The sequence below is a fragment of the Bos grunniens genome, chromosome 17 (assembly GCF_055505025.1).
Source record: "Bos grunniens cultivar Pamir isolate PY7600 chromosome 17, Bosgru_T2T1.0, whole genome shotgun sequence".
NCBI classification, from domain to species: Eukaryota; Metazoa; Chordata; class Mammalia; order Artiodactyla; family Bovidae; genus Bos; species Bos grunniens.
The window spans coordinates 54,560,872-54,682,767 of NC_141181.1; the positions used below are offsets into that span (position 1 = coordinate 54,560,872).

A 121,896-nucleotide genomic window follows, 5' to 3' on the forward strand; every position below is an offset into this window, starting at 1 on the left:
CATGGGCCCCTGAGCTTGCGGGACTGGAAGAGCTAGACCTAACTTTTCTTAGATTTCCACTGACTTCTCAAGTTTTTAATTCTTGGTTATGAGGCGCTCCATGTGCAGGTCTTGCTTTAGATCCCTTTTTCTGTGCACATGGCTTTAGTTGGGCAATTGCGCCTTTCTCCCATTATTGTTGGTAGGGAAGTGAGTAATCAAACTGTCAATTCTAAACTTCAGGGAGATAAGGTCAACAGCTTGTGTGGTATTGGGATGGCACCCCACAGAGGAAAAATGACTCTCGGTGGCTCACGTTGTTTTGGGGCTTGTTTGCGTTGCTGTGCAGTTGTAATGGAAAACGAATAAAAATAAAAATCCCAGGGCCCATTTTGGCCAGCGCTTGGGAATCTAATCCCACTGTCCTGGCAGAGTTCCAGCTCAGGTCACTGCATTCTGCTGGCAGAAGCCGTCTTGTGCAGTTTTCAGTGGATGTAACTTTCTGCTTTGCCTGTTTCTCAGCTCCCTGTGCAATGAATTAATCAGCCATCCCTTCCCCACCCTGGGGAGGATGTAGTTCTGCAGAATGATCTCCTCCCCTTACCTCAGTGGGCCTGATCTGGGACCAGGTAAGTAACCTGGTCTAGGGACCAGCCACAGAGATATTTGCACCAGTTGAGACCTCTGTGCCTATGTCTTTCTCTGTGTGCATCTCTGCAGTCATTGACTCAGACTCCTGGCAGGAAAAGTTTTTTCATCTAGTTTTTTTCAAAACTCTATGTGTACCAATACAATATTGTAAAGTAATTAGCCTCCAATTAAAATAAATAAATTTATATTAAAAAACCCTCTATTCATATATTCCCTCAGTTTGTTTCATAACACTTTGTTATGCAAATTTAAAACGTTCCTTTATCTGAAGTGCTTATAAATTTATCTCCCTTCCACACATTTATGGTTTTGTTGCTTCTTTTAATTGTCCCCACCCCACTCCACCCCCACTGCTTAACTCTCTTTCCCATACAAAATTGATTGCATTTCATGGTGTGAGGAATAGCTCCAATCTAACTCTTCTCTGTACACATAATCTTCTATTCCCACCACACTGTTTATTGAATGGTGATTTCTAATTGTATGACTTCTGCAAATGACTTAACCTCTCTGAGAATCAGCCATCAGTGTCTGGAAAACAGAGATGATAATGATACCTACCAGACAGGCTTGTCCTGAGGATGGAGTGAGACAACATCACATGCTTGGCAAATAAGGGTCTGATAAATGATGTCTTCCTTTTTGTCTCCTTTCCTTTCTTTTTATCTGTATCTGCCTATTTCTTTTTTCCAGAACCTTTGTACCTACCACCACTGAAATCAAGCCAGACTAGACTGACCCAAATGTTGTCTATCCCAGGTTTTGTATTAGGAAGGCTACTAAATAGAAAGGTTGGGGAAAGTGAGGGAGAGGGTGGTGAAAGTGCTTTTCTTAAAAAGACCCATCCTGACAACACATGCACTTTCTTTGCTTTCAAGTCACCAGGCTGCTTCTGCAGCCACCTCTTTCTCCGGTCAGAGAATTCTCTTAGAAGGCTGTTCTTCTGAGGCCTCAAAATGCCCACCTCTCCAAGCTGCCATGTCAGATCTTTGGGGTGGGGGTGGGGGATCTGATTTCTGAGACCAAAACTCTATATGTGGGTGGTTTTATTTGGGGGGTCGGATGGCGGTAGGAGTTGGCCATGGGTTTGCTGCATTCCAGGAAGAGGGAGGACTCTGCTCTCCTCTGATGAGTCATGGAAGAGAAATGTCTGATGTTTGCAAACAACTCGGGCCAAGCTTCTGCTTTCTTCTACTCCACCCAGCCCCCATCTAGCAGATTGGACCCACCTGAGAAGTTTCACATGTTAAGCTTGATGACTAGAGCAGATGACCTGATCCTACCACCCTTGGAGATGGCAAGCAGCTAAGAGAATGGGAGGCGGTTGTCTTTAGCTCTGGACTCCAGCAAGTGAGACACGACGGGACCTTACAATGGATGTATCGGTCTCCAAACCAGGACAAGATCTGGGTGGTGCCAGAGGACTAATGAACTGACAGGACTGTCCCCAGGGCACCCACATGAGAGCACTTGACAGGTGGACTGTCAACCCCACCTCACAGAGGGGTGGCAGATGGAGAGGAGCCCCGGGTGGGAGAAAGGAGCCAAGGGATTGTGGAAAAGAAGCCAAGGCCTAGGAAGTGAGGGGAAGTCTTACAAATGAGAGAAGCCGAGAGCGTCTCCTTTCAGGGGAAGACGAAGGCCGGGCAGGCTGCAGAGGGACTGGAGAGGTGGGGGTGTTCGGCAGAGGATCATTGCCTCGGCCTCAGCAGGCTGCTGGAGCCAGGTGGGGCCCTGATGCATCATCCCAGATGGAGTGGATCAGGCTCGTCAGACATGCTTCCCTCTGGATACTCGGTGTCCCGCTCCCTTCCCTTATCCCAAATCAGAAGAGAATCACAAGGTGACTTGGGAGGGCGGCCAGCCTCCTGGGAGCTTTTGTGAACTATCAGGTAACTCCAGAGGGATCACAGTAGGAGACCTAAACATGCCTCTGCCACCTCCACATCCCCCCTCCCTTTTTTCCTATTGTGAGACAACCAGGGAGCAAGCTGGTCAGCTTGGGAACAGAGATCCCTGTTCTAGAAATTTGTCCATTGCAACCTATCCGCTGCATTCACAGTCCTTGAATCCATGTCCGGACGGAAATTGTGCCACCACTACAGCTAAAGCAACACCCTGGTGCCCCGGCGGGGAAGGCAGAACCAGAGTAACTCATCATTTAAAATTAAAAATTGCATTTAATCACCGTTCATTTTTCTACCAGGCTCAGGAGGCCCTGTCATCTCTGCATTTTAAGTGTTTTGCTGTTTAAGTTCTGAGCATGCTGCAGGGCGGGGCGGGGTGGGGTGGGGTGGGGTGGGTGAGGGTTGAGGAAGGAGAGCAGTGGAGGAGAACTTTTGAAGTCTTTCCACAAAAATCAAAGAACAAACCGACTGGAGGGGAAAATAGCTGCTATATTTAAACTACATTATCCCATCAGGGAGCTATGGTTTTGAAAACCATTCCACAGTACTTTGGCACTGTGCTGTATGGGTTTCTTTTCCTTAATTTTTTTTAAATGGCAACTTTTTTTTTCCCCCTGAGCAGTAATAGCAAAGGAAGTGAAGGGTCTCGTTAATTGATGTGGTATATAGACATGTGCTGAGCGCTTGCCACAGGGCCCCCCCGCTGTGCTAGGCACTGGGGACACAAGGGACCCGCAGAGTCCTTAAGGCAAGTAAATATCGTGAGTTCCTTAAGGCGAGCAAATGTCTGAGTTCGTTCATCACTGCGCACGCGTGCTTAGTTGCTCAGGTGTATCCGACTCTGCAACTCCATGGCCTGTAGCCCGCCAGGCTCCTCTGCCATGGGATTCTACAGCCAAGAATACTGGAGTGGGCAGCCATTTCCTCCTCCAGGGGATCTTCCCAACCCAGGGATCTCCTGTATTCCAGGCGGATCCTTTACCATCTGAGTTCCCAGGCAAGCCCAATCACTGCATATATCCCTTTTTTTTCTTTTTGGCCATGCCATGGCTTATGGAATCTTAGTCCCCCAGCTGGAGATCGAACCTGTGCCCCTGCAGTAGAAGCATGGAATCCTAACCACTGGACCTCCAGGGAAGTCCCTGTGCACATACCCTAAATGCATATGATCCCTGCTCTCCTGGAGTTTATCAGCAGATGAATAAATGCTAGTGGTAAGTGCTGTCAGAGTACTGTTCATCTGTGTGTCCCCTTTGCTTTTCTTTCTGCCCTAGATGCTGTTCTTCTCAGCTCTGAATATGCAAATGAATGTAATATTAATAATTCATGGCTCACTTCTCAGAGAGAGGGTTGCCCCATCCACCACATTTGTCATTCTCAGATGACAAGTCCCAGTTAAATGTCAAAGTGAGATAACTGGGTTTAGGGATCTGGACATACAAACGGACATCAATATTTTGGTGAGGTTTAAGCTCAACATTCAGAAAACTAAGATCATGGCATCCGGTCCCATCACTTCATGGCAAATAGATGGAGAAACAGTGGAAACAGTGGCTGACTTTACTTTTCTGGGCTCCAAAATCACTGCAGATGGTGACTGAAGCCATGAAATTAAAAGACGCTTACTCCTTGGAAGGAAAGTTATGACCAACCTAGACAGCATATTAAAAAGCAGAGACATTACTTTGCCAACAAAGGTCTGTCTAGTCAAGGCTGTTTTTTCAAGTGGTCATGTATGGATGTGAGAGTTGGACTATAAAGAAAGCTGAGCACCAAAGAATTGATGCTTTTAAACTGTGGTGTTGGAGAAGACTCTTGAGAGTCCCTTGGATGGCAAGGAGATCCAACCAGTCCATCCTAAAGGAGATCAATCCTGGGTGTTCATTGGAAGGACTGATATTGAAGCTGAAACGCCAATACTTTGGCCACCTGATGCAAAGAGCTGACTCATTTGAAAAGACCCTGATGCTGGGAAAGATTGAGGGTAGGAGGAGAAGGAGATGACAGAGGATGAGATGGTTGGATGGCATCACCAACTCGATGGACATGGGTTTGGGTGGACTCTGGGAGTTGGTGATGGACAGGGAGGCCTGGCATGCTGCTGTTCATGAGGTCACAAAGAGTCAGACACAACTGAGCGACTGAACTGAACTGAAACCAGTGGACCTATGGCAAGATTCAGGTGAGGAAGAATGCTAAGTACTCAATCACAGGACACTGCACATCTCAGGTTGAGTGGGAGAGGGGGAAGTGCATGAAAAGAGGACTGAAAAGGATCAGCCAGAGATATAGGAAGTAAACCTAAGTTACTGTAGTAGAGTTGAGTGATCCCCGAGGGACACAGAAGAAGGCACAACTAATTTTCTAGGTGGTGAGGTTGGAAGTAATGGAGAGGATCCTTATCAGGGAAGCCCGCCCCAATGAGGTGGGATCTGAGCCTTCATCTTGGTGTTCACCAGGCATACCCAAGCAGCAGGAACAGCCTGAGCAAAGGTTCGGAGGAGCAGATAATGGTCCAGTGTGACCGGAGCTTAGAATTGGAGGGGAGGTTGTGGTGAACATAGGGCAGATGAAACTGAAAGGTTCCATGGAAGAATACAGGGTGTCTCCAAACAAGATTTCCAGTGCTTCATGCTCTTTACCTCCGATTCCTCCCAACCTGTTAGATCTTTGACTTTTCTCAGTGAAGTAGACATCTTTCGTTTTGCTAGCCCAACATCTGTTCCTCTCCTTCTGGTAAGAGCACCAAGACTTCCCTCTGGGCTATTGCTTTTCAAGGTATGGGTCCTGAACTTGCAGCGTCTACATCACCTGGGAACTTGTTAGAAATACAAATTTTTGGTCTCCATCCCAGACCTAATGACTGAGAATTCTGGAGCACACCACCCACACCACTGCCCCTGCCCCCCCACACCCCCCTGATACACACCAAAGCTTGAAAACCACAGCCTTGAGGACCCACTTCTCCCCCACTCTCTGTCCATGTAGTTCAGATGGAGCTGTCCACAGTCCCTGCTTCCAGGGGTGGACACATGACCCAGAGAAACTATTAGCCCTGTCCTTCCATTGAGATTGCTAAACTTGTGGACTATAAACTGAAGATGCTGGGGCTCATATCTGCTACCACCTGGAGAGAGCTCTCAAGACAGTAAAAAGCAAAGCAAAACAGCAGTCAAGAGATGGAGAGAGATTCTGTTAGTTTATTTGAGCACCTGGATCAAACTGTTCTGAATTGGATCTACTTCCCAATAAGTTCTTTTTTCATAAGCATAAGCTAATCAGTTGGAGTTTTTTTGACACTTAGCCATCAAAAGAATGCTTATTAATGGGAGAGGGCCAAATTCTGGAAAAGACAGTCTGTTAAGTTTGGCAAAGTCTCAGATGTTAAAGCTATAGTCTGTGGGCATGTACAAAAAGTGGTCACTAGGCACTGACATATGATCAGTAACAAGCCACGCCAAACTGGACACATTTCGCTGAAAAGATCACTAGACTGTGGACTGTTGCAGAAAATTTACGTAGATCTTAGCAACGCATTTGACAGAGTCCTCTCGTCAAGTCCTTATGGACCAGAAAGGTGGGCTAGATAATAATACAGTGGACTAACATCCCATAATTACCATGAGAGACTTTATGGTCAGGCCGCTCACGATGTCTGTTCTCTTGCTTTTTGCACGTCTCCTGTCCAGCGAGCACCAGCTTCACCTAAACCCTAGGCATAGGACTGACCTTCCTATGTAGTTGCCCGAGCCCCTAGCCTGTGCTGGCTTATCAAAGGGGTGGTGAAGAACATGTCCCTCTGCTGGTTTCCCTGGTAACTAATAAGCCAACCTGACATCAATCTCTCGTTCCCCTTGGGAGTGAAGACTGCCACCACGTCCTGCCTACCATCTGTGGCACACAGTGAGGGTGTCGCTCTAGGACCCTGCTTCAGATGTGTAAGCTCCCCCATCCATTAAACCACAGATGTCTCTGTTGCTGACTCTGGGCTCTTTCTTTGGTTGTAAATCTGGGCAACTGCAGTCCTTGTAAGCCCATGGTGGGCTGCTTAACAATTTACATAACATAGAATGTAAATGTAATAACACAGGCGATTTTGCCTGGCATTCCACTCCGTGAGCTTGTGTTCCAGAGTCACTAAGAGACAGCAGATGTAACGAAGTTGGATGGCTTTAATTCCCACTTACCTTTCAGTGTAAACACCTTAGTGTACCAGTTCTGATCTAGTATGTAAACATGTATTTTTCATATGTCATGATCCTCAAGTCAAGCTGACTACATCAGGTGTACAACCAAAAGAATGATCTGTATAATAACATGGTATGCAAAATGAGGCAAGAGAGTGTGTTATAAGATTTTCACTTTTCTGACTTTGGAACCTGTAGTCAAGTTGATTTGCACCAGTTGACAGAAGCCATGCTTATCAAAGTTGTGTGTAACTCAAGTTGGGGCATACAGCTAAAACATCCCTTGAAGATGAAGACTCCAAAGACCACACTGGACTGCAAAGATGGGCCAAAGTGAACAGGAAGACATTCCATTACAGTCGGAGTTCAGTACCTGGGTTTAAAATGATCAACAGTGTAAGTAGACGATGGGAAGATTAAATGACTGCAGTTTATATACACAGGACTCATTTTTGAATTGATTGTTCAAATCAAACAAATCAACAATGTGCACAAATCAACAATGTGCAGGAGAAAGCGTGGAAACAAAGGTGGACAGTGATAACTCCACTGGGAGATCCTGTCTTCAGTGCTGGGTGTCTCTACGACAGGATGACAAGGATGCTGAGGGGCTGCAGACTCCTGCTATACACATCACAGCTCAGAGGCTGAGCAGTTCTTTTTACCTGAGAGAAGAGACTCACAGAGCATGATAAATACATTGAAATACTGGAAGGGATCTCACACAGAGGAGAGACTAAACTTATTCAAAGTTACTCCAGAGGGTTAAACAAGAGCCAATGAAGTTGGCTAGTGGGAGGTGGATTCAGCCCAGAATGAAACTGCTTTAATGATTAGAGCTGTCCAAATATGGAACAGACTGCCTTTTACCATCTCCATTGTCTTATGGGAGGGTTGTAGAGCGTTGGGAAGTTGGCATGTCATTTTTTTCTATTGGGCCTTTTCTGTCTACCTAGATTTTTTTTTTTTTTTCCTTCTTCTTAATATTTATCTATTTGGCTGTGCTGGGCCTTAGTTGCAGCAGATCCCTGGGTCAGGAAGATCCCCTGGAGAAGGAAATGGCAACCCACTCCAGTATTCTTTCCTAGAGAATCCCATGGACAGAGGAGCCAGGGGCTACCATCTACAGGGTCCCAAAGAGTCGGACATGACTGAAAAGACTTACAATGCACACGTGAGATCTTTAGATGTGGCATGTGGCATCTAGTTCCTCGACCAGGAATCAAACCTGAGCCCCCTGCATTGGGAGCTTCAAGTCTTAGTCCCTGGACCACCAGGGAAGTCTCTACCTAGCTTTTTAAACCAGCCTGCCTACTACCAGCTTCCCAGGTGGCACAGTGGTAAAGAATCCACCTGCCAATGTAGGAGACACAGGAGATGCTGGTTCTATTGCTGGATTGGGAGGATCCCCTGGAGTAGGAAATGGCAACCCATTCCAGTATTGTTGCCTGGAAAATTCCATGGACAGAGGAATTTGACGGACTACAGTCCATGGGGTTGCAAGGAGTCAGACACAACTGTAGGCTATGTGTGTTGAGTACATTGAAGGCTAAGCTATGAAGCCCAGGAGTATATTATGTGTATTACATGCATTTTTGACTTACGACATTTTCAGCTTATGATGGGTTTATCAGGACATAATCCCATGGTAAGTTGAGGAATATCTGTATTCCAACCTCTGAGAAATAGAAGACTTGCAAAGAACAGAATGGCTTTAAGTGTATCAGTGTCTACTCTTCATGATCTGTGTGGCTGATTGGGAGCTGCAGTTGGCTGCTGCTGCCCAGCATCTTAAGAGAGTGTGATAGTGTGTATTGATGGCTTGGGAAAAGATCAAAATTCAAAATTCGGTTTTTGCTGAATATGTATTGCTTTCACATCATCATAAAGTCAAAAAATTATAATTCAAATCATCATGAGTCAGGAACTGTCTGTATTCCCTTAAACTGAAACAGTGTGCTTGGGCTTGGCCCTTTCTGTGTCACATACCAATTATGCCCTTGGTTCCTCAACCCATTGGTGTCTCTAAAATATGTTGTTTAGAGGTTGCCAAAATTTAGCAAAACATAGCCTTCCAAAGGCAGACAGATCCAGTTACTCTTATGTAGAAATCAACTTAAGCTCAATGGGTTTTATACACATACTTCTTGTTAATAAGGTTAAGCAAAATACGAATGGGTTTTAGAAATAGTTGACCCTTGAACAACACAGGTTTGAACTGTGTGGGTCCACATATATTCAGCTTTTTTTCCTATAGTGAATACTGGAATACTACATTATCTGTGGTTGGCTGAATCCTTGGATTTGGAACTACGGATGTGGAGGAACTGTGTATGGGGACCAAGTCAGATTTTCAACCTCATAAAGGGAGGGTGGACACTCCAAACCCTGTGTTGTTCAAGAGTCAACTGTACTATATATATATATGTGTATATATATATATATATTTTTTTTTTTTTTTTAACCAAGGGCTGTAGGTATATTCAATCAGTTGGGGGCAGGGAGAGGAAATAGAGAAACTGTGATTCAGAAAGATGTATGATTTGATCAAAGACCCTCAAAGGAATTAATAAAGGACGATATTAGCTGGTAGTAGGCATGCACGCTCAGTTGTGTCTGACTCCTTGCAACCCCATGGACTGTAGTCCGTCAAATTCCTCTGTCCATGGAATTTTCCAGTCTGATAACACTAGCAATGTGAACTTACACATATGCTTGTCTCTGAGAAACCTATAATGCTGCTTCGCTGTTTTCGTTTGCTTTAAACCTAAGCTTCACAGTCATTCACATGAGGCGACAGGGCTTCCCTGGTGGTTCAGATGGTAAAGAATCTGCCTGACATGCGGAAGACCCAGGTTCTATCCCTGGGTCAGGAAGATCCCCTGAAGAAGGGCATGACAACCCACCCCAATATTCTCGCCTGGAGAATTCCATGGACAGAGAATCCTGGTGGGCTACAGTCCATGGAGTCACAAAGAGTCAGACACAACTGAGTGACTAATACAACCTGTTTATTTCACTAATTGGAAATCAATAAACTTGAGTTCAGCAAAAACTTGCTGGGGCCCTTCCATAGCCCAGCCCTTTGCAAGTCACTGATCAGGGATGGTGGGAACTCTTTCATTCACCCAAACAGTAGGCATTCTATAAATGATATATACCAGGGGTCTTCTGCATCCTAATGATGGACAAGCTAGACAAGCTCCTGTTCTCATGGAGCTTACATCCTAGTAGGAGGAAACAGCCAGTAAACAGCTAAGCAGAAAACACATCAGTGGTAAGTGCTATGAAGAAAATAAAACAATAATGTGATAGCCAGTTTGACTGGGAAGGGTAGCCCTAGTCCTTTGTCAGTCAAGATATCTCTGAGGAGCTAACATGTAAGCTGAGATCCAAAAGATAACATGGAACAAGAAGCTTGAAGATCTGGGGAACAGCATTCAGCACAAAAGCCCTGCTCAGGAGTCTCTCAAGAAGCAGAAGTGCTGACAACTCCAAGCAGAGACCGAGCCGCAGATCCAAAGTCAAATGCTTGAGATAATTTCCAGACTGAGGTTAACAATCCTCTTGCCTTTCTACCCTCACTGGGGTGAGGCAGAATGTGTAAGAAGTGGAGCAGACCTGGTCTGAGAAGGAAAAGAACCCCCAGCCCTCCATTACCACACGCCCACCATGCAGTCACCTGTTCCTCCTGCAAGAGGCTCCATTCCTGTGACCTAACCAGTTTCTACCTTGTTTCTCTTAGTGTACTGCCATACACTAGAATTTTTGTTTGTTTGGTATAGGGTTTTGCTGGTCCTTTTCCAAGTATCAATCAAAACTGCATACCAGCCTCCACACCTTGGAAATAATTAAATGACCTGCCTGATTTTTTTCAATCCGGTAATGCACTGTGATTTGCATCTGTTAAAGGACTTTATCTTAGGGCTTCCCTTGTAGCTCAGTCAGTAAAGAATCTGCCTGCGGTGCAGGAGACCCAGGTTTGATCCCTGGGTTCGGAAGATCCCCTGGAGAAGGAAATGGCAACCCACTCCAGTATCCTTGCCTGGAAAATCTCATGGACAGAGGAGCCTGGTGGGCTGCAGTCCATTGGGTCGCAAAGAGTCAGCACGACTGAGTGACTAACACTTCCTTAGGTCCTGAGGCTGAGCCATCTGGGACAGCTGAGGTGATTTTTGTTCTGCTTTGGCTGCTGTGGACAGTACATCATAGCCAAACACAAAAGCAGACTATATGCTTCATCCTGCCACAGGGTCCCTTAAGAAAATTGCTCTGTGATGCAAATATGTTCACCTTTTGCTCCTGAACTCAATGAGAAGGTCTTTTTCTCTGTTAAACAGTCTATTTATTTGGCTGAACCGGGTCTTACTTGCAGCATTCTGGATCTTTAATTGCAGCGTGGGGGAATCTAGTTCCCTGACCAGGATTGGAACCTGGACTGCCTACATGGGGAGTATGGAGTCTTACTTAGCCACTGGACCATCAAGGAAGTCCCAATAGTCTAATTTTTTTATATTAGCAAAATTCTCTTTATCTTGATGCTACATAGTTTTTAAAAAAATTTTTTCATTTACTTTTTAAACTAGAATACAGTTGATTTACAATGCTCTGTTAGTTCCAGGTGTACAGTTAAGTAATTCAGTTTTATAGCTTTATTGTCATTCTTTTCTCATATAGGTTATTACAGATTATTGAGTTCCCTGTGCTATACAGTAGGTCTTTGTTGATGGAGGTTTTCTGTAGACCTCTACAGCAAATATCTGTGGTTTAAGAGCAGATTTTGGATTAAAGTCCCTTTTTTCTGCTACCAACGAAAGTGGGAGTCTAGAAAATAGCCTGATCTTAATGTGCAAGAAACGCACCTTCTAACACAACTCTCGCTTATTTAAGTTACAGTAGTGTAATCTGTGACTTCTACGTATAAAAAGCTGTGTGGGGTATTAAAGATAAAATAAAACCTCCTTCTTCCTCTCCCCAGAGTGGGATTCCCTCTGAGCACAGAAGGCGCTGGGGTAGGGCTGGTTATTTGCGTGCGGTGGAGCTCTCGGCAGGGGGTGTGGGATGCGGTGTTCCCGAAGCGACAGATGAGGGATTTTGGCCGCGTGGGATGTGAACTGCGGAATTCCTCTCCTCCGTTCCTGAGAGGGGCTCTGAAAGATATAAGATTAGGGACGCTGAGCGCGACCCTGGGGGCGGAGGGCGAGGGAGCGAACCAAGGACACCAACCCTAGCACGCTTCCGGAAGCTCTCCGAGGACCGAGTTCGTAGGTTCTTCGGCCTCGCCTTCCCCGTCACCCACCCCCAACCCGAGACAGACTCAGAAGAACAGGCAGTTCCCTAGGGGCAGCGAATGCAGCAAGCGCACCGTGAGCCCTCTACCCTCCTGGGTTCTACGTCTGCAGGTGGTTGAGCCGGGTAGAAATCGTGATCCTCATGAGCCAAAAAGAGGCCGTGGGATAGGGCTCCGCCGAAGAGACGACCGCAGGCTGCAGTGCGCGGGCGCGGCGCGTTCAGGCCTCGATCCGGGTTCCTGGGGGCGGTGCGCGGGAGGGGGCGGGGCTTGCGCGGCCGCGTGGGCGCCAGTCGCGCGGGAGGGAGGGTGCCGGAGGGAGGGGGCGGGGCCGCGCCTCCCGCGCCGCGCTGGGCCCTCTTGGCCAATGAGCGGCGTCCACATGCCGCGGCGGCGGCGAGAGGGGAGGCAGCCGCGGATAAATGCTATTAGAGCAGCCGCCGCGGAGCCGTCCCCGACGCCACCTCCTTCTCCTCCGCCGCAGTTTCCTCAGCTACTGTCGGGGGTGCAGAGCTGAGGGGACTAGGCGAGCGCTCTGCGCACCATCCCGCCGGCTCGCCTCCCTCGCTCCGTTCCGCTCTCAAGGGTCGGCAGAGCACCCCCTCCTCCGGCCCGGGCGGGGCTGAGAATCACCTCTGGAGAACGAGGAGGGGGCTTCGGGGCCGCGGCCTGCACTCCCGGCGGGCGGTTGAGAGTGAAGGAGGCCCTCCCTTCTGACGAGGGGAGGGAGGGTCAGGACCCCCCCTCCCCCCGCCCACCGTCCAGCTGTGCCCGGGGCGGGCACCGGCGAGGGCCGGACAGCGAGAGGGGCGGTTGTCTGGGGGAGGGGGCGCGGGGTGATTCAGCGCCCGACGAGGCGGAAGCGGCCGGAGGAGGAGAAGGAGGGGAAGAGACCAGTCCGCGCCTGGGCGCCCGGGGTGGCACGAGCCCGCGGCACGAGTGCGAGGCGGAGGCGAAGAGGCCGCGGGGACTGGAGGCGAGGCCGGCCGGGCCCCCGCAGCCATGGAGAACGCGCACACAAAGACGGTGGAGGAAGTGCTGGGCCACTTCGGCGTCAACGAGAGCACCGGCCTGAGCCTGGAGCAGGTCAAGAAGCTCAAGGAGAGATGGGGCTCCAACGGTAGGTGCTCGGCGCCGGGGCTGCAGGGACCCCGCGCGGCTCGGCGCGGGCCCGAGAGCCAGGAAAGATGGCTGACCGGGCTCCACCTCGTGGGTCTCGGCTCCGCGCCCGCCGAGGGTTGCAGGCGACGGGTTGAGCCCGCGCGCCGGCCCCGCGGGAGAGGGGTTGCAGGCGGGGGGCACCGAGGTCGGGTCTGCGCCTCATCTCGACACCCGCGTGGCTCCAGCCCTTGACCTTCTACCGCTCGCAGCTAGCTCGGCGGCTCTTCACCAGCAGCAGCTGGCCCCGGCAGAGGGAGGGATGAGCCTCCTGCATCTGGGTTGAGCCCTGCGAGACATTTTCTCGTCCCTAGCCGGTTTATGAGGCGTCGCTGTAGTTGAGAATGCCTCTGACCGTTCTGCTACCCAAAGTTACACATCTGGCAGAAGTGATGACAGGGCTGAAATGACTGCTTGTTTCAGAAACCCTGCTTAGGTATTGATAAGATTCCACGTTTCAGAGTAGATCAGTACAGCAAGTACTGCATATTTTCTTGGGGTAGCATTTTGGTATGGTTTCTATTAAATACTGTTGAATGTTCATATATCTAGGTGCATTTTTCAAAGCCAGTGATAATTTAGTAATTCTTTTTGGAAAGAGTGCTAATTTTTTTTTTCTTTTCCTTCTCTTGACACGTTGCTTGATGAATTTCTACAGAGTTACCGGCTGAAGAAGGTAAGTAAGCTTAACATTTTTTTCTGCCCCCCCCCCCCCCCCCCGTATGCTGATCTTAAGATGACATTTACAACGAATATGTTTCTTTCTAACAGGAAAAACCTTGCTGGAACTTGTGATTGAGCAGTTTGAAGACTTACTAGTTAGAATTTTATTGTTGGCAGCATGTATATCTTTTGTAAGTATAAAGAAATTTCTTCTATTTCCCCAAAGTTGAGACTATACCTTAGATGAAAAAGCAGGAAGCAGCTGTCTATTGAGTGAGAACATTTTATTTGGATATTTAAGCTGCATTTTCGTGTTTCTGGTTTTGGGTTTTTGTGTTTTTGTGTGTTTTTTTTTTTTTTTTAATACCCTAGGTATTTGAAAATTATAAATAGAACACGCCATTCCTATACAGAAAATAAATGAATGCCTGACATTTGCAGTCCATTTAGAAATTGTTGCCAAATGTGGCAGGCAGGGTCTTTATAAATTCTTGTGGTTTATCAGTTTTTAATACCAAAAAGTTGCTTATTGGAAGGCTTTTTCTGTTTTGGGTTCTTCCGTTGTGTAAGATCATACTAAGATGATGTTGGGCTCTTTGTAGTCTGTAAATAGAACTTACAAAAGGAATATTCCAGTTGCTCTCCCTTCCTGGTAATGGCAAGGTGACAGTTGTTTCTGACAGTGACAAGAATGATGACGGCAGTGATGGCACCACTGTTGACCAAATTTGGTCACTGACCTTTAGGGTAGTATATTTATCTAAATTGGACCCCCGTCTTGAGTGGCTCCTAGGTTGAGAGAACAATGTTTAGTACAATTGGTTCTAGATCTTAAAAGAAAAAAAAAACACATTGTTTTTTCATGTTCTGTGTGTGCTTACCCGCTTGAGTCCTGTATGGTTGCTAAGAAACTGGCGAAATGCAAACAGCAGAAGAAAGGTGATGGGCATTGAAAAGGATAATTCTAGATTCTTAGTTTTTTTTTTTTTTCCTGTTCAGCATTAACGTTTTATTGCATTTTTTTTCTCATGAGCAGTGGACCTCCAAGTTTTCCTAAAAATGGTCATGAATAGGACACAGATGTTCTTAATCCTAACAGATGCCTTTTGTTCTTTAAAGTGCAGTATTTTATTCTTATAAAAACCAGGATGAGAAATGCAATAACTGTTTTCAGGCTTTGCAAACTTGACGCAACTTCAAGGTTTCTTTTTTGTGTGTTTGCAAAAGACGCGTGCAAGCCTCAGGGATCTACCTCAGTCTTTATTGACAACCTTACCCCAGAGGGCTATTTTGAGAACTAAATACATGAAGCAGTGAGCATTTGTTTACTTTAGGTGAAGGAAAAAAGTTGGCAAGAGGTGAGCTTTTTTGAAATTTCTCAAATTCTGCCATGAGACTGCCATATATCACGCCATGTTAGCCAAGTGATGTGTACCCATTAATAATTCCTCACAAATGTCTTCTATGGTTTTCATTGAAGAAAATTAAGAGAGTATCATAGCAACTCATGCAGCATCCTGACTTAATCACTCTATATCTTATATGTGTCTGTTTTTTCTTGATTAGTTAAAAAATTCTGTTAGTGGCTGCTGCTTTACCAATTCAAAGATTAGTGCTGTTTGGCTAGTTTCTACATTGTCATGGGACAAAACAACTAATGTGTTTGAGCTAGTATAATGCTTATGTTTAAACTGGCTACATAATTTTAAAATAATCTCAAGTTTTGCAGTTTTGATACTGGGCTTCAGTGAGGTCATTAGGGACCTCTTAGAAGTTAATCAGGTGCTGTATACAAGCCAAAGATTAAATTTTTATTGAGATATTTTGTGTGTGTGATTTAAGGCAGTGTTGGAACATCAGTGGCATTATTTCCAGTAGACAGGCTATTGACTGTTTGAGTTACATAGAATTTCAAGTGGCCAGTTTTGAGTGACTTTATACTAATACTTTGCATTATGATGTAGTTTTTGCTTTACTTTGTTTTTTTGGCTGTGCCTCAAGTCCTGGGGGAACTTTAGTTCCCCAGTCCATCTCTGGTAGTGAAAGTGCCGAATCCTAACCTCCGGACCACCAGGAAATTCCCTCAAGTGGGTTTTTAAATACATGCTTTAATTTTGTTGTAAGGTAGGATGTTGACTTTTTATAGCTTCATAGGTCTATATTTCTCAGTTGAAGTTTGAGTTACCTTTTAGGTAACCACATGGAGTTATTGCTTAGGAGGTGAACTGTGTTATGTTTTTATTTTATGGGCTGCTAAACACAAAAAAGTCTGGGCTTCCCAGGTGGCTCAGTGGTAAAAAGTCCACCTGCCAATCAGGAGACCCAGGTTTGATCCCTGGATTGGGAAGATCCCCTGAGGAAGGAAATGGCAACCTGCTCTGGTATTCTTGCCTGGAAAATCCTATGGACAGAGGAGCCTGGTGGGCTACAGTCCATGCGGTTGCAGAGTCGGACATGACTTAGTGACTAAAGAAACAGGAAAGTTTAAACGTTTATTGTTTAGGAAGTACTGTAACTTTAATTTGCTTTGATTTGTTTGAAGACAGTGTGGATATAAACCTGTTGATTTTCTTCATGGGGATTGGGACTATTGCTGCATTGTACTTGACCTTTTCATTCCACATTTCTTTATCTGTGAAAAGAGCACTGAATCTTTTGTGATAATCAGTTGATTCCTATGAGCTTCCCTGGTGGCTCAGACGGTGAAGAATCTGATTTTGTTGATTCCTGTTCGTTTATCAGGCAAAACAGTAAAAAGTACATGTTCTTTTGGAGAAGCAAATAGGTTTATAATCAATACATGATGCATTATCAGGTTCTACTCAAGTTAAGAAATACTAGGCTTTAGTGACATATTTCAAATGTCAAATTAAGTAGTAAACTGTTAACCAAAGTTAATATTTTGCTGATGCAAAAAGTAGGGAACAGCATTAATGTTTTACACTTGTGACCTGTAGGGATAAAGTTTAATTAACTTGTCCCTTTGGGTTGAAAGAAGTGAGCTGTGTGTCTCTGTTGCATATGAAGTAACATTAGAAATTCCTTGACATTCAGTACCTTCTTTTCCTTTCACTTTTTCTTTCCATCCCCCTTGCTCACCAACTTTGCCCTTCATATAACACATCATGATTGCTTAATTGGACTGCCTGTTCTTTTCTCCCTTCACTGCTTTGTTAGGAATTGAGCATCTTAGGTACATAGCATGAACACTGGGGATACAGCTTGGAAGGAAATACGGTATCCTACGTGGAGCTGACATTCTAATGGAGACAGATTAAAAAATTAAAATATTTAATAATCTGTTGGATTGGAGAGAGTGCTGTGGAGAAAAAGTGGGTGAGGAGGGTGGTGGCAGAATAAGGGGCCATGTGGAAAGAGTGCAGTTTTCAAATTGGGAAGTCAGGAGAGGTGTCTAAGGTGATGGTACCTGAGGGAAGTGAGCGTGAGGACGATTTGTCTCATCTGTCTGACTCATGTCCTCTGTGGTAACCCAATTTGCATAATTTTTTCTATCTTTCACTCCTATTACCCCATCTCGGCTACTTAGATTGACCCTAAAATGCTAATTAAGCTTTCTTAGACTAAGACACTTCTCAAATTTTGGTTTATATTTTAATAATTTGTCTTTTCCTACTGAAACCTTTGAAGGGACTATTAATTCCTTTTAGAGCCTAGGTTAGTGCTTTTGTTAAAAGAAATACCTGGATGAGTTTGTGTTGGTAGCATTTTCAGAATACATGAAATTGATTTACTTTGCTTTTCTCAATAATATGTATTCAAGAAGTATTTGGTAATGTAGTGATTTTAAATTTTTCCTGTGGTTTAATTATTTTGAAGGATAAAATGGGCAGTTTACTGATTGATTCAAATAATTTATTTTGAGCCTGTGTTTAAAAGATGGTTTGAAAGGTGAATGTCTGGGGGTTTTGTTTTGTTTTTAAAAAGATTATATTCTCAAATCTGAAAATATTGAGTGTTTTCACATGAACTTTGGATTGGAAGATAATATATAGTCTAATCCATACCATTCTTTTTTTTAAAAATTATTTATTTTGAGTGTATCGTGTTGCTCTTCAGGGACTTGGGGGTGGGGCGCTTTCTCTGGTTGTGGTGATCCGGGGTTACTCTCTAGTTGCCGTGCAAGGGCTTCTCATTGCAGTTATTTCTCTTGTTGCGGCTCCCAGGCTCTAGAGCACAGACTTAGTTGCTCTGTGGCGTGTGGACTCATCCCGGATCAGGATTCAAACCTGCGTCTCCTGCGTCGGTAGGCTGATTCTTCACCACTGAGCCACCAGGGAAGCCCCCATACTATTTATAATGGCTGATTTTTCTCTCCCCAGATAGTTGTTGTAACACTTAGTGGTGATACTTTAAGTGTTTCTATTTTTTCTTTCTAAAATTTTTGATGTAAATTTTTCCTTCATCTAACAAGTATTTGAGTGCTCAAATGCATTGCAAATTTCTAAGGAGACAAGGAAGAATGCAGACCTGGTACATGCTTTAGGACCCTCAGTCCTAGGAATGTGCTTATCTCTCACTTTCTTTTTACAGTCTTGTTAAGAGCTCTGCATATTACTCTGACATGTAGATAATTGAGTCACACAGTACCATGATTTAGTTTATACCAGAACATGTCTTTTTACCTTGGATTAAATTTTGCTTAATTAAATCCTTCTCTCTGACATTTTGGGCTCTACCATCAGAAGTCACTGTTGAGATCAGTCTTATAGATAGCAAAGAGCAGGTACACAATCCTATCTAAAGTTAACCTCGCTAGGGACTTTCCCTGGCAGTCTAGCACTTTAGGGCTTCCCTCATGGCTCAGACAGTAAAGAATCTGCCTGCAATGCAGGAGATCCGGATTCAAACCCTGGGTAAGGAAAATTTCCTAGAGAAAGGAATGGCAACCCACTGCAGTATTCTTGCCTGGAGAATTCCATGGACAGAGGAGTCTAACAGGCTACAGTCCATGGGGTCGCAAAGAGTCGGACATGGCTAAGAGACTGAGCGCACACAACACAACCAGTGCTCTCACTGCTAGGGCCTGGTTCCACTCCTGGTCAGGGAACTAAATAAATAAAGTAACCTAGCAAGTGGTTACTTTGAGTGGGATTGACAAGTTTGAAAGTTTTGATCTTGTTGGGTCTGGATAATGTAAGCCCCAGAAGTACTTTTACTGTATTAATAGTGAAAAGCAGGGAAAGAAGAAACACTGTCTAAAATGATTCTACAGCAGTCTTTCCAATTCCTTTTGACACTGTTAATGAGTTAGTTACCTTCTTGCTCTGTGTTTAGTTTATATACTGCTAGGTAGGGACGTGTATGAGATTTGTTTATTTATGCATCTGTATGCAATAAATATATGGTTGAGCATCACCTATATACCAGAGACTCTTCTAGGACCCTGCGGATAGAACAGTAAACAAAAGGAAATACAAACAGATAATCCTTTATATTCAACCTGTTCTCAATAAAGAGTTTTTAGAAACATTTCCTCTCCCTGCCTCTGTATATTTTGTGTAATTTCTAGTAAACCATAATTATGAACTGACTGTATTATAATGCTAAAAAGACATAATAATGTGTCATCCAGTTTCCCTCTTCTTTTCACTACCCCCTTCCCAAACTCAGGAAGTCTTTCATTTCTCAGCAGCATCTTCCCATTTACATGAGAGATTTTCTTTTCAATTAAACAAAACCATGAAGGACTACACAGTGTGGTTTGAACATGATTGACTGTATTGATTCTTAGGAGTAAATGAAATATGGTTCATCTTTATTTTATAGCACTTAATTGTGAGTTATAGTGAGTTATAGCACTTAATTCTTTGGGTTTTTAAAATATTTTTTGAAGTGTTTAGCAAATTGGTGGTTGTCAACGTTAAATAGTCCAGCACTATCCACATTGAGAGATTTGCCCACTAGTTTCTTATCAGTCAGTAATCATACATTTGACAGAACCTTCAAATAACCAAATGCCTGTGTTACACATAAACATTTAAAGTCACATAGTGGAAGAAAAGGCTACTGCATAATACAGATGACGGTTGTTGCATTACTGATGAATACCACTTGTGCAAAGGAACCACACATTTCTTGAAAAGTAGAAGCTGCTTGCTTGCCTGAGTCTTTTTTCCTTTGCTCCAGTGGATGTGGAATATTGCTTTAAGTTTTTTCCTCAGGCCTAGCTGCCAAGAGGGAAATTCATACTCACTTTAACAAGGTGTGAAGCTTATCTTACAGTTGCTAATGCCTCACTGACCTTTTGGAAAGGTCCTTGCTACTCTTCAAGTTGAGCCATTTTTCTCCCCCAAGAGCTAATTAAGTTTCTTATTTCTGATATGCTCTCCTTGGCAAATGTTTGAAAGGCTAGTATCAAAGCAGCTGTGATCTTGCATCTATCAAAATTTATAACTTCCTAGAGAAGTTTTCATTCTGGCATTAGGCCTGGCCTTAACACCAGGAATGCCCTGTCGAAAGCTTGCAGCAACAATTTCTATTCATTCTGGTGTTTTTGCCTGCCCTGATTAATCTTTCAGGACCTTGTCCTTGTGTCTCATGGATTTTTTTCCTGCTCAAACTGCTTCTTTTGTTGGTGCCATGGTGGTGAGACTACCTGTCTAACAAATTGATATTTGTTGTTAATTCATTGTTGCCCTCTTTTAAACTTGCAAAATTCATGTTGGATCTTGCCTTAATCATCTTTCTGCTTGTTTGCTGTTCCTGTCAAAGCTCATCTTATGGTGTTCACTAGGTACAGACTTAGTCACTGGCTTCATTATTGCCATAAATCATATCTGACAATATTCAATGTATCAAAAACAGTGCTTTCTTTGTTTACTGAATAGATCTTTTAAAGAAAAGATTTCATTGTGGAATATGCAAACATTTTAAGTAGTGTTAAAAGGCAAAGGCAAATCTTACTTCCCAGATTGAATCATGAGATGTGTTTAACATCCTTTTGGATTGGCAGTTTTCCACAAAAATTTGTTGTTAAAAATTTAACCATTTAGATGCCTCTTTTACTTTTTATTTATCATTGTGTTGGATTCTCTTATTACAGATGCTCAATTATGAAGTACAATGTGGCTCTCTTTTAACTTTTAAATCTGAGAGTTATGGTTGGGTGAGCTAGAGGTTAATTCTTTGCTCATTTTTCTTGGGACAGTGTTCTGTGGCCAGTTGTAATGTTTTTGGGCTTAGATAGTCTCTGAAATGCTGTGTTATACTAGATGTCATATGGAGGTTAACCTTTAGAATACATTCCTGATCTCAGAACAACCTTGCAGTGATGATCTTCAGTAACACCACTGAAAATATGTGGGACATTAGCAGTTTATATACACTAATATTAAAGTCAGTGGTTAAATTACTTTTACTATGCATTTGTGCCACATAGGTATTATCTCATATGAGTATTAACCAAATTAACAAAGTCTGATGATTGCCTTTTAAATTTAGGAATTTATTTTATTTCTTCTGAAAAATATACATAGGAAATGGATGGGGTTTAGTTCTCCAAAGTATTTTTTTTGAATTTTAAACCAATTACTACATGAAAAATAAATTAGTTCTTAAATTATTAAGAAGTTTATAGTTTTGAGTGTTAAGAGTTAGTGAGAACAAGATATGAGCTTGTCATTTATGTCATTACATTTTGCTACCTTTTGTTTCTAAGGATGATAAGAAAAGATTTTATGTATCATAATAATTCCTTTAGTGCCAGCCACTTTTGTGGTACGAACACATTACAGTTCTAATAAATGTCATTTCTCTTTTAGGTTTTGGCTTGGTTTGAAGAAGGTGAAGAAACAATTACAGCTTTTGTAGAACCCTTTGTAATTTTACTTATATTAATAGCCAATGCAATTGTGGGTGTATGGCAGGTAAGCAATAATTCCTGCAGTGCTAAATTTTGGTAATTTACGTAAGATATTTAAACTGTTAGTCTTTCTATTATCTGTTTTTTCTGGTGTGTTGACTAAAAATAGCTGTGGAACTGCTTGTGTTTTTTATTTATTAATTTATTTAATGGCAAACTTTTAGACCTCCTGCATATATAATCTATTAAAATTGCTCATGCTCTGTGGTAGCATGGAATCAAGAACAGTGTTTAAAGGAGCTACTTAAGGAAAACCAGGAAATTTGAGAACCAGTATGTTTATATTTTCTAGTTGCTTCCTATGAAAGACTTCATAAAACCAGTGTCATATTTATTATCCTTGGATTTGTGTGTGTGTGGATTTAGCTGTAAAAGTTATTTGAATCCTAAAAATTTCACGTTCAGAGCATATTCCTGGTTGTTTTCCCTTAATTGTCCTGTGCCCAGGCCTTATTCCCAGAATGGAAGATAATTTTCTTACAGAAACATCATGGGATCACACTTTTGCCGCATGTCTGCATGATTCGTCTCCTGCAAATAGCTAGTTTAAGAATTTTAACTTTTCTAGGACTGTGGGTCTGTTTGATTTTTGTTTTTTATATAGTTTAACAGACTCAGACTAATATTTCACAGTCATCTTTTGAATATTAATCTTTTAGATTTCTGACGGATATAGTCACCTCTTTGAGGACTGAAATAGAGTGCATCTGTCATTCTTAAAAGTGCAAATATCTACACATACTTAGTCCTGTTGAAATTGTAAACTTATTAGTAAATATGAAGGCCTTTGGGTAATGAGCTCATTTATCATTTAGAAAGATGCCTCCTTAGAAGAAATGTGCCATATTCCTCTTGATTTTTAAAAAAATTGCTTGTAGTTAAGTAGATATGATACTTCTGTGCATTATTTAGGCAAAAGAAACAATACACAGTATTAGACTGTCCTTAAGTTAATAGTGCATGTTTTTAAATGTACACCATTTACATAGTAGGTGTGAAAGTTGATCAATGGTGTCCGACTCTTTGAGACCCTATACAGTCATGGAATTCACCAGATCATAATATTGGAGTGGGTAGCCGTTCCCTTCTCCAGGAGATCTTCCCAACCCAGGGGTCAAACCCAGGTCTCTCACATTGCAGGCAATTCTTTACTAGCTGAGCCACCAGGGAAGCCTAAGAATACTGTAGCGCATAGTCTATCCCTTCTCCAGCGGATCTTCCTGACCCAGGAATCGAACCAGGGTCTCCTGCCTTGTGGGTGGATTCTTTACCAGCTGAGCTACAAGAGTGATTTTATAAGACAGGTACTATTTGACAGATGTGACATTGAAGTTCAGAGGGATTGACTTATCAAAGGCCATATAGGTAGTACATACGTAGAGTATCTGAGATTTATATCCAGGGCCAGACTGGATAGAAGTAAAATAAAATAGCATTTTTTACAGGACTTTTATGTATGTTTTAAATTAAAAGAGTAACATTGTTACATCTTAATCCTATTTACGTAATATACAGAAGAGTATGTGCCAGTACTATAGTGTTCTTGCTTTCTGAAAGTAAGGGGAGTTATAGTGTAAGGTAGTATTTGGGAGGGGTCGGGCGTGTATTTCTGATTAGTGTCATCAAGGACAGCTGACAAGCAATTGGGGGAACCATAGAGAAGTCGAGTTTCTGGGTGGAGGCTGGGGAGAATATTCCAGAGAGGGAATGGCATGAGCAGAGAAGTACAGAGTGTGTTTGAGGAACGACATTTAGACCTGTTTGAGTGGAGTAGGTAGGAGTTAAAACTTTTAGAACAAAGGAGACCTCAGACGGTCTTCTAAGTTTTTGTTTGTAGTAAGTTAAGGTATATTTGTCTTTCCCCAAGCTGACTTGTTTTTTGATGTAATCTGAATCCATGGTCATTTGCTTCCCTTTTCCACCCTCTGTACTATGTAAATATTCCTTTTGGTAGTTTGGGTTGGTGGGCGGCAGGGGAGGCTCTTTAAGTGATTTTAATTGGCATCTTCATCCTTGGGGTCTGAGATAGTTTATCTTTTAAGTTTATGCTTCTAATTTAAATGTACCTTTGCTGATTTTTAATAGAAGCAAAATATAGTGCTCCTGGACATCTTAACCTTGATCAGTCCAGTTAAACTTTACCTGACATGACCTTGAGGAAGGAGAAAAAAGTAAAACTGCCATAATTCATACATTCAGGGGGGGAAATCCTGAGGAAAAAGTGATTTCAAATTTGACTAATTGAATAGCAGCAATGCTCAGAATTTATTTTTTCTGCAGTATCAGTAATGTTTGAACTTAGCCTTAAATAGATATGATAGGGATTTAAATTATTTTTGTCATGAACTTCCCAAATTTAAGGTTTCCTATACTTTTTCAGGGATGCATATGTAAAAAGTGAGGCACGCATGCCAATAGCTTTGTTTTCTGTCATCTGAATTCTCTTTTAAGCAGGTTTGGGGACTTAATTTTTACCACAAGGTGAAAAATGAGATTACATGGTATTGAGTATAAATTTTATCTAAGTAAAAGTTAAATTGAAAATGTTTAGTTTAGAGGGCAAAGATGTGAAAGAAGTGAAAGAAATTTTTTCCTTTGTCCATTGAATTGAGTAACCTCATTTGGGCACTTGCTTTGTAGACTTTCTCCTTCTAATTGCTTATTTTCTAAGAGAATAAAAGGCAAATTTGGCATATAAACTTCCACCTCCCCTTAAAGGCACTTTCCCTTAGCATTTTTTCAGCATGACTCATTTTAATTGTACATCTTTCATCTTGAAATTAGGGAAGAAAAATTGTGTGTGACTAAGTCTTGACATGTTCATATATAATATTATGGTGAATATGGTTTGTGACTGGCAGTGCTTCCAGCCATTTATTGGTCTCTGCCACTGGAGAGAGATTTAGAATTTGTGAGGAGACGTAAAACTTGGTTTTCTTAATTCATCACTCAAAGCATTTACTATGTGCCAAAGCACAACCTAAGCGTTTTACAGATAGCTTGTAAATTCTCAAACCCGTTGAGAGTGGGTGGGTACTGTTAGTGTCCTGGTTTTGTAGGCAGTAAACTTTGTCTGTCATGTCACTTATCCACAGGCAACATAGCTTTTGAGTGGAAAAGCCTGGGCTGAGCCTGGGCAGTCCAGACCCAGACCATCAGCTTTCATGGGAGACAAGATTGATTTAATGGTGTGAGTGTGTGAGGTTAAAGGTGAGGGCCATGTTGCATGGTGTGCTTAGGGACAGCAGGTTCTAATAATTGCTTTTCTCCATTGATTTTATCCTTATTCTTAGGGTGCTTAGTTTTTTCATTTTTAATATAAAATCAAAAGGGCCTAGTGTTTATTATCTTAAGATGTGAATCATTTACTATTAATGTTATTAATGTGTGTCTCTTGTGGGTTTTTTTTTTTTAATTTATATTTTAGGTTAGAATGCTACAATTTGATTCCTAGGGCTAGAAACATTTAGCAGTGGCAGGCTGTGTTTACTAATTTCTTTTGTTTTCTTTTTTACAGGAAAGAAATGCTGAAAATGCAATCGAAGCCCTTAAGGAATATGAGCCTGAAATGGGCAAAGTGTATCGACAAGATAGGAAGAGTGTACAGCGGATTAAAGCTAAAGACATAGTTCCTGGTGATATTGTAGAAATTGCTGGTGAGTTGAGTTGGTCATTTTTTAAGGTTGTATATTTGAATGCAGTCCTTTCCTCAGGGTTCATACTTAGAGGTTTTAGAAATTAGGCTCACGTGTATCAATTAGATTAACAGATTTTTAGTGCTATCCAAACAAATTACGGTTTTTTTGTAAAATTTCAAAGTGTTTTAGGACCTCCCTTCATGTTGAGAAGATTTTCCTGTTTTTAAAAAAACAAAGGTGAATTACTGTGCTTATTTATTTTCAGTACATTTTAGAAATCTAGTGCTAGTGAGATGAACTTAATCTTGATTTGACAGTTGTGGTGAGCAGTTTGTTAGAATACTAGTTAATGAGCACATGGTTTTTCCTCTTTTGGTTCTTGGCACAAATAATAAGTCAGACTTGCAACTATCAAACCAAATTGATGGTTAAGGGTAATTTCATGACTTTAAAAGCTCTACTTAAAAATATTTTGACATAACACTGAGCCAGGGATGTTAGCCAGAGATCCGAGTTTGGGCTTTTAAAGAGTGAATCCTCTGCCATGCCAGAGCTCTTCACAGATCTCAGAGGTCCTCCTTGCTGTAGGTCAGTGCCAAGTTTTCAGACAGCCCAGAATGCCCCTGGAGCCAGTCAGAACAGCTAATCTTTTTGCAGGCGAATCATTACATTGGGTTCTTCAAATCATTGTGGTTTTTCACACCCTTCTGAGCTCAGCATACTTGTTTTCTTTTTGTGAATGGTCTTACAGTAACACTTTCACATTGACTTGTGGGGAAAGTGTGCTTGTCTCTATTGTCTTACCCACTCTAGTGAGAATTCAGAGTGCTGCATTTCTTGGCTTGTGCTCTGCCGTTTTGACCTTTGAAAGTAAATTTCCAGGACTTCCAGTGGTTAGGACTCCATACTCTCAATACAAGGGATGGGGAACTAAGATCCTGCATGTTGCTTGCTGTGGCTAACAACAAAAACCCGCTACCTTGTCATAGGTCTTCCAGAAAAAGAATAGTGTTGTCTGTCTACCCACACGTTGATCACTTAGGACAGCAAAGTTTGTGTAAATGACCTAAGATTTGCTAGGTTATTAATGTTAACAGAAGTACAACTCTGAATGAAATGTTTTGGCCAGTGGATTTTTTAAAACTTAGTTTTGACATAATTTCAGACTTAAAAGTTGCAAGACTAGTCTGAGTTCCCATTTAGCTTTTACCCAGTTTCTGAAAATGTTTGTTATCACGATAACTTGCATTATCACCTTTCAGTCTATATACATTCACACACTTTTGCTGAATTGAGAGTAAATTGAGAAATGATGCCTCTTTGCTCCTAAATACTTAGTATTTATTTTATAAATCTGTAGACCTTAGTCAGATTTAACCATTTGTCACCATGGATTTTACAGCAAAAACACGAGTTAGAGGGGGGTTCTGGTGCTGATGTAGGAATTAGGGCACAGTGGGAAGGCTGGAGATAGGCAGGAGCTAATGAGAGCAAGTGCTGTCGAGGGCTGTAGCATTACGAATAATGAGGAAAGGATTTTGAGTTTATGAGTAGCAGTTTTTAAGCAGGGATGCACATCAGAATTATCTGGGGACACTAACAGTTTTTACCAGGTCTCAATCCAAAATATTAATTAGGAATCTCTCTTGGGCATGGAATTACAGTCATACATAGTTTGAAAAGTGAGCCTCAGATTTAGGTGCTAAGCAACAGGTTTTGATAACTGGATAGGTTTGGGGGTGGGTGGGAGTAGGGTGTGCAATCAAAGATACTGACAGGATATCAGGTTTAGGTGACTGGGATGTGATGGTGCCTCGTAACTGAGGAAGGAAACGCTGGAGGAAGATAGTTGTCTTTCCACAATTATGTCATGTGGTAGGTGTACTTACAGAGAAGGCAATGGCACCCCACTCCAGTACTCTTGCCTGGAAAATCCCATGGATGGAGGAGCCTGGTGGGCTGCAGTCCACGGGGTCGCTAAGAGTCGGACACGACTGAGCAACTTCACTTTCACTTTTCACTTGCATGCATTGGAGAAGGAAATGGCAACCCACTCCAGTGTTCTTGCCTGGAGCATCCCAGGGACCGGGGAGCCTGGTGGGCTGCTATCTATGGGGTCGCGCAGAGTCGGACACGACTGAAGTGACTTAGCAGGTGTACTTAAAGATCCCCTAAGTATTGCACAAGATTCTGTTTGACTTTGTATATTTTCCAGTTCTCCAGAAGCTTAGTCTGGGAATACACTTTCAGCCTCTCAAACTAAGATATTATAAGAGTTTTTATCCTGGATAGACTATTTCAGTGTGTTCAGTATATTTGAAAACTTAGAGAAATTACCCCCAAAGCATTTATCCTTGGTTTGCATCAGTAGATGGCAGTGGTTTACAGCATCAGATACACCATGATCCTCAAGGCATCATCTTCCCTTTTGAAGAAATAAACTAAGACCAGCTTCTCTTCAATGGAAGTGGTTTTTTTTTTTTTTAATTATTTTTTTATTGAAGGATAATTGCTTTACAGAATTTTGTTGTTTTCTGTTAAACCTCAACATGAATCGGCCATGGCTATACATATGTCCCCTCCCTTTTGAACCTCCCTCCCATCTCCCTCCCCATCCCACCCCTCTAGGTTGATACAGAGCCCCTGTTTGAGTTTCCTGAGCCATACAGCAAATTCCCATTGGCTGTCTATTTTACATATGGTAATGTCAGTCTCCTTGTTACTCTTTCTGTACATCTAACCCTCTCCTCCCCTCCCCACGTCCTCCTCCCCTCCCCACGTCCTTATAGACTTTACATCTATTCTGTCTGTTTCGATTTCTTTTTCTCTGAATTTGGGGTCTCACCGATCTTTCCCATCTAAGTCACTCTAACCACAGAGTTAACTGAGAGAAACTTGGAAATCGTTTTAATTCTTTCCTCTCTTATTCTGTTTCTAAGACCAGTTGATTCTGTCTCCAAAACACGCCCACATTTACTGTTTTTTCCTCAGTCACACCGTCACCTCACACTGACATCATCAGTTCAGTCGCTCAGTTGTGTCCGACTCTTTGCAGCCCCATGAACTGCAGCACGCCAGGCCTCCCTGTCCATCACCAACACCCAGAGTCCACCCAAACCCATGTCCATCGAGTCGGTGATGCCATCCAACCACCTCATCCTCTGTCGTCCCCTTCTCCTCCCACCTTCAGTCTTTCCCAGCATCAGGGTCTTTTCAAATGAGTCAGCTCTTTGCATCAGGTGGCCAAAGTGTTGGAGTTTCAGCTTCAACATCAGACCTTCCAATGAACACCCAGGACTGATCGCCTTTAGGGTGGACTGGTTGGATCTCCTTGCTATCCAAAGGACTCTTAAGAGTCTTCTCCAACACCACAGTTCAAAAGCATTTTGAAAAGCAAATTCTTCGGCGCTCAGCTTTCTTTATAGTCCAGCTCTTACATCCATACATGACCACTGGAAAAACCATAACCTTGACTAGACTGGCATCATATCATCATCGTGTCATGTCCTAACTAGGCTCTGGCTTCCTTTATTGTCTTCTTGCAGTTTGTTCTCTACGCAGAAGCTAGACTTCCCTAAAGGTTATATTAATTCACTTGCTACAACCTTTCAGTGGCTTCTCTCGCATCAGAAATACAATTTTTCTTTTCTTTAACCCTGAACGACCTTGCATTGTATAGCTCCTACTTCTGTGATTTCGTCTAATGCCACTCACTGTGCTCTAGTCATACAGGACTTGTTAGTTTTCACAACCACCAAGCTTACCTGGCCTTTTTTGGATAGTTAAGCAAATTTTATATAATTTATTGGTTTTCCCAATGCACATGTCTCACAGTGGCAAAACTTCGGTTATAACCTGTGTCTACCTGACTTTCACCACTGTGAAATTCCATTCCCTATAATGCAGCATTTTATATGTTGCATTTGATAGTTTAGGAAGGACAGATGACTTACCCACAGTTTGTGTGTGTGACATAGGAGTAATCCTTTCTTGTTTATATTGTGGTAAAATGAACATATTATAAAGTTTACCATTTTAACCATTTGTAAGTATACAGTTCTGTGGCATTAGGTATATTCACCTTGTGCTCCTGTCACTACTATTCATCTCCAGAACTTTTCCATCATCCCAAACTGAAAACTAACAGTGATTTCTCTTTACCTCCCTTCTCTAGGTCCTGGCAACCACTGCCGTTCTTTTAATATTTAAAAAAAAAAAAATTTTTTTTTAAGATGAGTTTGAATCCTTCATCTTAGGTGAATATACTTATTACTAATAGAATTGCTCTAAGCAGCACACATACTTAAACCCAGTTCTGATTTCACCTATTTCTAATTCCTATGTGACGAGTCTTAACAGGTCTTGAGAGTTAGCACTTTTTTCCTCCACTACTTCCCCCACTGTATACTAATTGCTAAAAACATACACAGTGCTGGGATGTTGGGCTCTTGTATACTACCCTTTCTTGAATTTTGACCATTCCAAAGGATGCTGAACAGAGGTGATCACAAGTTTTAGACAGATACTGAACATTTTATTAAACACTATTGTCATACTACTAGGCAACATGCACTTCAAGGGCAGAACTGTCACACCAATCATTGTAATCTTGCTGAGCATGTAAAAAGCTCTCCATAATAAATAAAACCTGAAGTCTGAAGTATGGAGTAGGTTTAGCAATGTAAATATGCTTTTTGTGCAGAACAGATAATTTGACGTCTCTGTGCATGAGTTCAGTAATAGCTGAGCTTAAAGTGTGTGCCAGACACAGTGATACATTTCCTAGTGTTTGCTTTTTAATTGTCAGCCACCCTATGGGTGTATGTACTGTTAGTCACATTTTGAAACTCACAGTTGAAACTGAGTCTTTGTGGTTTATTGCTTCTGTCTTCAGCTACGGTTAACTTACTAGAGAATATACAGTATATTTAGTAAATGTATACGTATTTCACACATTAATTTGTTGGTGGTCCAATTCACAATTTTTTAAAAACAGCTTTATTGAGATACAATTCACATGCCAAAACATTTCACTCCTTTAAAGTGTAATTAAGTGGGTTTTGAATTAAGTGTAATTAAGTGTACAGTCTTTATCACTATCTAATTTCAGAACATCTTCCCCCCCAAAAGAAATCCTATACTCATTAGCAGTCACTTCCTCTGCCCGCCTTTCCCCAGTCCCTGGCAACCACAGTTTACTTTGCTTTTAGGGATTTGCTTATTCTGGGTATTGCATATAAATGGAATCATACAACAAATGCTCTTTTGAGACTGACTTCTTTCACTTAGTATTGTTGCCAGGCGTCCTTTATGTTGCGGCATAAATGTATACTTGGCTTGTGTGTATAATACTGTATTCGTCATGGCTCAGTAGTACGCCATTGTTCAGGTGTGCCACATGTTGTATATTCATTCATCAGTTCACAGATATTTGGGCTGTTTTCCCCTTTCCGGCAATTATGAATAATGCTAGGGTGAATATTTGAGTACAGTTTTTGTGTGAACATATGCTTTCTCTCTCTCAGATATGTACTTGGACAGGAAATTGTTGGGGATAAGAGGGACTTGTTTAACATTTTGAGGAATTTCCCAACCATTGTCCAAAGTGATTGCATCATATTACATTCCACCAGCAATGAATGTAGGTTCCAGTTTCTCTGCATCCTCATCAACACTTGCCTTTTAAAATTTTAGCCATGAAGTGTTATCTCACTGTGGTTTTAATTTGTACTTCCCTAATTTTGTAATGATATTGAGCATCTTTTCATGTCTTTATGTTCTAATACAGTAGTATGTCATATTTAAGAAATGTCTAAATCCATTGCCTATTTTAATTGGGTTGTCTTTATAATGTTGAGTTGTAAGAGTTCTTTATATGTGCTGGTCTATCAGATAAATTGCAAAATTTTCCCATTCTGTAGGTTTCTTTTTTACTTGATGGTGTTATTTGTAGCATAAAAGTTTTTAATTTGGTAAGAGTCCCATTTGTCTTTTTTTATTTCATTGCTTATGCTTTTGGTGTCATACCAAAGAAGCTGTTCTGTGATCTGATGTCACCAAAATTTTGTATGTGGTGTGAAGTAGGGGTCCAGTTTCATTTTTTGCATTTGGATACCCAGTTGTGTCAGCACCATTTATTGAACGGAGAAGACAATGGCACCCCGCTCCAGTACTCTTGCCTGGAAAATCCCATGGATGGAGGAGCCTGGAAGGCTGCAGTCCAGGGGGTCGCTGAGGGTCGGACATGACTGAGCAACTTCACTTTCATTTTTTACTTTCATGCATTGGAGAAGGAAATGGCAACCCACTCCAGTGTTCTTGCCTGGAGAATCCCAGGGACGGGGGAGCTTGGTGGGCTGCTGTCTATGGGGTCACACAGAGTCGGACACGACTGAAGCGACTTAGCAGTAGCAGCATTTATTGAAAAGACTTTGTTGAATTGTCCTGGCACCCTTGTCAAAAATTAACTGACTTCATTTCCTACTACAAAGTGACTATCATTCAATTGATATGTGTGTCTAGCCTCCTGCCAGTACCGCACCATCTTGATTACTGTAGCTTTGTAGTAAGTTATGAAATCATTAAAATTTGAGTCTCCTGGCTTTGTTGTTTTTCTAGATTTTATTTTGTTTATTCAGCTTCCCTTGCATTTCCATATGAATTTTAAGTTTAACTTGTTAATTTGTGCCCCGAAAGCCTGCCTAGATCTGATAAGAATTATGTTGACTCTGTAGCTCAATTTGGGAAATATAGTCATCACAGCAATATTAAGTCTCCTGATGCTTGACCAAGAGTGTATCTTTGTTTATTTAGATCTCATTTCTTTTAACACTCTGTTTCCAGTGTACAAGTCTTATACTATTTTTGTTATGTTTATTCCTAAGTATTTTTTGTTTTCTTGGGAGCTATTTGTAATTGGAATTGATTTTTTAATTTCAATTTCAGATTGTTCTTTTCTAGTGTATAGAAATACAATTGATTTTTGTGTACTGATTTACAACCAGTACATTGCCTTGCAATCTTGGTGGACTCTTACTGTAATAGTTTTCCATGGGTTCCTTAAGATTTTTCTCTCTGTAAGACCATGTCATCTGAAAACAGAAATAATTTTTCTAGCCTGGGTGCCTTTTCTTTTTCTTGTCTAATTGCCCTGGCTGGATTCTTCAGTAGAATGTTAAAACGAAGAGGCCAGAGTAAACATCCTTGTCTTGTTCCTGATCCTAGGGGAATAGTATTCAGTCTTTAACCATGAAGTATGGTGTTAGCTTTGAGTTCCATAGATGCCCTTTACCATGTCGGGGAAGCCTGAATCACAGTTTTAATTTTTAGGTTGTCAATATACTCTTGTTTGGTCTGTTCTGGTGACTTTTCATGGTTTTTAAATATTTAGATCCAAATTAGAAATGGTAGTTAGATTACTAGAACCAGTGGGTCACTGAACCGGGAAAGATGTAACCTAAGGCATTTAAATTGATTTAGATGGAACATTTTGGAAAAATATTTTGTGACTGCTTGACCTGGGCCAGATAAATAGCTATTTATTTTATTCAAACTTACTAAGACTATAAAAGTTCAGGCATTTTAACTTCTACTTTTAGGATTAGTAATCTAGTTGACCCTGCGATTTGACATTTAGCCCAATAATTCAGTTCTTTGAAACTGTAGAAATGAATTTCAATTCTAAACATAGATCTAAATTATTTCTTGTCAAAGTCTTACTCTGTACATGGCCTGAAGGGATAAATGGCGTAAATTGTGCTCTTAGACATGGTAACTTTTATACTGTTATTTAAATTATGAAATTGACTGTGAAGGTTCTTTCTGATGAATTGAAAAACTAGAGAATGTTGCTAATTGTTTTGAAGATCAAAGCGAGTATTTGCAGAAATTAAGAGACCTTTTTGTAGTCATTGTTTGGATGTAAGAATCATCTGACTTGAGATGATAAACTTTTTGCTAACTTCTGGAAGATACATGGTAGAATGGTTCTGCTGTACTTACTAAAGTCTAGTCTGGGTGGCTTTTTTTTGAGGGGGAGATGGAGAGAGCTAAGGAAATTGTATTTTTGATGTTGCTATGCCAGCTAATAACGTTTCCAAGAAGACACTGTGTAAGCATGCACAGCAAATCCTTGTGTGTACTTGTGAGTATCTAGACTACAGGGACCAAATAGAATAGATCTGGCAGGTAAACATGTGGTTACCCGTGTGTTCATCTTCTGAAACTACAGTAACTTTGTATTATTATAATGTCAGGAAAATATTTCTCTGGAAAAATGGAAACCAAAAGTAGTAAAATATGGGTATAATTTATAAGAAATGAACATCAGTGTTTGCGTTTTCTGTATTATTTGCTAATATCAAGGTGAATCAAACTTTCAAAGTCATGAAAGTCTTTAACTTCAGAATTTGGGGGGCGTTCAGCATTTGCATGGGAGGGGTATAATTGACTTCTTAAGGCAACTGTTTTCGAAATTGTTTGAAACAAACTTCTTGTATCTTGGTAACCCAGAGTTGATGAATAGCACAAGGACATAAATATCCTCAGATGACTTCTGTCCTGTAGTATACTCTGGAGTAAATCATATTTTAAGATTATGTAAGTGTTAGAAATGACACAGTCTCAACGTAAAACTGTATTTGCTTTACTTAGCTTCTGGAGAAATTGATTTTATATTTCCTAAATTGAAGGATAAATATTCAGCAGTCGTGCCAGCAATTTTAGGACTTATTAAAAAAGAATAATTCTTAAACTTGGTAACTATTTAAGGAAGAGAAGTTTCACTTTGATAGTCACCTTGCAGTAATGAGATTTAGTAACACATATGAAGTGGCATTTCCAAGCAGTTGAGGAAAAAGAAAGACAAAGTTGTAAAATAGACAGATGACTGATTCATGTAAGAACCTGTATTATTATCCTAATTCCACACGACACTGGACAGAGTAAGTTAACCTAACCTCTACAGAATCTAGTGATTGAAGCAGACTCTTAGGAGCTTTCTGGCTCGAGATGTAAGATTCAGATAACATAGCCTTGTCGTTTCTTTACCTAGGGCTGTGAGCTTTTTTTCTTTTGCTTTTGGAAAAAAAAAAATTGGAGCAGCCTGAATGAATAGTCAGCAAACACTTAATTCATACCTGTTGAGCTCCCTAACACAAATATCAGAAAGTTAATTCTGTGCTGTAGAGCAGAAGGCTTGGCAGACTTTTTTAACAGAGCTACCTTAGAAATATTTTGGGTTTTGTGGCCCCAAACAGTCTCTGTAGGGGAAAAAAATAGTTTTTTTAACAAGAGTTTAAAAAATGTAAAAATCATCCTTGGCTTAAGGGCTGTTTTTAAAAGAAAAACAGGCCTTTAAGTTTGTCCAGCTGCTTAGAGCTGCTTCTCTTAACTTCATGTGCAAGAAAGATTTTGTTAAAGTGTAGATTTTGAGTACTTAGGTCTGGAATGGGCCTCATTCTTCTCCATTTCTACGAAGTTCCCTGGTGAACTATACACTTTGAGAAGCAAAACTCTACAGCAGTAGTTCTTAAGCATGTCTAGAACACAGTTCCTTTAATTAATTAATTAATTAATGAAATCTAGACTCTTTCCAAATACACACGTGCAGAAATCTTGTATGCAATTTCAGAGGATTCTTTTGTCCTTCTCCCCAGAATTCCACCCCAAGATTCTAGCTATTGGTTTTAAAAAATGAAGTTATAAGCGTATACCTAGTTTTATTGTGCTGCACAGATATTGCATTTTTTTAACAAATATTTCAACTTTTCATTATTATAATTGTTATGATCAGTGATCTTTGGTTACTATTGCAAAAAGACTGACCCACTGAGGACTCAAGTGATTAGCTTTTTTTTTTTTTTTAGCAATAAAATCTCATAAAATTAATGTATGTACATTGTTTTTTACATAATGCTATTGCATACTAATAGACTATAGTACAGTATAAACATATCTTTGTATCACTCAGTTTATTGCTGTATTCGCTTTTGCTCTCTTTTTTAATATCTATTTATTTGGCTGCGTCAGGTCTAAGTTGTGGCACACAGGATCTTCTGTTGCGGCCCACGGGCTTCACTTTAATTGTGGCACGTGGCTCTGTAGTTCTGGTGCGGGCTTAGCTGCCCCATGGCATGTGGGATCTTAGTTCCCTGACCAAGAATCTAACCTACATCCCTTGGTTTGGAAGGTGGGTTCTCAGTCAGGGTAGTTTCTGCTTTTGTTTTTGTGGTGGTGTTGAACCCAAAATATCTCTCAAGGTATGGCTGTATAGCATATGATCCAGCATTTCCACTTCTAGGGTATATATTCAAAGGAAATGAAATCAGTCTCCCTAAGAGGTCTGCACCCCTGCATTCATTCATTACAGCACTGTTTACCTAAGTATCCATCAGTGGATAAATGAACAAAGAAAATGTGTCTACACACACACACACACACGAGTATTATTGAGACATAAAAATGAAGGAAGTCCTTCTGTTTGCAGCAACATGGATCACCTTAAGTGAAAGAAGTCAGAGAAAGGCAAATGCCATGTAATCTCACTTACATGTAAATCTTTAAAAAAGGAAACTCACTCTCACACACATGCAAAGCAAACTTAGAAACTCATGTTGGTGGTTTCTGGCATGGGGGTGCAGGAATTAGGTGAAGGTGGTCAGAAGGTATGAAGTCCAATTGTGAGACAAATGTGTTCAGGGAGTATAATGTACAGCATGGTGACTGTAGGTAACAGAGTTATAGTCTATACTGGAAAGTTGCTGAGAGTATATCTCAAGTTTTCATCATAAGGAAACAGTTGTAACTCTGTGAGGTTGATGGATATTAACTGATTGTAGTAATTTCATATAGTATATATATAAATGTTTTGTACCCTAAACACTGTGTTACAGGTTGGTTTTTATCTCAACAAAATGGGAAAAGTCATTACAGTTAAATTGTAAAATATTGTCTGATTAAGCAGTCTGCATGGTGTTGTTGGAATATTGTTAAACAGTTTTCACCTGTTCCTAAAATGATAAACATCGCTCAGAGATGTAGAAGCAAAACTACGTGACCAAATAAGGATTGTTGTCTTTTGTCTTTTCCCCATACGGAGTTGTTTCACAGTGAGAAGGATGAGAGAACAGAACTAGTTAGAGATGCAGATCTGAGTCATCTGTAACCAAAAAACAGTAGAAATCATTATTTTAGTTTTTCCTGTAAGGAATATCTCTGTTTTATAGAGCTGTAAGTTCTTAATCTTAACTCGCATATAAGCAGATCAACAGTCTAAAACAGAAATCAGCGTGGATGCTCTTAGAAGCAGAGGGTTTTGAAACCTAGAGCAATAATTTATGCATTGCTGTGAGAACAGCTAAGACACTAAGAACCATGAGTTCTGAGGAACTCAGAAAGGTATTCCCAGTCATCAGATCATGAAGGACCAGTTGGTCTTGAAGCCTGACCTGAATTTCACAGAGCTGGCATTTCCTCATTTCCTGTAATCACCTCCTCCCCTCTCCCTGTGACTCAGTGGTAGTTAAAGTACAGTAAGTGCCAGTCTTTCCAACCCTTATTATTGTGATTAAGATTTGGGGAAAATTAGAAGAAACCACATAGTGTAGGGAACACATTTCCTAAGTGTGACACAAAACTACCAACATCACCAGATTTGACTGTGTAAAAATATAAAATAACTTAACTTTGAAGATGATAAAATCATTTTAAGAGATAAAAGTGCTTCATGTTAGCAGCTGCTGCTAAGTCACTTCAGTCGTGTCTGACTCTGTGTGACCCTATGGACAGCAGCCCACCAGGCTCCTCTGCCCACAAGATTCTCTAGGCAAGAATACTGGAGTGGGTTGCCGTTTCCTTCTCCTGCTTGGTGTTAGCAGTAGTCAGAATACAAGATTGAGAGTATGGGGAAATGGCAAGAAAATTAATTTGGTGGAAGTATACATTTGTAGGAAAACTCTGTTTTCTGTGAATCTTTTCTCCAGAAGTAATTGAAGTACACAAAAGGAAAATTGGAAACATGTAGATGGCTGTGAAAATAGTGACTGACTAATCACAGGATGGCTGTGAAATACCTGTGACCTTAAGCAAGTTACATGCCTCATTTTCCTTATCTGTAAACAGGGAATGAAGATAATCATAGAATTCATAAAACTCTTATAGCAGTGCTTAGTATAGAATAAGCATTCTCCAAAGTTGCGCTTTAGAGATGATTGCTTTAGGTATTACTATGTAGCCATTAAAAAAGAATGAAACAGGTAAGTACATACCAATGTTAAAGGTTTGTAATTTTTATTTTAATGAAATTTTAGTAAGTGTTATCTATAGAGAAAGGTGTTTGGTAAATAGTGTTAACAGATAAATAGATGTTTGGACAAGGGAAGTGAGGGATGGGTTTTCGTCTTGTAAAGAGCATGCTTTACTGTTGTAATAAAGAGAAATGCATGTTGGTATCCCAGATCCTGTGTACTCTAACCTTGCGTAACCTTGCTGTGGGCTGCCTCCACAGCATCTAAGGAACCAGTTAGCTTCCACCTCTAGCAGCTAAAAACTTCCCTGCCTAGGAACAGCTGTGCTACTTTTTCATTGGCAATTATGTATTATGCCAGTTTTATTATAAAATGTTCCTTATAACGGGGAGAAGGCAATGGCAACCCACTCCAGTACTCTTGCCTGGAAAATCCCATGGATGGAGGAGTCCGGTGGGCTGCAGTCCATGGGGTCGCTAGGAGTCGGACATGACTGAAGTGACTTAGCAGCAGTCCCTTATAAGGAGCTAAAACACACTTGTCTGTTCTGTACCTTAGTTTTTCTCTGTGGAGGCACATAGAAGTCTGATTCCTCATCCTGTGATGGCTTGTTTTACCATCTTGATGGCTTTCTTTGGTGCCCATGCGTCTTTTTCATGTTTCTCTTTCCCTACTATATCTCTAGTCCTCTGCTAGCATACATGTCTTGTTTTCAGTCTGTATCTTAAACAGTAATCACTGTTAAACTTCATTCAGCTCAACCAGGGCTAAGATCTCTTTGATCCTGACTTTTCATTGTTTCTAACTTTGTGACAGTCTTCAACTTGATAATTATCATAAGTTTCTGGTGCCCCTCCCTTTCTTTTCTAAAGAAAATGATGTGTGTACAGGTAACTTCAGTCCATAGCAGGTATTTTATTTAGTGTGCACCATGTTCCAGCACAGTACCAGGCCTGGCAAATCAGTGATGACTGAGTGACTGCCTTTTGGAGCTGGTGGGTCCAGTGGGGAGGACACATCAAACATGTAATGTGATGAGTATCAGGAAATGGGCATATTCTGTGGGCACATTGTGATGGATACCAACCTGATCTTGAAGGTTCGAGGAAAGCCTGGCTGTTTGTGAAGACTTGGAACTTTTGAGAAACTGAAGATCATTGTGTTTGAAGCAAGTCTAGTAGGAAGAAGCTGTTGAAAGGTTTTAAAGAGAATGATACGTCTGCATTTTTAAAAGATGTGTTTCATCATGGATAATATATCCAACAAATTGGACTGGGAACAAATATAGTATAAGCTATGGTAGTTTGTAATGTTCTTCCGTGCTCACCCTGAGGCCTGGAAATAGTGTTAAGTAGGCAGGTAGAGCTTCTCAAGTGAAGAATTTCATTCATTCTTTTTCCTAACTACAAAATTTATGACTCAAATTAGGAGTGAAAGTGTTGGAGTCACAGTTAAATGTTTAACTAATTTAGGTTAATTCTATTATGGCTGGCTTCTCCTCAGAGCCATTTGAACTCAGAAACAATAGTGGTATTTAAGAGGTAATTTTCTGATCTTATATATAGTTTTCTTTAAAAAATAAAAAAAAAAAAGATTTGCTCCAGTATTCTTGCCTGGAAAAGTCGAAGGACAGAGGAGCCTGGCAGGCTGCAGTCCATGGGGTTACATGACTGAGCATGTGTGCATGAGGGTGGAGGGTGACGGGTTGGTAGCAATAAACTGGTAGAACTTTAAAAAAAAAAAAAAAGATTTGAATAAACTGGTAGAATTTGCCACAATACGTTAGATTTCTTTCCTTACATATAATCAATTCAAAAAAGGCCTTTTCTGAGTTGTGCTGATTTTAACTGTCAGTGTTTTTGACATAATAATATAACCAATGTTAAATCATCCTGGCCTTATAAATAGTCTTTCCCAAATTTTAAGATTAAGAAAGCTTGTGTTCATTCGGTTCTAAAATGTGGCCAAGTAGTATTTTCCTTTAAATGGCTTTTACTTGTGTTCTTGGTAACTCATCATAAAGTGTGCATTGAAGAATTTGTTCAGAGTGGAAATCTGTGTTGTGATAGCGGGTTTTAAAGAGCTACAGACTTAAGGAGCCAAGAGCTGAATTTTAAGTGTCAGATGTTAAACAGAAAGTAGTTTATAACAGAGTTTACTCTTCTATTACACTGCCTGAACTCAAGAGACAAAAAAATTTTCAGAGGAAAAAATTGCAGAGCATCCCGTTGGCAAGAGTAAGAATTTTCCACTACCACTTGCCCTGAGGGCACTGACATGCCCCATCAGGGAAATATCACTGGATGTGATCATCGGAACAGGCTGCCTACTCCTCTTGCACAAAACCCTCTGTCTGGAATTCACAGAAGCCTGCAGACAAAAGAAAATTATGTCTTAGTTGAAATCTAAGTGAATCTTTGTTTTCATGGATCTTTTGCTTCTTTAGACAACCAGCTTCCTCGTAGATTTAATCCTGAATTGACTCCTCCAAACCAAAAGCAGAGTCACACAGTAAATTAAAGGAAGTCTTTCATTAATTGAAGTTCTTTAGGCAAGACTCCTATTGCTACCTTTAGTTTCCTGTCTAGAATGAGGACGAGTTGGTCTGGTCAAGATGATGCAAGGGAGTGTCTTTCTCGCTAAGAGAATACTAGAACTTGGCAGGTTTTTAAGGCCAGTTTGGATTTATGCTCTTAGTACCTTTTCCACACAGGAGAAGAGCATGGCAGCCCACCCCAGTGTTTTTGCCTGGAGAATCCCCATGGACAGGGGAGTCTGGCGGGCTGTAGTCCATGGGGTCACAAGGAGTCAGACACGACTGAGCGACTAAGCACATGCGCACCTTTTCCACAGAGAGATCATTTTGTAATGGAAATAAACGTGAAACTTTTAAGGTAGTACATTTCCCAAGTGTTAGGGACTTAGGGTCTTCTTGGCCTAGAGCTTCGCATACAAGGCACATGAGAAACAGCACACAGGAAAGACTGTTCTAAACAGGCTCTTCACAGGATCTGGGATACCAGTTACTAAGCCTTTTTTCCCCTTGTATTAATTTTTTAGTGTGCTTGGAGAATTTCTTTAAAATAAAGGATTCCTGGATCCCAAATGCACTGAACCAGGCTCTTAAAGAGCAAGCCCCAAGATTCTGTAGTTTATAAAAGGTCCCCAGGTCATCTTTTAGTTCCTAAATACATAATTGCCTTCCAGTTAGAATGGCTGTTACAGGATGGAAGAAAAGTTAATAAGAGCATAAGATCAATTTTTAAACAACTTCCTGTGTGGTCCAGTGGCTAAGACGCTATGCTACCAACACAGGGGACCCAGGTTCGATCCCTGGTCAGGGAATTGGATCCCCAGGTCATCTTTGAGTTCCTACATATGTAGTTGCCTCCCATTTAGAATGGTTGTTACAAGAGGGAACAAAAGTTTAAAAAGGCATGACATCAGTGTTTAAGGACTTCCCAGTCACTTGTTTCCACTAGCATTTTACATCTGACTCGTTCTTGAATATTTAACCAATAATTAAACGTATATCAGTATAATTTCTGTACAACAGAGATAGCCTTCATATATTTAAAACAGACTTTTAGGAGAATCCCAGGGACGGGGGAGCCTGGTGGGCTGCCATCTATGGGGTCACACAGAGTCGGACACGACTGAAGTGATTTAGCAGTAGTAGCAGCAGCAGGAGTAAAAATAAGCTGGTTTCTCTGTAATGCAAGTTTAAACTTTAACATAATTTTAAATGCTGCATGTATAGTATCAATCCCGCCTTAAACTAGTAACTTACATGTTGACTGTGTTACTGAGGAAAAAAATTAATCTTAGTATTTCTTGCCTCAAAAACACATTTTTCATTCATTTTTAATCCTCTGAGCTGCCACTGAAACACAGCAAAATAAACGGCAAGATACAACTTCTGGGTCCTCAGTTCGAATATTAGATTTGCTGACCTTAATAAAATTGTGGCCAGGTATATGAGAGTACAAGCTAGAGCTAATATATGAAGTTGTTTAAAAGAGATTCAGCTCCAGTATAAAATGACACCTTGTGCTATTTTATTTTATTTTTTCCTTTTTGGCTGCACCATGTGGCTTGCGGGATCTTAGTTTCCCAGACTTTGAACCCACGCCCCTTGCAGTGGAAGCACGGAGTCCTCACCCCTGGACCACAGAGAATTCCTGGCATTCTGCTTTTAGACTGGTGGTTTCCATTCAGTTGTTACAGTGCAGGTGGGCCTATAGATGGTGGTGACTGCTATGCCATGTTAGAAGTTTTCTGCTCCTGTAGGGTCATGGCATAAATTGCTTCAGACGTTAAAGGAACATTGTTAGGTAATTTTTCCATTTAGGGTCACGCACTCAACATTGAACTTGGATCCTTTTCATGTTCAAGGTTATGTAGGGTCAAATTATGACAGCCAGAACTAACACAGTAAAAGTTTTTTAGGTTGTTTGAGGTTTTTGTCCGTTTATTTTTTGCTGCAGTAGCAGCTGGCAAGAATCTTAGTTCCATCACCAGGGATCGAATGCCCTCGGCAGTGAAAATGCGCAGTCCTAAGCACTGGACCACCAGAGAATTCCCTAAGCTATTTTAAGGTTTTATCTTGATGGGGTATTTTAGGTTGTGAAGGCCACTAAATTTTAAGATTCAGTTACTTACTGTTGTTGTATGAGCAGAATTGTATTATGAATAAAATGAAAGTTTCTAGTGTCTTCCATCTGAGTATTGCGGTTGCTGCATAAGCATTTCCAGCAGGAATTTCCCCTTAACTTTGTGTCCCTGCAGTTGAGTGCGAGGGTGATCTTTGCCTCCTGGGGGTAGATCTTGGCAGTCTTGTTCTGTGCCGCCGTGTGACCGCGTTTCTTATATAGGTTGTAGGGTTTGTGTCATGAACTATACTCTGCCTGAGTTTAAACGCTGTGAGTTACAGAAATATTAGAACTAAATAGAAGGTTTAACAAATGAAATCAATCTACTACTTAGAAGTGGATTCTGTCTAAGAAGTAGACTGAATCCATTGAATCTACCTCTTAAGACAGTTTATGTATAACCAGTGACAGAGTTAACAGTTCTGTATGGTAGCGTAAGTCTGGAAAATTAAGATTTAACTTAATACATGCATTTGTAGGGGAAATGGTGCTTATTTGTTCTGTTAGCCGTCCTTGCTTAAGACTCCTAAAAACACCTTAGTACCTTTCAGAGAGTCAGGGAAAGCTGTTTTGTACTTATGTTTACTGTTCAGTTGCTTTGATACTAAAACATACTCATCTAACAATATTTGAACGCCTACAGTATTCTGGGCATTGTTCTCAGGGTGCAGGTGAAATACAGGCTTTACCTGTTCCTTGGTCTGTGTTGTGGCATTTATTTCAAATACTGTCAAGGAAAGGGGCTAAGACATGGTCCATTTAAGAGCTATTAAAGGAGCTCTGGCCCAGAAAAGAAGACTCACTTGAATTAAAGATCTCCCAGAGGTTACACAAGAGGTTTTTCATTTATCTGATAATGCAAATTTCGGAAGGTACCAAAGGGTACATACATATAAGGTGAAAAGTCTCCTTCCACTCATGGCCTGCTGTCTGGTGTTCTGAGTCTGTTATCCCCGCCAGAGGCATTTTCTCATGCGGAGCTCCGTGTGCACAGTGCTGTGCACTTGTGTTTTCTGCACTTAATGTGCAGTATGAATAGACTTGTCTCTTCTTTCTGTTGCTGATTAAAAAAAAAAAAAAAACTTAACTATGTACTACAAGCATATCTGTAGAATAAATTCTTTATAGTGGAATTTATGGGGTAAAAAGATTGTGTTTGTCCATTTTTGTTTGGTTTTTTGTCATCCCATGCGGCTTACAGGGATCGCAGGTCCCCAACCAGGAATTGAACCTATGCGCTTGGCTGTGAAAGCAAAAGCAGAGCTCAGAGTCCTGTCCACTGGACCACCAGGGAACCCCTGTGCTTTGCACTTTTGATATGTATTACCAGTTTGCCCTCCAGAGATTTTGTAAGTTTTTTTCTTTGTACTCAGCGGTGTATGTAGGATCGTCACTAAGTCTGGATGCCTAGTTGAGTTAAAAATATTAAACGAATACTAATATTATATGGTATGTTTATTGACGTTACATTCAGTTTGTCCTTATTAGCAGTGCACTAAGCACCGAATTTTCATTAATACCTGCTCATGGACTTGCTCAGCTAGTAAAGAATCTGCCTGTAATGCAGGAGACCCTGGTTCAATTCCTGAGTCGGGAAGATCCGCTGGAAAAAGGATCTTGGGTTTCCCTGGTGGCTCAACTGGTAAAGGATCTGTCTGCAGTGCAGGAGACCTGGGTTGGGAAGATACCCTGGAGAAAGGAACGCCTACCCACTCCAGTATTCTGGCGTGGAGAATTCCATGGACTGTTTATTTAGTTCATGGGGTCGCAAAGAGTTGGACACAACTGAGTGACTTTGGCTTTGACTTTTCATGCACTTGCCTCTAAGTGATTTGTAGCTTTGGTTTGTTTTAGGGGTTTTGGAATTTTTTTTTTTTTTTTTTTTTGCTTATTAAAACTAAATTTTCCACATCTTATAGTCACTCTGTATAAAGAAGCCCTGTTTCTGTACATTCTTTCAAACTTAGTGCATTTTTTCCTCAACTCCTTTGTCAATTTGATAGTTTAAAAAGTGGTCTCTCTGTGTTGTTTTATCTTGCCTTTTTCTTATGAGTGAGATTAATTGAGCATCTTTTTATAGAGGTATTTGTTTCCTGTTTGTGACAATTTAGCTTTCCCAGTGGAAAAAATCAGTTTACAATTCGGTCCCCCTCGCCATGCCGTGTGTGTGTGAGTATGACTAAATAATGTGTACTTAGAGCTGTTTGCCCAAGCATCATTATTCTCTTGCTTGTGTACTTCATATCTGGTATTTATCCAGGAAGAGTTTTTATGACCCTGAGGACAAGTTGCTTATATTGCTTATTGTAGCAGATTTGAGGGTGGGGGGTGAGTCCCCTGCAGCCTGTGGGATCCTAGTTCCCCAGGATTGAACCCATGCCGCCTGCACTGGAAGCAGAGTCCGAACCCCTGAACCACCAAGGCAGTCCCTGTAGCACATTAAATTTGTGCTGTATACAGACTCTTTATTTTCTTTAAATGGTGTGTTTGATTTGGAGACAGCTTCTTTATGTAACATGATTTCAAAAGTTCCTTATTTAAGCTGCTTTTTTTCTTCCCAATTAGTTGGTGACAAAGTTCCTGCTGATATAAGATTAACTTCCATCAAATCTACTACTCTAAGAGTTGACCAGTCAATTCTCACAGGTAAATATCATGTATTGGCAGGCTGCTTGGTTCCTGAGGCCCCTCAGATTCTATGCTGATGACTGAACTGACTCTTGCCCACTGTCCATTGATGGCGTTCCACCCTAATCTTTCCAAGATGTTTGTTTTGTAAAGCTTTATCAGTCTTTTTGCCAATAGATGCCAAGCTATGATTTTAAAACAGTTGGCTTTCATCTCATAAGACCTTCTTATATTTAAATTTTATTAGAAATTAGTTTTGAATTTAAAAGTTTTTTTAAAGGTTGAAAATTCCTTCAGTAGCCTGAGATAAAGTTGAAGCAGTGTTGTTGTCTCTCTGTTTTGTGGAAAGTGAATTAATTACCTAGTGTTTTTTTTCCAGGCAGGAAAAATAGACTCCAGGGAATACTGATCTCACACCTGACATACTTTGCAATAGTAAAATGTACAATTAACAAAAGTCACCCTCCAAAATGGTGAACGTCTACTGCCTAAAATTTGAACACTAATTAGATTTGGGATTGTTCGGAACATTTTCCCGTTTTTGTTTGATAAAGGCACAGTCTAGGGTGGAGGGTTCATATTAACTGGAAGTAAGGTGGTCAGAAGATTAACTTAAACAATGCTAACCTGAATTAAATAGTGAGTAAGTACAAAATTCAAAGATTTATCTGATGATTAGTTTTGAAAAGTAACTAAATGTCTTCGAAGTAGGACATGAGTAACCTGGACTCTGTATTTTTTATTGTTTCTTTATGAATAGCTTATCTACTAAAACTGCTGTTATCAGCAACAACCTGGAAGCTGATTAAGCCATAAAATGGTAGGGAATTGATCAGATTGTATATAAAATTCTCAAATTGTGCGTACAAAAATAATATCCATTTTAAATAAAAATCATACTCTAGTTTTAGGCTAGATTGAAGAACCAGAGTCTTCTGTTAAATACTGAGAGAGAAATTTGCTTCCTGAAATTTGAGTTAACAGCTAGGGCCATGTTTCACCCTCTTTATATACCATTAACCCTTGAACAGTGTGTGTTTGAACTGCATGTGTTCACTTATCTGCAGATTTTTTTCATTAATAAACCAGTTGGTTGAATCCTCAGATGCAGAACTGCACATCCAGAGGAATCATATGTATACAGAGGGCCAGGCCTAAGTTCTGTGCAGATTTATGAATGCAGAGGGGTTGGCCCCCCAACTGCTGCTGCGTTGTTCAAGGGCCAGCTGCATTTCATAGGTGATTGTTAGGTTGAAACCAGGTTCAACGAGACATTGTGAAAGTTCTAAGAAGTGGTCTCTTACTCCATGTGGTCTTTTTTTAGTGCTGCTGATGGCTGTTTTTCATTTTGGTTTATTAAAGTAGAATGGTTGATAAGTACCTGCAAATGTTATCTAGAACAGTGTTTTCATTTCTCATCTTTGGCATTATTGAACAAAAACAGGCTTTACAGTGGATGAGCCTCAGTATTCATATCTGTATCTACAGTTCATTCATTTTGTTAAAAGTAAATACACTTTCAGTTTTTTAACTATTATATACACACAATATGTGTGTATATATAAGTATACAATAAATCTACATCTGCTATATTAGAGTATAAAATGATACTTGAAAATGAACTAAATTTGAATAGTTAAGAAAATAAAGGTAATTGACTCGAATTTTACTTCAAAATTAAATTCCTTTATTTTGATTTTTTTTTCTTGGATAAATTAGTTTCTTTTTTTTTTTTTATTTATTTTGATTGGAGGCTAATTACTTTACAATACTGTATTAGTTTCTGTTACTGCATTTTACTAGTTTATACCGTTTTGAATGAACTGGGGCTTTTTTCCCTTTTCCTGAGAGTGGTATTGGCACGAGTGAACGAGGGTACGAGGGTTCTAAGTGTGAGCCTTCTGTATCACCCCTGCTTAGGTGAATCTGTCTCTGTCATCAAGCACACTGACCCTGTCCCTGACCCGCGGGCTGTCAATCAAGATAAGAAGAACATGCTCTTTTCTGTGAGTACTTTGGATAAGATTTAACCTTTAAAGGGGTGTTTCCTTTAAAATGACGTGGATGATAACTGTGTATAGCTCACAATTAAAAGGTGTGTGTTTAGAAAGAAAGCAAATGTGGCAAACCATTAATAATTGGTGAGTCTGGGTGAAAAGTAAAATAGATGTTTATTGCACTGTTCCAATTTTTGTGTTAAAATTTTTTTGAAATATAAAGCTGGGAAATTCATAGTTTTTGTTTAGAATTTAAAGTGGTATTTCAAGTAGTAGGCTTTTGTGTGTTAACATGGGAATCTAACCACCCATAGTAAATTTTTAAAAAGTATTGCAGAGCTACAATGAAAATAATGAACTAGGAATTACAATAGAGCGGGGAGGGAAACCTTGCACTTTGAATACCGGTGCTTGAGTGGAGGTCCTCGAGGGCAGCTCCTGGTCCTGGTCGTCCTTCTTATTACGGGGATGAAAGGAGAGGTGGGGTTGTTGGAGCCAGAGGTAGAGAATGCTTAGGGTTGAGAGCCGTATAATGTTTGAAAAGTCAGAAACACAGAGGGGTTAAGCTCTGCTCCGGTCCAGAGCTCTCTGCAAGCCAGACTCAGTGAGTAGAGATTTCAGGTGGGCCAGTGTAAAGGACTCTGGGGCAAGTGGGTACCATTTTCATTTACGGAGAATCACAGAGAGATATACTACACCACCTGCCTTGAGGTATTGCTCATCATCAAAATGTGAAGGCTGGTTACCTGAGTAGTAGCCACTCGAAGGCCCAGTAGAATGTGGTGCGTAGAGAGGCCCAGTAGAGAGTCTGGGTGCCCTCATCAAAATCCACACAAGTCTGAGTTTACTAGTCAGGATTTAAGTAGGATATAGTGTTAATCTCTTAACCAGTTCTCTCCTTCTGTCCTAGGGTACAAACATTGCTGCTGGCAAAGCGATGGGAGTGGTGGTGGCAACTGGAGTTAACACTGAAATTGGCAAGATCCGAGATGAGATGGTAGCAACAGAACAGGAGAGAACACCCCTCCAGCAGAAACTAGATGAGTTTGGGGAACAGCTGTCCAAAGTCATCTCCCTTATATGCATTGCGGTCTGGATCATAAACATTGGGCACTTCAATGACCCAGTTCATGGGGGCTCCTGGATCAGAGGTGCTATATACTACTTTAAGATTGCAGTAGCCCTGGCTGTAGCAGCCATTCCTGAAGGTCTGCCTGCTGTCATCACCACTTGCCTGGCGCTTGGAACTCGCAGAATGGCAAAGAAAAATGCCATTGTTCGAAGTCTCCCTTCCGTGGAAACCCTTGGTTGTACTTCTGTTATCTGCTCAGACAAGACGGGCACACTGACAACGAACCAGATGTCAGTCTGCAGGGTAAGTGGAAGTAGTTTAAAAATCTTTTCTGAGTTATGGTTGTTGATTCATCATAAGAATATGCCCTCATATCATTAAGAGCTTTATTGTTTTGTTAAATTTTATTTTTAATGTAGTTAACAATGATTTGTTGGTTTCAGGTGTACAGCATAGTGATTCAGAGATATATATATGTATATTCTTTTTAGATTCCTTTCCATTGTAGCTTATTAAAAAATATTGAGTATAGTTCCCTGTGCTATATAGTAGGTCCTTGTTGGTATGCAGTAGTGTATATATGTTAATCTCAAACTCCTAATTTTAACCCTTCCCTTTCCCCTTTGGTAACTGTAAGTTTCTTTTCTAGTCTATGGGTCTATTTTTATTTTTTAAATGAGTTAATTTGTATCTTTTTTTTTTTTTGGTTCCACATACAAGTGGTATCACATTTGTTTTTGTCTTACTTAGTTTACTTAGTATGATCTCTAGGTCTATCCATGTTGCTATTTTTTTCTTTTTTTAAAGCAATTATTATAGTTATAGTGTTGCTAGTTTCAGGTGTACAGCAAAATGAATCGGTTATACATACACATAACATATGCTCACTCTTTAAAAGATTCTTTTCCCATATAGGGCATTACAAGAGTGTTGATCTGTTTTCTATATAATGGTGTGTATATGTCAACCCTAATCATCATCTTTATCCAGTCATGTATCAATAGACAATTACTTGGTTGCATGTCTTAACTGATGTAAATAGTGCTGCTGTGAACATTGGGGTGCGGGTATCTTTTCAAATTAGTTTTCTCATTTCTGGATATATGCCCAGAAGTGGGATTGCTGGATCATAAAACTTTTGATTTATAGTTTGATACCTTTTATGTGCTTTAAGCAAATTGAATTGTATCTGCTGGAGGTTATCTACATGAGTGATATACTTGTATTGGGGAAGTAACTATAAGCAGTCTGTCAGTGTGTTAGATGACTATGCTTCCTTTATTTCCCTGTTTTTCTAAGTGTATGTATGTTAACACAAGCTTCAAAGTAAGAATTGTCTAAAACCAGCTAGTTATCTGCCTACATAAAATTCTAATTGGTATTTCCTTAACACATTGAATGAAACATGTTTTTCTTCTTGAAAAGTAAATAATTGTGTTTAACTTGCTTCATTTTGTGTTCATCCTTCCTTTTCTGATGTTGTTTTGACTATCACTTTAAGATAAAATAAACTGTTTAAACCTGCCCTAAGCAGAATAAGGAAATAATGTAAAGATACAGCTAAATGAAGTTCTTTCGTGTAATTCAATTTCCATAGGTTTTATTCAAACAACTTTGAGGTAGAAGGATGAGAAAAACAGTATAAACTTCCAGTTACAAAAGTGTCATCGGTATGAAATGTACAGCGCGGGACAGTCAGTAATAATGTAGTATCTATGTATGGTGGCAGATGATAACTAGACTTAACGATCATTTTGAAATGGATAGGAATATCACATCATTATCCCACATACCAGCAAGTAATAACATAGTGTAGGTCAATTATACTTCAACAACAAACATAGAAAAAGAGCAGATTTGTGGTTATTAGTCTGGAGGGTGAGAAATTAGATGAAGGTGAACAAAAGGTACAAACTTCCAGTTAAATATTAGGGAATGTCAGTGTACAACATGATAAGTGTAGTCAGCACTGCTGTAGATAATGTGCAAGTTGTTAAGAGAGTAACTTCAGAATTCTCATCGCAAAGAAACAATTTTTTCTTATTTTGTATCTATATTAGAAGATGTATATTCACTAACTGATAGTCATTTCATGATGATTGTAAGTCACATCATTTGTACAAGTCAAAGTAATTTTTCAAAAGAGACACAACTCAAATGTTGAATGAAATTCATGTCAAAGATTCTGTTTGGGTCATTAGTTCAATGAAAGAAAATCAGTAAGATGGTAAAACTGGTTACAGGAACATGTGAGGAAGTGCTCAGTATTAGAATAGGACTTAGTGTGTGTTAGATTATAAAAACTGGTTAATATCACACAGGGAAATAAAACTAAGTTTATCTTTTATAGAGGACAAAAAGCCACAACTTCATAAAACATGAGCCTTTTTTATAATAGCACAGTGAAAGAATGTTAAAATTTTCCAGCACACTAAATCTTAAAATAAATGCCTGTTAAGTAATGCTTCTGAATGACATCGAAGGACATGCCATCATCCCCTTGGCCCTCTGGGTTTTAGATAATGGGTTTTTTTAGCATTAGAAATTGTTCTTGTTTTAATACATTGAACCCTCAGACTCTTTACTTACCGAATTTAAATTTGTGCTAATTTTTTGATATATGTACCCTCAACTCTTTGTGTTGTCCAAAACCCAGATTCTGATAGCCCAGTTGGTAAAGAAATAATGGACAGGTGTTCAAGTGGCAAGCTTCTAACTTGTCTTAAGTAGATGTAGATTGTAACTGAGCTACCTAAATTTTCTTTCCTTGGTCCCCAAACATGTTGGATTTTTTCCTTGTATTTTCCCTTAAATAATCTGATTTCAAATGTACTGTTAAAGAAACAGCTTGCCTCTTTGTTCTCTTCTACCTTTTGGGGACAGAAAGCGGATGCTAATCAGTATTCCACAGGAGGTTTCTTGCAGTGGGTTGCATAACTGCCCTTGACTTAGGGGTACTTTCATCATGCAGTTTCTAAATGGTTTACTGGCTTGCAGTCTAAAAATGCCTGTGTGCATTCAGATTTAGTTTGTGTGGGTTAGAATTCTGAATGTCTTAGAATATTTTGTACTGTGGTATAGACCCAAAGAGCTTCACTTTTATAAACAGCGTCATTAAAGAAGTGACATGGTGTAGTCATAATGATGCCAACTTGCTTTGATAAGTCTTAGTGCAGTTAGTTTTTCACGTTTGACTTTGTCTGAATCGTGTGGTATACTCCTCAAGAGGTTAGAAAACTTAGGCTCTGAGAAACTGTGCCATGGCTGAGGGTCCCACAACTTTTAATAGTAAGGTAAAGTTCAGTTTTCTGATAGGAGAGATCGGTAAAATCTGTTTCTCTCTCCCACCTAATAATTGTGTAACCTTGGGCACGTCCTTTAACCTCTCTGTTCCTTTTTTTCCTCTTCTGTAAATGTCAGACATTTTTGGAAAGAGCTTTCTGCCAAAATTCCTTTTTTAGATGTTGTATCTGCTAGGAAAAAAAAACTGTAGGAATTGGTGATCTTGCTGCGTGTGACCTTGGACATGAATCTTTTCCTCATTTGACACACCAATTATATGTGTTTGAACTAGAGCCTTTTACCAGGAGTCATCACAGTTTTAAATCCCATTGTATATAATTTTTTTTTAATCCTTTTATCTCACAGCTTTAGTTCAGTTCCCAGGTTGATTTAGTTCTGAGTATACTTTTGAAATGAAGCTTCTGGAATTTAAAAGTATATGCTATATGATAAACAAATCTTATGAGGGAAAGGAAGTTATTTTAAAACAAAACCAGATTTTCTTACAGAGTATGAGTCGGAATGCTCTGAAAAGATTTTTTAAAGCATTACATGGCTCTTTTTTTAACTTGAGTTTAACATGTTAAAAATTCTTTATTGTAGAATGGTTTGATCATTCCAAACTGGACTTCTGAATTACAATTGGAAAGCAAACCAAGAGGGGGGAAAAAATACCCTCACCTTAAAAAACTGGCTCATGTCACTTTATTATTCTGTAAACTTAAGAATTCCTTCCTAGAGCACGCTTCCATGTGTTATCGTCTTGGTAACATCAGTTCATTCAGCTCTGCGGGCTCATTACTGTAGCCATGTGGTTGTGCAGCTTCATAGAAAATGAGCTATTGCCACAATAAAAAGTAAGTGGAAAGGAGTAGAGAAGCAATTTGTCTTATTTTACTTGGGGAATGTTTATGCAACTCTGATATGTGAGTTTATTCTTCCTAGGCTTTTACTCTTAGCTCTAAAGCAGGGATACCTAGGTCACTTTCTCAGCCTGCCATTTGGAATTCTCAGTATTCTAAAAAGTACTACTGAGTCTTTGGAACTGACTGGCCCAGAGTCCTCATAACTTGGTTTTCATGTAGGTTCTCTTTCTCCTCTGCTTGGTGCCATTGCTGCTTATTTATTTAGCACCTCAGTGATGCTGTTTTTCAGACTGTTAGATGAATGGGGAGGCAGTCTTAATAGTGTCTAGTTAGAATAAGGAACAGTACTTCTCATGCTGAGCTTCGACGCTTAAGTCAGAAGGGCCTTTTGTCTTAGCAAAGGTTATATGCTTCTAGCATATTTTTTTTTAATGTCTTTTAAACACTTAGGCTTTTTTTTTCTGTAGATGTTCATTCTGGACAAAGTTGAAGGTGATACCTGTTCCCTTAATGAGTTTACCATAACTGGATCAACATATGCACCTATTGGAGAAGTGTGAGTAAACTTTCCTTGTCTTTTAAAGGCTCCACTTTGGTAGTTTGGTGACTGTACAGACTTGTAGTGTCTCTGAAATGTTCAGATAATTTTCCTGATGTAGCTCATGTGGGTTATCAAAATGGCCTACTTTAAAAAAAAATAAAATTGGTAACACATACCTGAAAATTGATACACAGTTGAAATCGATTGTTTAAGCCAGTGAACCTTTTTCATCTTTTGAAGCCTAAATTTTCAAGTGGGGTTTCTGTTTAGGTGAGTTTTGGGGGTGGTTTTTTATTTTTGTTTGTTTGCCATGCCACACAGTTTGTGGTCTCTTAGTTCCCCAACCAAGAATCAGACCCCAGGCCCCGGCAGTGAGAGCACCAAGTCCTAAGCACTGGACCACCAGGGAATTCCTGACTTTTCCTTATGGATGGATACCAGTGGTGGAGGAATTTCAGTAACTAAGAATTTCTGGTCTTTACTGATATCAGAGACACATTCTGTTACCGTCTCCAGCATCGGATTTCTAGGAGCCATCACTTGAATTCTTTTGAATGTTTGCCAATCTAGAGTACACAAAATTCTATTTATTAGTAAAAAAATAAATTAAAATGACCACAGTTGACCGCTTTATTTTTTTTCTTCGGACAGACATAAAGATGATAAACCAGTGAAATGTCATCAGTATGATGGTCTTGTGGAACTGGCGACAATTTGTGCTCTCTGTAATGACTCTGCTTTGGATTACAATGAGGTGAGCCTCCTCATAAATGAGAAACTAGACCTGGCTGTTTCTAGTTCAAGGGTGCGGTGGGTGGGATGAAAATCTAGCCTTCCTTCCTCCCTTTTTGAAAGTACGAGTTCCTGATTTTATTTGCCCTTTCCATTAAGAGCTTGTCTCTTATCAGAGCCAGCATGATCTACCCAAAGAAAGCTGGGAGCCTTTCATAATATTCTCTGTGGCTGAGCATTGCAGTTACTCACCTAGGAGTTGTAGCATACATGATGTTCTCTTCTGTGTGTAGCTTAGTTACTATAAATGAGTAAAACCCAGGATACTTTTTCCTGAAAGTATAGGGTGTTGATCTTGGCTTTTTAAGATGGGTATCATTGCATCCTTGAGGACAGGTTGAGGCTTAGAAGGTTGTTTTGATGATGTTATTATGTAAAATTTAACCAACAGAAAACCTTCTTTCCTTCCTTTTTAAATTATAAACAGTGAGATACATTTTTTGGTTTCTAAAGACAAGCCAGTCCCCAACAGAAACAGAATATAAATTCTATAGAATGATAAATAATGACATGGAATTACAAATACTATTTGCAGGCTCTCATGTTTCAGTTAATACTGTGATTATTTGCTTCTAGTTCTGGGGAATGAAAGACCTAATTATTAGAAGAAGAACAAACACACAGCTGTCCTTTGAGTTCATTTGTAATTATTTGGATCATGTGCTCCAGGATAGGATAAAAATGACCCAAAGAACAATGATGTAATGGAGGACAGAGTGTCCTTCTCTGGAAAAAAGTCATTATTAAAGGAAATTTCCTTGTTTTTACTACTTTTCCCTTTTTGTAATTTGTATGCTTTCAACTATTACAGGCAAAGGGTGTGTATGAAAAAGTTGGAGAAGCTACAGAGACTGCTCTCACCTGCCTGGTAGAGAAGATGAATGTATTTGATACTGAATTGAAGGGTCTTTCTAAAATAGAACGAGCAAATGCCTGCAACTCGGTCAGTATTTGAGCTTGGTGGTGTTCATGTTGCCCATCGCTCCTACCATATGTCCTCAGTCCACCCACTCACTCTCTTATTAGACAACTTACTCTATACTTTATTTCCTCAAACTCTCTCTCAGTGTCTCCTCCATCTTCGCTATAAGATAAATTGATCTGGCCATTTGACTAAGAAAATAAAAGTTGTCAATGGACAGTTTCCATATGCAGCCACCTGTGCTGTGACATGTACTCTTTCTGCTCCCAGTAAAACCCGGCTGCTCCTTGTCCAATAAGCCCCAGCATCTCTCCTGCATTATCAGTCTCCTGTCTCTACTGGATCTTCAGTAGAGAAATAATAGTTGTTTTTTATCTTAAAACTTCTTCACTTAAGCACCTGCTTCTTTTCCTTCATGGTAAAATGTCTCAAAGAACCGTTTTTATGTATTATTTCACTTTTCCCATTTTCTTGAGTCCACTCCAATCACGCTTTTGCCTCCTTCCAGTCTATCAAAACTTCTTATCAAAGTTGCCCATGACCTTGTGTTAAATGGTCTAATTGTTTATGCAAGTGTAGTACTAAAAGTTCACAGAGCAAAAGTTGACAGAAATAAAAGGTAAACTAGACAGATTTACAATTAGAGTTGGAGATTTTAACACACCTATCTCAAAAATTGATAGAACAAGCAGATGAAAAAAAATCAGGATATGCAGCAACACTTATAATATACTTAACCCTTATTTCTCTTGTGCTGCTCCTAATATGCTTTTCAGATCCATAAGGAACAGTTTACCAGAATACACAATATTGCTGGTCCATGAAGCAAGACTCAACAAATGACAAAGAATTGTACAGACTGTTGTTGACCATGATAGAATTAAACTAGAAATCAATTAAAAAGATACATAAGTTGCCATCTGAAGAAAATGGAAAAACAAATACAAGTAGAAGGAAGTAGGAAATAATAAAGACAAGACCAGAAAGCTGTTCTGAAAATTTTTATATCAGTAAATTTGACAGCATAGAAGAAATCAACAAATCCTCTCAGTAGCACAGCTTTCTAAGCTGACATTTTTCTAAGAAAAATGGAATAAACTGTTAAATTAACTGGATCTATAATTCAAAATCTACACTTCCCCTCAAATTATTCAGGCCCAGTTGTGCCAACACTGAAGAAATACAAGTTTTCAGGAAATACAAGTTTCCTGGCTGTCCAGTGGTTAGGACTTGACACTTGCCCTCAAGCTGTACAGTGTGGCCACACCAAAAATGGCAGAGAACGAAACCTTTATCACCAGCATAACCCTGATAGCAAAACCTGACATTGATGTAACTTTCATAATACAGAAGTAGAGATTCTCAGCATAATGTTAGCAAATTAAATCTAGTAGTAATTAAAACTTTGACATGCTGTATTTATTTGAGCAGAATTACTACAACTATGGTGAGTGGAGTAGCAATACGGGGGGGTGCAGGTGTGTCTTGTTAGGTGTGCGAACACTAGACAAATGTGTGGTCCCTCAGCTATTCTCCCTTGCCTGTCGGAGCCCCAGAGCCAGGATTCTCTTAGGCTGAGCAGGGTGGCAGGCAGGGTGGACTGGCCTGTTGAGGAGACCCAGGTGCTGGAGGCCGACCAGATGGTCAGTGTCTGCCAGCAGCTGTTGCAGATGGTTTTACTCAGGTTTAGCTGCACCAAGTGTGTGAGGTCACAGAACCCAGTGACAGTTCATTGCAGGACAGATCCAGCATGTGGCCCCAGAAAGAGCTGGCAGCTCCATGACATGGACCTTGTTCAGGTTGCTCAGGCTCAGGCCTAGTGTTTGCTGACCAACTTGTCGCTTGTGGTCATGGTGATGCCCGCTGAATGGACCTAAGCAATAACCTCTGTTCTAGCCAGAGTGGTGAGTGGTTGCTGAGCTGAGAAGCAGAGTAAGCAACATGCGAACAAGATGTTACCATACACGAAGGTCAGGGTGACAGGCAGCGGCAGGTAAAATTAGAATAAGAGGAAGAGAAGAAGCCTAGATGCCCAGAAGCAACCAAAGGAAGCTCAGAAATGGAAGCTGCAGAAGCCAGAGAATAGGGGTTGAAGAGACTATGAGGACAAGCAGGAGCAGAAGAGACCCAGGAGGAAACAAGTCAGGCCCTGGAGTCTGCGTCTGGTCCTGCCCTTGCAGACCTGGAAGCACAGAGCCGCTCTGCAACAGGGTGAACGCCGTCTCCCTGCAGTGCATGCGGGGGGTGTCAGCGCGGTCTGCAGTGGGTCCTCCAGACCTGTTCCCAGTACCCACTGCCTCCCAGCCTTGGACTTTAGGTTTCTTCAGAGTTGGGCTCTGCTACACACAAGCTCTTAGGGTCAGACCTATATACCTGTCATCTCCAAGGGGCAGCCAGTCAGGGCTTGAGGCTCCTCGTCGTAGCACTTTAGTGCAACTCTTCCTTCAGTCAGGGTTTTCTGGTAGAAGAAAGAAACAGGAGGTTATAAATACAGCCTTCCTAGTTATATATATGGTGACTTTCTTTCATCCTTCCCTGGGTATCGAGAGCAGATGAGGCAGTGTTTTGGGGGAGTAGGGTGGCACCTCACGGCACAGGTAGCCTAAGGTGGGCAGCAGTGCACCTGTTAAAGACATCGACTATTTAAACATTTAGTCCCACGCCAAATCTCAGCTTGTAAAAAGGACTTTAGGGCCATCCAGTCCAGTCTCACACTTGCAGGCAGGGAAACAGGCCCTCAGTGACTTGCCGTCTCACAGTGTGAGGGAGAATGAGACTCTAGCACTCTGTTCCCTTTATGTCGGTTTGCCCCTTTGATACTTTCCAGGGAAATCAAAACTCTGCCAGAATGGAGGGTGCCTCAGCTGAAGTATAGAGTCTTTCACAGTGACTCGATTCCTGCTTCACAACCAACAGTCTCGCAGCCACAAGGGTCTCAGGCCTCTCCTGTGGCATCCTGCCCAGACTCATGGTTTCCATGAAGCAAGTCCGGGTCCTTTGTTTCTATTTTAGGGAATTCACCACACTTGTCAGTAAGCAAAGCCACATTGTCTGATAGCTCTATTATTAGTTGGTGTTTGACTAAACCCTTCAGAGGCAACCTGAAGGCTGAAGTTTGGAATTGCTTGATGACCTGTAACTACTCCATGAAGGGAAACAACTAGCAGCAATAGAGCAGGACCAGCTTTTAAGGCCGAGTGGCCCCTTGGATAGGACTGTTGGATTTCACAGCCCTGGTCCTGGAAGCAGTGGCTTTGTTCTCTCCACCCAGGATGTATCTAGGTGGCACTAGTGGTAAAGAACCCACCTGCCAGTGCAGGAGAAGTAAAAGATGCAGGTTCCGTCCAAGGATTGGGAAGACCCCCTGGAGGAGGGCATGGCAACCCACTCCAGTGTCCTGCCTGGAGAGTCCATGGGCAGACAATACACAGGGTCACAGAGAGTCAGACTGAAGTGATCGAGCACACAGGATGTATCTGGTGCCAAGGTCACACCTCTCTCAGAGTCACTCACATTCTTGCAGTCTTCCCAGAGCCATTGGTACAAACACTTAATGGAAACTAAATACATGGGCATTCCCTGGTGGCACAGTGGTTAAGACTCTGCGCTACCTCTGCAGGGAGCACTGGCTTGATCCCTGTAAGATGGCCGTGTGGTGTGTGCCACCAACGAGCCCCACCCTGAAAAAAATAAACATAGATATATAATATATCAGTCAGATAATGTCGAATTTAGTGATTGTCCTTTTATTGCTCTGGCTGAGAGGATGGCTTTATTCTACTCATAATTGCCTCTGTTGGATGCTGAGGTTCTTTGGGATTTTTACAGTTATTATTAAATGTTTGTCTGAATGAGGGGAAAATCCATGTAATTCACCACATAATTGAATAAAGGCAGAATATCATAAGATCATTTAATTCAGAAAAGGCATCTGATAAAATTTAATCTCAGTTTATGATAAAAACTAAGCAAGCATCTTCTGGCTGATGGTGTAATTACACAAAGTTAACATTCCTAATGGGCTCAGAGAATTTACTCTCAACATTTCTATTCAGTGTAGTCCTGGCAGCCCTAGTTCATGTAATAAGGTAAGAAAAAGAAAGCCAACAAAAAATTGGAAAGGATAAATAAAGTATGTTGATTTTTATGGTAATATGGCTATATATAGAGATAAACCAATGGAATCTGAATCTAAAGGTTAATTCTCAGTTTTTGTTTTACCTGAGCTGTCAGTTTATCCTCTCAGTCTCTCCCTCCCTAAGAGAGTCCTTTACTTGTTCTCCCCCCAACCCCATCTCCTTGGCTGTATCTTCCAAGAGGCTCCAGGGCCCAGGCCTCGGCTTTTCTGTCTGCAGTTATACTCCCTTGAACTCTTCTCTTCTTATGACTTTAGATATTGTCACTATGCTGACATCTAATATAGCCACTAGCTGTCTATAAAGTATTTAAAATATTGAAGTGGTGTGGTGTCCCTTGCCCTTCCTTCGGTTAATTCTTAACATAACTGCCAGAGCATGAAACTCTCCTTTGTCTTCCCGTTTTACTTGTTATTAAAAAAGCCAGATGCCTTACAGTGACTTTGAGGATGCTACAACCTGCTTCTGCAACCCCTGCTATTAACCCCGAACCTTTCTTGCAAACCTTCTAGCCATGTTGCCCTGGAGGCTCCTTGAACTGCTTGGTCACGTCAGTCTGCATAATGTTCTCTCTGCTCACACTCACACATCGTTCATGTTTTTACTCAAATATTGCCTTCTCAGTACTGTATGTAAAATTGTAACCTAGACATACATAATTTTCTCTTCCTTGCTTATTTTAAAATTTTTTCTCCATGGCACTTATAATCTACTTTCACATTCTGGTACGTCTTTCCCAGACTAGAGGGTAAGTTTTATGAGGGTGGGAACTTGTCTGTTTATTGTCTATTGCTACATCTCCATTGCCTGTCACATAATAAGTATTTAGTGAATGTTTAACTGTTAAAAGTCAAAAGTTTATAGAAATTGCTATCCAATAATATTCCATATATGTTCTCTTTATAGGTCATTAAACAATTGATGAAAAAGGAATTTACTCTAGAGTTTTCACGCGATAGAAAATCAATGTCAGTTTATTGTACACCAAACAAACCAAGTCGGACATCAATGAGCAAAATGTTTGTGAAGGCAAGTACAGCAGACTGCAATTAAACGTTCTTACCAGGATTAGAATCCCGAGTGAGCCAGTAAGTAAAATTATTGTTCTAACATTTCCAGGGTGCTCCTGAAGGTGTCATTGACAGGTGTACCCACATTCGAGTCGGAAGTACTAAAGTGCCCATGACTCCTGGAGTCAGGCAGAAGATCATGTCTGTCATTCGGGAATGGGGCAGTGGCAGTGACACACTGCGATGCCTGGCCTTGGCCACTCACGACAACCCACTAAGGAGAGAAGAAATGAACCTTGAGGACTCTGCCAACTTCATCAAATACGAGGTTCGCTCATGAAAAGCTTCACCCGCACCCTGCACATTCACTGTGTTTAGGTAGCACTCCTTCAATAAAAGGTCAGATGAGTTTCGATTTTGCTGAGAAAGGGGTGTGGTTATTTGTTTTCCTGCAGGCCGAATGTATCATCTTTATAATTTTAAGTTGCTGCTTCAAACACACACAGTTAACAGTTTAATACAGGCCTGTTACTTTCAAAGTACAGTCAAGGCTAAAAACCTGTTTTGCTGCTCTCATGTACCTTAAGATAATTTAAAAATTGGGGACATTTTCAAAATATTCATTAATTAGTGACTCAAATTGTTCAAGTGGAAAGATCCTGTCTACTTCTGCTCTTGGAATTCTTTCCTTTCGGGTATGTGGCTTCCTGAAGTCTTGAACAAGGAAGTTTCAAGTTCAAATTTGATACTATGGGTCACTGATTGGCTGCTGTCAATATGTTCCTATTCTTCAGTATATTTTTTCTTTAAGAATATTATTAATGAAAGCTCAAGAATTATTTGGTGTCAAGAATGTAGTGATATTTTTGCTTCTGATTTATTAGAGTTAATACTGTTCTTCATTGGATTTACATTAACAATCAGTGGTGTGAATTTTGCCATAAGAAAATGCAGAAACCTTTGCTCTCCGCACTAAGGGGGAAAAAACAGAATTTCCTGTATTGACATAAGGTGATTATTTCACCATAGACCAATCTGACTTTCGTTGGCTGTGTGGGCATGCTGGACCCTCCGAGAATTGAAGTGGCCTCCTCTGTGAAGCTGTGCCGGCAGGCAGGCATCAGAGTCATCATGATCACGGGTGACAACAAGGGCACTGCTGTGGCCATCTGCCGCCGCATTGGCATCTTCAGGCAGGACGAGGATGTGACAGCCAAGGCCTTCACAGGTCGCGAGTTTGATGAGCTCAGTCCTTCAGCCCAGAGAGAAGCCTGCTTGAATGCTCGCTGTTTTGCTCGAGTTGAACCTTCCCACAAGTCTAAAATTGTAGAATTTCTTCAGTCGTTTGATGAGATTACAGCTATGGTGAGTGTCTGTAGACATGTACAGGTAACAAACTGCACGAACACAGCAGATTCTAATTCTGATCATTAAATTTTTAGTAATAGGTCCCATATTTGGAAATTCTTTTTTTGTCATGATCTGGGCTGTTTCTCAAGGATTCTATTGGCATGCAAGATTCTGGGGAAGTTTAAGACCTAGAAGCCTGCGTCAGTCACAGGGGACGTATTTGCCATGGTTAAAATGTATGTGTTGTATCTCACATTTCTAAAAGCTGATTTAGGACCTAACTACGCCGTACTCTATCACACACTTGGAAAACCTCGCCTGAAGTGAGATGGTACTGGTGATGTGTTCTCTGAGAACAGCTTGTTGATGAAGCATCTCCCATAGTCTTCCTTGCATCTGATTTTTCACCAAGATGTTAACATTGTGTCATGCTTGCGTTTGCTGCTTGTCTATGAAACTTTTCAGTTTTTAAAACAATTTTGTTGCTAAAAACCAGCTGTTCTAGTTGTCTTCCTCTTTCCTCCCCTTCCGTTCTTTCTCCAAGGAAAGCACCATTCTGGATTCAGTACTGGGTGTTCAGTAAAAGTATAGAAAACATACACGGGAATGATAGTTTTCTATCTGTAGACAATATTTAAGTATTTTTGGCCATAAATGGCATATTATAGTTTATGTATTTGTCTGCATTTGCTCTATTTGAGATTTATCCATATGGATACACGTATTTTGTTGTTTTGTTTGGTAAAATAAGTAATAACAGTTTGAAGACCCCTTTGTTTTACTTCCTCTGAAGTGTCACCTGTAAGTTCATTTGGCAGTTTCACATTTCCCAGGTTAAAATGTGTTCTGTGACACCAGCTTACAAAAACAAAAAACTCTCCCAGAAAACTTAGTTGTCCAGAGGCCCAACAGCTCCATTCATTCCCTGGCTTCGGGATGGCCAAGTGATTGTTGGCAATGTGTGTATTAGGTAACAGGTGTGCAAATCAGTGGTGGGTTTCTTGGCCTTTCAGACTGGAGACGGTGTAAATGATGCTCCTGCTCTGAAGAAATCTGAGATCGGCATTGCTATGGGCTCTGGCACCGCCGTAGCTAAAACAGCCTCTGAGATGGTCCTGGCTGATGACAACTTCTCCACCATTGTGGCTGCCGTGGAGGAAGGACGGGCCATATACAACAACATGAAGCAGTTCATCCGCTACCTCATCTCATCTAATGTCGGGGAGGTTGTCTGGTGAGTCCCGGTGGCAGACTGTGCGTCTCCCTCGGCTGGTGGTTCATGTGGCAGCAGCTTTGCTCTCGGTGCAGTGGGAGGGGTGGGCGGCAGGTGGAGGGTGAGGCCCTAGTGGAGGTAAAGGTGCTCCTCTGGCCCCCAGGAGGGCTGCCTGCGACTACCGCAGTGTGCAGAGGACACACTTGAACAGAGAAAGGGGTTTAAATTAACTGTATAATATGACATCAAATTCTTGGCCTTCTAAAAGTTAAGTTAATTTGGAATTTGGGTATAATAAATGTTTTATGATTACTCAGGGGAAAAGTTATTTCAAGTAATCGTTGCTGTCCACCAATTTTTATGGGAGAGGAGGGGATGTTGATGTTAAATAGTGGGCAAAAATAATTTGGGGTCTTTCTCTTCTTTCCTTGGGTGGACACAGTATTTTCCTAACAGCAGCCCTTGGATTTCCTGAGGCTTTAATTCCTGTCCAGCTGCTCTGGGTCAATCTGGTGACAGATGGCCTGCCTGCCACTGCCCTGGGGTTCAACCCTCCTGATCTGGACATTATGAACAAACCACCCCGGAACCCAAAGGAACCACTGATCAGTGGGTGGCTCTTTTTCCGTTACTTGGCTATTGGCTGTGAGTATGGTTTTTTATATTATTTTTTAAAAAATACTATTTATTTGGCTGCATTGGGTCTTAGTTTGCGGCATACAGGATCTTTCGTTGCGTCATACAAACTCTTGTGGCATGTGGGATCTAGTTCCTGACGAGGGATCGAATCCCAGCCCCTGCACTGGGAGCATGGAGCCTTAGCCACTATATTATTGACTTTTAAACAAAACGTTTATGAGTCCAAACACTTCATAAATTCATCCCTTAAAAGCACGTTTTTTTTTTTCTATCCCCATATTAGGGTAGCACAATATGGCAGCTGTCCTCTTTCAGGTTAATGAGCTATGTATCCAGTTTACAGTAAGGTTAGTCCCTCGTTTTAGGGCTTTTGTTCTTCCTTTGGCCTTTGTGAATTAGGTTCTCAGATTTAACCCATGGGCAAAGGAAATAACAGGGGCAACTCAGGCCTTACCTCACCAAGACTCCCTTTCCCTGAGTGAGAGCAGGGTCCTGTGCATTTATCAGCAGTGTTGGCTCTTCTGCATGTGTTGTCACTGTCCACCTCATCCTGACCCAGGATGCTGCTTCTCTCTCTCTTTTCGTAGGTTAGGAAAGTGAGGTCCAGAGAGGCTAAATGACGTCCCTAGGATCCCACAGGGCTTCCCTGATGGCTCAGTGGGTAAAGAATCCGTCCACAATACAGGAGACACAGGAGACGCAAGTTTGATTCCCGGGTTGGGAAGATCCCCTGGAGAAGGGCATGGCAACCCAATCCAGGATTCTTGTCTGGAGACTCCCATGGACAAAGGAGCCTGGCAGGCTAGAGTCCAAAGGGTCGCAGAGTCAGACACGACTGAGTGACCGCACACCCACAGGGTCCCATAGGAGACTCCTCAGTAAATTGACGTGACTTAACACTCAGAGTGTAAAACAGGAGGACTCTCAGCCAGCCAGTGCCCCAGCAGCAGTCTCTCACGTGGCTTCCCAGCAAACGGATCTGTGTTATGTATTTACTTCTGCAAGTGATGCTGTGCTGTAAGCGGCTGTGTCTGAGCCTTGTCGTTGCATTGTTCTCCCTCTTTGTTGGGTAGTTCTGTGTCGGTACACCACCTGCCCACTGTTTTGTTGCGATTGCTGGGCTAGAGGGTATGCACGCTTGGAACTTGAGTGGCTACTACTGCACTGGGACAGTCTATTCGCAAGTCCCCGTGTTCTCTACTACCCTTTGTTGCTTCTTTGTAATTTGAATTCAAAAGTAATTGGGGGCGGGGATAGTCCCAGAAGTGGCTTTGAGCACTGTCGTGTGCTTAGTGTTCTGCACTAACTGCTCTAGTGGCCTTTCCATGTGGGGGTTCTGCCAGGACTCTGATGGAGCAAAGACACTAGAGTGTCACTGGAAACCTAAGTTTGCCAAGCAGTCATGGAGGGGTGATCTGGTGCTCTAGCACAGTGTGGCATCACATGGACGACAGGTACCCGAGCCTTAACGTACTGGCTGCTGGTTAGAGAGGGCATGACTGGTGTAAAGGTCCTCCCAATTCTAGTAGTTCTAGCAGGTTCTTTCCTCACAGATTCTCAAAGGAGAAGCTGCCTAGTTCTTCTGCACCACAGACATCCCCTCATTGTGGAGACCCTCTAACTGCTTTAGCTGATGCGAGTTAGCAGGTGCTGGTGGCGGCACAGGCTCAGTGACCCCACATCTCTGATCTCCGTCCCGGGGGTTGGCCCATGAAGCAGTACCTGCAGAGATGCTGCAAGCTGTGAACCCCATGTGTATTAGCGTCGTGATATTTGTTCCAGGTTACGTTGGCGCTGCTACGGTGGGTGCTGCCGCGTGGTGGTTCATTGCTGCCGAGGGTGGTCCAAGAGTGTCCTTCTACCAGCTGGTACGTAGCCATCTTTCTTTCTGTACCTTAAATGCAGATGCATTGTAAGCCTTCACGTACAAGGGTGTCCTTGAGCTTTCTGTGGTTTGGATGTCTGTCAAATACTCTTAAGAACTGAACAATAAGCAGTTGCATCTAAGATTGTTCTGAAAGACCAGGGCTTCTCTGGGAAATGGGGTGAGGTCGTGTGTGGGGCTGTGTTCTGGGCTTAGTGTGGAATGTGTGTGGACCTTGGAAATGTCTTTGGCTGATTGGGAACTTGGTGTCGGGCTTTTGTTGCAGAGTCATTTCCTACAGTGCAAAGAGGACAACCCGGACTTTGAAGGCGTGGATTGTGCGGTCTTTGAATCCCCATATCCAATGACAATGGCGCTCTCTGTTCTAGTAACTATAGAGATGTGCAACGCCCTTAACAGGTCCGTGACTATTGCTAATGTGCCGGGGGATTGTGTGTGTCATGGTTGATTTAGAGTCATAGGAAAGCTCTGCCCTCCCCAAAAGGAAGAACAAGCAGCACCGGTTTTAAGAGCTTAAGTCATCATCGCCTCCAGGAAGCAGTGGGAGTGCTTAGCCACATGTTCCTTAAGAGACAGCAGAGGCCAAAAATAGGGACTTCAGTGCCCACAGGGAAGGAGCTGTTGCCCTTTAGCATCAAGACAGACGGTATCATCTAATTATGCCAGTGACAAAAATGGAAATTTCAAAATAGCCTAAGTGTCAAGGGCAATTGAGAGCAGCTTTGAACCCACTGAAATAAGATCACTCTGCCGAAGCCTAGATTTAAGTTGAAATCTGTCCTACATCTGAATGTTATTCCTTAACTTTGCCACCGTAGAAACTTAATACAATTAGGTCAGTGGGCAATGCCAAGGCAGCCGTCGACCTTACTGAAGTGTGATTCCGAACAGACTCTGTCAGTGAGGGCACATGCCTTTGCCCTTTGGTGGGCGTATTTCACCTGCCTCTCCTTGTTCCACAGCTTGTCTGAAAACCAGTCCTTGCTGAGGATGCCCCCTTGGGAGAACATATGGCTCGTGGGCTCCATCTGCCTGTCGATGTCGCTCCACTTCCTAATCCTTTACGTGGAACCCTTGCCAGTAAGCAGTGTGGGGAGCCCGTTTGGGGCCTGTCTGCCTGTCCAGCAAGTTGGGGAGCTTGATGAGGTTTCTTTGTGTTTCAGCTTATTTTCCAGATCACACCGCTGAATTTGACCCAATGGCTGATGGTGCTGAAAATCTCCTTGCCTGTGATTCTAATGGATGAGACCCTCAAGTTTGTGGCCCGCAACTACCTAGAACCTGGTAAAGAGTGTGTGCAGCCTGCCACCAAACCCTGCTCGTTTTCGGCATGCACCGATGGGATCTCCTGGCCCTTTGTGCTGCTCATAATGCCCCTGGTGATCTGGGTCTATAGCACAGACACTAACTTTAGTGATATGTTCTGGTCTTGACTGACAGTTTTGCATAAAGAAGATGTTTAACTTAATCAATTAATTTTTTATTGTTTAAAGCAACTGTCTATTTCTGCTGAACTTTCACATGAACATATTGGCTGGTGAAGGAAGTTTCATATTCTAGATTTTGTTTTGCTTTTTCTGACTTCAGTGGGGCAAGATTTTCCTTTTTTATACACATAATTAAAGTGTCCATTGACATGTACAGAGAACTAACACTATTTTATGCAAATATTTTTTTGTAGATGAAAAAAAGCATGTACAGTGTTCTGTTTAATACTCATCCTTGTAAAAAAAATAGTTGAGCCAGCAGACATTGTCAGCAAATTAATTGGCAGCAGATTTTAGGAAGTGAATGTGTGTGGTTTTTTTCTAAAACTAAATAGCATGTATTGTGTCTTTTGCATGATCATCTGGATTTAATCTGAGATCACAGTCTAATTTTTATTCATAAGCCAATTTTTCTGCACTGAGCAGAGTACTGCTACCTCAGTCAGTATTTTTTGGTTTGCCACCCCTCCACCCCTCAGCCCTGTGTTCACCTCCACCCCCACCCTGCTCGCTGCTTCTCCTGTAGGGTTTTGATGGTTCTGTTTACATCAGTCTTAACAAGAGGTATGCTTGTTCTCGCTTGTGCAGAAAACATTGTTCCAGATTCAATCGACTGGGTTCATGTCCCCTCACATAGTTTTTAAGGTTATTTATTTAAATGTCTAATGTATTTTATTGTAACAGACATTGTTTTGCCAACATTGCCTATTTCAGTGGCACTTCACAATCTAGTTTAAAAAGAAAAATAAAACATTTTAAATGGACAGAGAAAAATAACCGTCTTGTTTTTAACTATTAAGTGGCTTAGTTCTCTTAGGTTCTTAGCTCAGAATTATTTACTGTGCTCAAGGGGAAGAAGGATCCTGTTCTGCTGCGTAGGTCATTGTAGGAATTTTATTTTTGGTGTATAGGCGCTAATTGTCATTTGTGATACATTTTTATGCAAGTTTCTGCTGGCCTATTTTAGCCTGGTGTAGAGGACATAAGGGGGTGTGTGTGTGTGTGTGTGTGTGTTTTGTAAAATTTGTAAATAGCACATGACCAAATGAACATATTGTATAGAACTATTTTTATTTGAATGTGGCACTAACCACCACCATTGTTACTATGATAAATGTTTGCGCATGTTCGAGATCAGTCTTACCAACAGTGTATAAGTCATTAACAGTCCTAACTGTGGTGTTTTCCTCCAATGCCTTCCAACATCCATCAACTAACGTGAGTATTCCCTGGAATTTGGATGCTTTAGCCTAAAGGTGACTGCCACTAAATGAGCTGGCTGTATAAGACACTGATGAGTCAGGCACCCTGAGAGGAGCGGGTACACGATACATGGCACCTGTGGGCTGGAGTGGCTGCTCTAGATGCCACCCACTACCTTGGACAGCGGCACAGCCAGGTGTCAGGGAGGACCTGGGGGAAGACAGAGTAGTTCTGCTTTGGTCAGACTGACAGGTACCTTCAACAAACGCTGAGATGCAGATCACAGGAAAACTTGTCAGTTTCTTTGATCTTTGTTAGCGGCAAGGACTGGTCCCAGAATCTTGCTACCTGGATCATTAAAAAGCAAAAAGCAAGCGAAAGCAAGTAACTGAACCAGTAAACTCATGCATCATTTTGTTCTCCCTACCCGGTCACACCACACAGCTTGCAGGATATTTTGAACTAGGGCTCCAGCAGTGAGAACAGAGTCCTAACCACTGGGTCACTGGGGAATTCCCTGGTTCATTTTTAAGTAGGCCATCTTTTTCTACCTTCTGGGTCATATCCTTTGTAGCTAAGACTTATCTTTTCTCTCCAGGGTACATTAAAGCAGTTACTAGACCACAGCCGAGCATTAGCCAAAGTGAAGGGCCTAGGCAGTACATACTCATGCTGGTAGCTCCCTCCGTGTGAAGCCCCTCGTGTTCTCGTGGGTACCTGAAGACCCGGATACAGGGCCAGCTGAATAACATGTAAATGCTGCAAGTATGAGGAAGGTTAACAGGTATCAAGCAGAACAGGGTGCTGCCAAAGTTTAAGAGGTTTCCGTGTACGGGGTAGAAAGGGCACATGGAGACGGATTCTTAACGCAGAGTCCTGGTCTGGCTCCCTGAGGCCTCAGAGGAAAGGGAAGCTGGTTTGCTTGGCAGAGACTATAGGAGGTACGTTTTGCCAACTTTAGCATTATGAATTGCAGAAAGAAACAAGTTGAGCAAATCAAATGCAAGGAGTGTGTCTTGGCTGCAAACCAAACCAGGATGTCTGAGCTTGTTGGGTGGGGTGCTATTCAATGGTCAACTTTTCCTGACTCAGTTCCTTGATGATTTATTGGCCTTTACAGAAGTTTAATGGTATGGGTGGCTGTTGCCCTGTGGTTTCTCAGCTTCAGGCCTGTCCGATCCACAGGTGGTTTGGGCACCCACTTCCCTCAACCCAGACAGCTGGGAGTCAGGGAAACCTGGTGCTACAGAGCCCCTTAGCTGCTCTGCTTCAGGCTTTGCCACCAAAAACCATGTCCACACTGGCACCTCCTCAGTAGTTGGTGCTGCTGTGGGCACATCCCTGGCCCCTGAACTTGTGGGGAGCAGGAGGAGTCCAGCCATCCTCACCAGGTACCTGCAAGGAAGGCAGTGTCGGCCTCATCCTCCCTGCCCATGGACTCACAGGCAGCTCTTGCCTGAAACTTGCTCTAGGTTCTTTCCTGTCAGCAAGTGGGCTGAAGGCCCATCCCCTCAGTGTTTTGGTTTTTGCCACCCCATACCCAGACTGACCTCTTTCCTTTGCCCAGGAAATGGCATTCTTACATGTTCCCTAAATGGGGTGCCATGCCAGCAACTCATTCTGCATCTCCATAGAGCAGGTGGCACGCTGGGTAGGAAGAGCTGCACGAGCTCAGACACAAGCAGGGCAACTGCCACCTTCCCTCACAAGTGGCTGCTTCCATTTACCTCAGACTGGGGCCCAGACCCCTGCATGTCCATGTGGTGGGCAGACCTCAGGAATATCTGAGACCACAAGCCTTAGCTCAGTGTCTGCCAGGCCTGCTGTGTTTGCAATGTGCATACAGCACACTGAAAAACCACCACCCGGCAGTTAACAATTGAGGGTAATCTGCAGCCTTTTTTCTTGAAAGGGAACAGTGATAAGCAGTTCCCCTTCAAGGACTGGGTCTGGCTGGGCCTGCAGCCCAGAGGCTGGTCCCGAGGGAAGGAAGGGATAGGAGCTAGAGGCTTGGCGCTGATTACCATACTGCTCACTCTGCTTGGCCTTCCTCACCCCCTGCACTGCTAACCAAGGACTTTCTCAACTTCTGTTAAACCTGAAGCGATTAAGTGTCTGCCTGGTGGGATACTCTAGCCAAATGACAGGAGGGGCCTGTGAGTTAATCAGAAATGCTGGTCTGAAATCTTAAAAGATCAAACTGAACATTCCTTTTCATCTGTCACTATTAATCCCAGTCTTAAATTAGTTATTCTAACATTTCCTCCCCATATTTCATAAAGCTGATTTCCTCTCTCTTTCCTTTTCAGCAATACTGGAGTAACCGCTTCCTAAACCATTTTGCAGAAATTTAAGGGTGTTCAGTTGCGTGCATGTGCGTTTTTTAGCAACACATCTACCAGCCCTCTGCATGATTGATGTTGGGGGAAAAAGAAAATTAGAAAAAAGTCCCCAACTTGTTGTGTGTTATGTGGAGGAAACGTGTATTACCAGTGGGGTTTTAGCTTTTGAATCAAAATAATAACAAATGTACAATTTAACTTAATGAATCAGAAAGCCTCTCCAGAGAAGTCTGGTTTCTTTGCTGCAAGAAGAATGAGGTTCTGAAACCTTATCCAAGAACTTAGAAGCCATCAGCCAAGTCTCCGTATTTCTCTGTGCAAAGTATCATAGCTTAAATAAATGTACAATATTCAATTGTAATGCATGCCTTCAGTTGTAAGTAGCCAGATTTCTCTATGGTGTCATTGAAACATGCTACTTTTTAATTGGCCCTGTACAGTTTGCTTATTTATAAATTTATTGAAAACACTACAGGTGTTGAGTGGTTAAAAATGTAGGCTTCTAGTTCATAACTTCAGTTATTTTCCTGAGTGTGCAAACAGCTATTTTGCACTGTATTAAATGTAATTTATTTAATGAAATCAGAAGCAGTAGACAGATGTTGGTGCAATACAAATATTGTGATGCATTTATATCAATAAAATGCTAAACGTCAGTTTATCACAACGCATGTTTGACTTTAGACTGTAAATAGAGATCAGTTTATTTCTGTGCTGGTAACAAGCATTGCACAGACATGGTTTCAGGTAAATAAATCTATTCTACGATAAGTTCACAGTGTGCTGTTGACTGTTCTCCTGTGGGAGGCGCAGGTGGGTGATGGGCACTGAGGGCCTCCAACCCTGGCACCCTGTGCCCTTGGGTAGATAAAAGGGACAGGAAGTTCCTGTTGACTCTATGCCAATAGGAGAGCAGAGTGGTAGAAGGTCTGCTTGTGTGACATGAGAGCTATAGAATATTCCTGTCCTGGCTCCACTACCTCAAGTATGAGAAGTATGTGTGTCATCAGTGGGGTTTTCAGAGAGAATGATCATGATTTAAAAGCTGTCAGCAGCTTGGGAACTATAATGATGCTTGTAATACTACTCATATCAAAATTAAAATTTCATACATACCCACTAGATAGAGAAAAGAACTAACTCAGCTGTACTCAGTTTTTAAATAACTGAAATCAACTCCACATACATGGGGAAAAAAGATTTTGGGGGGATGGGGGGATATTTGACTTAACATCTATTTTGATGTCCCAGAAGTACTGACTTCTAGAACACACTCACTATCTACTACTGCCCACAGCTTAGTGCTGTCCTGGAGAGTCACTACAGTCAGACAAGAGAAGGGAAAACGCCTGGGGGCAAACAAAAGGGAGCAGTGGTCCTCCGGGATCAATGAGAACCCTCACTTGTAGGAATGTATGAATGTACACAAGTCATGCGTTTTGATGCTAGACTGATTCTAATGAAAATGATTAGCAAATGTAAGAACAGCAAGGAAGCAGTACCAAACCCCAGCAGTAAAGCTATAATCATTAAATGCATTGTCTAGCTTAGTACATGAAAGCTGGGCTATCCATTTTGTCAGTGTTTATTCTGGGGGGAAAAAAGACCATGTCTCCCTTAGACTCAATCAAACGGATCAAAAGATTTGAAAAATTAAGTTACACTGCTAAAGAAAAATGGCCAAGTCATATAAACAAAAGAACTTACATAAATTCACAATCAGATACCATTTCACACCCATCGACTGACCAAAAAAAAAATGGGTCTTCTAATACCAAGGACGGGGAGACTGGGGATGTCATCTGGTAAATTTACAGATGCTGTTAACATATAACCTCACAGGTCCTTACCTTAGAGAATTCCTCACAAGTGCTGGAAGAGCCATACTAAGATGTTTCTAAAAGCACTGGAAACAACCTAAATGACCAACAATAGGAAAATAAGGAAGCATGCTTGAGATATGTTGAAATCACTCTGCATCAATGAAACTGAATAAACCCCGGCATCAAGAGCTAATATCAAGTACAGTGTATATTAAGATACACAAAACAAAAACCACATCAGCCTTTTTGTTATTGGCCACACTGCCCAGCATGCAGGATCTTAGTTTCCCAACCAGGGATCAAACCTGTGTCCCCTGCATTGGAAGCACAGCCTTAACCACTGAACCACCAGGTAAGTCCATAGCCATATCAGACTCTATGCCAAGCCATGTGCACTAGCTTCCCTGATGATAAAGTCCAGCGCACAGAAAGCTAAACAGCCAGGTGGTGGATTCACTCAGTGCAAGCTTCTCACCTTTGTGGCCTGGAAGTAAACAGGTCAGTTACAAGTTCACAGACATCAGCCACAGGAACAGGAAGTGAGCAGTCAGTGGTTCCAAGAGGGAGGGAGAGCAGTTTCATTTAAGTAATGCTTGGATGTTACATACATAGGGGTTCATTGTGCCTGTCTGCAAGTCCGAGTTGTTTTTTTAAATATAAAAGTACCAAGGAGGAGGGGAAAAAAACAGGAGAAAACATGGAAATGAAAAGACTCTAAGCATAATACAAAATCCCAGATGAGTGATAAACTGATCACATAAAAATGTAAACTTTGGGGGGTAGAATATACCTCTCTGGAGTTAACTGTTGAATCACTAAGTCATGCCTGACTCTGACCTCCATGGACTTGCAGCCTGCCAGGCTCCTCTGTCCATGGGATTTTCCAGGCAAGCATACTGGAGTGGGTAGCCATTTCCTTCTCCAGAGGATCTTCCCAACCTAGGGATCAACCCACATCTCCTGCACTGGCAGGAGGATTCTTTCCCACTGAGCCACCAGGGAAGTCTCTCACATATAATTAGCAAAGATCAAACTTTGATGTTCTCTCTTCTGCAGCTGCCGTTAGGAAGCAGCTCATGCTGATGGTAAAAATATAAATTGGCCCAACATCCAGAGGGCAGTTTGACAATATCTATGACATTTTTAAGGGCTTCCCAGGTGGTACTAGTGGTAAAGAACCTGCCTGCCAACGCAGGAGATGTAAGAAGTGCAGGTTCGACCCCTGAGTTGGGAAGATCTGAAGGAGGACATGGCAACCCACTCCAGTATTCTTGCCTGGAGAATGCCATGGATAGAACACCTGGTGGGCTGCAGCTCACAGGGTCACAAAGAGTTGGACACAACTGGAGCAACAACACATACATGCTCAATGACATTCTTAAACATCCAGACCCTTTGACCAAGCACTTCACTTTGGTGAAATCCTCCCCCGTGTTCACAGACACAATCCTGCTACACTACTGTTAGCAAAAGATTGGAAATAACCGGCATGCCCATCAATAAACAAGTTAGCTGTTAACCATGGAATACTACACAGCCTTCAGAAAACCCAGGGTTAGATCTATGAGTCAACAAGGAGTGATATCCAATATACATTGTTTGCCCAATGAATATAGGTCCATCCATGCTGTTGCAAATGGAAAAAGTTCATTCTTTTCTTATGGCTGAGTAATTTTCTACTGTTATATTCCATATCTTGATACATTTATCTACTGATGGGTATTTGGGTTGCTTCCATATATAAAAACGTCCCACCCAAGAGCAGCAAAATATACACTCAAGTACATATGGAACATTCTCCAGGATAGAGTAATAAACCAAGGGTTGCTGGTAAATCATGTCCAACTCTGCAACCCCATGGACTGTAGCCCACCAGGCTCTTCTGTCCATGGGATTCTCCAGGCAAGAATACTGGAGTGGGTAGCTGTTCCCTTCTCCAGGGGATCTTCCCAACCCAGGGATCAAACCCAGTCTCCCACATTGCAGGCAGATTCTTTACCATCTGAGCTACCAAGGAACCCCCAAAATTTAAGAAAACAAGTCATAGCAAGTATCTCTTCTGACCCACAATGCTATGAGACCAGAAATCAACTATAAGGGGGAAAAAAACAGCAAAAGGAAAACGTGGAGACTCAATATTCTCAAAATGCTCAAAATCCTTCAAGCTAGGCTTCAACATTAAGTGAACCAAGAACTTTCAGATGTACAAGCTGGATTTAGAAAAGGCAGAGGAACCGGAGATCAAATTGCCAACATTTGTTGGATCATAGAAAAAGCAAGAGAATTCCAGAAAAACATCTGCTTTACTGACTATGCAAAAGCATCTGACTGTGTGGATCACAACAAATTGTGGAAAATCCTTAAAAATATGGGAATACCAGAACAACTTATCTGACTCCTGAGAAACCTGTATGCAAGTCAAGAAGCAACAGAACTGGACATGGAACAATGGACTGGTTCAAGATTGGGAAAGGAGTATGTCACGGCTATATATTGTCACCGGCTTATATGCAGGGTACATCATGCATAATGCCAAGCTAGACGAATCACAAGCTGGAATCAAGATTGCTGGGAGAAATATTCAACAACCTCAGATATGTAGATAGCACCACTCTAATGACAGAAAGCAAAGAGCAACTAAAGAACCTCTTGAGGAAGGTGAAAGAGGAGAGTGAAAAAGCTGGCTTAAAACTCAACATTCAAAAAACTAAGATCATGGATCTGGTCCCATTACTTCATGGCTATCAGATGGGGGAAAAATGGAAACTGGCAGATTTCCTGGGCTCCAGAATCACTGCAGACGGTGACTGCAGACATGAAATTGGAAGAAAAGCTAAGACAAACCTAGATCACATATAGCATATTAAAAAGTAGAGACATTCGCTGACAAAGGTCCATCTAGTCAAAGCTATGGTTTTTCCAGTAGTCACATACAGATGTGAGAGTTGGACCATAAAGAAAGCTGATGCCAAAGAACTGATGCTTTTGAACTGTGGTGTTGGAGAAGACTACTTTAGAGTTCCTTGGACTGCAAGGAGATCAAACCAGTCAATCCTAAGGGAAATCAGTCCTGAATATTCATTGAAAGGACTGATCCTGAAGCTCCTTAAGTAGCTGACTCTAGGATTGAGGCAGAAAATGAACAAGTGCCTGGAGAACACTGGAGTGCGAGATAGTAAGGAAGTGCTCAAAAACAATGATCAAAGATGAAGTTATATCAAAGGGACATAGAAGCCAAGTGAAGAAGCTTTGAATGGCCAAAGCCAAAATAATTAGAACAACAAAGTGGTATTGGATTATAACCCAAAGTATGAAATATCCATAAGTTCCTATTGATATAAATAAGTGGGAAAAAAATGGAAATCTCCAATGTACAAGAAGTCCAGGTAGTTTCTATAGAAAACCTGCCATCAAGGAGGTGAAGCATAACTCCCCATCCCTTAAGCATGCGTTTAAATCAAATAGTGACTTCATTCCAGAGTACATACAATGTAGACAGGGGAAAGAGTAACTCAGTAGAGAAAGCTGGCAGACACTACCTCAGCTAAGTGATGTCATCTTGAGAGCATGTATCCTTGATATGAAGAAAATGGCATGTGGTCTTTCTTCCAAAACACATAACCTCAGTCTAGTCAAAGGGAAAACATCTGACAAGTCCCAAAAGACATTCTGTAAAATCCCTGACCAATGCTCCTCAAAACTATTGAGGTCATCAAAAACAAGGAAAGTCTGAGAAACTTTCACAGCCAAGAGAAGCCTACGAACACACGATGACTAAATGCAACGTGGTATCCTGAATGGGATCCTGGGATAGAAACAGGGAAACTAAGGAAATCTGAATAAATACGGACTTTAGTTAATTTATCAGTTCAGTTCAGTTCAGTCGCTCAGTCGTGTCCGACTCTTTGCGACCCCACGAATCGCAGCACACCAGGCCTCCCTGTCCATCACCAACTCCCGGAGTTCACCCACACTCACGTCCATCGAGTCAGTGATGCCATCCAGCCATCTCATCCTCTCTTGTCCCCTTCTTCTCATGCCCCCAACCCCTCCCAGCATCAGGGTCTTTTCCAATGAGTCAACTCTTTGCATGAGGTGGCCAAAGTACTGGAGTTTCAGCTTTAGCATCATTCCTTCCAAAGAAATCCCAGGGCTGATCTTCAGAATGGACTGGTTGGATCTCCCTGCAGTCCAAGGGACTCTCAAGAGTCTTCTCCAACACCACAGTTCAAAAGCATCAATTCTTTGGTGCTCAGCTTTCTTCACAGTCCAACTCTCACATCCATACACGACCACTGGAAAAACCATAGCCTTGACTAGATGGACCTTTGTTGGCAAAGTAATGTCTCTGCTTTTCAATTATGCTATCCAGGTTGGTCGTAACTTTCCTTCCAAGGAGCAAGCGTCTTTTAATTTCATGGCTGCAATCACCGTCCACAGTGATTTTGGAACCCAAAAAAACAGTCTGACACTGTTTCCACTGTTTCCCCATCGATTTTGCCATGAAGTGATGGGACCAGATACCATGATCTTCGTTTTCTGAATGCTGAGCTTTAAGCCAACTTTTTCACTCTCCTCTTTCACTTTCATCAAGAGGCTTTTTAGTTCCTCTTCACTTTCTGCCATAAGGGTGGTGTCATCTGCATATCTGAGATTATTGATATTTCTCCCTGCAATCTTGATTCCAGCTTGTGCTTCTTCCAGCCCAGCGTTTCTCATGATGTACTCTGCACAGAAGTTAAATAAGCAGGGTGACAATATACAGCCTTGACGTACTCCTTTTCCTATTTGGAACCAGTCTGTTGTTCCATGTCCTGTTCTAACTGTTGCTTCCTGACCTGCATACAGGTTTCTCAAGAGGCAGGTCAGGTGGTCTGGTATCCCCATCTCTTGAAGAGTTTTCCACAGTTTATTGTGATCCACACAAAGGCTTTGGCATAGTCAATAAAGCAGAAATAGATGTTTTTCTGGAACTCTCTTGCTTTTTCTATGATCCAGCGAATGTTGGCAATTTGATCTCTGGTTCCTCTGCCTTTTCTAAAACCAGCTTGAACATCTGGAAGTTCACGGTTCACGTATTGCTGAAGCCTGGCTTGGAGAATTTTGAGCCTTACTTTACCAGCGTGTGAGATGAGTTAATGTACGCATTATGATAAATGTACCATATTGTTGTAAAATGTTAATGGGCAACTAGGTCTGGGGTTATGAGAACACTGTACCATCTGCTTAATTTTTCATAAATCTAAAAGCATTCTTAAAGTTTATTTTAAAAATGCTGGGATAAATATTTATTTGGGTATAATTTTAATAACTTGATTTTTCTTCCAATTCTATTCAGATGCAATTTACATACATATATTAAGGTGTATAATAATTTGACTTATTTACCTCATGAAATGATTACCACAATAAGCTTAGTGAATATCATTTCATTTAGATCAAACATTAAAGAAATAGAAAAAAATTTTTTCCTTGTGGTAAGAACTGAGGATTTACTCTCTTAACTTACATATATCGTACAGCAGTGTTTTCACATTGTACATTACATCCCTGGGACTTACTAATTAGATAAGTAGAAGTTTGTACCTTTTGACCACCTTCAACCAGTCCCTAAGATCACGGCATCCAATCCCACCACTTCATGGCAAACAGAAGGGGAAAAAATGGAAGCAGTGACAGTTTTTATTCTCTTGGGCTCCAAAATCACTGCAGACAGTGACTGCAGCCATGAAATTAAGAGGCTTGTTCCTTGGAAGGAAAGCTATGACAAACCTAGACAATGTATTAAAAAGCAGAGACATCACTTTGCTGACAAAGGTCCATATAGTCAAAGGTATGGTTTTTCCAGTAGTCACATACAGCTGTGAGAGCTGGACCATAAAGAAGGCTAAGCGTCAAAGAATTGATGCTTTCTGATTGTGGTGCTGGAGAAGACTCTTGAGAGTCCCTTGGACAGCAAGGAGATGAAACCAGTCAATACTAAAGGAGATCGACCCTGAATATTCACTGGAAGGACTGATGCTGAAGTTCCAACTCTGGCCACCTGATGCGAAGAGTTGACTCATTGGAAAAGACTCTGATGCTGGGAAAGATTGACGGGAAAAGGAGAAGGGGGCGGAGGATGAGATGGTTAGACAGCATCACCAATTCAACAGGCATGAATTTGAGCCAACTCCAGGAGAGAGTGAAGGACAGTGGAGCCCTGGCGTGCTACAGTCCACAGGATAACAAAGCAGTGGACACAACTGAGTGACTAAACAGTCCAATCACACCAGTCCTCATCCCTCAACTCAGGTAACCACAAATCCGATCTTTTTCTCTATGAATTTGTTTTTTAAGCACAATTGACCCAAAACACTTTATTAGTTCTTGGTACACAACATAGTGATTCAGTATTTCTATGTATTTCAAAAGGATCACCACGGTAAGTCTCGTCACCGTCTGTCACTGTACAAAGAGATTATTAGTACTGCCCATATTCCTCACACTGTATACTTCATACCTGTGACTCAGTATTTTGTAACTGTAAGTTCATACCTCTTAACCTCCCTCACCTAGTTCTCTCCTCACAACACATCCGTACCCTCTTGTAACCACGTGTGTCTCTGACTCTGTTCTTGTTACGTTTCATTTGTTTTTCAGATTTCGCATATAAATGAAACTATACTGTATTTGTCTTTCTCTGCCTTACTTCACTTAGCATAATTAGCTGCTAGATCCATCCATGTTGTTGCAAATGGCAAGATTTCATTCTTTTTGATGGTTGAATAACATACACACACACAGAAACATAATACACACACAGCACATCTTTATCCATTCATCCACTGTAAAGCTGGTTTCGTGATTTTGTGTGTGGCCTGTAACAGTGGAGTCTCTTATTTCCCACAGCCCTCTGACTCTCCCAAAAGGAAGTCCCACTGATCTTCGAAGCCAGATGTTTGGGAGATTCACTTTCCTACTGTGGGATCTGGGCTAGGGAGCCCTATGTGGGGCTCAGACCCCTTCCTCCTTGGGAGAAATATCTCTGTGACTGTCCTCCCATATATGGTTCTGTAAGTCTTGAGTATACTGCATCTCAACCCTTCCTACCTGTCTCATGGTTCCTTTTTATCTTTAATTGTAGATCTTTTCTGCTATTCTTGGGGTCATTCCCAGCAATAGCTGCTATGTAAACAGTTGTAGTTTTGGTGTGCCCATGAGAGGAGATGGGCTCAGGGTCTTCCTATTCCACCATCTTGGCCACTCCTCAAACTTTAAAAAAAATCCTCATAGAAGAATCAAAGAACTGTAAGATAGTCCTGAATTTCCAGGCAAAAATCTAAAAGAAAGCGAAACAGATAACAGAACACCCACCAGGAGAAAATTTTACCTGTTTCTCCTAGTGGCATCTACCTATGCAAATAAACTGAGCTGTGAAAGCAAGCAGGGATTCTGAGGGCTCACAGAAAAAGAGAAAGTCAAGTCCAGGGCCCACCAAAAGTGAGAAATCCCAAAGGACATTCAGCTGTGACCCCTGAAGAGCTGACATCTCAGGGCATAAGCACACCCTCCCCAAACTCAAAGGACTGTATGCAGCAGTGCCTTGGTGCTCAGCAGAGCCGAAACCACATGTACCCCCTGAGAGAGTAAACACTCACTCTTGCGGCTCCGCGGCCCAGACTCTGTCCTGGCAGTGATCTACGAAACCTCAATGCGTTTAGTCACAGGCAGTAATCCTAAGCACCAAGCAGAAATAAATGTAAATCCTATCCTGTGGAAGGCACCTTCATTTTATGCCTTAGATAACTGCACAATTATTTTTCAAAGCAGCACACAGTAGAAAGCAACCAAGTACATAATAAAACAAGGTACCATGAGAGCCTGGAGAAATGCACATTACAGATCCATCTAGACTTCACATATGGGAAGTATTAGATACGAAACAGCCACATTTACTTTGCTTAAAGAAAAATAGACGAAAATCTGCAGGACACAGGAAATTATTAAAAGTGAACACAGCAGGGCTCCCCTGGAGGTCCAGTGGTTAAGAATCCACCTTGCAATTCAGGGGACATTGGTTTGATCCCTGATTGGGGAAGATCCCACATGCCACGTGGCAACTAACCCTGAGCACAACCACTGAGCCTTTGCTCTGGAGCCCAAGAGCTGCCACTACTAAAACCCACGTGCTGTTACTACTGAAGGCCAAAGAAAGTCATTGTCCATGCTCAGCAACAAGAGAAACCACTGCAATGACAAGCCTGAGCGCCCCAACTACAGAACAGCCCCTGCTCTCCACAACCAGAGAAACCCTCTGGGCAGCAGCGAAGACCCAGTGCAGCAAAAAATAAATAAATACTTAAACATTTTTTTAAAAAGAGAGAAGCTCAAACTAAATTTTTAAAAAGGTGTACATAGCAGAGGAAAATTACATGGAACCCTAGAAATGAAAAGTACAATCACCAAAATTAAAAACTTAATGGATGGACATGGTATCAGGGTGGACACTGCAAAATAACAAAGTGGAAGATAGATGAGAAAAAAATACCCAGAGTGCAGCAGACAAAGGGGAAAAAGCTAGAAAATATAGAAGAAAGGTTAAAACACCTGGAAAACAGACAGAGAAAGGTGACAAAGTAAATGCACATTTTACCATAGTCTCAGAAGAAGAGCCTGTGAGAGGCATTTGAAGACAGAATGGCTGAGGATTTTCTAGAACTGGTAATCCATAGATGAGAGAATCCCAACAAATTCCCAAAAGGGTAAATAACAAAACAGCCAGTTCAATACAGTTAAATACTGAACTGTAGAGAACCAAAGACAGAGAAAATCCTAAAAGCAATGGTGGGGTGGGGGACGGGAGCTCGGGGAAAGGCACTGCCTTTACGGAGTGAGAGCACACTGCTGACTTCTCAACAGTTAGTGGAGGCCAGAAAACAGCGAGATGACAGCCACGTGTGCTGAAATCACTGGCAGCCTAGATCTAAACCTGAAGAAAAGATACAGTAATTAAAGAATCAAACTCAAATAAAGATATTTTCCGACAGAGTTCTTCACCAGCAGACTCACACTAAGTGAAACTCTAGATGGGGGCAGGGGTAAGCAGCGCAGGCCTCTGTCACCCAGGGGCATAGCAAAGTCACTGGCTAGCTCCAGAGGTAGATACTTGCTATTTCCTAAACACTAAATGACAGATAGCTGTAGACAGAAGTGAAGCGAAAAGCAAATGAGAAAAGGGAAGATACACCCATTTGAATGCAGAATTCCAAAGAATAGCAAGGAGAGATAAGAAAGCCTTCCTCAGGGATCAGTGCAAAGAAATAGAGGAAAACAACAGAATGGGAAAGACTAGAGATCTCTTCAAGAAAATTAGAGATACCAAGGGAACATTTCATGCAAAGAATGGGCTCAATAAAGGACACAAATGGTATGGACCTAACAGAACCAGAAGATATTAAGAGGTGGCAAGAATATACAGAACTGTACAAAAAAGATCTTCACGACCCAGATAATCAAGAAGGTGTGATCATTCACACTCGCCTAGAGCCAGACATCCTGGAATGTGAAGTCAGGTGGGCCTTAGGAAGCATCACTATGAATAAAGCTAGTGGAGGTGATGGAATTCCAGTGGAGCTATTTGAAACCTTAAAAAATGATGCTGTGAAAGTGCTCCACTCAATATGCCAGCAAATTTGAAAAACTCACCAGTGGCCACAGGACTGGAAAAGATTAGTTTTCATTCCAATCCCAAAGAAAGGCAATGTCAAAGAATGCTCAAACTACCGCACAATTGCACTCATCTCACACGCTAGTAAAGTAATGCTCAAAATTCTCCAAGCCAGGCTTCAGCAATACGTGAACCATGAACTTCCAGATGTTCAAGCTGGTTTTAGAAAAGGCAGAGGAACCAGAGATCAAATTGCCAACATCCGCTGGATCATGGAAAAAGCAAGAGTTCCAGAAAAACATCTATTTCTGCTTTATTGACTATGCCAAAGCTTCTGACTGTGTGGATCACAATAAACTGTGGAAAACTCTTCAAGAGATGGGGATACCAGACCACCTGACCTGCTTCTTGAGAAACCTGTATGCAGGTCAGGAAGCAACAGTTAGAACTGGACATGGAACAACAGACTGGTTCCAAATAGGAAAAGGAGTACGTCAAGGCTGTATATTGTCACCCTGCTTATTTAACTTCTATGCAGAGTACATCATGAGAAACGCTGGGCTGGAAGAAGCACAAGCTGGAATCAAGATTGCAGGGAGAAATATCAATAACCTCAGATATGCAGATGACACCACCCTTATGGCAGAAAGTGAAGAACTAAAGAGCCTCTTGATGAAAGTGAAAGAGGAGAGTGAAAAAGTTGGCTTAAAGCTCAACATTCAGAAAACTAAGATCATGGCATCCGGTCCCACCACTTCATGGCAAATAGATGGGGAAACAATGGAAACAGTGGCTGACTTTATTTTTCTGGGCTCCAAAATCACTGCGGATGGTGATTGCAGCCATGAAATTAAAAGACGCTTGCTCCTTGGAAGGAAAGTTATAACCAACCTGGATAGCATATTCAAAAGCAGAGACATTACTTTGCCAACAAAGGTCCATCTAGTCAAGGCTATGGTTTTTCCAGTGGTCGTGTATGGATGTGAGAGTTGGACTGTGAAGAAAGCTGAGCACCTAAGAATTGAGGCTTTTGAACTATGGTGTTGGAGAAGACTCTGGAGAGTCCCTTGGATCTTCTAAAGGAGATCAGTCCTGGGTGTTCATTGGAAGGACTGATGTTGAAGCTGAAACTCCAATACTTTGGCCACCTGATGCAGCGAGCTGACTCATTTGAAAACACCCTGATGCTGGGCAAGATTGAGGGCAGGAGGAGCAGGGGACGACAGAGGATGAGATGGTTGGATGGTATCATGGACACAATGGACGTGAGTTTGGGTGGACTCTAGGAGTTGGTGATGGACAGGGAGGCCTGGTGTGCTGCAGTTTATGGGGTTGCAAAGAGTCAGACACGAATGAGTGACTGAACTGAACTGAACTGACAGAAATAGAGGTAAGACTAACCAAAATCAGTAGAAATTATAAAATATGTTTTTAAGTCTGGAAACTAATCAGAAATCTTTTAATTCAGGACTAAGAATACAAAAAGTTTAATATTTATATGTCTGATATTTATACATTTGACCTATTAAGAAAGATCCCACTGAATATGCAAAGTTTACTTTTTAAAATATACTCTACTGATCTATCATCCAAGTACAAAAACAGGGGCAGTAGTGTATATACAAACTCAGGCAATTTAAAATTATTTCTGAAAAAGTACACGAAGAACTAGTAATTATGATTGCTTCTGAGAAGGGAATTAGAAGAAAGAAGACGGGGAAGTTTCACCTCACACCCTTTTGAAAATTATGAATCTAACTTAATAGATATATCAGACTATCTAATATTAACAATTTAATGGAATGGATACACGTATATGTATGGAGGAGTCCCTTCACTGTTCACCTGAAAGTATCACAAGATTTTTAGTTGGCTATACCACAATAGAAAATGTTTTTGGTGTCAAAAAAATAAAAATTAAATTAAAAAATTTTCATGGAAGTACAAAGAACTAAGAATAGCCAGAATACTGCTAAGAATAAGATCAGGAGGTCATGCTCTTCCAAATATCAATACTTTATATAAAGCTGCAGTAAAATTAAGACAGTGAGGTATAGGCGCTCGGATAGAAAAACTGACCAATGGTATGGAAAAGAGATCTTAAAAACAAAGGTGCTCCTCTATGAACATCTGATCTGCAACCCAGCTGGCATTATAGATCGGTGGGAAAACAAGTAACGTTTAAATAATATGTGGTTATCCACATTTAAACATAAATTTTCAAAAATCAATAAACCTGGATCTCTATCTTGCACTGTATATACCGGTGAATCTATCTTTGACCTTGTGATGAGGAAAGATTTCATAAGAATTAGGAAATATAGCCACAGAGAGTTCCCTGGCAGCCTCTTGGTTGGGACCCTGGACTTCCACTGCCACGGCCCAGGTGCAATCCTTGGTCAGGGAACTGAGATCTGGCAACCTGCAGGCTGTGACTGAGAAAAAAACAACAAGAGACACATAAAAAGGAAGAAAATACAACCTTGAAGAAAGAAACAGTGGTAAATTCAAGTACATTAAAATTAAGAACCTCTGTTAATCAAAACATACTATTAAAGAGAATAACAAGGCAAGTCACAAACTGGAAGAAGATGCAAATGCAACTAATATTCTGAATTATATCCAGAATATTTTTCAAAAAGAAATTCTGTGAAAAATATAAACAATGCAATAGAAAAATAGGTCAAAAAAACTTTCAAAGAAGAGGAAGCACAAATAATTCCTAAATATATGAAATGATGGTCAACCTTGTTACAGAAACTTGTGAGAATTCCCTGGTGGTCCAACAGCTAAGAATCTGCTTGCCAATACAAGGGATATGGATTCTATCCTTAGTTTGGGAACTAAGATCCCACATGCCCACAGGGCAACTAAGCCTGAGTACCGTAACTACTGAGCCAGCGCTCTAGAGCCCATGCTGTACAATAAGAGAAGCCACCACAACAGGAAGACCGAGCACCTCAACAAGAGCACAGTCCTGCTCGCTGCAACTAGAAAAAACCCGAGTGCAGCAATGAAGGCCCAGCACAGCCAAAAATAAACATATTAAAAAAAAAAAAAAAAACAGAAACTTTTAAGTTAAAATCACATCATCCTACTTCCAGGAGAAACTTATGGTTTGACAATATCAAATGTAAGTGAGGAATTGGGACAGAGGGCTGCAGGTGTGCTCATGAATTTGAACAACTTCTTGGAAAACACTTTTCCACCATATCTGGTAAAAGTGAACATGCACATACCCTACATACCTCAATTCTATCTCTAAGTGTAACTCTATACAACTCTGTGCTTTTATTCTCAGAATTACACATGAAAATATAACAAAGCAGCACTGCTTGAAAAAAACTAGAAATAACCAAAATGGCAGAATCCATCATTGGCAGAATTAATTCGGGAGTGGTAGATGCACACAGTGGGATATTATATAGCAATGAGATTGAGCATAGCATCCTACACAATGGACTTCCCAGGTGGCTCAGTGCTAAAGAAACTGCCTCAGTCCCTGGGGCTGGGAAGATCCTCTGGAATACGAAATGGCAACCCATTCCAGTATTCTTGCCTGGAAAATCCCACAGAGGAGCCTGGCAGGCTACAGCCCAGGGATCACGAAGTCAGACACAACTGAACGCACAGAGCACATCCTGTACCCTGTGTCATGTACGGATGTGAGAGCTGGACCATAAAGAAGGCTGAGTGCTGAAGAACTGATGCTTTTGAATTGTGGTGCTGGAGAAGACTCTTGAGAGTCCCCTGGACTGCAAGGAAATCAAACCAGTCAATCCTAAAGGAAGTCAAGCCTGAATATTCACTGGAAGGACTGATTCTGAACCTGAAGCTACAATACTTGAGAGCCGACTCATTGGAAAAAACCTCAATGCTGGGAAAGACTGAACGCAAAAGAAGAGGGCAGCAGAGGATAAGATGGTTAGAAGGCATCACTGACTCAATGGATAAGAATTTGAGCAAACTCTGGCAGCTAGTGAAGGACAGGGAAGCCTGGCATGCTGCAGTTACGGAGTTGCAAAGAACTGGACATGACTTAGCAACCGCGCAACCAAAAAAAAAAGCTAAGATTTTTAGAAGGGAAAACTGTGCAGGGTATATGGGAATTCTCTGTACTACCTACTCAATTTCTCTACAAATCTAAAACTGTTCTAAAAAAAAGTCTATTAATTAAAATATGAATTTATAGGAGTATTAATATGAATCAACTTAAAAAATGTTAAGTAAATGTATCATGGTAAAATATTAAAACATGACTTTAAGTTCAAGAGTAACAAATAAATGTTATTTAGGATAAAAACTTGATAAAACTGAAAATAAAAACAATAGAAAACCAGTATTACAGGTGAGAAAAATGAGCTTTTTGTTCAAGGTTCACAGAAAGTATAGTACAAAAACAAGATATGCCATAGTGGTTACCTCTGGCAGGGCTAGCGGGGAGAAGAGGGCAGGAGGAGGGAGAGAATGGGGATGTGATCAGGTTTGAGCACAAGGGGTCTTCTGAGACTGTTCTTATCCTGGTTAAAGTATATATGTATGTTTCTACATCTTTTCCTCTATATGTATGCTATATTTAAAATTTTTTTATTTTAAATTTTTTATGCTTATTTAAAAAAAGAAAGGAAATTTTTACCTGGCCCTGGGCAGGCTCTAGCCCTAGTGCCCTGGCACAATTTTGTTCTTCTTCATGGGAAGCTGCTCTCCAAGATCTGTTTAGGGGTCTTCACACAGCCTTGTCCTCTGAGGTGGCTCACCCGGCCTCCCCTAAGCTGACAGAAGCTGCCTGCCTGATTAGCACACAGCTGGCTAGAGTAGCTCCAGACAGAGGTCATCTCTGTCCCTTCCTGTCAAACAGCATCAAGCTAAGCTAAGCAGCAGCATGGGCTGGGGAGTAGTGGGGACCTGTGGGCGCTTTGGGGATCAGCTTGTTTTAGTCCATCAAGGACAGGGCTTCAGTCTGGGTACCACCCAGGCTGAAGGACAGAGGCCTCTCTCAGGAAAGGTTCCTGCTTGCTACCATTCCTTCTCAATTCCTGGACAGAATCTTCACTGTCCCTGGGGATTGACAAGGGAGATAGGCCAGTGAGGAGAGTGGACTGAAGTCGTAAGTGGATGATGATCTAAAAATTAATTTCCCCAGAGCCACAGATCTACATAGGACTAGACCTGGCACTGAGAGGAGCTCAGGACAAATCTGTTGATCTTGCACCAAAGGGGCACAGACTGTGAGCCAGAAGGCAATGGCTCATGTCCACAGGGATGCTGACCCCAAAAGGACCAAAATTTAGCCCTGGGAGTCCAGTCTTCTCCCACAAGACCCACTCCAAGACTCCAATGCTAACAGCCCTACCACAAAACCCCACACACCAGACAATCCAGAGAGGGGTCCTGACCCCTGAGAGATTAAGGGCCACATAGCCATTGACCTGAGCCTTCTTCCTGGTGGCAGGGAGACATCCTCCCTTTGAGAGGCTCAGGCTTCCTACTAGGGAGAGTGGAATTCCTCCAAGGAGGCAATGAAAGGATGGAGGCTCAGAGAGGACACAAGTAGCCAGCAATCACCATCACTCACTCACTCACTCACTCACTCACTCACTCACACACACACACACACAAATAAGCCTTCCAGCAATCACCATCACACACACACACACACACACACACACAAAATAAGCCTTCCAGCAATCACCATCACACACACACACACACAATAAGCCTTCCAGCAATCACCATCACGCACACACACAATAAGCCTTCCAGCAATCAGCATCACACACACACACAAACACACACACAATAAGCCTTCCAGCAATCACCATCACACACACACACACAATAAGCCTTCCAGCAATCACCATCACACACACACACACACACAATAAGCCTTGTCAAGCAGCCTCCCTCAGTCCTAGAGTAGAGATACGACCTCAGTCCAGGAAACACCCCCCAACCCAGAGCCAGCAACGGCTGTCTTATGGGGGAAGGGGTCCCAATCCAAAGGCCTCAGCAGACCTCACCAGTGTCCCCCATAAGCTCCCACTCCAGCAAAGTGAAGTGAGATGGGAGTTTCAGAGACTGGGAAGTTCCTGGTTCACCCCTAACTTGCAGCCCATGGACGGACTCCTGAGGCAGACTGGGGCAGCTGGGGCACACCAACCAGAGACAGGGAGGCTGCAGGGCTGGCCTGAGCTTACAGATTCACTTCACAGAAAGAGGTCCAGCTAGTTAGCCTCCCCGAAAGTTCAAAAAAAGGTCATTGTATCCTTTCGCGCTGAAATCCCCCTCCTGGGAATTTACCCAAAGAAGGAAAAAGTTGTGAGCACAGAGGAGGTCACCAGTGTTGTTTACATAAAGAGACAGGCACTGGAAGATTTAAGTGGCAGTGAGAGCTGCATTGTGATGGCACTGTCCCTGCCAGTTTGGCAGCTCTTAAATCCAGTAAGCCTGGATGGACAGCAAGAAGCGCTTAGAGCCAATTTTCTCCTAACAGCTACAGAGATCACAGTCAAAAACACACAAAAACTCTAGGGTGAGAAATCCTGGACAGATGAAGACTGTTTGCTCATCTATGAAATGTGGCCAATTTAGTGATGATGCCTCACGAGTGTGAGGCTAAGATGTGATAACACAAGAACAGACAGGGCTTGCCTCATACCTCAGGCCAGACTAGTGCTCAAGAAACAGCAAATCAAAATGATACAGCTTTTATCACCCCCAAGACCAGTAAAAAAAAAAAAAAAAATCACTTGATGACACCAACAAGTGTTGGTGAGGGTTCAGGAAATAAGCACTCCCTGTGGTAGGTAACAGCCCTACCACAAAACCCCACAAACCAGACAATCCAGAGAGGGGTCCTGACCCCTGAGAGATTAAGGGCCACATAGCCATTGACCTGAGCCTTCTTCCTGGTGGCAGGGAGACATCCTCCCTTTGAGAGGCTCAGGCTTCCTACTAGGGACAGTGGAATTCCTCCGAGGAGGCAATGAAAGGATGGAGGCTCAGAGAGGACACAAGTAGCTAGCAATCACCATCCCCAACACACACACACACACACACACACACACACACAATAAGCCTTGTCAAGCAGCCTCCCTCAGTCCTAAAGTACAGATACGACCTCAGTCCAGGAAACACCCCCCAACCCAGAGCCAGCAACAGCTGTCTCATGGGGGAAGGGATCCCAATCCAAAGGCCTCAGCAGACCTCACCAGAGTCCCCCATAAGGGGGAAAATCTATTGTTGGAGTGCAATCTGACAGCATCTATGAAAGCCTTAAATGCACATACTCTGAGACCAGAAATTTCACTACAAGGACTTGGCCTCTGCAAGTCTTTGGCATATTACGTCAAGACATGTTCAAATCCCTTATGATTATACAGTGGAAGTGACGAATAGATTCAAGGGATTAGATCTGGTAGACAGAGTGCCTGAAGAACTATGGATGGAGGTTCATAGTACTGTACAGGAGGTGGTGACCAAAACCACCCCCAAGAAAAGGAAATGCAAGAGAGAAAGGGAAAGATATACCCAACTGAATGCAGAGTTTCAGAGAACAGCAAGCAAAGATAAGAAAGCCTTCTTAAGTGCAAAGAAATAAAGGAAATGCAAAGAAACAGAGGAAAACAATAGGAGAAAGACCAGAGACCTCAAGAAAATTGGAGATACCAAGGGAACATTTAATGCAAAGATGGGCACAATAAAGGACAGAAACAGCAGAAAAGATTACGGTGACAAGAATATACAGAACTACACAAAGAAGGTCTTAATGACCTGGATAACCATGATGGTGTGGTCACTCACCTAGAGACAGACACCCTGGAATGTGAAGTCAAGTGGTCCTTAGGAAGTATCACCACAAACAAAGCTAATAGAGATGATGGCTGAATTCTGGCTGAGCTATTTCAAATCCTAAAAGATGCTGCTGCTGAAGTGCTGCACTCAATGTGCAGCAAATTTAGAAAACTCAGCAGTGGCTACAGGACTGAAAAAGGTCAGCTTTCATTCCAGTCCCAAATAAAGGCAAAACCAAAGAATGTTCAAACTCCTGCACAATTGCACTCATGACAGTGCGGACTGTAATAATTACATACAAAGCTGGAACCAGGTGTCTACAAACCACAGAAGGGCTACAGAAGTGGTTCAGGAACAGAATGGGATTCTTGGAACTGTTAAGACAAGGAAGAGCAGAGTGATAATGCTGGCAATTTCTGTGTTTACAGCATGACCAGTTGAACTTTCATATACGTATCATTAGGTAAAAGCACAGAACTATTTTTCTAAGTGTAGTACTGGAAAATTATTTTGTGGAGATATCGGGATTCAGTAGAGACTGGGAAGTAGATGTATTTTTAATTTTATACCTTTCTCTCTGAAGTTTTAACCAAGTGTATATTTATGTAACACATAATACAAACACGTGTTAATAGGGTTATCTGAATGGCAGAATTATAGGCCATTTCTTTAAGATATATGTATTTTTTAAACCAGTTTTAAGTAGTTTGTTATGCAACCATCATCCATCTTGAGTTTTCTCCACATTCCAAACTCACACTCATTAAACTCCCCATTCAATGTTTTCCTCTAGGCCCTGGTAAGCATCACTCCGTCTCGATTAATCTGATTCTTCTAGGATCTCAAAGAAGCAGAATCATTCTACCATCCTTTAGCAGCCAGCTTATTTCACTTAGAATAATGTCCTTAAGGTTTATCCATGTTTTACCATGTGGCAGGACTTCCTTCCTTTTTAACATTGAGTAACAAAATATACTAGGTTTTGTTATTCTATTCATATAACAATGGACCCTTGGGTTATTTTCATTGTGAATAATGTTGCTATGAATGTGTGTATGCAATTGAGACGCTGCATCAATTCTTTTGGGTATACACCAGGAGAAATGGAATTGCTGGCTCATATAAGTAAATGTTTTTTTTTTTTAATTTTTGAAACAGTCAGACTGTTTTCCATAGCATCTGTATTATATTCCTACCAGCAATGCATGAGGGTATGTGGTTATTTTTAAACTGTTTTCTTCTAATGGCTGCTAAGGAGACTGACGTTATCTTCTGGCTTTTCTTGGTGTTGCTGGTACCCTGTAGTTTGTGAAATAAGTAACATGTTCTGTGATGGCAACTGATATCCTGCACACACCCAGGCCCCAAAGGTGTAGGCAGGGCAGGTCAGAACTTCTAGACAATAGAAGCCTGCCCTCTGTAGCCCATGACTGGCACCCCCTTCCACTACCCCAGGGCAGGGAGGCTCCTGGGGGAAATGGAAAACCTTAGTAAGGCACTTACCTCAATAGGCCCTCCCAGTGCCAGGGATTCCTGGCAGGCCTGGTTGTGGCTGCTGTCCCCAGAGGCAGAGGTGAGGTTCTTCTTGAGTCAGGCTTCACCGCCTGTTGTCGGCAGAGATAATGCAGTCACTATGCGGCAGGCAGTGCCCACAGCTTCTGGGTCAGCAAGCAGGCCTAGGCATGGGCTCCAGAGACCTGGTTATGGGAGATGGCCCCACCCACAAGCAACTACACGGTGAGGCCCCCCAGGGGCCCTCTAAAGTCGGGCCTGTAGCTTCTGGGGCCCTCTAACTCCCTTCTCCCAGGTTTCTCAGTATTTGGACAGGAACACCTGTATCAGAATAGTAAACTGGGATGAGACTGAAGATGCAGACTCTTCGGTCCAGGTCCCAGACTTGGATTAAGGTTTGGTGTTGAGCCCATAAATCTGAATAAGAGACACATAATCAAGTTCCAGAATTACAGATTCAGGCAAAAGCTGGCCTCATTCTCTGAGGAAGAGTTCAGAGCCAGGTGTGTGGCCTCTAATAAGGCTGGCAAGGAGAGCACCTGACACAGTCCTATATGGACCACATCCCCGACTCCTGGCACACGGCATGAGTTCACAAGTGAAGAGTGATGGCCCAAGCCCAGGGGTACGGAACACCCTTCCTTAGGACCCTGCCTCCCTGCTCAGCAGGACCTCCAGGAGAGAAGGGCAAGGTTTCAGGGTGGGTCCACCAATCCCCAGTTCCCCAGAAAAGAACTGGCATTCTAGAATTTCCATTACCCTGGTGATCACGATGATGTTCATAATGGGGACAATGCTGAACTCCTCACAGGATTATTCAGTCCTCAGTCCAGGGGTAGATAAGGCAGCCCAGAGTGTGTGGGCTAACAACCTGGCTCCTAACCCACAGCACTGACAGGTGAGTTGAAATGAGGTGAGACTAAGAACCCAGCCCAGCCTGCTCCACACACATGCATCAAACAATCTGGAAGGAGTCAGGAGGAACACCACGCATCAGGTTAAAACATCCCCATGTCGGCTGTGTGGAGATCCCGACAGCAGCAGGAGACTGCAGGCACATGGAAGGCCATCCCTTAGCAGGCTGCTTGGTCTCCCGCAGGTGGCTCAGTGAGATGGTCAGAGCTGAGCGGCCTGATTCCGCCCCTGCTTCCTGGGGCTCCTCACTCTCGTAAGGTTTTTTGTTTAGGAGAACAAGTAACAGTGGCAGAGAGCGCTTCATGCCAAGTGAAACTCTTCCCATTCTCTGAAGTGGATCAAGGGTGTTTTCAACCCTACGTCAGGTGCTCTAAAGGTACGGTACTGTCACCCCAACACTGTGTGATGGATATATTGGAGCTGCAGGCGCGAAGGGCCTGAGGGATCCAGCGCAGGGTATTGCTGGGGTGGAGGGGCCTGGGGTGGACAGGCCAGACTAGTCCAGGGGCCTCCAGCAGAGATGAAAGGGGAGGAACTTCGTGAAGCTGCTGACTGAAGGCAATGTACAGGCCTGGGTTCCAAGGCACATTCTGATCCTGAGAGAATCTCAGGGTTCACGGTGATGAGCCTGACATGCAGAAACAAGATCAGGAGGGTAGGGCTGGGCTTCCTCCCCAGAAGAGGTTTCACCTTTTCTCTCAAAGCACTGACTGATCATGGCTGCTCATGGCAAGCTGAGGAAGGACATGAGCAGTTTCTTTTCTGGGCCACACATTCACCTGGTGTGACTCCAACTGCCTGCTGGACTCTTTAAAAACTGCTCTGTCAAATGATGCTACTCAAGCTTTTGTTCTCATACTGATACTTTAACAGTAACTTTTTGCCCACTTTAGATTGCAGTAACCAAATGTTCTGAGCTCCTAAACTATTGTACCCTGCTGCTGCTACTGCTGCTAAGTCGCTTCAGTCATGTCCAACTCTGTGCGACCCCATAGACGGCAGCCCACCAGGCTCCACCGTCCCTAGGATTCTCCAGGCAAGAACACTGGAGTGGGTTGCCATTTCCTTCTCCAATGCAGGAAGTGAAAAGTGAAAGGGAAGTCGGTCAGTCGTGTCCAACTCTTCGAGACCCCGTGGACTGCCGCCCACCAGGCTCCTCCATCCATGGGATTTTCCAGGCAAGAGTGCTGGAGTGGGGTGCCATTGCCTTCTCTGATTGTACCCTAGACATGTACAATAGTTCTGTTTAAGACAGAACTTCCCATTTATGTCAAATTAATACTCTGTACTACCTTTGACTAATTTTAATGAGAATTTGAGATTAGCTGCACCACCCCTTACTACCTTGACCTCTAAAAGCATCACATTTTAAACGAGGAGAGGGTGGGTGAAGTCTCCCAACACACGAGCCCAGGAATGAGACCCCTGCTGATCCCACAAAAGAATGTTGAAATTGGACATTGACCTCAGCACCCGACAGAGACTGGCAAAATCAATCTAAAATCCAGCCAGACTCTTCCCAGGAATTTACCAGTTGAAAATGCAAATAGATGAACCAACTCAGTATATCTGAGGTTCCCATTCCTTCTGGCTCCCAACACTCTGGGAAGAAAGGGAGTCTATTTATGGCAAATAATTCTACATCTGAATCAATGCACTGTAAACAAGACACCAAAAAAAATCTATAAAGGGCTCCCATTCTGATCAACCCAACACCATTACTGTACAAAAAACAGTTTTATTAATTACCCCAACTGCGCTTCTGTTCATGCTCTCGGTCACACTTGTTTCTCAGACTCAGCCCAGGCTCATAGGCAAGTTACCAGGTTAGCAAATCGGAAAACTGTTCTGCAAAACAGCAACTGTCAGCTTAAGGCATTACTAACATTGCAGAAGGAAGCAAGGTTACTAGGGAAGTTGGGACAACTCAGGATGATTTCTGGGACAGGAAACCCTCTCTGAAAGGGCCAGCCCATGCTGCCGCCGGGAGATGACTCTTGCTCTGGATGACAGGTCGCCCCTTTAAACCCATCCACAGTATCACAGACAAAACACCTGTCTAGTCCTCGAGCTTTCAGATTCTGAAACAAAAAGCACTCTGTCCCAGAAGCCCCAACACGTCCATGGGCCTCTCAGAGCACTCACTTGGGCCTCCCTGGCAGGAGCAGGGGAGGATGCAGGGTTGGTCAGGCTCGGTTTTTAAAAATGAAGTCACTACTAGAAATATGGAGTAAGGGGCAGGGACCCCTGCTGCAATCACATGCTGAATCATTGTCCTCCCAGAGAGCAGGCTCCTACAGGTTCCTTCAGTCCACGGAAGTGCTCAGAGCAGGGCAGGCCAGTGTGGCCTCGGAGCTGCTGCCTGCCTCACTGCATGCCGAACCACTGCTCCTGGTCAGCCCACTGGGCCGCCTCACTGTCGCTGCCCTCCAGGTCCCCTTCTTCCCCACTCCCTTCCATGTCGTCCACATCCTCCTCCTGAGTGGCATCCGTGGGACTCTCCTCCTTCTCCATCTTCTGCATCCCCTCTAGAGACTTCTGGTCATTGGGGTCCAAACTAGGGGACAACAAAACAGAGGAGAGGCCTGAATCTCTGCCTTGCTTCTTGCTGGCTGATGTGTCATCTCCCTGGTACGGCAGTGAAATGACCACCCAGTCACAGAGAATCTGCTAATGCCTGGCCTCTCCAAACAACTCCAGTTCCATAGGCAGGATTGAGGGAGTCCACCACTAGAAGTGAAAAAGGCGTCTTGTCCTAAGTTTTAGAATTCTCAATTTGAATTTTCTCCATATATAGTTCTTAAATTTTTTCACACCTAAAACCCCTAGCATTCTGCCAGAGGAAGATACTAGATAAATGAAAAAGCAGCAAGCAATCATTAGCAGAAAAATTCAAATATAATTTAAGAGTATGGGATTTCTAAGTTACAAGGTTACAAAAAGTACTTATTTTTCTGTGCGTTAGAATTGTTCCATGTTCTTACAATACAATTAAGCATATCAGCATTTCAGAAGGCAACCAAAACCATCATGCTTACCATGAATCAGATTTGTCAACTCCTAGGTTAGACCCCAGGACCCAAAGTTACCCCTACCTGGGCATTTGACTGTAGGAGCTAGGAGGATCGCACATATCTAAACCCTCAAAGTTCAGAGGGTCCAGAACATTTATTTACTTGGTTCCTAAACAATCTTTCCGCTTGCCTCTGTGACCATCACTAAGGCCAGCTGGTGTCCAATCTCAAGCAAATCCCACCTCTATATTTTATCTTATTTTCTCATTTATTTGCTTCTGGGCTTTCAAAAAGGAGATGAAACCCACGTTGGAATCCTGTTCCTACTTATGTAACTGTAGATGATCTGTATCATCTCTTCTCTGAAACCTTCCATACAGCTCTCACCCACATCCATGGATTCCCACCCGCTGCACTCCCACCTTGCCTTCTAGAGATTGCTTTGAAAGCACTTAGCACATGGTATCTATTAGCCTGCACATCTGAGACTGTGAGCTCCCAGAATCACAGCATCCCCAGTGGTTACTGAGATGCCAAGCACATGAGTGGTGCTCAACTGCTGAACAAGTAAATGGATGTGATCAGACTCCATTAAAGACAGGCCTTCACCATAACTTTATAGACACACAGACAATCCTCAAAGAAATCACTTCTGTATTAAGCAGTAAGAATACCACTATTTATTTAGTATTTACTATGTACCAGGCACAGTGCTAAGAGCTTTACATGAAATAATCATTTAATCCTCATTTAATCATTTAATACCTAATAAGGTAGATAGATATAGACAAGGAAATTTGTTAGTAACTTCCCAAGGTAACAGGTGGTAAAGGCAGTATTCTTCAGAGCTTAAGTTCTTAATTACAGTAGATAGAAACATGGGAAAGTACTTACAATACGCTGATTTGAAAAAGCAGAATATAAAATATATACTACGTATAACCCTATAAAAATATGTATATGTGTTGGCAAGGCCAGGAAGATGATCTACACAAATGAAAACAGATGTTATAGTGGTGCGGCTGGTTATGAGTGAAACAGTTCTTTAATGTTGTTAATATCACTTAAGACTTTAGAAGTCATAAATTAACGAACACTATCATTACTATTGTTACTGTGTTTTCAACTGTGGGCACATAGTGTGTGTGTTTCCAGAACTCCTGTTACACTGATCCCTGCCTCCTCTACCCCTCATGAGCTTCCCCCCATGGGAGGCTAAGTGCCTACCTTAGTGCTATACTATACTGGTCCATTGCTTCCTGATACTCATTGACAGCTACAAGGAAATCTCCTAGGATCCGATGCAGGACACAGTCACTCTGATTAGCCAGTGCGTTCCTCAACAAAGCAATTCCATCTTCATATTTCTGTTCTCTGCCTGAAAAGAAAAAGACCCTCATTTTCCTCCTTACACATTTCAAAATATATTCCCACTGCAGGTCACATACATGTAACCACAAAAATGATCACAATCCAAATATCTATTTATAGATGTCAAGAGAACACTGGTGTGGCAGGAAGTAAGACCAAGCTCATTTGAATCCCTATTCCATTAGGAAGTCAGCAGTTTGAGTTCTGATTTTTAAAAACTTATTCTTAACCAAAGCTCATATAAAAATGATTTTTAAAAACTTATTCTAAACCAAAGTTCATATAAAAAGCCAAAATGGATTTTATTTGCCAAACTAGGTCAAACTCAGTTCCTCACAAATCAGGATTTAAAAAAACCAAAGCTGAAAGGGAAGTCACAGGAGAATCATGATGGGTTAAAACCAGTTGTATTCGGCCCAAATTAGTTCAGGACAAAGTGAGCTGAATAGGTACTAACCGAGCATAGCTGGCTTGAGCCACTCTACAAGTAATTCACTGCCAATCCAAGAAGGTCTAAGCCAATTAAGTTTGGTTATGCTAAATATAAACCAATTCAAATAGGCTCAGACCTACTGCAAGAGCACACACCTGTTTGGTCATCTGTAACCAACTGGGACTAGAGAATTCAACTGGACTCAGGTTTTACACAATTAACTAGGAACAGGCAAGTAAGCAAGATACTTACTAAGTAGTTCTGCTTTTTTCACCACAGCCTTAATGTAATCCGGCCTTTGGGTCAGGGCTTTATCTAATAAGGTTTTGGCTTTCTCCTGTGTCACTGGGTCTTCAAGACAAACGGTGGCTAAAAGGGTAAGGGTCTGTGCATTTGCTCCTAGAGTTTTGTAAACATTGTTAGCCATTACCATTGCTTCACGAATACTGTTGGAGGCTAAGTAACATTCGATGAGACCTGAAAAAATATAACACAAAAAGTTCAACCACATTACCATTCCAAGCCATGCTTCCATTCTGACAGCCTTCTAAACAGCAAACCTTCAAAGTTTCAAACAACAGGCAGGTCAGGGGAAGACTCTGATGGTGAGATCAGACTGAAGGGCATGTTATTGAAACAGCTAAGAGGTGCTCTTCCCAAGAGCACCTGATGAATGTGGAAAAAGCCTGTAGTGCAAAGACACCTTTAACAGATATGCAGAAGTAAATCAAAGCATGTAGCCAGCTCAGCTCTCTGTTAGAAGAACAAACTCATTAATTGATACTGTGAAAAGATGAAATTTCCAACAAAACTCAAGGTCTTGCTGCCTTTTAACAAGCTGTTAATTTCCAGTACTGCTCAGTCACCTTTAGTCCTAAATTTAAGGGGGAAGGTTCCTACTGTTCACCTCTAAAAACTAAAGGAACTAGGGGGCAACCTAGGGTCTCCCTAAACTGGATGAAAAGGGCTTATCACAGAGATCAAACATACTGAGACTGGCAGCTCTGCCTTTAAACCCACAGCAAGAGGCTGATGCTCCATGGGGACATTTCTAACTCTCAAATCTTCGTGCCAAGAAATCGAAGAGAACAGAGGAAGTACTCTTTGGTACAAAGCACTCATCAAAACAGAAAAACAGCTTAAACCCCAAACCCACACACTCCCTGGCAGATTTTCTCTATATACACTCCTCCACCCTAGTGGCATTTATAACATTTGTGCACATTCTACCACACACTACAGTTACTTAACTAGAAATTACCTAACTCTTAAGGGCAACATGGTGGACTTTGGAATATGGTTGTTTGTAATTACTTGAATAGTTTTACTTTCCTGCTAAAACCCCATAGGAAATTCAAAGGGAAATGTTAAGAACACACTTCACCCTTAATCCAGGGCCCCGATCAGTAAAGGAAGCTCAGCTAAAGGCTGCAAGATACATCGGAGGGCATTACCAAGTCACCCTGATCCAAATCTCCAAATGGGAGCTTGAGTGAAGTCATCTCATAAAGCTTCACAGGCCAACTGGGGAAAAACTCTAACTATCCTGTGTCCAACCACTCATCTGGGTAATGGAAATACTCGACTGCATTCCTGGGCTCTTGTGAGACAGGCACACAGCAGAAGGGAATTAGTGTGATAAAAGCAATTGGAGGATAGGGAAACTACTTTCAGGATCAAGAATTTAATCAGAAACCAAAAGCTTGGCTTGCTGCAGTTTCTTTAAGAACAAATCCAAAAGAGGCATAGATCTCTGGGTATCTAAGCAGATTTGTTTTTCACTCCAACTTCCAATTTTCTTTCTTTTTTTAATCTTTTGGCCATGCTGCAAGGCATGCGGAATCCTACTTCCCTGACCAAGGATCGAACCCACGCCCCCTGCATTGGCAGGGCAGTCTTAACCACTGGACTACCAGGGAAGTCCCCAAACTGTAATTTTTATTTCTCAAATTTGAACTCATCTTTCTGTTAAGAGCAAATCACTCCTAGACTCCTGGGTTTATTTTTAAATTCTTATAAAAATATGCTTTGGAGGAACTGCATTTTGTAAGATCTATTTTAACGTCTGTGACTGAGTCACCAAATGCTGCTGAAGCTGGCACAGCTTTGAACTCCTAGGGTCAGTTCACACGAACCTAAAATAGTATGTAACAAAACAAAGCTTGACCCTGATGAGGCCTACTCTGGAGGTCACAATGAACTGACCAGTTCCCACAACCAACACTGACATATGGATGTAGAGTTATCCTATGAGTAGTAGCCCAAGGTAAGACAACTGTAAAAACAAACAAACAAACAATAAAGACATACCAACCAATCCAGCATAGTGCCGGCACAGAGAGATTCACATTAACAAGTGAGCCACATCTGAGAAACAAAACAGAACAAAAAAAACACCAAAACTATACCCAAAACAAAAAAATAAGAAAAATGAATTACGAAAGTATGGAGTGAAAAGTCCAGCCCTAAATAAATGTGTAATGCCTAATGAAGTGGTTCGCAAATATGTTTGCATGTTGGCATTTCCTGTGATCATAAAAAAGTACTGACGTCTCTAGCCCAACAGCAAATATTCTGACTTACACAGTACTGAAATGACGTAGCATCAGGATTTTTAAAAGTACCCACAGAGGACTCCAATGTGCAACAGGGTTTGGAAATTGCTGGCCCAACAAAACCTTCCATCTGAGTGCCACAGCTATAGAGCCACACCATCTATAATTATCTTACCTTCATAACAATCTAAGCGACAAGGCGCAAGACGTATAGCCTCCCGAAAGTGGATTATTGCTTCCTGGACTCTGCCCATGTTTCTAAGCGCTGCTCCCTTAAGTAGCAAAGCTTGAACACTGTTACTGTTCAGCTGAATTGCCTTGGCTCCTAAATAGAGGGCTCGAGAATAGCGTTTGCTATAGAAGCTATGACACCTGGAGGAAAACACAATCAAAGTTATCTGAAAGAAGACCATAAATAAATTTCATTCAAAAGGAAAAATCAAAGAGACGGCCTTCTACATGATCCTTACTACACACCCCTTAAAACTTTAGCGTAAGGTATTAGTGAAAAACAACAGAACAACAAAAATCTACTGAATATTTATTTTTAAGGGTAAAATCTTGATATGGAAGGGAAAACTACAAAAAGAAATCTGATGATCTGGATATGTTATCAGATCAGAGATATTCAGAGAATTTGTTAAGCCAGGTCAATAACAAAGTAGCACAGCTCCTGGCCTGCTCACCGATGGCTTGTGAGCAGGTCCAGAGCTGAGCATGATGTATTCACTCAGTAAACACTTATCCCACAAAGCAGGGGCAGTATCCTCATTTTCCAAATGAGAAAACAGACTGAGAGAAATGATGCATTCAGAGTCACAGACAGACCATGACTTGAATTCAAGTCTGATGATTCTTTAAACCAGTGCTTTCAAATCTATGTTCTATTTAGGTGAAACCACAATTTCCTAAAGAATCTACTAAAACTAGAGAGAAAAGAGAATGCATAAACATACCCAGAGACCACCCACGGTTCTGCATGTTGGTCAGAAATATTAAAAAGGCGGCAGCCAAGGTTCTCCACATCCTCCAGCCGCCCTTCTCGTGCCAGGAGATAGCCATACACATCCATTCCTACAGAGGAAGAGGCTCATTAAAGCAGCAGGGGTCTTTTCTAACAGAGCTACAACCTTCATCAGAGCCCACAAAAGGGCTTCTGCAGGGTCTGAGCCCTCTCCAATATCATAAGCTCCTCCCACCAGCATTCCCATTTTCCTACAGAATGACTATTAAAAAGACAAAACACATATAAAAGTAAAAACAAATAAATAAAAATAAAAAGCAAAGGAGTAGAAGGACCTACCTCACAATTTGAAAGCCTGTAATTTTCAGGAACTATTTGTCCCTACATCCTGTGGCGTGATAATACAGCCATAGTTATCCTAACACATAACCAGAAAAGGCCCAAAAAAGCATCAAATTAAGTTCTCTCTTCCAAGAAGTCTAGACACAATCAGGAGTATACACTTCATATGCCAGTTAGTCTCAGAAAAAAGCTAGTCTATTCTAGAAAAAGCCATCCAGTTCTTTCTGGAGTCTATTTCATTTAAAATCATTCCCCTGCCCCCCAACCCCCTTTATTCTCATTTATGTTCTATTAAAAAAAAAAAAAAAGGGCCTTAGCTCACTGTCACCCATCTCTTACCACCATTCTCCTCCATTCCTTACTATACATGAAAATGTCTCTTAAATCAAATTACTGCAACATTCCCTGCTGTTCCCTGGACTCGGCTCTGAGCTTCCAATCTGAAGTAGCTGACTACCGTCAGGCTAGTACTTTTAAAACGCCATTTTCACCATGGGCACAAGGCAGTTTGGTAAAGAGGAGAAACACTGGGCAGGAGGGACTCTGAGCAAACAAATTCATCTTTCTGAATCTGTTTCCCTATCTACATGCTTGTGAAGGTCCCCTCCCGCTCTGTCATTCTTGTAGCTTAAGAGTCTACATGTTTATTGTCACAAGGCCGTATGTTTCTGATGGCCATTTTTGGGCCTTTGCAAGCAGACTTCTGCCTATTTATGCAACATTATTTCCCATCACTATTGCTGCACACATTTCCTTCACTCACTGCCAGTCACCAGACAGCCATCCTTTGGAAGTACAGACCTGCTGAGCTTCCCAGTAGGTCCACGCTATCTCTGTGGACCTGTGGCTCACCTCTTTAGCACCAATCTTCTTTTACATCAGTGACTTTTTAAAACATTGTTGTTCACTTCTAATTACTTCTTTTAATCATCTTATCACTTTCTTAGTATCTGTTCACTTACTCCTTTTTAAACTAAATTTAAGGACCTAGTGAACCTAAATTCCCTAAAAGGATATTATGATTCTGGGGATGCCATCCAAATTCTCAGTCAGACACACCATAAATTTATAAACCGTAAGAACGGGCTGTGATCCCTCCCCAAAGAAAAAAAGTCAAGTAATGATCTGTGGGGATATGACACTTGAATCCAAGCAAAAACAACTACTCAAAACGGAATTACCCAGTGTTAAGAGACATTGTCAGGACCTTAAAAAAAGGCTACTCATATATTTTATGAAAAGCTGTTATCAGAAGACCATGCTACATCTTCTCCCTATCTTCTGATTTGACCCTGTACAGTCACCTCCATCCTGTCCCAAGAATTACTTACCTTTTATTAGATATGGATCCAACATCTGTGCCTGTTCAAACTTGAGGACAGAGTTCTTATTGTCTCCAGCTCTGAAGTACAGATCTGCTAAGCTTCCCAGTAGGTCCACGTTATCTCTCAACAAGGACTTTTTCTCTAGTGAACTTCAAAATATTAAACATGAACCTTAAAATATATCTTAAGTCTCTTAGTTGTTGAACCTGGGTGATGGGCATAAGGGTACTATTTTATGTAAGATTTTTCATTTTTCATAATGAAAGACTTCAAAAACAAACCATGTAACTAATTTTCTTAATTCTGAGCTTGTAATTTAAAGTTATACAAGATAAGATAGTAAATACACAGAATAAAGCAGAAATCTCTCTCATTACCTAGAAAGAACTTTTGGTTACAGTTTTCCAAAAGATAATATATACTGTATGTGTTAAATATAATATCATTCAAAGTAACAGCTATTTATTACTCAACCAAATGACTCTGCCTAATACAAATCCCACTCTGATGACCCTGGACTTTACCTAACTAGAAAGAAAAACCCCAGTACCGAGGCAACCCAGGTCAGATGGTGCAAAAACCATGCTTCTAGGACATCCAAAAAGATGTTCTTTCAGGTTCAAGTACGACACACAGAGTTAAACTTGGTCCAAGTTTACATTTAACAAAAATTATTACATCTGGGGCCACTGAGTACATTAAGAGATTAACAAAGCCCAGGGACAACAGGCTTTACAACAAGAGATAAGCATCTCATTTTTCCATTTTGCTAATTTAGATACATCAACTTCCATATAAGAGTCCTAAGAATATTCAATTAACTTTGTGGTTCTCACCAAATGGTATTGATTGCTCTCGAATTGTCACCAACATGCACAAAAGCATAGGCTTTGATCCACACAGAAAGCCAATCCAAGTTAGGCACAGTCTGGATCACATTCATCGTCATTGATGCCACCTCTGCACCTTTTACAGAAAGAGACAGCAAACCTAATCCAACAGAAAGTAGGAGAAAGAAGGTGAGGCATAGCATCCTTCTACAATGCAAGAAGCAATAGGCTACACTTTTCCAAGGCTGTAAGGCAACCTTTTCCCTATTTTAAGCAAGACGCATATGACAGAACAACTACAGTATTTTTTCAGCGGTGAAAGAATACACAGCAGTAGTAACCTAAATTATTCTAATGTACAGCCAAGATTAAGAATCACTATCTTAGAGAGTAAACACTCCATGAAAATAGGGGAAGAATGACCTTACCTAGAATCGCATCAAGGGCTAATGGGCACTGCCTCAGCACTTCCTTATAGCTGGTGACGGAAGGTCGCTCCTGACCAGCCTTCTTGTACAGGTTTGCCAACATCATGTTTATCTGCAGTGAAAACAAAAGATAATAAGGTAAGTATTTAAAAATACAATCTTACCATTGATAAGTTCCGATTTTCATTATTAGCTATTCTACTTTTTACTGAAAAATCTACCCAAGGCCCTGTGGAAACAAAGTGCAACCCCACTCTTCAAACAAAGAGGAAATTACTACCTTTGCTTTTCTATGTCCTCCCATTACCTCCCAAATTCCTCACACTTACCCAACCAAAAGGCCCAATAATATCTGGACCAAAGATGCTGCCTCTGGAAATGGAAGTAACATTCATTTGAGAAATGTTACAGGATTCTAATTACCTTGATTTTTAAAACAGAGGATGAACTATGTTAAAAATGTCTGTTTACATATTTTATTTTTTAAGCTTAATATCACAGTAAAATAAAGTGAGGAAGTCTTAACAAAGCTAGCTTAAAAAGATCAGATGAATTTTCCCCAAAAAGGAAATGATGGACACAAAAGTAAAACATTTGGCTCCTCTTTAACAATTAGTCTAGCAGCTAGACTCTTAGCTTTTCTAATGCTTAAAGCTTTGACTCACAGGTATTGTCTGACTCAAAAAAATGCTACAAGAATCAAACTCTAACTGATCTCCAGAGGTGACAATGATCCAGAGATTAGCTTTATTATTTAAATCTAATGAATGCATTTTTAGCACAACTCAAATATGTAACTCAGTTTGGAGGCGAGAGGTGGGGGCAGGACAATTTCCTAAAAACGCAACAGGGAAAATTTGACAAAACCTAAAAGTTCCAAAGAATACAGATGTTACAGAGAAGAGATAAATGATCTTAATAGTACAAAGAGTACACAATATTCCAATTTAAAATTAATAGATCTTAAATGGAACACAATGTTTGCCAGATCATTAACCTAAGAAAGCAGTCAACACAAGGGCACAAAAGAAAAAGAGCCAATCCCCGATCTCTTCAATTATCTGTAACTTGGTATGCCAGATATTTACTCAAAAAATTACTCTGAAGATGAAAAACATCTGTTCCAATTATGAACTCACAGTATATAAAACAATCTAGTATGGCATTAATCCATACTGATTCAATGAAATAATGAAATACTAGAAATTAAACTATTTTTTATTTGGCCTCAGGTTTTCCATTTTAGGCTATGTTGAAATGCAAAAAAAAAAAGGTACTTAAAGGAAAACTCCAGTATTGGTGTCAATACTTGAAAAAAATAAAAGAATTAAATTTAAAATCCTTTCTTGACCGCTTGTTATTAACGAACTATGACTGACGGGCCTTCTATCTCAACAAATATTAAATATTCCGTTTAAACTACCTGACACTTTGAGTTTTGAGAACTACCTAGTTAGAAAGTCAATTCTTTTTAAAAACAGATCCTTACTTGGGGACATCATTAAAGTTGCATTCCACCAGTTATAAATATAAGCAGTCATCATTTTCTAAAAACTGAGTGACAAATTGTTTCTTGGTATGTTTCTCTTAAAAGTTGAAGATTTTCCAAGACATAATAATCTCACACTGGAATTTTCCTTTAAAATGTGAAGGAATGTGTGGCGGTGTTTACCATACATTAACAGACGTTCATTTAGACGTTTTTTGACTCACTTCCTTGTCCTTTACACAGACTGAGAAGCCAGTTAACTCCCTAACGGACAAGAAAGAAAAACTGTAAATATTATAGGTTTATGTTTGAGGCACACATCTTTGTTTGCTCCTGGCTACAACAGCTCTATGAAGGATATGTACTCCTAACGTATGTGGACTCCTCTAGTTCTTCCTAAAACGACAGCTGTAAACACCAAAGTGTTGGATACCACAAGGCTCACTTTCTTGGCCATTACTCATTTTTAAAAATGCCCCCAAATTCCCTCAAGTCATTAAGAAGAAATTATGGAACGTTTCCAATAAGATAAGGACTAGGTATCCTTCAAAGCTTACAATCAAAGCAGCATTTTCCAAATGAAGACACCCTCATATATACAAAAAAATTATTCTTAGGGTAAGACTTTCATAGCGTACCAGAATATAATTAAGTATACAGTGCCCAGCTTGTTGTGAGACAGGTTAGTCTATAATACACTTACAAATGTTTTAAATAACAATTATCACCATAAAATATGAAGAAATAGCTTAATTTTTAAAATTCAGAAAATATTAAATAAATCTTCAACATGAGATGCTTAAACATGTTCTCATCAAGTGTGATTACTTTTAAAACTCAGTAACACTTGGGTGAAAAAACACTAAATACACCTGGTCCCTACTGCTTATAATTCCTTTTCTTTTAATGGCAGGAAGATGTGCACAAGTTCCTATTGTTAACTACACTGCAGTTTTTCAATGAAGAGAGGAAAGTAGGTGACATGAAAGTATGTGTTAGAATATTAAATAATGATGTGAATTCACTCCTAAGAGCTAAGATTTTCATTGTTTTTCTAAACTGGACTTCAAAGAAAACCTGTATTCAGATGCCTAATATAATACTCCTTATAGAATAGTATTTTAAAAAGTATTCTCACATCCATGAACTTAGTTTATACCAGAGAAAGTATTATCATCCTCAATAAGGAAAAAAGTAAAGCCAGATTTTTAACTTGCCCAAGTTCACACTACACACTGCTTGTATGCCCTAAATGCAAAGACAAGAAACTAGATCTTTCGATTTCAGTTGAAGGTGTTCTATATACTATTATTGCCAAATAAAACACAAATACTATCCTATACACAAATACGTACAAAGAACCTTGAAGTTTTAATTCTGAAAATAAAAGGAATACACATTATCAAATGGGCATACCTACAGAATGCAAAAAATGAGATTCTTAAAAAGTACTGTTGCTACCTGGAAATATATTGCAAATCATGTTTCCTACAATAAGAAAAACAAAATAATTAAACACATGTAGTACTCTCCAGCTACCATTTTCCTCAGCAGAATTTTCAGGGTCTTATAAGAAAGTCACTCCTCTCTCTAAACAGGGAGAACAGGGGAACAAAGTGGGAATCAGAGACAAGGTTTGTAAAATGTTTGGATGTAGTCCCTGAAAACACAGAGGAAGACAGCTGGAAGGACTGGGGAAGAGAAAAATATGTAACCAAATTGTTAATTCGACTTACTTTGGGAGTTCTTTGTCTTGAAGGGATCCCATCAAGTATAGCGATGGCATCTTTATCTTGTTTTAGCATTGTGTAACATTCAGCCATTTTGTATTTTACTTCAATTTCAGATGGAAGACACTTAAGAGGAAATGAAAACATCTCTTCAAAATATTACTTCAGCAGTATGGCAGTTCTTCAAAATGTTAAACATGATTACCATATGACCCAGTAATTCTGCTTCTGTGTATACAGCCAAGAAAACTGAAAACATATGTCCACACAAAAACCTGCACAAAAATGTTCATAGCATCATTAATGATAAAAAGCAGAAACACAAATGCCCACCAACTAATGAATAGTTAAAATATGGCACATCCACACAATGGAATATTATTCTGCAACAAAAAGGAATAAACAATTGCTTCTTTATTATGTGCCATAATATGGATCAACCTTGAAAACATACTAAGTAAAAGCAGCCAGCCACAAAAGGCCACATTGCATGATTCCACTCATATAAAAGGTCCAGAATAGGCGAACCCACAGAGGCAGAAAGGTCAGTGATTTCCAGGGGCTACAGAAATAAGAAACACAAGGCTCTTCTAGAGGGATGTAAACATTCTGGAATTATTCAATATCCTACCCTGAACTGTGAATATTATGTTGTAAACTGTATCTCAATTTTTAAAAAAACTCCTTCAAGATTAAATAAGCATAGTGCTTAGCATACAGAATGCCCCCAAATATTACTTCTATGAATTATTCTGTGTGGATAATACACATGACTTCCATTCAGGGCCAGAAAACAATTCCTGGCAATCAGCTCTTTAGTAACAAAACACAAAGGCTCTACATAAAGAGAAATAAAACAAGAGAAAAATGTACAGGTGCTAAAAAAAAAAAAAAAGCAATTATATTACTTTGTCTTTTTTTAATGTGGAAAAATACAGAATGTGATTCATAATTTCACTTCAGTTCATTCTGACATTCCTTTTAAATGTAAATTGCATGTATAATTTAAAGACAGGTTCAAACTGAAAGTCAAGGTTCCCCTCCTCTAAAGTTTTGTTAATTTTCTTCACACACATATGCTAAATTTTCCATGTATATTATCCATATATATTTTAGGCATATACCAGGATATATGTCTATAAACTATCCCCTTTAGGGAATTCCCTGGCAGTCCAGTGGTTAGGACTCCACACTTTCACTGCCAAGAGGGCCAAGGTGGGTTCAGGTTCAATCCCTGGTTGGGGAACCAAGATCCCACAAGTAGCACAGTGTGGCCAAAAAATTAAAATAACTATCACCTTTAAACAGAAAGAGTAGTGAACATACTACTTAAAATCTTATTTACTAACATATACAGGCCTTTCCAAATCAGCACATACAACGCTATATTTCACTTCCTCAATATCCCATCCTAGGGCTACACTATAACTAGATCCTACTGATAAACACTTTTGCTTGTAGTTTCTTACCATTATAAACAGTGCTATAGTAAGCAGCTTACTTATATACCCTTGTAAACCTTTTGCAAATCAACTATTACAGTAAATATCTAGCAACGGTATAACTGTCAAGTGGTGAAATTAGTTTTTTACCCTTCATTTATTTAATCATCAAGCAACCAAAACTAGTAAGAACTCGAAAGATAATTTCATATGAATTTCCCCAGGTATTCGCAATCCTAAAACTGAGTGACATCTTGAAAGTGTACTTTCATTAAATTAAAAAATAAATAAAACTTTCGATTTCTTAATTGTTTGTATAAAAAGGAGGACTAATACATGACTTTGGTTAGAGCCCAGATAATTCTATTTTTCAATTCATCCAGAGTGAATTTTGTTTTTAGCCCTTTGTGCTTGGTTGGATGAATTCTTGTACCTAAGTGGTTTTTAACCTTTGTTTCTCCAGTCAGCTCCCCTTTAAAATTACTTTAAAATTTTTTAAATTTATTTTTGGCTGTGCTGAATCTTCACTGTTGTGCAGGCTTTTCTCTAGTTGCAGTGAGCGGGGGGTGAGCAGGGCTGGTCTCTAGTTGCAGTGCACAGGCTTCTTATTGTGGTGGCTTATCTTGTCAACCACTGTTCCCGGGCTCAAGAGCACAGGCTCTATAGTTATGGTACATGGGCTTAGTTGCTCCGAGGCATGTGGGATCTTTCCAGATCAGGGATTGAACCCATTTCTCCTGCACTGACAGGCAGATTCTTTACCACTGAGCCACCAGGGAAGTCCTTAAAATTACTTTTTTTTTTTTCTTAAAATTACTTTTTATTTTACATCTTCTACATCTAATAAGCAGTCTTAAATTCCTTCCACCTCTCCTGCTCTCAATACAAACAAACTAAAAACATATCACATATCTATCTCCAATTACCTGACTCTGTGGAGTGGATGCAGAATTTCCAGTTGAAGGTCTCACTTTTGAAGTTTTACTTAGGGCTTTCTTCTGCTGTAAAGCCATAGTATACTTACTCACAGCATTCCGATACTCCTTGTCATGAAAGAGAGAATCTGCATGATACACCAAAAGCTGGTACTTCTGAGATGGGGAGAATAACTCACTAGAAAAACAAAGAAAGTATACCCCCTACATGGGTTACTTTGAAATGTCAGAAAGAACGCCCTCCTTAGTGTCTACATAAGCCGAAAAACATAGGCAATGTACTTTAATTGCTAGTCCCTAAAAAAAGAGCCAAGACTCATACTCCATGTTAATACTGTCAACATATGTAGGAAATTACTTTAAATTGTTGTTTTCCTTTACTTACTATGAAAACAATGATACTTCTAAATCAAATTCAGTAATATAGAGATATACAAAGAGAAATATTAATACAGCTGACCCTTGAACAAACCAGGCTTGAATTACAGGGTCCACCAATACGTAGATTTCTTTTTTCAATAGCACACACTACAGTACTATACACCATCTTGGTTCAATCTGTGTATGCAGAACTGCAAACTCAAAGGAAATGCATACATAAAGAGCCAAATATAAGTTATATACTGATTTTTGACTGTGAGCCTCCTACCCTCCTCTGAAACTTGCTCAAGGGTCAGGTGTATATCTTTTCCTCCCCCTCTTTAACCCAAGCCCCCTTAAGAGTTAATACTCCCACAGTAACATCAAGTTTTCAGGGCAATACAGACAAAGGAGAGCAATCATGACTTAATATTACCAAATACTGCCGAAGGGTTAAAAAACTGGAAAAGAGAAACTCACCACTCTGAATCTTTTTTATTTAAGTGTTAACAAAAAGAGGTTTGGAGGGAATTTGAAACTCTTTAAATACTGAAGAAAATGGGAATACTGAAATACAGGAAAAGACTAGGACAAGCCAATGGGACAGAATGGAACAGACGAGAGGATTAGCCGTGTTTGACAGAAGTTGTTTTTCTCTCCATATGTAAGTAAATCTTACCGGGGCTTCCCAGGTGGCTCAGTAGTAAAGAGTCCACCTGCCAAGCAGGAGACACAGGTTCAATCCCTGGGTCTGGAAGATCCCTAGAGGAGGAAATGGCAACCCACTTCAGTATTCTTGCCTGGGAAACCCCATGGACACAGGAGCCTGACAGGCTACAACCACGGGGTAGCAAAGAGTTGAACACGACCAAGTAAGCAAACAGCAGCAGCAAGTAAACTTCACTAGCACTAGAAGATTACTTCCTTGAGTCTCAGGGGTTTAAGGACATAGTAACAGAAGAAATACATTGCAGAATGTTCCCTTCAATCTTGAATATTGCTTGCAAGTGTTATAGGTGCCTAGAAGTGTCCACCAATCTTAATGGGAAACTTGTATTTTTAATCCCCAATCTCATCCCTCATCTAGTAAAAATTTACATTTTTTCTTTGACAGGGACAAGCTACTGCTGCTAAGTCACCTCAGTCGTGTCCATTCTGTGCGACCCCATAGACGGCAGCCCACCAGGCTCCCCTGTCCCTGGGAGTCTCCAGGCAAGAACACTGGAATGGGTTGCCATTTCCTTCTCCAATGCATGAAAGTGAAAAGTGAAAGTGAAGTCACTCAGCAACTTCATGTCCGACCCTCAGCAACCCCATGGACTGCAGCCTTCCATGGGATTTTCCAGGCAGGAGTACTGGAGTGGGGTGCCAGTGACAAGCTACTGTCACTTAAAAAGAAAGAATAGTCCAAGAACTCTGTAGATGATTAACTGCTCAGCAAATGAAGGATACTCAAGAATAGGTACCACGGATTAGTAACGGCCAAAGGCTGGGCAAGTGGGATTTGTGACTACTAACTGATTTGGGGTTTCTTTGGGGATAATACAAATGCTTTACAACAAACATTGGTGATGGCTGTACAACTCTGTGAATATACTTAAAACCACAGAAATGTATTCTTTAAAAGCATGAATCTGATGGTATGCAAATCTTATCTTAATAAAAAATAATTTTAAAAAAAGGATAGATAGGCTAAACACTGGATATAAAGTGACAAAGAAAAGTTAAGGATTGAAAGGTACAGTTCAGACAGTTGAGATCTATTCCAGCTCTGACATTCTATTTAGGGAGACACGCTGGATCATGGAAAAAGCAAGAGAGTTCCAGCCTTTACTGTGTGGATCACAATAAACTGTGGAAAATTCTTCAAGAGATGGGAATACCAGACCACCTGACCTGCCTCTTGAGAAACCTGTATGCAGATCAGGAAGCAACAGTTAGAACTGGACATGGAATAACAGACTGGTTCCAAATAGGAAAAGGAGTACGTCAAGGCTGTATATTGTCACCCTGCTTATTTAACTTCTATGCAGAGTACATCATGAGAAACGCTGGGCTGGAAGAAGCACAAGCTGGAATCAAGATTGCCGGGAGAAATATCAATAACCTCAGATATGCAGATGATACAACCCTTATGACAGAAAGTGAACAGGAACTAAAAAGTCTCTTGATGAAAGTGAAAGTGGAGAGTGGAAAAGTTGGCTTAAAGCTCAACATTCAGAAACTAAGATCATGGCATCTGGTCCCATCACTTCACGGCAAATAGACGGGGAAACAGTGGAAACTGTGTCAGACTTTATTTCTGGGGGCTCCCAAATCACTGCAGATGGTGATTGCAGCCATGAAGTTAAAAGACGCTTGCTCCTTGGAAGGAAAGTTATGACCAACCTAGGTAGCATATTCAAAAGCAGAGATATTACTTTGCCAACAAAGGTCCCTCTAGTCAAGGCTATGGTTTTTCCAGTGGTCGTGTATGGATGTGAGAGCTGGACTGTGAAGAAAGATGAGCACCGAAGAATTGATGCTTTTGAACTGTGGTGTTGGAGAGACTCTTGAGAGTCCCTTGGACTGCAAGGAAATGCAACCAGTCCATCCTTAAGGAGATCAGTCCTGGGTGTTCACTGGAAGGACTGATGCTAAAGCTGAAACTCCAATACTTTGGCCACCTCATGTGAAGAACTGACTCATTGGAAAAGACCCTGATGCTGGGAGGGATTGGGGGCAGGAGAAGGGGACGACAGAGGATGAGATGGCTGGATGGCATCACCAACTTGATGGACATGAGCTTGAGTGAACTCCAGGAGTTGGTGATGGACAAGGAGGCCTGGCGTGCTGTGATTCATGGGGTTGCAGAGTTGGACACGACTGAGCAACTGAACTGAACTGAAGATATGAAAGAAAACAGCTGATTTGATATTACCCTCAGAGAAAGCATTCAGATGTTTATATATTGTAACTTACATGCCTACTTACTGCATCCACAAGTTATTTCTGAAATGATACATGAAAAACTTAATTTGTTGCCTCCAGAGAAGGGAAAAGGTGGGGTGAAGTTCAAGACTCCTAAGCAGACACTTATCTGCATACCCCTTCAGTACTGCTTTTTTTTTTAATGGTATATACTGGAGATTAAGTAATAAACTTTAAAATAGAAATGATAAAGGTCAGAATTTAAACACCTCCTGAAAGTAGAAAGGAAACTGCCAGTTCAGCCTAATATAAAGAAGAATGGGCTAAATCTAATCAGAAGACCAACCTCCTAATTATCCTGTAACATCTGAAAAACCAAGAATAATGACTGACCAGTGTATAAATTCCCAATGGCAGACACTGTATACTTTGACAGATCACTAAGAACCAGGTGAAAAGCTCCAGAATAAACAAAGTAGGCTGACAGAGACCAGGGCTCCTCACTGTCAACACTAAGTGGACGGTGGTAAAATGATGGGCCTCACACAGTGAGGTCTAAAAGCACACTAGTGGGAATGAAACAGGGAAAAACAGCTGCAACACAGTTAAGTGGCCCAGACAGCTTCCAGAGCAGCCCAAATGCAAATGGGTCCACACTGAGTAGACTGTAATGCCACTTGACACAGTAGACTATGGAGGGTCAGAATGAGACTTTAAAGTCAGAAGGACCAAAATCCAGACATTGTGGCTCCTCCACTTACTAGATGTGTGAACTTGAACACCATGTTTCAACTTTCTGAGGTTGCACGCACTTTCCTTTGCATATCAACAGGCACGCTGCAGACTTCATTAGGTGTTAAGAAGAAGAATACAGAAAAAAGAATATAGAAAAGTTCCCATCACAAGAAAAATATTTTTCTGTAAGTATGTGGGGTTGTTAGATGTTAGCTAGACTTACTATAGTGATCATTTCACAGTATATACAAATAACAAATCATCATGTTGCACATCTCAGACTAGTAAGTCAAAGATATCTCAAACAAACAAAAAGTGATGTATAATATATAACAGGGTAAAGGGATAGAATGCTGAGGGCCAGGGACAATTCTGACGGCCAAACAAGAGTTCTCTAGGAAGGATATCTGAGTTGAAACCTAAAGGAGGGAGCTCTGAGTTGGACTCCAAGCAGAATGGTAAATGCAAAAACCCTGAGCTGAGAACGACCTTGGGGTGTTCAAGTAACAGAAGAGCATAACCAGGGAAGCGAGTACAGAGAGCAGAATAGGTGACACTGAGTGGGAGAGAGCTCTTTGGCTTCACAGGCCGTGGGAAGAAATTTTCATTTAAACACAACGAAGAAATTTAAGCAAAGGGGCAAGAGATAAACCACCGCTTCATCCGCAACGTGTGCTAAGTCGCTTTACTCGTGTCCGACTCTTTGCAATCCTATGGTCTATCAGAAAACGTCAAAGGGTCACTGCGGGTCCTTAAAAACGCGCCACTCCCACCCACCCAGGAAGTCTCCCGTCTTCAGGTGTTTGCGGGAACGAGAAAGCAAACGCTACTGATAACACTCAAGGGGAAAGAAAAATCAACCTCAGACGTGGGACGAGGACGTAAAACTAAGAACTAAGTATCTTTTTTTTTTTTTTTAAGAACTAAGTATCTTAATCAAGCGCCAGGGGACAAGGCTTCTTTGAGCCTGGGCGACAGAGAAAACGTTCTTCGGGAAGAGAGGAGTCAGCCCAGAGATGTGACTGCCGCTATGACCGGCGACAGTGCCTTAGCGAACCCTCTGCTCTCAACTTTCTGGAAATCTTAGCCAGGGTCATTCTCAGAGCCTCCGCCTTCATTTCTCCAAGCAGCCGCTCGCCGCATCTCCCGCAGGGAGCGCGTCCCAGCGCCGTGTACAACGCGGGGACCCGGCGAACTCAACTTGCTTTCCTAAGTCTGCTGCGCCCGACGAGGCCCTTGCTGACCTCGGAACCTCAGCCGGGAGCCCGCATCCGCTCCTTCCCGCCAATGCCCAGGCCCCCACATTCCCCGCTCCCAAACCGGCGCCGCTTTCTCCCGAGCCCCAGGCCGCTCCCAGCCTCAACTCACGGGTTGTTATTACTCATTGTAAGTAACAAGCTGCTGAGGAGCCGCACGTTGGAGTGCAGCCCCGCGGCCGCCATGTCTCGCACATGGTCTATCACATTCATTCTGCCCAGGAAGGCCGCAGACAGCGGCGGCGGCAGCAGCGCAAAAAGCCAGCTGAAGCTCCTTGGGGAAGAGTCCAAAATGGCGGCCTTACCCGGGTCCATCGGGTCTACACGCGGCCCCGCCCCCAGGGTGATAGGCAACTACTGAAATGCCTGAGGAGCGACAACAACAACAAAAACCTCCGTTCCTTCCCTGCCAAGTTCCCTGTGAGGTGGTACCGTTTAGTTTGGGTTTTTTGTTTGTTTTTAGCAAAAGTTACATCATTTTAAGTTGCAACCTTTCCTGAAGGCTTACAGCGGGCTGGGGACAAAAGGCACTTCAGGATCAACTGAAATTAGACTTAAAAATTAATTAAAATGTATTAACATTTATCATAAATAAAAATTAATATTCTAGTAGGGTGCGGAGGGAAAATCCCCAACAGTTGGAATTAAATATCTTAATCAGGCGCCAGGGACAGTCCTAACTGCTTTAATGGTCTCGCCCGAGCTCTAAGTGCCACGCCCCCTCCTCTCGGGGGGGGGGGGTGTGTGGGTGTGGGTGTGGGTGTGGGTGTGGGTGTGGGTGTGGGTGTGTGGTACCTGCGGGAGTCCGGCTTCGCTCTTTTTTTTACCCTGTGAAATTAGTCATTAGCCCAGAGTGAATAAACAGCAGGTTGAGTTTTAACCGTCCTAATATGAGTGCAGTGTTATCTTATTGTGATTTTAATTGGCTATTCTCTAGTGATTTATGATGGCGAAGGCAATGGCACCCCACTCCAGTACTCTTGCCTGGAAAATCCCATGGACGGAGGAGCCTGGTAGGCTTCAGTCCATGGGGTCGCTAAGAGTCGGACACGACTGAGCGACTTCCCTTTCACTTTTCACTTTCATGCATTGGAGGAGGAAATGGCAACTCACTCCAGTGTTCTTGCCTGGAGAATCCCATGGACAGAGGAGCCTGGTGGGCTGCCGTCTACGGGGTCGCACAGAGTCGGACACGACTGAAGCGACTTAGCAGCAGCAGCAGCAGCAGTGATTTGTGAAACTGAGCGTGTTCTCATATGCTTCTTTACCACCTGTGCATCTTCTTTGGTGAAGTGTCTATACAGATCTTTTCTCTGGTTTTAGTCATTTTTTTTTTTTTTGGCTGCCCCAAGAAACTTGTGGGATTTTAGTTTCCTGACCAGTGATTGAGACTGGGCCTTCATCAATGAGAATAGGGACTCCTAATCATTGGACCTCTAGGGAATTCCCAGGGTGTTCCTGGTCTTATTGTTCAGTTTAAGAGTTCTTTGTGTATTTTGGATAGCATCTCTTTATCAGATTTTATCAGAAAATATTTTCTAGTCTGTGGCTTTTCTTGGTCTCTTGACCACTCTTCTTTTATTCTCAGTAATAGCCCTGAAATAAGATGACCAACAATAACGGTCAGAAAAGAAACAGTGAAAATAGTTGGGAGTCGGGGGTGAAGTAGAAAAACATTGCTTTATTGCTTTGCCAGGCAAAGGGGGACACAATGGGTTCCTGTCTGGAAAAACTGTGTCCCAGTCTGGAAGGATTTGATGAGGATTTTATAGCAACTATTTAAAGGTGGGATTGCTGATAAGAACAGAGTGTGTACTCCTTTAATCTGGTCTCACCTAATCTTAATGAGCGTCTTTGGTTCCTGGCCTCAGGTGGTGGTCTTTGGTATGAAGAACACTGACATCTTCCAGTTGTTGGGTCTTAATTCTGGTCTCGGGACTTAATGAAGCTCAGGTTCTTGATGTCTCATGGTAGAATTCAGTGAGAGACGAAGTGATAGGCAAGAAGTGGATTGATTCAGAGAAAAACATTCCACAAAGTGTGGGGGCTACCTCAAAAGGTGAGAACAACTGGCTACACACCAATATAAAATAAAAACAAACAAACAACTGCAAAGAAATCTGAAGCTTTCTTAATAAGGTAATCATTAGCTTCAGAATCATACTATGTATTACATATGCATGTGGTATAATAATATTACTACCATTATAAATTAGTATAAAGCAAATTACAAGTATATTAATGATAACAGAAACCAAGATTTTCACTGAAAGATAAAAGAGAAATAAGATTTTAAAAAAGTCAAGAGCAGCATTATTTTATTAAACTTTACCTAAATAATATCAATCACATTTTTAATGAAAAAAACTATTATACAGGACAAAAAGGTACTATATTGATACTTTTTAATTATATTAATGTATTTTTAAATACATGTGGATTAGCAAAGAAATGAATAAGATACAGTTTCTGGCTCTGATCCTTAAATTCTGCAAACTTATCAATGACTGCTTATCAACTTATAATGACTAATCAATGATCATCTTTACATATTCATGTTCCATACACAAGGTAAACAGTTGTCAATCATTGGAGCACAGCCATGAAAAGACACGGAGCAAACTTAAATGCATATTACTAAGTGAAAGAAGCCAATCAGAAAAGGTTACATTATGTATGATTACAACTGTATGACATTTTGGAAAAGATAAAAACGGGGGACAGTAAAAACATCAGCAGTTGCCAGGGATACAGGGGAGGGGAGAATCCGTGGAACACACGGTTAGGGCAGTGAAACTATTCTATGTGACATTATGATGGAAGATACATGTCATTCATTTATCAAAACTCAAAAGATATACATTACCTAGAGAAACCTAAGGTAAACTATAGACTTCAGGTGATAATGGTAGATTCATCTTTGTAACAAAAGTATCAAGAGTGTGAGATGCTGATAGTGGGGGAGGCTGTGCATGTGTGGGGGCAATGAGTATATGGGAACTCCCTATTAGTGGCCCTTAATTTTGCACTGAATTTAAACTGCTTGAAAAAAAACTTACTAAAAAAGAAAGGGGATGGTGGTGTGAAAACTGACCTTCTCTGGGTGTCAAACATGCTAGATATACCACTGTATCTAACACACTTAGAACACAGTAAGCATAAAAATGCTTGCTATTGTATATTTTTCTACTGATACACTTGAAGTATTTCATAAATAAAACCGTATCTAATAATAGCAAAAAGTGGAAACAATTGAAATGTTCAACTGATCACTATATAACCAAATATGGTATATTCATACAATGTAATCCTATTCAGCAAAAAATGAAAAATGAAAACAAATTGCTGCTAACATGGATGAATCTCAAATATTATGCTAAATAAAAAGTCATGCTAGATAAAAGAAACCAGACCATAAGAGATATCCAGAAAAGACAAACCTGAAAGCTACAGAAAGATCTGTGGTGACTTGGTGGTGAGGGTGGGAACAAAAACAAAAGCCCATGGTCTTATGGAGCTGACATGCTAATGAACAATAAACAATAACTAAGTAGTACAAATATTATGTGAGATGGTAATAAAACATACTATTCACCAAAGAAACAATGTTTAGGATTTATTTTTAAATATTCCTGGGAGTGGAGGGAGATAGATGAAACAAAATTAGCAAAGTTCTGGTATCAACTGAAATTAAGTGGCAGGTACATGGGAGTTCATTATGCTATTCTTTCAATGTGTATATATATTTAAAATTTCCAGGACTTCCCTAGGGGTCCAGTGGTTAAGACTTCACCTTCCAAGGCCAGGAGCATGGTTTTGATCCCTGGTTGGGGAGTTAAGATCCCACACGCCTCAGGGGCAAAATACCAAAACATAAAACAGAAGCAATATTGTAACAAATTCAATAAAGACTTTAAAAATGCTCCACATCAAAAAAAAAAAATCTTTAAAAAACTTTTTTTTAAAAAATAAAATTTCCGGACTTCCTTGGTTAAAAATCTGCCTGCCAATGCAGGGGACAGGGGTTCAATCCCTGGTCCAGGAAGATTCCACATGTTGCAGGGCAGCTAAGCCTGTGCGCCACAACTACTGAGCCCAAGCGCTACTGAAGCCTGCATGCTTTAGAGCCCATGCTCAGCAACGAGAAGTCACCTCACGAGAAGCCCACGTACTTCAACTAGAGAGAAGCCACTTGCCACAACTAGAGAAAAGCCCTCGTAAAGCAAAGAGCCAGCACAGCCAGAAATAAATAAATGAATAAAATTTAAAAAATAAAATTTCCGTGTTTTTTTTAAAGGTGCTTAAAAGGTAGAGAAGAAAGAAAGGGAGCGTTGGGGCAGGGATTGCTGTTTTTAACCAGAGAAGGCTGCACTGAGTGGGTGACATATGAGTAAAGACCTGAGGGAGGGAAAGTGGGAGCCATGTAGAAATCTAGAGGGAGGGAGAGGACCCCGAGCAATGAAACAATAAACTTGGAGGTCAGAAGCAGGAGTAATCTTAGCAAGTTAGAAGAGTAAGGAGGTTAAGTGGGCTGCAGCTGAGAGAGGTGGGAGAGGAGTTGGAAACAGGCTCATGGATGTCAAGAGTCCTGAGCAGAAAAGTAATGTGATCTGACTTGTTTTTTGATGGTTGTTCTGTCTGATGCATTAAGTAGATTGAAGGAGGAAATCAAATCCAAAATGTCCAAGTGTCAAACTTGAGAAGTCCTGTGATACAGGGAAGGGGGTGCGGTGGCGGGAATGAGTGATAGCAGGTGGGGGAAGTAGAAAAAGAGAGGTTTTTTTTTTTTTTTCTTTCTTAAGATGGAAGAAATAACATGTTTATATCCTGATGGGAATGAAGGAGAATGTATCACTAGCTAAATGGCAGGAGAAATGTTGATAATTTCGATAAAGAAATAGTGGTAAAATACATCTGTGTAGTTGATAAACCACAAGAAGAATGCACGAAGCAAAATATTAATAGAAAAAAAATAGGCAAAGGAGAGTCCACCTCCTCTGGAAATGTTTTTATAATCCTCTTTAAAATAAATTACTACAAAATAGGATGGATTCATCCATAGTTAATCACTCACCCATGGTTAACATGGAGAAGGAAATGGCAACCCACTCCATTGTTCTTACCTGGAGAATCCCAGGGACAGGGGAGCCTGGTGGGCTGCCGTCTATGGGGTCGCACAGAGTCGGACATGACTGAAGTGACTTAGCAATGGTTAACCATTCATCCAAGGTTAAGTTCCATTAAACTCATGCAGGTCAGATCATACTGATTTTCATAACATAAAAAGGACACATGTAATATTTAACATGGGACACACAAGGGGACAAGGCCTCCCCTTTCTCATGGAATTTTCTAAAATAATTTTGTAACTGGAGGGGTCTTTTTAGACACACAGCTGGCTATGAACCTTCAGCTAAGCCACTTAACAGATGCAGAATGACATGGATTCTGTGGAGTATTGAATAGAGGAACAATTTATAAATGTAAATGTTCTGTTCCACTTAAGTTCATTTCTAAATATCCAACAGCCACCTAAGAATGAAAATCTTTCCCAGCTGCATTAGACATTTTTCTTAGATCTGTCTTTTGTACAAGGGGAAAACATAACACTTGTAAATTGTTCTAAGGGAAACATTACTTAATATGCCTTAAGTGTCTCCTGGCAGTGATAGCCTTCCTTTCATTGGAAAAGTAACTTCAGGATGAAGAATTTCCCTGGACAACTGGAGGGAATAAATACAGTCATCTTTCCAAATGATTTTCCCTCTTCTCAGTAAAAGTGGCTGGCAAGGCAATACATTCTAGGGTTCTAAGTTGTCTAGGTTCTAAGTTGTCCAGATTGACATTTTGTTTATGAGATGGTTAAGACAAGTAAGAATACAGCAACTAACTCATTCATACACAAATGCAAAACCAAGGTTTGCCAAGAGAGTTCAACTGCCATAAAGTTTTTTGGAGATTTTAACACTATCAACAACCCCTTCCAAGGAATTCCTCTCTAGGACTCCCACACTTTATTAATTCACCTTTAACTCTGATTTACTCTAATTAATTAAGAATCTTAGGCTGATTCTTTGCTGAGTCCTTCATTCTTCCCGATTTCTAGCTGTTGACTTGTCTCAGGGATCAATTCAGTTTCCTAGTTCTGCTAGGACCTCCTGTCTCTCAAGTGCCTCTTGTATGCATCTCATTGTTCTAGGCACTGGGGCTACGAAAAACTGAAATAGCAATATGACAGATAATGACTTGTTCAGGGAAATGTCTTCAGGGGGGACTTGTGACAAAGTGGCAAATGAGTGATCTTTATTTTAAAGCACTGTTGAGAGAAAAGAATTTGAACCGACACTTGTACACTGATGTTTATTACAGCATTATTCACAATGGCCACAAGATAGAAACAATCCATCAGCAGGTGAATGGATAATGGGATATTATTCAGTCACACAAGGGGATGCTACAAATGAACCCCCAAAACATGATGCTAAGTAAAAGAAGTCAGTTACAAAAGGACAAATACTGTACGATTTCCCCTTATATGTGACATGTAAGTAAGCAAATCCAGAGACAGAAAGTAGATTAGAGGTTAACATGGGCCGGGGGTAAGAGGAATGGGGAGTTATTGTTTAGTGGGTTTGGGATGATAAAAAGTTTCAGAAATACAGGATTATATTTTTCTCCTTCTAGACTGAGTTAGTGTAGTGTATTCTTGGTCATCAAAATACTCATAGCCTTTGGATTATGAAATAATAAATATTCATGATGTGTGAAAAAGCATGATACATAACTATGATTTTAATTACATAAAAATGGATGGTTTCTTGTGTAAACACACAAATGAAACCTAGAAGGACACGTCGAACGGTAAATTGCTTGTGATTATGGATGACTGTTTTTTGTTTCTTGTGTTTTTTGGTTTCCTGTTATGTACATGTTAACTTTTAAGAAATGTTAGAATATAATGCCACTGAATTGTACACTTAAAATGGTTACAATGGAGAATTAATATACTACAAACCATTGAATTGCATACTGTAAATTAGTGAATTATATGATACGTGAATTTTATTTCAAGAAGGCCATTGTTTTTTTGTTTTTTGTTTTAAAAAAAAGCACTTGAAAGTAATGCACAGAACTATGGAATGGTTTGGGGGGAAAGTGGGGCAGGAAAAGTGATGATTAATCAGGCAAATAGGGGACTTCCCTGGTGCTGGTGACTAAGACTCCGTGCTCCCACTACAGGCGGTCCAGGTTTGACCCCTGATCAGGGAACTAGATCCCACATGCCACAACTGAGTAAGCTGCAACTAAAGATCCCTGGTGTCTCAACTAAGACCTGGTAAAGTCAAATAAGTATTTTTTAAAAATCAGGCAAATTGTTCTCACGTGTGCATGCTCAGCTGCTCAGCTGTGTCCGACTCTGCTCTGTCCACAGAATTTTCCAGGCAAGAATATTGGAGTGGGTTGCCATTCCCTACTCCAGGGGATCTTCCAGACCCAAGGATCGAACCTCCATCTCCTACACTGGCAGGCAGATTCTTTGCCACTGTGCCATGGTGGTCAGTGAAAGCAGAATGGTGCCTTTGTGTGGAGGCACTGCCATGTCCTTTGTCCCACTAACTGAATACAGTTTAAAGTTCTAACCCTGACCTTGGCTCTCAGAAACATGGGTCCTTCACTATCACCTGCTAGGGCAGCTTTGTCCCCATATTCTTTGTGCTTACATTGCCTTCATGCCAGGCCTGCTTATGTCAAAATATACTTCTCTCTCATTTAGCCTACCTGATTTGGCTCACCTGTTCTGACCTCAGTTAATTTAACTGCCATCTTCATTAAGTCTTCCCCAACTGACCTCAGTAACACCAGCCTGCCCTTTCTCTGGGCTTCTACATCACTGAACAGTCATGTCAATCTTTCAGTATTTCTTGGTTTTTATCTTGTTATACATATTTCTCATCAGACGGCTAAGAGCCTGGAAAGCATAGCTGCTGTTTACATTTCTTGAACATCTGCAATCTCCTGATTTTATTGCCTGAATGTTTTACTAAAAGTTGCAATGTAGCCAACTGACCATTTTATAATGGCTGCGAGGGCCAGCCCTAGGTTTGGAAAGACTTAGGTTTCATTGCCATTTCTGCCAACTTCCAAGTGTTTGAGTTTGAGCAAGTTATTTAATTCCTATAGGCGTCAGCTTCTTGATAGTACTTGTATCTGCCGCAAAGACCCTTGAAAGGGTTAAATAGGATTTAAACATGCAAAGTGTTCAGCAAGCTGCCAGACCACCTGTAAATTGGAGCTGCAGTGTTAAGGCAAAGTGGGAAATTGTGATTGGTGATTTATCTCAAACTCAACACAGAACAGATGTGGCCCTAAAATTACACTCTCCTGATGGAATGGGCTTCCAAACTGCTATAAACAAAATGAAGGGAGAAGTGAACCAAATGGCTTTTGGTATTACATCCCTTTCTGG

General features: G+C 41.3%; 2 protein-coding genes and 4 long non-coding RNA genes across 23 annotated transcripts; 2 read left to right on the forward strand and 4 right to left on the reverse strand.

The window, feature by feature from the left end:
- The first annotated feature begins 488 nt into the window (after nt 1-488).
- LOC147355421 (uncharacterized) lies at nt 489-2,822 on the forward strand. The gene is made up of 2 exons (XR_015144491.1): nt 489-608; nt 1,835-2,822. It is a non-coding gene; the product is annotated as an uncharacterized LOC147355421 (long non-coding RNA).
- Nucleotides 2,823-11,361: 8,539 nt separating this feature from the next.
- LOC147355422 (uncharacterized) lies at nt 11,362-12,217 on the reverse strand. The gene is made up of 2 exons (XR_015144484.1): nt 12,090-12,217; nt 11,362-11,874 (listed from the first exon to the last, which is right to left on the reverse strand). It is a non-coding gene; the product is annotated as an uncharacterized LOC147355422 (long non-coding RNA).
- A 665-nt stretch (nt 12,218-12,882) lies between these two features.
- ATP2A2 (ATPase sarcoplasmic/endoplasmic reticulum Ca2+ transporting 2) lies at nt 12,883-70,388 on the forward strand. 2 transcript variants are annotated; one of them, XM_086347658.1, is made up of 21 exons: nt 12,883-13,134; nt 13,831-13,848; nt 13,944-14,026; nt 21,617-21,721; nt 25,235-25,373; nt 44,818-44,898; nt 46,801-46,886; nt 47,788-48,252; nt 52,565-52,653; nt 53,290-53,392; nt 54,242-54,373; nt 59,395-59,517; nt 59,608-59,826; nt 60,528-60,863; nt 61,862-62,082; nt 62,504-62,706; nt 64,483-64,568; nt 64,851-64,984; nt 65,548-65,665; nt 65,749-67,290; nt 69,585-70,388. In XM_086347658.1, exons 1-20 carry the CDS (start codon nt 13,017-13,019, stop codon nt 66,016-66,018), a joined length of 3,129 nt encoding a protein of 1,042 aa, XP_086203784.1. In that variant the 5' UTR covers nt 12,883-13,016; the 3' UTR covers nt 66,019-67,290; nt 69,585-70,388. The 2 variants fall into 2 exon arrangements, with proteins under 2 accessions (XP_086203784.1, XP_086203785.1); XM_086347659.1 differs by having other exon boundaries at nt 65,749-65,869.
- LOC147355424 (uncharacterized) lies at nt 43,079-64,559 on the reverse strand. The gene is made up of 3 exons (XR_015144485.1): nt 64,423-64,559; nt 56,726-56,810; nt 43,079-43,312 (listed from the first exon to the last, which is right to left on the reverse strand). It is a non-coding gene; the product is annotated as an uncharacterized LOC147355424 (long non-coding RNA).
- Nucleotides 69,771-92,382, reverse strand: LOC147355425 (uncharacterized). Of its 3 annotated transcripts, XR_015144488.1 has the most exons (4): nt 91,155-91,289; nt 90,387-90,487; nt 71,916-72,069; nt 71,465-71,534 (listed from the first exon to the last, which is right to left on the reverse strand). It is a non-coding gene; the product is annotated as an uncharacterized LOC147355425 (long non-coding RNA). The 3 variants fall into 3 exon arrangements; XR_015144487.1 differs by lacking the exon at nt 71,916-72,069 and having other exon boundaries at nt 71,441-71,534; nt 91,155-92,382; XR_015144486.1 differs by lacking the exons at nt 71,916-72,069; nt 91,155-91,289 and having other exon boundaries at nt 69,771-71,534; nt 90,387-91,107.
- A 646-nt stretch (nt 92,383-93,028) lies between these two features.
- On the reverse strand, nt 93,029-114,173 carry ANAPC7 (anaphase promoting complex subunit 7). Of its 15 annotated transcripts, none has more exons than XM_086347669.1 (12): nt 113,735-114,163; nt 108,160-108,346; nt 105,798-105,917; nt 104,286-104,325; nt 102,573-102,684; nt 102,151-102,304; nt 101,321-101,463; nt 99,640-99,757; nt 98,859-99,055; nt 96,381-96,605; nt 95,552-95,702; nt 93,029-93,867 (listed from the first exon to the last, which is right to left on the reverse strand). In XM_086347669.1, exons 3-12 carry the CDS (start codon nt 105,845-105,847, stop codon nt 93,678-93,680), a joined length of 1,380 nt encoding a protein of 459 aa, XP_086203795.1. In that variant the 5' UTR covers nt 105,848-105,917; nt 108,160-108,346; nt 113,735-114,163; the 3' UTR covers nt 93,029-93,677. The 15 variants fall into 15 exon arrangements, with proteins under 15 accessions (XP_086203795.1, XP_086203800.1, XP_086203802.1 ...); XM_086347674.1 differs by having other exon boundaries at nt 104,062-104,325; nt 113,735-114,128; XM_086347676.1 differs by having other exon boundaries at nt 104,062-104,325; nt 105,798-106,066; nt 113,735-114,047.
- Nucleotides 114,174-121,896: the final 7,723 nt, after the last annotated feature.

Coding starts and splice junctions, on each gene's coding strand:
- ATP2A2 (XM_086347658.1), top strand. CDS start 13,017: ATGGAGAACGCGCACACAAAGACGGTGGAGGAAGTGCTGGGCCACTTC. Junction 59,518..59,607: donor TGAGCAAAATGTTTGTGAAG/GCAAGTACAGCA, acceptor TAACATTTCCAG/GGTGCTCCTGAAGGTGTCAT. Junction 60,864..61,861: donor TTGATGAGATTACAGCTATG/GTGAGTGTCTGT, acceptor TTGGCCTTTCAG/ACTGGAGACGGTGTAAATGA.
- ANAPC7 (XM_086347662.1), bottom strand. CDS start 113,744: ATGGACCCGGGTAAGGCCGCCATTTTGGACTCTTCCCCAAGGAGCTTC. Junction 105,918..108,159: donor CATCCACTCCACAGAGTCAG/GTAATTGGAGAT, acceptor TTTCCTCTTAAG/TGTCTTCCATCTGAAATTGA. Junction 99,758..101,320: donor GGATCCATATCTAATAAAAG/GTAAGTAATTCT, acceptor CTTCCTCTGTAG/GAATGGATGTGTATGGCTAT.